This window comes from Adiantum capillus-veneris, chromosome 22 (assembly GCF_014529385.1).
Source record: "Adiantum capillus-veneris isolate H3 chromosome 22, ASM1452938v2, whole genome shotgun sequence".
Taxonomy (NCBI): Eukaryota; Viridiplantae; Streptophyta; class Polypodiopsida; order Polypodiales; family Pteridaceae; genus Adiantum; species Adiantum capillus-veneris.
Genome location: NC_140952.1, coordinates 47,497,952 through 47,616,806, shown reverse-complemented (window position 1 = coordinate 47,616,806; position 118,855 = coordinate 47,497,952). Strand labels below are relative to the sequence as shown.

The 118,855-nt window shown below is 43.3% G+C and overlaps 1 long non-coding RNA gene and 2 pseudogenes across 2 annotated transcripts; all 3 read left to right on the top strand.

Moving 5' to 3' along the window:
- Positions 1 to 10,959: 10,959 nt before the first annotated feature.
- LOC147429285 (uncharacterized) lies at positions 10,960 to 92,371 on the top strand. Its single transcript, XR_015185828.1, has 3 exons — positions 10,960 to 11,090; positions 11,652 to 11,750; positions 91,060 to 92,371. It is a non-coding gene; the product is annotated as an uncharacterized LOC147429285 (long non-coding RNA).
- Positions 11,600 to 13,556, top strand: LOC147429287 (EID1-like F-box protein 2; annotated as a pseudogene). Its single transcript, XR_015185827.1, has 2 exons — positions 11,600 to 11,735; positions 11,948 to 13,556. The product of XR_015185827.1 is annotated as an EID1-like F-box protein 2 (transcript).
- Positions 23,587 to 25,123, top strand: LOC147429286 (glycerol-3-phosphate acyltransferase RAM2-like; annotated as a pseudogene).
- Positions 92,372 to 118,855: the final 26,484 nt, after the last annotated feature.

Genomic DNA, 118,855 nt, shown 5'->3' with positions numbered 1-118,855 from the left:
TGTGTACAGCTAGCAAACCATCGCGGCCATTTCTGAGGGATTTAGGTTCTACAGAGGCAATTTTTGAGCTTTAGGCGAAGCCTCACCAAGAAAATCTTCTCAAGTAAATTTGGTTTTATTTAAAGAACACCCAGTAGTAGGTTCCCAATACTAGGGTGATATCAACTTCGAATCGGCGCTAGTTACGCAACGATCAAGGAGTCTCTAAAATGATACAAGGTAATCGAGGGATATCAACTTCAGATTGGGTCGGTAAAACCAAGGGTCGACTATATCAACGGTGCTGAACGCATCGACGTGGTAGCATGGATTGGCAAGCAAAAAATTTGGGTTGAGCGTTCACAGATTTGAACCCCCACCCAGCTCAACGCCTTATCCCTCTTGGAAAACATGTGCGGCGATTCAACGTCTTGGATCCTTCTTGTCCGTCATGGGCGCCCCTAGCCCTTGATCCCTTCACTTATACCCCATGTCACTTCTAGACAAGGGTGAACTAGGAGTAAACTACTTTTGTCAAGCCAAAGGTAAGACCGGGCAGCAAGCCAAGGGCTAGGATGAACATGCAGTACAGGGGGTCCCTATAATCGCTCTCGGTCGTCATCAAGATGCCAAGGGTAGGGGCATGACCCTGCATGGGTAGGACCCCTTATGAGAAGGCCTTTATAGCGGAGCAAGGCTGAGCAGAATTGTGGGGGAACGGCCACTTATGCAAGGGCAGCATAGCAAGTCAGAAGGCCTTTTTAGCGGAGGCTGAGCAGAATTGTGGGGGAACGGCCACTTATGCAAGGGCAGCATAGCAAGTCAACCCACACCAAATTGAGTGCAGAGGCCATCAGCGGGGTCGCGGGGCTGTGTGGGCCATCTCTCGACAATGAGGCGTGACGAATCGGGCTGCACCCTCCGAGATTTGTCTCTCTCTTCCTCTCCTGTATCGCTTGCGTCTCGCCATAGCCACGGTTGTGGTTTCTCTTTCACAAGTTACCTAGTAGAGTTATCGCCAATTACCCAATGCTATTCTGCGGACACCTAAATCCCATTTTGGGATTCTCACTCTTGTATCTTTTGGAACTCTATACACAATGCATCTTATAAATATTAGGAGCACGCAGTGCTAACCCTTGTATCATCATATTGACCATATTAATCATTCCAGAATACTATTGTCTAAACTTTAATGCTTTGAATTACTATTTGAATCCAATTGTTCATTCCAATTATCTATCATCTGAATATGTTATTCCTCTATTATCTAAAGTCTGTTTTGTATCTGAAGTTTGTCATTTGAAGTCCCTACTAGTGTGGCCGGCGGCCGAAGCCGCCTCTCTCTCTCTCTCTCTCTCTCTCTCTCTCTCTCTCTCTCTCTCTCTCTCTCTCTCTCTCTCTCTCTCTCTCTCTCACACACACACACACACACACACACACACACACACACACACACACAGGTGCACTTCATGACCAACTCTCCCTGAGATCCCCAACCTCAAAGCAGCCCCATTTCTTGAGGCTGAAGGAGAACCCATACACAATGGTAGGTGCACTCAGAAGCTGCCCTTTGGCTGGCTGCTTTTTCTTCTCAGTTGCTTCTACGTCCTTTTTCGGAACGCCTCTCAGCAACTCTGAGGGTGATTGTGCATTTCCTAATGGCCAATCATGATTCGCCTTTGCCAAGCTTACCAGACCTAACATTGCCCGCCCATCTGCACTTACCCTTCTTAAATGAAAGCATCCCTTAAAATCTCTTTCATAGAACCCCCAAGGGACCCCGAAAATGCATGAATCGGAAGGGCTCCTTCACAACATTATCATAGAAGAGTTTTCTGCTTTATCGAAGAGGTACTGCTAGGGCCTGCTGCATGCTCTTGGCTTGACAAACAGAGAACGAACTGAAGGGCACTTCGCCATCAAACTCTTTAGTTTTATACTTAGTGGTGCAGGAGCGGAAGCTCTCTCCATTGAAAAGCTCCAACATACTCACGGGGGGAGAGCGCAATAAGCACGACAGGAGTGACGGGCTATAGATAAAATATTGCCAATGTATGCAAGCCATTCCGGCCCAGTTCAGTGGACTCAACATATCAACAGCTTGCATCATTAAGGGGCCTCTAGCATTGCTTGGTGTGAAATGGAGCATCTTCGCCTTTGTTTCTAACCTTCCGTAGTGGTTGTGAGGCTTGGGACTGCCGGCTGGCTGATTGGGGGGGGGGGGGGGGGGGGGGGGGGAGAGAGAGAGAGATGGTATAGCTCATTCAGTACCTGAGCAAGTACTGTAGCATCCATATGCAGGATGAGAGCATCAATACAGGCATTATGGTGCTGGCAAGGCGTTGTGCGAAGAGCAAGTAGTGCCACGAACAGAGATGGTGACAGAACTTGCAAGAAAGGGAGGCATTGTTGAGTGCGAGAGCAGGAGGGGCAGGTCTTTTGAGGGCGCAAGTGATGTAGCCCAAGTGTGGGAGCTACAGGTAATGATCGCTATAACAGGTCGGATGCAGCAGAGAGGCCCCTGCCCAGTGCCAGCTACATGACGCAAAGGGCAAAGGGTAGTAATAGGTAGAGGGAGCAGGCACACCTCATGCAAGTGGCCAAGGCCGATCGACGCAATGCTCTATATCTCGTGCCAAATCCGTTGAAGTATCTCGCAACCCACTCACCCACCGGCACCCCGAGACATTTTGATGAGCAGCAAGATGTTAAAAATTATGCTCTAGAGCAGTGTTCGGGAAAAATCATTTTCCCAAACATACAAAATTCCTTTCCTTGAATTTTTCGAGAGGAAATTTGAGAAAATTAGGTCCATTTTTTGGGTTTTTACACTATTCTCTATTTTGGGGCCGAATTTCTCCTTTTCCCCTTGCCCTCAACCGGCATTTTTAAAATTGAAAATGGCACGATATTAAGAAAAGACACATTTTTTAGGAACTCTGCTCTTGCCTCTCTCTCTCTCTCTCTCTCTCTCTCTCTCTCTCTCTCTCTCTCTCTCTCTCTCTCTCTCTCTCTCTCTCTCTCTCTCTCTCTCTCTCTCTCTCTCTCAGACGTCTGAATAACAAAAAAATAAAATTTAAATATTCGACTCCTGGGCGCCAGAATTCCGTTGCCTGCTCTCGCTTTCTTGCAACTGCGCACTGGGCAGACATGAATCCTCTCCTTTCCTCCCCTCAAATCCTTATTCTGCGACCAAGGCGAGCGCGGAGATGCAGCTTGTCATGGCATACGGAAAGTCCCACGGTCTTCCCGTCATCACTACGCGCAGCAACAATGTCTACGGCCCTAATCAGTATCCTGAGAAGCTCATCTCCAAGTTCAGTACCCTTGCCATGAATGGGAAGCTTCCTCCCATAAGTACTGGGGATGGCTCCAATGCCAGAAGCTACTTGTATGTGGATGATGTCGCCATTAATGCATTTGACTTGATCTTGCATGCGCCAGCTGACCTGAGGCGACCCCTTCCATCTAAATCGATCTAAATCCCAATGGTTGATATTCGGAGAACTTATAAGTCTTGACCATTGAAATCTCTCGAGGAGGTCGGCATCCCTTGCTAGGGCATAGGAGATTAGCAGTAGGACATCGATGAAGAGGAAAGTGGCGCAGGGAAGGCGGTTGAGGGAGGATAGAGCGGTTACGCTTGAGGGTTGCAGAGAGTATTGAAGAAAGCGAATCTAGATGGGAGAGAGAGAGAGAGAGAGAGAGAGAGAGAGAGAGAGAGAGAGAGAGAGAGAGAGAGAGAGAGAGAGAGAGAGAGAGAGAGAGAGAGAGAGAGGTGCTTTTGCAGTCACGCGACAGGTTGATAGGATCAGTGGTTCAGGGAGCAAGTGTGGGTGCAGCGGGGTTGGGAAAGTTAAAGGGGAGGGGCAAGGTGTATGCATGGCAGAGAGCCCCCCAACGATGGGTGATCATGAGCAGCACAGAGAAGGTGGATTGGGTGACCGGGGCCGGAGGTTGACGGTACAACTCAATGAGCAGCGCTGCATCACCTGAAGCTTGGGTATATTGTTTGAGGGCGCATGCAAAGCAGTGAGCAAGTGTATAGAATATAGTAGGTTCCCGCATATCAAGGCCGAGCTTGAGCTTCACAGCCTCACAGGCTGCCCTTCAAGACCCGCAAATCAAGGCCGGAGCTGGAGCTTTGCAGGCTGCCCGTCAAAGATGCTTAGAGCTCACTGCCGTGAGGGCTCCGGACTGAGGAGACGTTCACATCGCCTTGAGGTGCCTCCCTCACCCTCATCATAGAGAGCAATGAGGAGTAGGAGCACGCATGGGTGGAGGTGCATGGAGGCCTAAGAGCAGGTGGTGGTTCACGTTCACCTTCAGGTGGTGGTTCATCTTCAAGCTAAAGAATAACGGGTCGAAGCTACTCTTGAGTTGCGGGGAGCCACATCCCTTCTGTGCACTTTGTTGTGCGGCCGCGCAGAGGTGCTGTTAGCCACGTGGATGCCTTCTTCCCCGCAAATCAAGACTTAATTTGAACCTCCACTCTTGCCTCCTTGCAACTCCAGGTGTGCACTGGCACGCTTGCTGGCTTTGCCACGATGGCCAAAGGGTGTGGGTTGTTAGCTATGCCAAAGGGAGGGAAAGAGCTCTGGCTGCACGCATTTGCAGCCACGTGGAGGCCACCCCTGCCTTTTTAATATAGATATAAGATATGTCATCTGGTCATCTGAGTCTGAATCCATCATCTAAACATCTAGAGTCTGAAGTCTGATCGGTGACTCTTGAGTCTTACTCAGTCCTCACTGATGTCTTACTCTAGAATAGCTATCAAAGCGATCCAACTCATTTCATTTTTAAGATGCCTAGCATCTAGAGTTCCAAAAGATACAAGAGTGAGAATCCCAAAATGGGATTAGTGGGTCTTATTTATAAGTGTCCACACTCAAGTCTAACTGGTCGCACACGCGTATCACTAGAAGCTAGTTCCCACCTTCTACATCCTCCTCCCGTTGCTTGAATTGTCATATACAAAATTTCAAATTTTGATCAGGCTTCATCACTTCGGCTTCGGCTTCCATTTATATGGAGCCTTCTTCACTTCAGCCTCTGAACAATTTGAGTTGGTGGTTATGTAGGTCGGACCACCAGTTAGGGAGTGATGGAGGTTGTGTTTTCCTTCTAGATGATTCGATATATGGATTCTTGGTCCAATTTCTCTCTTCCTTCTGTTAACATCTAGCTTATGACAAATAGAAGCACTTTGGATGATTCATTTGTGTACCTGATGAATTGGCTCACCTGGGATTTCCATTGGGTCATCATGCCTATGAAATTGATAAGGTCGTCTTTGAGCTTTGAGACTGTGTCCTTTTTAGTGTCAGTGAGTATTGACTTCCATGCTACCCATAAGGCGTTGCTCTGTTCATACCTTTCTCTAATCTGATCTACAACTTGAATATATCTCATTTTGTCTATTGGTTCATTTTAAATCGGATACAAAATTGGATAAAACCTTGGTAGCTCATCCTCCTTCATGGGTAGTACATGTAGCAAAACATGAGAATTTGACACAACCTCAATATAATTCATGTTCTTCTGTTGCATCATTTTTCAAAGGACTCTAGCCAAGTGGAACAAACTTTTTAGGTCTTGTTCCTCCTCTTGAATGGTCATTCTGGTGACCCTGCCTCTACTGCTAGATGGATTGCTTTTGAGCAGGGCAACTATTGTGTGCTCCAAGACTTGTCTGACAATCTGTAATTTTAGGAGTGTGCCTTCGATAAGCATAAGAGCACTTTAGCCACTGCTCCTATACTGCATATTGTTGATCTAGAAAAACCTTTTGTTTTGGAGATTGGTGTCAGCAATAAGGCTATTGGTGCAATACTACGTCAATACGGTAGACTACTTGCCTTTGAGAGTAAGAAACTAAATGGTGCTCAACAAAATAACTCTATGTATGAGCCTAAATTGTATGTTATTATTCATTCCCTGCGTAAATAGAGGCATTATTTATACGGTGCAAAGTTTGAAATTGTATTTGACCACGAGAGCATTAAGTGGATTAACAATCAAACTAATTTTAAGGATGGCAAGGCTAGATGGGTAGAGATCCTTCAAGAATGTGATTTCCCTTTACGGTACTGTAAAGGTCGGTACAATGTGGTAGTTGATGCTTTAAGCCGCATGCTAGAGATTATTGATCTTTCTTTCACAAAAAGTACGAATGAATTCTTGGCCTCTGTTTGAGGGAAATGCGGGCATGCTACATTATACAATATGTTATGGAGTCATGTAAAAATGAAGGATCCTTCTTACTCTAATGGGAGTGGATCTAGTAAACTTTGCCCACAATCCTACTTTCTCACAAGCACAACTGAAGCGATGGAAGAATTTCTCTATGGAAGTTGTCCCATAAGGGGAGAGTATGTGTATCCAGAGACTTAGACACTAGGTGCCAAGCTCTTTTTTAGTGTCACGATAGTCCAAGTATCGGTCATTGTGACATTCAGAAGACATATGCACTAGTATGAAGGCAATTTTAGTAGCCAGGTTTATAGAAGGACGTATATGAGTATTTGATACATTATCAAACATGTCAAGTGACAAAACCTTGAGCGTCTCAAGGTAGGTGGGCCTTTATAGCCATTAGAGATCCCAAACCAAAAAAGAAAACATTTTTGTGGATTTCATTGTCGTTCTACCTATGATAGTTCGTGGCCAAGACTCTATTTGGGTAGCACTAGACCGCTTGACCAAGTTACAAAGGCAATGGGCAAGGCTTCAAAATTAGCAAGGTTGTTTGTGGAAAATGTATATAAGTTATATGGCCTCCCATCTCATATCATTAGTGATAGAGATTGGAAATTTGATGGCCATTTCTAGAGAGTAGTACTCCGTAAGCTAGGGACTACTTTTAACTCGAGTACAAATGATCATCCTCAGATGGATAAACAAATTGAGTGAGTTAATCGGGTCTTAAAAGATGTGCTATGAGCGTATGTTAGTGAAAAGCAGATAGATTGGGAAGACTATCTGTCGATTTTGGAATTTACTTACAATAGTGCAAAGCATGTTACCACTTGTTTTAGCCCATTTATGCTAATGTATGGTTATCAACCTCAGTCTCCTTTGAACGTCGAATTAGCCAATGAACCTATACATTTGGCTAAAGATTTCTTGAAGGAATATTTTGATATGCTAAAGATTGCTAAAAGCAATGTTAAACAAGCTCACCATTGCTATAAGAAGTTTGCAAATGAGAAATGCCTCCAAGTCTCCTTCACAGAGGGAGAATGGATCTTTCTCAAGGTTCCAAAGCATTTAGATAGTTTAAAAGCTTGGCCCACACCTAAACTTTCGCCTAAGTAGTGTGGTCTATTTTAGATTCTTAAGAACATTGGTGAACGTGCTTATAAACTCGACCTACTAGCACATTCCAAAGTTCACCCTCTTGTCTTTCATATCAATCGTCTACAGAAACAGTTAGAGCAAGCAAATAATGTCATTTATTTAGACATTTTAGGTCACATAATTGAAACACCCTCTCAACCTCCTGAGCCAAAAAAGATTCTAAATCACCATAAGTTACCAGTACGTAATCATGTTTGTCAGCAAGTCCTCGTCAAGTGGAAAGACTCAGGAGGGTGCCTCTTGGGAAAACGTTAGTGTGCTTAAGGAGTTTCCTACTTTTTTTTTTCAACGTTTTCGGAGACGAAAATTCTTTTCCAAGGGGAGAATAATGTCATGACAAGGGTAGGACAAGGGGGACACGGCCCTAGGTTGAGCAGTTCAGGGGTTCCCTAAAAGTAGGTTAGAGATCTATAAAAGGGATACCATTGGATGAAGGATGTAGGCTCAGTCAAGGGTAGGACAAGGGGGACACGGCCCCAGGTTGAGCAGTTCAGGGGTTCCCTAAAAGTAGGTTAGAGATCTATAAAAGGGATACCGTTGGATGAAGGATGTAGGCTCAGTCCCGTGCCCTCTAACCTTGTTTCATGCCGTTTGAGAATGCAAAATAGGTCATCCAAATTGAAAAGAAGGTAGAGATCTGAAGATTGATAGAATTAACCAATAACAACTTTTGTTAGGATTTGAGGAGGGCAACTTGAATCTTATTATATATCAAATTTGGTGGCATTTTATGCGTGCCTGCTTTAAGGACCAGAAGGATTCTTTGACTTTCAAGTGAGCATTGAGAATGATTTTGTTACATAGCTCTTGGTGGAAGCTTACACGAAATCTTATGTGAGAAGATAGCGAACCAAGAAAACTCAAGTCACTTAGGATTATAAACCTCCTTTTGACACCGATGATATGAACCATTTTTTATATGGGAACCATGATATGAGCCATCCTTGGTGTAATGGGAATGGCCTATAAACTTTGAGAATAGCGGAATTAAGAGAATTAGAGTGAGCATTTTTGTGAGATTACTTTGAGAACATGGAGGGTGAACTTAAATGATGGAAGCAACATAAACATTGTATTTAATTAACTTGGCATGAACAATACTTTTGCAAGAGAGAGAGAGAGTATTAGAGAACATGACAATAGTCGAGGACCGTATTTACGTGGAGCCGGTCCCCCCTCCAAAAGGCGTTTGTATTATAGATTCTCCCATCAAGAGAGACTTGTTACAATACAATCTTTGTGTTCCTTGTGACCTTGGTGATGCTATGAAGATGGAAAGCTTCAAGCATCACGAGCATAACATAAACTTTTCAAAAAGCATTAAATATCCCAAGCTTCAGTTCCAAGGCCTCAAACACCTTCGAAGGTGGAGAGAGTTAGCGGGGAATGAGGGTAGGGAAGAGGAAGAAGAAACATTCCATACGAGAAAGAAAAAGTTCCTCACTTATCATCACTCTTCTTGCTTAGCATAGCATAATAGTATAGTAATGAAGATGAAGAAGATGACAAGCTTAAGCATTGAAGCATGGCTCTTGGTTGGATTTGCATTCCATAGCCAAGAGTGTTGGTGTAGGCTCTCCACTTCTCAACAAACTTGGAGAAGGAGATGGAGCTCTTGCACTTTGCATTCCACACAATGAGAGAATGTGTGTGTGGGAGAGTATACCCCCCTTTCATGCTTGGTCCATGTGTTTTCGTTTTCCTCTTTGAGAGAAAGAACTTAATTATTTATTTTATGTATCTAAATTCTCATTGGACCCCTTTAAAACCTATCCAATAGCATTTAAGCACATAATGAGAGCCACATGTGGAAGATCATTTGAACATGTGTCTTTTATGCTTATTAAGTCATTTGGTTGAATTGAATACCTCAAGGACTTAGTCAATCAAGCAAGCATGTGTCTTTTATGCTTCTTAATTTATTTGTTTTGAATTGAATACTTCACGTCTTAGTCAATCAAGCATGGACGTTCATGCCTTTTGAGAATTTATCATTTCAAAAACCTTAGTCATTTAAGCATAAAAATCACCTCAAAGCTTTGGGCAAGGTTCTCACAACCACTTTAAGCATCTTAGCACTTCATGCTTGGGTAGGATTCCCACCTCGAGGTTAGCCCTAGCTTGCGTAAGGTCAAAGGACTTTTTAACACTAACTTTTGGAGGTCTTTAATAAAGCTAACCCTAAGGTCTTTTAGGCTTCATTAGATGCATGTTGCTTTTTGATAGACTACCTCCGTTTGGACCCCTTTTGAGATGTAACCATCTCTCTTCTTGGTCCCTTGCTGAGGTAAATCTAGAAGCACTTATTGCACATTGCTCTTTGGTAGACCGTCTCCTGTTGGACCCCTATTGAGATGCAACCATTTCTCCTTTTGGTCTCCTGTTGAGATAGGTTTAGAAGCACATATATATATCCTAACTCTTTTCCTCTTTTATCTTCCCATATTAAGTGATCAATTTAATATGAGAAAATCATTTGATAAAGTTAGATATTATATTTTATGACACTTGGGACATGGCAACCTATGAGCCATTGTGAGACCTATAAGCTATTTTTACAATTATCATATTCTAAACCCCAAGAAAAGATCGATGAGAAAAGACTTAAGGCTATTAACTTACCCTTAGTATTAAAAAAAAGAGATGAGATGATATGAATGACATTACTTGAGATTAGATGGCTATTTGGTGCATGCACTTTCATGACTTTTGGACCAGACATATTGCTACTTAGAAAATCCATTTATTAAAAGATACCCCACGAATATTCTCTCTTCTTCCCCCGAGAGAGAGAGAGAGAGAGAGAGAGAGAGAGAGAGAGAATGTAATAATGTAATATTAACGTCTTCAAAAGGCCAAAATGACCTATGAGACCAAAAGGTTACATGTGAGAGAGAGAGAGAGAGCCACATGTCATTCTCCCTCTTTTTCCCTCACTGCCATCTGCCAGCCAGCTGCGACCACCATTCGACTCTTCTTTAGATTTTTTAGGAGCATCTAGTTTGCATTCCACTCAATTGTTCTTTTTCCGAAATCGTCCAGACATACTAAAGCCCCTAAGTCAAGCCCATTTGGACAAAAGTTTAATTCCTTCTAATACTATGAAAAAAATATGCTGCTAAGGCCCCACACCTTGTTTCACAACGCAAACCTTTGTGAAACGGGGGAGGGCGTACATGTGGACGGCCATGATTAAATGCTAGTGTAGGAAGGGCTACCCTCGTTACTAATTGACACCTCCCTAGGGAGGTGGGATCAATGACCTACATTAGGCGTCGCGAGGCGGATGCAATCCAGGCCGTCCAATCGCCGTTTGAACTAGATGTGAACTAAGAGTGAACTCCGGAGTTTTGTGCACCACACCGAATTTGGTGTGAACTCGATGTGAACTTGGAAGGGTGTTCACACCACTCCAAATTTTGTGTGAACTCAATGTGAACTCGGTGTGAACTTGGCTCCGATGCCGTGATCTCCAAACTTACCACACATACCCTTAAATGGATGTGCGATAGCTTAGCAGTTAAAATCAACTCCCAAGAGGAGAGGGTCGCTGGTTCAAACCCCGGAATCCAAAAAGTGGAAATCTTTTCCATTCCCTAGGCAAACCAACGGTCACAATCAATCGAGCGCTGGCGACACCGAAGGATCGTGTGGGGCTCAGAGACGTCTCTGTAACTAGGCTACCCCAAAAGGGTGACCTTATGGTTTTCTTTACTCGGCCACACCACCTGCCTCTTTCCCTGCAGGTAACCCTCGCTTCTCCTCTCGCCACCTTTTCGCTCTTGAACTGCTATCTTCGCTTAGGTTTTCTGTTTTTGTTTTCTCGTAAATGCCTGCGATCGTCAATTCAAGAGTGTTTTTGTTTAGCATTCCTGCTGTTTTTTATTTAGGGTTTCTTAGGTGCACTCCATGATGCAGAATCGCTTGTGAATTCATGTTGCTATAACAAATCATCTTTTTTGGGTTTTTTAAAGCTGCTTTTGTTTAGGAGTATAGTTGTGGTTTTTCTATGTTGCGAACATTTGCGAAGTATGTTTTGTAGGTTTAACTATTTTTAGGGTCAAATGTACTGATGGTATAAATGACTCAGAACTTGCTTGTTAAGGTCTATGCACCAAGCTATAGCTATTGAATCTATGCTTTTGTACGGAGCCTGCATGTGTCATTGATTTGTTTATTTAGTCTCCATCTGCCATAGTATAAAGTGCCAATTCACAAGTCTGAGCAAATCTGTGGATGCAGACTTGGTGTTTGTGTGGAGTTCTTTCCAGGCAGAGCACTTAAAGTATATTTTCTTGTTGTTGCAGGTATCCATTTTCTATTGTAAACCGATGTGTGTTAATCTATGCCATCGTCAGCGTTTCCGCTGTAGCAGCCATGGCGGAACAAAGGTTAAGATAGTTCAGGTGTTTTGGCTCTTAACAGAATTTCTTCTGTCAGAATTGACCCTTATTTTATAGCTCTTGAGGATCGGCACCAGAATTTAACATCTTTGGTTATTGCATTTGGCATTGCTGCCAATGGGAGTGTGGATGTAGACTTGGTGTTTCTGTGGAGTTCTTTCCAGGCAGAGCACTTAAAGGATATTTACTTGTTGTTGCAGGTATCCATATTTTAGTGTAAACCGATACGTGTGAATCTATGCCATCGTCGGAGTTTCTGTGAATTGTAGCAGGCATGGCAGAGCAAAGGTTAAGATAGTTGAGGTGTTTTGGCTCTAACAGAATTTCTTCTGTCAGAATCGACCCTTATTTTATACCTTTTGAGGATTGGCACCAGAATTTAACATCTTTGGTTATTGCATTTGGCATTGCTGCCAATGGGAGGTTTGAGCACTTTGCTACTCTAGCTAGCATTGTGTACATGACATTGTACACCAAAAGTTGGTGCTTCGTTGATAAAACTGCAGGCAGTTTTTTTCTCAAGATCTGACCTTATCACAATAGTGCAAAACTTTTGCATTAAAAGGGTGGAAGTTTATCCTCTAGAATTGTTAGCCAGCAGAATTCAAGCTTTGTGTTGTATCAAAATGGTGGAGAATGTAATGCACGATTTTTTAGTGGGCAACGCCCCTAATGCTATTTATCACTGCAATGGCGGTAATAAGAAGACCTACACAGAGGCGCCTGTGATATATAATCGCATTGGCTGCAGCAATGGTAAAGCGTCTGCAGGTTTGAAGAGGGTTCACTTGGAAGGCTGTTACACAGATCTGTCCGATGATTGTGTGCTATCATTAGTTGCTAAACACGCCAACTGTAACTCTATTTCCATCTGTTTCATGTGCGTCGAGGATGGTGTCTGACCTTCTTGTTGGCGCCAAAAACAGGCAGATTGATGGTGGATGGCGGGCGCTTGATAAACTTTTCCTTTATTGTGCTGGCTGCTATGAATCGGCTTTTCCTCCAACTACCAAATGCAGGCAGTTGCTGGTCATTTTGTGCGTAAGACCAGATTTTCGAGCACATCAGGTCGTTTTTCTCTGATACCAGAGCGTCGAAGAGATATTCTGTATGTGTCTGATCCATGTGAACATGCTAATAGTCCTAAGGACGTCGGTTTGTTCCGAGGAGTATTCAGAAGCTTTGACAAATCTGAAACCAAGAAGCTTCTCACTCTAAAGAGAGTGCCGATAAGCAAGGGGTATGGAACATGAAGCATGCGCAGATGATTCCCAAGAGTGCAATCACAAGGCTGGTTGCTCACATTGAAAACATAGACTATTCTGTTTGCCTGAATGGCCATGTGAATGGCAGATGTGGGTTGCTACACCTCTCCGAATCAGATGAATCTGACGAGGATAAGTCATCATTTCACAATATCATAAAAACAAGATAGAGAGAAGAAGAGGCAAGGCAATAGCAATGAAGCAAACAAACAAAAAACAAAAGCGATACTATGTAGTTAGTGTGGTACATGGAAAGAACAAGGTAAAAATCAATAGCTCACAAAAGGGCAGAATCGACAAGTAAACCAATAAGAAAAACTGTACTGCTGGGGTATTAGGTACAGAATCAGCCTTGTGTTGTGTATATGGCATGTGGTGTCTTCTTGGCATTCACACAGCATGCTCTTCGACTATCTTGAGAGACCTTCCCTTATGTACTTAAGTTAGAAGTACCACCTTCAGGAACTGACCGCGCATGACACGTCTATTGTATGATATTATGACTCTGCATTCTGCTCTATATGAAACAATCTCTTTTGCCCTCTGTGAAGAGCATTGTCTACCGTTTTACTGCATGGATGGTGTACTGGCTGAGAACAAGATTGTTTGTATGACTATGCGTCGCACCCATTTTATGTTTGGCTTTGAGCTTGGCTAGTGTGGTCAGTGATTACCGGAAGAACATCAATTTCTCAAGAAGGGTGGATGTATTTGGCCCAAGGTTTTGGGTTCAACCCGGGTGCCGGTGTAACCAAAATGACGTATCATCATATACCTAATACATATGTAGTAACTTGCCCACGCTCTTGTAGATGGTTACATATACACATCATGTTGTAGGTTTGGGGTGGATCGTTAAGACTAGCATTCATGGTGTTAACATGCCAATTACAAAGTTAATTATACAATAGAGATAGAGTAGAACGTAGGTGCAAAACTAAATTGATTGATTTAACCTGAAAGTGTTCATATAAGGCTTATTATATATAGATGGCTTAGGTATCTCATCTTGCATCACTGATGACATCATACGAAGGCTCCAAATCAGCCCATGCAAGTTGAAAACTCGTGGTTGACTGTTTAGGCCACTTTAGGAGTCCATTAATTAACTCTTAAGTGAGTCCACACCCTCTAGTAACGACCCCCATAGGTACCCACACCTATGAGTACCTTTTCTACATCCTACGACATGGTTCTCACATATCCTTCCCAGTAGGATAGAGGAGATACACACAAGCATAGGACAAAGCCCACAATTCGCTATGACAATAGAAAATAGCTATGTCAATCAATGCTGACCATCATCCCCATTCCAGAGGACCATCTCCAATCCATGGGACCATCTCCAATCCAAGAGACAACTACTTGAGCCAACAGAAGTTACATGATTGAAGACCAATTGTATAGATGATTGATCAAATATCCTTGCAAATATTTGGTAGAATGTAGATAAATGGATTTGGGTCTTTAAGTAGATCAAGCCAAAAGCTAGTCCAAGAGTCCAACATAGCTCTAGTCCAAGAGCGCAAAAACTTTAATTGCCAAAACTTCATCGTTTGTCCTCCTCCACTCCTACTTCTTCATCTTCCGACTTTGCTACCCGCATCATCTCGGTGCTTTTGTTGCCATGGTCGATGCCGCAGCTTGCTCAAGAGCATTATTGAATGAAAATGAAAAGCTATGTAACTCTAATGCAAAATAGAAAATTGATGTTAATTCTCCTCCCCTTGAAGGTAGATCTCTCTTTTGCTCTCCCATTGTGCATTGGAGCGGTCTTAGCGCTTGGTTTTTATGCCAAGGTAAGTGTCTAAACTCCGTACGCTAGAGCAAACCTTGGCTACTGCTGCAGCGCAAGAAAGGCCCCTTGCAAGGGCTTGGGGCTTTGCTCTTATGCTTGTGTGAAGGCACCCCTAGTGGGGTTGAGGCTTTGAGCAACGGGACGTGGAACAGGGCCTATCACCGTCGGATACCGCGTGTAGGTAATAGGGCAGCGCTGGCTGCCCCTAGGTAATGCAAGGGCAGGATGTCGGGCACTAGGTAGCGGCTCACAAAAGGGTTGACGCGTGTGAACGAAGCCTGGCGGACCCGCCAACGCTACAAGCCACAATTTACTGAAGTCCTCAAATTACATACGTTCCTCGATTGCTAAAATTGGATAATCAACCCCACGACCTGGTAGAGGCAAGGAGTACCTTTCCAATTTGAGCTAGCCAACAAAGCCCACAAGCCCACAAGCCTTGCTTGATTTATGCTTCGAATAAATGCAATATAACCTATTCCAGGCAAAGCTTCACACACACACACACACACACACCTATTTTTAGAAATAAAATTAAGTGGGATTGGTGTGTTGGATTAAAGGGCTCAAGGGCTCGTCGAAGAGAGCTCAGAGAGAACTACCTCCGCACACGGATAATGCAAGCAAGAGGTTTAAGGGGATGAAGCAATTGAAGAGCTTTAAGTGTAAGAAATCAATAAAGAATACAAATTAATGCAAGTGCAAACATACACTAAAATCCTTCATGCCGAATCTGTCAAGAAGGGTAGGCGCTCTATGGAATGGTCATGATTATGCTCAAACTTGACTGATTAGACCACAATTAGAGTACTAATTAGAGATGTGCAATTAGGGAGATTAATTAAAGAATGCTTATCTCACCAAGGCTCTGATACCACTTGTAGAGTTAGGGTTGATCGTTAAGACTAGCATTCATGGTGTTAACATGCCAATGACAAAGTTAATTACACAATATAGATAGAGTAGAATGTAGGTGCAAATCTAAATTGATTGATTTGTTGGGATATAAAGCCCAATATGGTCACCCAGGTAAGTGGGCAGGCCGCCAGGTATGTACACATATTCTTTTGTAAAAACCTAATAAGAACTCACTATGCTCTACACATTACAGTAGAGCGAGTTCACCATATTGTCGTGCTCTTCTTCTCGTACTCTCTCTCGCGTCGCACTTCCGCTCGTACTCCTTCAACTGGTATCAGAGCTTAGATCGAGGCTCGGGGCAGCATTTGCAGGTAGCCAGAGTCACCTGCTCAGATTGGAGTGAGATTCGACAGGCGAAGACACGGCCCAAATTTCTGTGGGCTGGCCCGAAGGGCTCGGTGTTCTCAGAATTTCATTCTGAGATCATCTCGGCCACCGTTCGGCTACGACAAAGTTCTGTGCAGGCCATTTTCGACTACGTGGTCTTGGTGGGTGCAGATCTGACTCTGCAAATTTGGGGTTTTCGGCCTACGACTGCAGGTGCTGAGGATATCGGCACTCCCAGAGTGTTGATTTGTGGCTGTCTACACATCGAAGGACGGCTCACAGTTCTTGGAGGCGTCACATACGACACGGACGCATCTACACACAGACTGTAGGCGACATCAACTAGTTCATCAAGTAGCTTGTGTTTGCTGTTTGATATTCCAGATTTCATCCTGACATTGCAGGTACTTCCACATGGAATGTATTGTCAGAGATGATGTATGTCTGTTGAGGGTTTGCTGGCTGCGAGTCACGCAACAAACAACCGCCGCAACGATTACAACATACAGTGGGAAATTTGTGGATGTATGACTTTGTGGGAAGTTTATGTACTGTCAGATTTACTGCAGCCTTAGTTGAGGGTCGAGTGAGGTTTTATTGAGCTGCGGGATTCTCGAATGTTGAGATCCTTTCGGTGATACAGGTCTTGGAGCGATCCCTCGAGCACCCTTAGATAGGCAGCTAGGATGTATTGACTGTGAGTTAGACAGTTGGGATTGCATCTTTGCTTTACTGCCGTTGAGGCATTGTCGCAGTCTATGCTTACAGGACAGTGACAGGACAGTACAGGTGCAGGACAGGTTTTCCCACAGCTTATAGTGTTAGAGAGACAGTGGTTTTTTGAGCTGTTTTTTGGTCTGTTTTTTGAGTACACCAGAGCCATTTTACAAAAGAGACTCTACCGAAATTTATGCAGAATCTGAAGCTTCTTGGTTCATTTGACAGGTTGATATTGGTTCAGAGGTCAGTTTACAGGGGAAACTCTGCTGAATTTTTCCCAGGAAAGTAAACTACTGTGAAGCGTAGCTATGGCTGGATCACAAGACACTGCTCTTTACAATATCAAGAAACTGGATGGAACCAATTTCTCATTGTGGAAGAAGCAGATTTGGCACGTGTTGGTACAAAAGAAGCAAATAAAACCTATAAAGCTCAAGGGGATAAAACCAGAAGATATGGACGAAGATGAATGGAGCGAAATGGATGAATTGGCACTTTCTACCATTATATTGACTCTGGCAGAAAGCGTTTACTTCAATGTAGCAGACGAGATGTCTGCTTATCAAGCATGGTTAAAGCTGAGTGATCTTTATGAGAAGCAGAGTGCAGCTTCACATGTATACTGGCTTAAGAAGCTTGTTGACTTGAAGATGAAAGAAGGGACACCTATGTCCAATCATCTGAATGAATTCAACACCATCTACAGTCAGTTGTCAGCTCAAGGTGTCAAGTTTGATGAATCTGTTAGAGCTATGTTCCTGTTGATCACATTGCCGGAAAGTTGGGACACTTTTCGCATAGCTTTGAGTAATTCTGCACCTCCAGATGGTTTGAACATAGCAGGTGTAGAAGGAAGTTTGCTTACTGAAGAAACCAATAGAAAGACAATGGACAAAGGCAAAGGAACAGCCTTAGTTGTCAGGGGAGGACCAAAGAAAAGTATAAAGGTGGAAAGAGGAATCAGTCTCGTAGTAAGTCCCGTAGTGCTAAAGGCAAGAGTGACATAGAATGCTACCATTGTGGCAAGAAGGGTCACATGAAAAGAGACTGCAGAGAATGGAAAGCAGAAAAAGGCAAAGACAAAGCTGAAGACCATGGTGAGAAGAACAAGTCCTCAGTGAAGATTCAAGAAATAAATGTGACAAACACTGTTGCAGAGGATGACAGTCAAGTGTCAGGAGACATCTACTTCTTGAAGAATACAATGGACTCAGCTCTTCTTACAGCATCTGATGGAAATGCACTGAGTGACTGGATTATAGACTCAGGGGCATCACTTCATGTGTCTCCAAACAAGGAGTTGTTTACCTCTTATGTGACCACTAAAGATCATGCTCTGCTAGGCAATGGGCAGACATGTGAGATCTTAGGTGTTGGAGATGTTCAATTGAAGTTTCAGAATGGCTCTTCTTTCACGCTGAAGAATGTGAGACATGTTCCTGCAATTACAAAGAGCTTGATCACCACAGATTTACTTGATGATGCTGGCTACGTCACCACTTTTGGACAGAACATGTGGAAGATATCCAAGGGTTCTATGACAGTAGCACATGGAGTAAAGTCTGGAGGACTTTACATGATTTATGTATCAAATGTCTCTAAAAATGTAATCAATGTAACCGAGCAGCCGAATGTTTCTTTGTGGCATAGCCGGTTAGGACATATCTCCAAGAAGGGAATGGAAATCTTGTCTCGTTCTGGTTATTTGCCTGGCTTGTCATTTAATGATTTTGAATTCTGTGAACATTGTCTGTATGGTAAGCAAACACAGCAGCCACATAAGCATAGAAGCAGTAGAAGAGATACACAGTTGGCACTTGTTCATAGTGATTTGTGTGGACCTATGCCTAACCTATCTCTAGGGGGAGCTTCTTACTTTATGACATTTATAGATGATTACTCGAGGAAAGTATGGGTTTACTTTCTCAAGCACAAGGATGAAGCGTTTAGTGTTTTCAAAACGTTTGTGACGCTTGTGGAGAATCAGAGTGGCAAGAAGCTTAAATGCTTACGCACTGACAATGGTGGAGAGTATGTTTCAAAGGCCTCTCAGGACTTTTGTGGGTCAAAAGGTATAAAACGTGAACTTACTGCTCCTTACAATCCTCCTCAAAATGGTGTTGCTGAGAGGATGAATAGGACCATACAAGAGAAGGTCAGAAGTATGTTGTCTAATACACAGCTGTCAAATGGGTTTTGGACTGAAGCTGTATCAACAGCTGTTCATCTTATAAATAGATCTCCTAGCAAGGTTTTGCAGAAGGATTCAGTGCCAGAGATTGTATGGTCAGGCAGGGTGCCCTCATACAAGCATCTCAGAGTCTTTGGTTGTGAGGCATATACTCACGTTGCAAAGGAATTTAGGAACAAACTTGAGCCAAAGAGTAGAAAGTGCATCTTTCTAGGCTATGGTAATTCTGGTGAAATGGGGTACAGACTTTGGGATCCCGAATCCAGAAAGGTTATCCGCAGCAATGATGTTCACTTTAATGAAGCCAAATATCATTCTAAACCAGAGAGGGTTGAGGAGATTAGAAGAGTTGTCTTCCAAGAAGATGGACCTGCACGTGCAAGACAAAATTTCAGGGCTCAAGAGGAGCAAGGACAGGATAGAGTGGAACCATAGGTTGTGGCTGAGCCTGAGCCACCTATTGTGCGTAGATCTGGACGTATCACGCGACCTCCTGATAGGTTTGTTCCATCTATGAACTATGTCATGTTGACTGATTGCAATGAGCCTTCATGTTACAAGGAAGCAGTGCAAATGAAGGACTCCGGGAATTGGCAATTGGCCATGCAGTCAGAGATGACAGCTCTGCATGAAAACCAGACATGGAAGCTAGTTAAATTACCATAGGGCAAAAAGGCAAATGGGTTTACAGGTATAAGATCACCACTCATGATAGTCAGCCAAAGTACAAAGCAAGGCTTGTTGCCAAGGGCTTTAAGCAATAACAAGGCATTGACTTTGATGAAGTCTTCTCTACGGTGGTCAAGATGACTACATTGAGATTCTTTCTTGCATTGGTTGCCATATTAGATTTGGTGTTGCACCAAATGGATGTCAAGACAGTGTCTTGCATGGTGATTTAGATGTGGAAATTTACATGCAGTAGCCAGAAGGGTTTGTTGAGAAAGGCAAGGAAGATTGGGTATGCCAGTTGTTAAAGAGTCTTTATGGCTTAAAACAATCACCGAGGGCATGGTACCATGAATTCCACAAGTTTATGCTTTCTCAAGGCTACAAACGTAGTGAGTTCGATCACTGTCTATATACAAAGAAGGCTAAGGATGGTAGTTGGCTGATCCTTATTTTGTATGTGGATGACATGTTGATTGCTGGCAAGCACTTGGAAGAAATTTCAGGTTTGAAGTCAAAGATGGCAAAATCGTTTGACATGAAAGACATGGGTGAGGCAAGTTATATACTTGGTATACGCATTGAGAGAGACAAATCAAAGAAGTTGATTTGGTTATCTCAAACAGAGTATATTGACAAGGTTTTGCAACGTTTCAATATGAAGAAGGGAAAGGCATTGAGTGTTCCATTGCCACCATATGTGAAACTTAGCAAACAAGATTGTCCTGTGTTTGAGGAAGAACAGGCTGAAATGGATAAGATTCCATATACGTCTGCAGTGGGTAGTTTGATGTATGCAATGATTGCTACTCGCCCAGACATTGCATTTGCAGTGGGAGTAGTAAGTCGATACATGTTAAACCCAGGCAAGAAACATTGGGAGACAGTGAAAGGAATATTGAGATACTTGAAAGCTACAAAGAGTATGCGCATATGCTATAAGAGTCAGGAGCTAAGTGTAAAGGGTTTTACAGACTCAGATTATGCAGGTGACTTAGACAACCGAAGGTCTACGTCAGGGTATGTCTTTACATTGGCTAGTGGAGCAGTATCATGGCGTTCTAGATTACAAGATTGTGTTACTCAGTCTACTACAGAGGCTGAATATGTTGCAGCATCAAAGTCATGCAAAGAATCAATTTGGCTTAATCGACTAGTAACAGATTTGGGAATCACAGAAGAGATGCCTGTGTTATATTGTGATAGTCAAAGTGCTATACAATTGGCTCGCAATCCAGTTTATCACTCAAAGACAAAGCATGTGGATGTGAAGTATCATTTCATCAGGGAAATGCTCGAGGATAAGCAACTTTAGCTTGTCAAAGTTCACACCACAGAAAATCCTGCTGATCTACTTACAAAAGGACTTTCCTTAGAGAGCTTTGCGCATTTTCGCAAGCAGTTAGGTGTAGGGTAGTACATCACTTCTCTACATCTCTTGTATATTAGCTTGTATAGTAGCTTCTCTCACACTTAAAGTACCACATTGGACTCTAAGTGGGAGGTTGTTGGGGTATAAAGCCCAATGTGGTCACCCAGGTAAGTGGGCGGGCCGCTAGGTATGTACACATATTCTTTTGTAAAAACCTAGTAAGAACTCACTATGCTCTACACATTAGAGTAGAGCGAGTTCACCATATCGTTGTGCTCTTCTTCTCGCACTCTCTCTCGCGTCGCACTTCCGCTCGTACTCCTTCATGATTTAACCTGAAAGTGTGTACAAAGGGCTCATTGTATAGAGCTGGCTTAGACATCTCATCTGGCAGCACTGATGACATCATAGAAAGGCTCCAAATCAGCCCATGCAAGTTGCAAACTCGTGGGTGACCTATCAGGCCACTTTAGGAGTCCATTAACTAACTTTAGGTGAGTCCACACCCTCTCATGGGTACCCACACCCTTGAGTATCTTTTCCACATACTCCATATGGTTCTGTGCCACATATGCACCAACATAGGACAAAGCCCACAATTCCCAACAACCCTCTTCTTGGGGTTTGGACTATGACAATAGAAAATAGCTACGCCAATCCAAGCTGGCCATCATCCCCAATCCGGAGGACCATCTCCAATCCAGGAATCCACCTCTAATCCAAAAGACAACCAATGATAAACACTCCAATCCAGGAGCACAACTTGAGTCCAGGTGTCCAACACAGCTCTAGTCCTAGAGATTGCAAAAAACTTTCATTGCCACAGCTTTTTTGGCTATCCTACCCGCACCATCTCTGTGTTGTTGTTGCCATGGTTGATGCCGTAGCTTGCTCAAGAGCTTTGTTGAATGAAAATGAAAAACTAAGTAACACTATGCAAAATAGAAAATTGATGTTGATTCTCCTTCCCTTGAAGGTGGATCTCTCTTTTGCTCTCCCATTGTGCCTTGTAGCGGTCTTAGCGCTTGGTTTTTATGCCAAGGCCAGTGTCTAAACTCCGTACAGATGCACATGATGATATCCTTGATGATGGATGTATAGATATACATTGCTTTGTAATGTACCAATTTGGAAAAGGTACTCTACTAATTGCTCTAAAACACTAAGAGAACCTTGAGAAAACAAGGTGAAAGTTCACATTGTCATTCTAAAACATTTGAAATAATTGGGAAATCAAGTCATGTACCTATATATGGCTCCCATTGACAAACTAAAACCTAGAGAAGATTTCAACCGTTCACATGAAAAGAACAATGCAATGAGAGTAAGAAATAAGAAAAGTCTGAATGTATGCCTCACTCTTTGCTCCTGTAAGGCTTTTTGTGTATGGTTCACACTTGACTCATATGTGTATACTTGGTAAATGTATGCAAGTAACAAATGAATATTAAAAGCCAATGTTAACAAAAAACTGGCCTTGAGTGTTCTCAAAAGTTGCAGAATCTTGGTTAGATTCCAAGCTTGCCTTGAAGAAAACCAACAAATTTAAAGGAAAGTTGGTGTCATTTTCTCCTTGTTCAAAAAAATTGCTTTTGGTGAGCCCCATTAAATGCTCCCATTGACAAACTAAAACCTAGAGAAGATTTCAACCGTTCACATGAAAAGAACGATGCAATGAGAGTAAGAAATAAGAAAAGTCTGAATGTATGCCTCACTCTTTGCTCCTGTAAGGCTTTTTGTGTATGGTTCACACTTGACTCATATGTGTATACTTGGTAAATGTATGCTAGTAACAAATGAATATTAAAAGCCAATGTTAACAAAAAACTGGCCTTGAGTGTTCTCAAAAATTGCAGAATCTTGGTTAGATTCCAAGCTTGCCTTGAAGAAAACCAACAAATTTAAAGGAAATCCTTGTTTAAAAAAATTGCTTTTGGTGAGCCCCACCAAATGCTGTTTGTTTCGCAAATTTGATGGGAAAAATTGGCCAAAAGGAGTCCTTTCTTGATACAGGCACAAATAGAAGGTACATTTTCGCTCAACAAAGTTGTCCGTTTTGCACATCACTCGCAGCTGTCCTGCTGTCCCACAGCTTTGTAAATCAACAACTCGATGCTGAGAGCACTAGAAGCGGGAGAAATGTAACGCATTCCAAACAATGGTTGCCCATCGTGTCATATCATATAAATTATGACATGACAACTGATGAGCTCATCAACCGTCGCCAACCTAGCTTTTTTGGCCTGCCCCAAAGGGGGGAGGCCTTAGAGATGGTTTCCCTTTTTGCTAATGAAAAATGGGAAGTTATTTTGAAATAGATTAAATTGAAAAATTTAGTGTGAAAATTGACATCTTTTGAGATGATGAGGTCTTTTAAGGACCAGAGTACGTAGAAGTCATGATTCTCTCCCTCTCTCTCTCTCTCTCTCTCTCTCTCTTTTCTCTCTCTCTCTTTTCTATGATAACTCAAGTCTCGATTCTCGAGGCACACAGAGTGCTCTTCTCTCTCTCTCTCTCTCTCTCTCTCCCCCCCCCCCCCCCCCCCCCTCGAGGTCCTGCACGCAGTGCTGCAAATCCCATTTCTAATTACAAAAGAGCAGTGTGCCATTTTTGAGCTCTCTTCCTCACATGCGTATCAACGGTCATCACTGAGTGGTACTCTCTCTCTCTCTCTCTCTCGGTGGACTCTAGTGAGTCTGGTCTTTTTTTTTTGTCTTGATGGAGTTTCTACGTTCTCTAGTCTTAATGGTGGTGTCGCCATTGGCATGGATGCTCTGTCATTTCTTGTCAAAGGAGGAAATAAGCATAAGCTGGGTGCTAACTTTTGTGTCTTTTCATGCCACCGGGCTGCTGTTGCTGTCGCTAGGAGTCCTGGTGGGCGACTGCAAGTGCCATGCGGTGAAGATGGAGTTTGGCGATCAGCAAATACCTGATTGGGCATTGGTGATCCGCGAGAGTGCGACCACCCCTTCCTCCATATATATTGCAAGGTATGACTTACTTTTTGTTCTGCCAGTCGCCGTCCCACAGACCCAAAGCAATGCATTATTCTGAACATGCCTTGTGCTTATGCTTGCATGAGGAGGTGATGCCGCCCGAGAGCAATGTGGAGGCAGTGCCAATGCACAAGCTCTTCAAGCCTATGGAATTTCACGGCAACGGGTAATTGCTGCAAGGCGTGACGCCAGTAGTGGGCGCTCTCATGCAGCCATGTACAATCTGCTGGGCATGATATTGGTTGTAAGGGAGAACGTGCCAGAAGCGTCATTAAAGACAAGCGGCCAGGGGGTGCTGTTCCTTTGTTGCCACAACACATGCATAGACCGGCCTGTGTTTCTCTTTGTGCACCGGGCAAGCAAGTGTCAATTGTGATGTACAAGGCTCACAGTTCCAGGCTGACGCGCAACAGGGAGAAATATGTAGGCAATATAAAGCTGCTACTGGAGGTGGGGCATTTAGTGAGAGAGCCGAAGCTGGTGCTGCTATGATTGCTTGTAGAGAGGACAGACTAAACAGTGCCGGTGGCGGTGCTGCCCAAGATGAGCATGTTCCATGGAATCACAGTGCAGGGCTAGAAGGCCTTCGACCGTTTCTTTTTCTCATGAACCCATGCCCACACTATGAGATCTCCTTCTTGCGCATGCATCTGCCGCATGATGCATGTCGGTGGAAAGTCTACCTACGAGGTGGCCAACTACATTCAAAAGATGCTAGCTACCAAGCTGGGCTTCCAATGCCGTTGCATCTGCACCTTCACCCTCCGCGACAAGCGTATTCTCATTATCATTCAAGCTGGCCATGGCTTCCTCACGCAATGAATTATGAATGACTCTCTCGCAGGCCTCGTGATTTTATGACTTGTTTAACATTACGTTGACATTCCGTTCCTGAATAGCAATCATGTTTTGAATTATATCCACTTGCTCACGCTTTCATGCTTGTCAACATGTTATCCTTTGGCATGCGCAGAGGGGTTGAAACGTCTCTCTCCCCCTCTCCTGAAAGCAATCATGAGCCTCTCAAACTCGGAAAATTTTTGAGCATCACAAATGATTAGCCATGCCTGCTTGATTATGCATTCATTCCTTGTGTTTTTGTTTGCATATTCTTGCATTAGCATACATGCAACACATGCACAAATAAGTTGTAGTATCTTTCTTGTCCACAAGCACTGAATGATCGACGGCGTGGGTTCCAACCATCAAACATTTCGCCATCTTTCAGGGGCAGCTAGGAGGGTAAAAGCCATACTCTTAGATTTGGACTCATGGACATCTTTACAATCTCTGTCGCTTTACATAGCTTCCCTGTCACTAGGCTGTGACAACCACTAACCTTAGTTGTTGGTTTCTTTCCCTTGATTTTTATTTGATTTTTGGGACCCTTTTTTTCCAATCACAAATGATCGGACATTGTGTGGCCAATGTGAAACGGTCAACGACTGAGGGTTTCACCCGCAGTCGTGAAGGGCAAGTCGCCATGAGATGGTCGGGCTAGTCGTGTAAGGTGCAGCGGAATGAATGTTGTATTTTCTCAAGATTAGTGATCTTTATTGCTCAAGGTTCCTTTTAGTTCTTAGGGAAGGAGAGAGCCTTCCGTCTTATGAAGAGTGCTATGATCACGAACAAAGTGAGTGGATATTGTGCGTGCAAGTGAATGAAGGAGAGAGAAGAGATACGACTCCGAGAGGTTGTAAAACCCTCCTGTGAAGGCCCCACTCTCGTCGGCGAGAGCGGTCTACTTTGATTGCACAAAGGTGTACAATGCGTATGCAATGGACTGATGCAATGGGACTATGCCGATGACGACGACGACTTAGGCTGAAATCTGTGATCTTCTAGTGGCTGAATTTCGTGGACTGTTTCGGGGCTGAAGTCAACTGTTGTACTGCTGTCCTTATGGCTGAGAATGATGGCTTTGTCGGGGTTCCTGCTGAAGGCGAAAAACGCTGAAGATCTGCACTTTTGGCTGCGTTTTTAGGTCAATATCCTATGCTGAAAAACGCTGGACAGCAGGTCTATCAAATGCTGGAAAAACGCTGAAGTGTGCAGCAGTGATAGCGTTAGTAAATTGCTGCTCTTGGCTGAAAACTGTGAGTCAAAACGCTGATGTTGCTGATGTCAAAACGCTGATGTTGCTGAGGTCAAAAACGCTAATGATGGGGGCTATTGGTCGCGGGAAATACGCCAAGGAAGAGTGCTTGATGGCGAGGCTCTACTGTGGAAGGAAAACGCCAAGAGATGGGAGAGGATGGCCTAGGGTTGAAAACGCTAGGGGTGTTGAGAGGGGGGGTATTGCTGAGAAGTTGCTTGTTGAGCGGGAAGCTCCTGTTGCCTCTTCTGCTAGAAAGTGCTAACTTGGGTTTGCTTATATATTAACTTAGCAAAATTGCCCTACCTACTTTTGTTGGAAAGTCACTTAAAAATAATAAGTGAAAATAACCAAAAATAGGAAAATAGGCTAAATGCACTGGAAAATTCCCTTGACTGAATCTGATGGATCCTCAAGGGAATACTGATGATCATGCTGTGTGCAACCTGAGGATATGCATCTATGCTAAGTGACTGGGCATGCACGGTCTACGAATAGACTCACAAAAGTGCCAGATCACTGCTAATCTAAACTTGACTGGACCAACTGAACCCTGCTGTGGTGTAGCTTGTCCACGGACACATAGAGTTGGGATGTGTCACGTGACAAGTCGGCATTGAAATTCGGGCAATAAAACACGACACCTATAAGTTGATGGGTACTAGGAAATTAACTCAAAAGAGGCAAAGTGGACACATGCCGGTACCAAGTCGACTTTCTAGACTTTCATGAAGAGGGGGCGGGGTGCCCAAATTAAGAGAGGAGGCTGATTTTGCACATAAGTGAATTCCAGTGGGTGCAGGTGATCACAACATTAAACCTTGCCTTCTCCCTTATCTTATGTAGCATGATGATTCCGCTCTGGTGCATATCTCTCCCCCTTTGAATACCGAATCGTGATGTCATGCTCCATGGCTTTTCATTCGTATGTACAATTGTGTGGGTTCATGCGCATTTGCCGAGGCAAGAGCCTCTTGTATAGGTATTGGATTAGCTAAATACTAATCCTTCACGGTACAGGTGAATTCAACGAGATTTCTTGCAAGAAATCTCGTCCCATTCAAAGGGCAAGTAGCCCTACAGGTGCGGGAGCTCGAGGACTTGCTACGGATGCGATCGGCACACAAAACGGAGGTAGAAACAATAAATTATAGCTTGTTGTGTATTTTTTTAGGTTTAGGGTTTTGACCCTAATTGCTAGGGGATCACTGTACAAGTGTTCCGGTTCATTTTCGGGGCAGAAAACAAAGAATTCAGCGCGTCGCATATTATTGTCAGGCGTGGAAAAATGCTCAAATGAATCGGGAAAATCACTTTTTGCACGGGGATTTGTCTGTGAAGCCTCCTACTGTAGTTATGTTACCGAAATCGGGCTAGACTAGGTCATTGTCAACCCGGTAAAAGCGGGACAGCTCGTACGAATTTGCAGGTGCTCTCTCAAGTTTAATAAGAATAAAGAAGGGCGCTAGTCTTTGGGGCCTATAGGGTGTCGCTGTCTACTTGGAGGCACTCTAGCTACAAAGCCGTGCTTTTTTTGAAGTGTTAATTCTAGTCACAGGTTTATTTGTGAAGTTTCATTGTGTCAAAAAGTTCAAGTAAAGTTTATCAAGTAAAGATTCGGGTGAAAGCTAAAGTGTCTATCGCCTACGGGCCGGTTTCATGGTTCCATCGTCGGGATAGGATCACTGTTTTCTTAAAGAGTGAGCCTTGGTTGGTTTGCAGTGAAGACACAGAGCACAGAAACTGAAATTACACTATGGCTGACAAGGCGAATGACACCAGGAAAGAGGCTTCCTCTTCACAGGATAGACAGTTTACACGTGGAGAAAGTTCACGGCCACCCCTGTCTGTACCTTTTATTGATTTCATAGCTCCACCAGGTCAAGGGTTTATGACTGGCAATTAGAAGAGGATGCATTCAAGACAAACTTGGTTGTTGCTGTGAATGTGTTTTCTCAGTCGGTATAGAATCCTAGGTTTATGGAATTTCTACAAGCACCACCAGTGTCACAGCAAACAAGGCAACTTTCTCATTGTAAGGTGCAGCGGAATGAATGTTGAACTTTGCTCAAGATGAGTGCTCCAAACTGTGCTCAAGGTTCCTTTTACTTATGGAAGGGAGAGCCTTCCGTTCTTAATGAGAGAGTGCAATGGACACAAACAAGCGAATGGACACTGAGAATGGAAGTTCATGAGATTGAGAGACAGAGAAGAGAATACGACACCAGAGACGTTGTAAAACCCTCCTCCGAAGGCCCCACTCTCGTTGGCGAGAGTGGTCTACTATTGATTGCACAAACTGGTACAAAGTGGATGAATGAGAACTGATGCAAGTCTAGGGCTATGTCGATGTCGACGACGTGGATGACGAGACCGACTCGATGGCTGAAAACGGATGTGTTTGCTCTGCTGTCCAAAAACGCCAATGGGCTGAAATCCGCTGCTGCAAAAACGCAAGTGCTGGAGCATGTAAAACGCTGGTTTGCTGCAGAATTTCAGTGCCTTCGGCTGCCCTAAAAAACACTGATTTGCGGGCCTTTGAAGTCCTCCAAAAGCGCTGGTTTGGCTGGTCTTTAAACGCTGAATTGCTGATGCTATGGCGCTGCTGAAAACGCTAGGGAAAGGGGGCGATGAGGCTAATGCTGAAAAACGCTAGGGTGCTGGACTTATGGCGATGATGGCTTGCTGAAAAACACCATGTGCTGGTCTTGCTGAAAAACGCAAGGTGCTGGCCTTGCTTGGAGGAAAATCGCCACCAAGGGGGAAACGGTCTTGCTTGAGAGAGAGAGGGGGAACTTGCTGCCTTTGGCCTGTGTTTTCCTTGCTCTTCTGCCAAATAGTACTAGCCTAGGTTTGCTTATATATTATCTTACCCAATTTGCTCTACTCAGTTCCCAACAAAAGTCACTTAAAATAATAAGTGAAAAATGTCAAAAATAGGAAAAATAGGTTTAATGCACTGGAAAATGCTCCTGATGGATTCTGTTGGATTCCGATGGTAATGCTGATGATCATGTTGTGTGTAACCAGAGGATATGCATCTACTCTAAGTGCTTGGGCATGCACGGTATGCGAACAGACTCACAAAAGTGCCAGAACACTTCCTAAACTAGACTGACTGGATTGACTGAACGCTTGTCATGTTGTAGCTTGTCCACGAACACATAGAGTTGGATGTGTCACGTGACATCCCCTCCTTTTAAAAATGAGGTACTGGTACCAAGCTGCATGGCTTCCTTGTAGTCTGCCAACAACTCTGTATAATCCTTGAAAAACTCTTCGTTGACCCACACCGCTTCGGGGTTCCTCGATCCTTGAACTTCAAGAAGTATTGTCTCACTTGCTTCTTCAAACCAAGTCAAAACCGATGCAACAACACTTGCTCTGTCTCCATGACTTTAGCTTCATCGATGATCTCTGGTTCTTCTTCTCCAAAAATGTCCTTTGGAGGTGTTCCCTGAAACACTTTCAACCAAGAAACATGAAAAACGTTGTGCATTGACCATGAGTTAAGCAACTGCAATTTCATTGAAACCTCATTTATTTTTTTAATGATTGGAAATGGACCATACATACGAAAAGACAACTTTGGACACTTCTTTCCAACTTGCGTAAGACGTTGCTTCATGATTCTTAAATACACCCAATCTCCTTCCTTGATCGAAACCACCTAACGATGCTTATTAGCCTACCGTGAATAAGATTCCTGAGCCTTGCTTAGCCGAAGCTTCACACTCTCAGAAATCTCATCCAATGACTGAGTTTCAGCATTGGCATCAGTCATTTGATTGACCGAGCGAGTCAAAAGTGATTGGAATGGACGGCCAAAAGCTGTCTCATACGGAGTTCGACCAATGGCAGAAGAAAAAGAGTCGTTCAAAATAGCCTGAACCAATGGGAGATAGAGCTCCCACTAAGACTGCTGATCATGCACATATGATTTTAAAACATCAAAAGCCAATTGATTGTAAATCTCTGTCTGACCATCTGACTGTGGATGAAAAGCTAAAAAATTTAACTTAGTGCCAAAATTTTCAAAGAGTGCGTGCCAAAAATTGGACGTGAGCTTAACATCCCTATCTGAAACAATTCATTTTGGCAAACCACAGAGGGGGTACCAATGCTTAATGAACAACCGTGCTACATCTTGTGCAGTGACTGTGGCTTTACAAGGAATCAATATGCAAAACTTGTTGAAACGATCGACAATTATCAAACATCGAGTGTTCCTTGAATGCAAACTTGGTGGAAGGTTAGTCACAAAATCCATGGAAATATCTTGAAAAGGTCCATCGAGAATAGGCAACGGAAACAAGAGGCCTTGCTGCTTACCCCGAGGAGCTTTTACCTTTTGACATATAGTGCACTGTGTGACATAACGAAACACATCCTTTCGCATTTTAGGCCAATAAAAGAATCTTTCTATTTTTTCTAAAGTGGTGTTCATTCCCCTGTGCCCACCCGTGAGAGAATCATGTGCATCATGCAATATGGTTGGCCTGAGAGAGGGAAACACACATAAATGTTGATGAAAATACAACAAACTATCACGAATGAGATAGTTGCTTGGCCCTTGGGAAGCAAGAGCCTGCAATCAATGCTTACCAAACTCGGAATCCGCATATTGATTCTTCATGCTGTCGAAAGACACACCCTGAATAGAAAATGTGGATCTTGACTCAAGAGCCAAAATCTGTCCTTTGCGACTCAACGTATCTGCAAACAGGGTTAGCTTTTCTAGGCACATACTCAATCAAACCTCCAAATTGCTCAAAAAATTGTGACCACCGTACCTGGCGGTCACTCCAATGTGCACTAGGCATAGATTGGAGCCACTTAAGGGCTTGATGATCTGTGCGAACTGTAAACTCTCTACCATAAAGAAAATTCTTCCAATGCTTAAGAGAGTGAATGACAGACAAAAGTTCTTTATCATAAACTGAATAATTCTGTTCAGCACTATTGAGCTTCCGGCTAAGGAAAGCTACAGGACGACCATGCTGCTGAAGCACAGCGCCTATGGCGACATTGCTCGCTTCCGTCCATACCTCAAAGGGATCATCCCAAGAGGCAAGGATAAGACATGGTGCTTCTGTCTCACTGCAACCCTGAGAGCTGCGAAAGCCTCAATGGCTACTTCGAGCAAGTCTATGCGCTGACGGCGAGTCTTGACCCCTTTCAAAACATCAGTCATAGGTGCAGCAATGGGTGCAAAATTCTCTATGTGCGAACTATATGCTTGACATAAACCAAGAAAAGAACGCACATCATATGCAGTTTTGGGCAAATCCCAATTACGAACCTGTTCCATCTTCACGGAATCTAGCTTGACGCCTTCCGCAGAAATGATATAACCCAGATAAGTGACTTCAGTAAGAAAAAATTCAGACTTCTTAGCTGCAATGTACAAATGACACTTATTCAAACGGGTTAGTACCCTTTCGACATCCCTTTCATGTGTTTATCTTTTTGGATGATATTCTCATTTTTTCTGCATCGTGGGAACCTGTCAATCCAAAAGGCATAACAATATACTCCCATTGCCCTCGCTCGGTGCGAAAAGCGGTCTTGAAGATGTCGCCTTTGAATACCCGTACCTGATGGTATCCACTCTTGAGATCAACCTTGCTGGAAACCTTTGCCCCATTGAGCCTATCAAGGATATACTCAATGCGAGGCATCGGAAACTTGTTCTTGACGGTCATCTTGTTCAATGCCTTGTAATCAACACACAAACGAGACGAACTATCGTTCTTGCGAACAAACAAAATAGGGGCAGCACAAGGACTTACACTATGACGTATGAATCCTCTAGCCACCAACTCCGTGAGTTGTTGCTCTAACTCTTCCTCGTGTGTCTTGTTCAAACGATAGGGAGCCTTACCGACAGGCTATGCCCCCTCCATAAGCTCGATGCGATGGTCCTCCGGCCGCTCGGATGGAAGACGGGGTGGAAGATCATCCTGCAAAAAGAGATGTTTAAACTTGGTAAACAAATCTGAATACTTTGCCGGAGCCTGAATGCGCTAGGAAACTGGAGCAACACAAATGAATGCCTCTTGTGCTCCTCGTCGTAATTCACGCTTTACCTGTACATGAGAAATGAGAGGAAAAGAATGCAAACCCTCCTCAGCACGAATGATGAGGGGGGAGTTAGTTTTGGCGTTTAATGTGAGAGTGTTAGCCTCCCAATCAATGAGAGGGTTGTGCTCATGAAACCATCTAATGCCCAAAAGCATATCATATCCTGAAAGAGGAGACACAAGAAATTTCCTACGGAAAGCAGCTTGTTGAACTGTAAACATCACATCAAGGCACTCTTTCGTGATGAGAGAGTCCATACCAGTGGCGAAGCCAGAAACCTCGAGAGGAGATTTCTGACTAACCTCTAGGCGGGCTCTTTCAACAAGAGAGGCACTAATCAGATCATGCATACTGCCTGGATCAAACAATATGATAAAACGCTGACCCTTTAAAGTTTACATGACCATAACACTTCATGAGAGACTCATCAATATGTGTGCTAGAGACATGAGAAGATTCAGTTTGGTTCATTAAAGTGCTTGTGGTTGTTGTGGGTGCCTTTGGTTCTTTAGGTGGGGCTGTCTTACGACAAGCCTTCTTAATGTGACCCTTGACGTGACATTAATAACATCTACCTTCCTTAGCATAAATCACTTGTTCTTCAGCCGTGATGTATCCTCCTATAATTCCTTGTGCAGCTTTTTCATCCGGGGTTAGCTTAGGTTTTGCAGGTGCTTTAGCCTTACCCTTAGATTCATTGTTAGAGTTCTTTTCCGAAGAATTAGAGGAAGATGGCTGAAGAGTTACCATTCTTACCATTCTTACTGTTCTTACCATTCTGCGTGTTCTAAGAAGTCTTGAGGGGTTCCTTGAGAAGTTTTGTTCTCCTTAGGCTTTCCTTTGTTGTGTTTCATCTTCTGTGCGAGAGCAATCGCTACTGCCTTGTTGAGATCGATTGGATCAAGCACCTCCACATCAAACTTGATATACTCATCCAATCCATAAAGGAATGCCTCCTTGCGCTCCGCATCCGATTTGCGTAATTGAGTGCCGAGCTGCAAAACACGATTAGAGAAGACATAACTGGCATACCATTTTGCTTGAGTGCGCGCCAATCGTCCTTTAATCGTGTGAGGTACTGAGGAGGCATAAACCGCGCCTTGAGCTTGTCTTGGAAATAAGCCCAATTGAAGGAAAGGGACGTGAATTCGTCGGCTTCCTCTAGGTGCGCGGCTAACTATGCCTGTTGCCATGTGTGGTATCAATTGATGGCATCACCGGCAAGGTACATAGCTGCCCTCAAAACCTTGCTATTTCCTGTCTTCTTAGTTGTCGCAAAATTAGCATTAAATTGATGCAACCAACAATGAATAACCATAGCATCCATCTTACCATCATACTTACTGAAAGTCAACTTCTTTGTGACTGGGTTGTTGGAGTCCGAATCGTGGCTTGCGCCACTTGAGGAACTACCAACATCTTTGGTTGGTTCGGACTTCGAGGCAAGAACCTGTCGAACCAATTCTTGAGTGCGTAGGTCTCTTTGAACCTCACGATTGGCCTCCAAGGCTGCTCATCTTGCTTCGGCTTCCTCCTTTCTTTGTGCTTTTCTTTCTTTTCGTGCATCGTGCTCGCGTTCCAAAGCAATGCGAGTCGCTTCTTGTTGTTCTGCTTTTCTTTCTAGTTGTGCCATCGCAATGCGATTCGTTTCTTGTTGTTGTGCCATCATCTCCAACATCAATTTGACCATCGCCTCCATAGGATTTGGTACAACTCGTGGCGTAGATGGGGAAGGGGGAGGGTCGGAAAAACCTCCTAGTGGGGAAAATTCTTCATCGCCTCTCTCATGCTCATCACCTCCAAGCGAAGTATCCATTCCGCTTCGAGTGATGACCATACACTGTGATCTTGGGTTCTTAAGTTCACGAGGAACTTAGGTTCTTGTGGGTCTTGGGTTCTTGAGGGTCTTGGGTTCTTAAGGTTCGTGAGGGTCTTGAGGTTCTTCCGTTGCTTGCAATCTGTGCTAGAGAAGGATCTTCTCTTCACCCGAGTTCTGCTCTTTTCCGCGGGCGCACCCCTTGGCGGTATTGCGCTCACACCAAGGTTGCTTTTTCCCACCTCACGTCGATTGGCCGGCCGCTAAGTGCACGGTCCGCTCTCAATGAGTGAAAAGAGGCACAAGGGGAGGCTGGACAAGCCCTTCTTTCTTGGGTTTCCTGTCACTCTTCAAAAACACGATTAGGAATCGACATGCCCAAGAGAACTTGGGTTACGTGCGACCGCAACAAGCAAAAAAATTATAAATTCTCGTGATTCTTGTGGTTCTTTCCTTGAATGATACAAAACACTGCCAAAGCTCTGATACCAATGTAAGGTGAAGCAGAATGAATGTTGAACTTTGCTCAAGATGAGTGCTCCGAACTGTGCTCAAGGTTCCTTTTACTTATGGAAGGGAGAGCCTTCCGTTCTTAATGAGAGAGTGCAATGGACACAAACAAGTAAAAGGACACTGAGAATGGAGGTGCATGAGACTGAGAGATAGAGAAGAGAATACGACACCAGAGACGTAAAACCCTCCTCCGAAGGCCCCACTCTCGTTGGCGACAGTGGTCTACTATTGATTGCACAAACTGGTACAAAGTGGATGAATGAGAACTGATGCAAGTCTAGGGCTATGTCGATGTCGACGACGTAGATGACGAGACCGACTCGATGGCTGAAAACGGATGTGTTTGCTCTGCTGTCCAAAAACGCCAATGGGCTGAAATCTGCTGCTGGAAAAACGCAAGTGTTGGAGCATGTAAAACGCTGGTTTGCTGCAGAATTTCAGTGCCTTCGGCTGCCCTAAAAAACGCTGATTTGTGGGCCTCTGAAGTCCTCCAAAAGCGCTAGTTTGGCTGGTCTTTAAACGCTGAATTTCTGAGGCTTTATTGCTGAATTGCTGATGCTATGGCGTTGCTGAAAACGCTAGGGAAAGGGGGCGATGAGGCTAATGCTGAAAAACGCTAGGGTGCTGGACTTATGGCGACGATGGCTTGCTGAAAAACGCCATGTGCTGGTCTTGCTGAACAACGCCAGGTGCTGGCCTTGCTTGGAGGAAAATCGCCACCAAGGGGGAAACGGTCTTGCTTGAGAGAGAGAGAGGGGGATGATAAATGGATTTCTAAGGTACATAAATTTATTTCTACTTTAGAATGTTTGTTGTACAATGCTACGATGTTTTTAAGTGGAAATCAAGGTCATTTCCAAGTTTCAGACATTGTGTTTTGAGAGCATTGCTTGTAGCGTATTTGAGCTTCTAGCGTCTTCTCTCTCTCTCTCTCTCCCTCCAGCGTTTACCGCGCGCGTGGGCTCTCTCTCTCTGCTGCTCACTCTCACATGGTATCGGTCGCCAAGTTTGGGGAACACTAGCAATCCACCTTCTCAGGCCTAGCGCTAGCTTTACTGCATCAATCTGTCGCGGAGATTTGCCTAGCGTTTTTCAGCCCCTTGCATTTTTGGACAAGGCCAGCGTTTTGCTGTTTCAATCCTTGATTAGCATCTCCCCTTGCAGGCGCTCCCGTCCTTGCAACAAATCGCACCAAAAATCACCACCAGATCTGTCTAGCGTTTTCTAGCCAAATCTGCGTTTTTTGGACAGGCTGCACTTTTGAGTAGTTGCTGCGTTTTTCAGAAAACTCTGAGCTTTTACTTCTTGCGGGAGCGACCTACACCCTCAATACTTCTCCATCGCATGGAACCTGCAGAATCCAGACTTTGGTTAGGTATCTGCAATAAATTGACATTTTGGTTAGGTATTTGCAAGAAATTGGCATTTCTGGACACCATCTACTTGCTGTTTTTCCTCTGTTTTCAGCCTTTTACAAGGCCCTCAACACCGGGACTCCTTGAAGGACGCGGTCTAGACATTCCGGTACCAATCCGGGAACTTGGAGCACGCTGAATTTTCTGTTTTGCAGCGATTTTCAGCCCCTCAAATTGGTGGACAGCAGCAAACCCCTTTGTGTTAATTGCCTCTTACCACGGGATCCTCTACGGCGACTTGAGATCTTATCCATTGACGCTTGGGACCATTCTTTGAGCACGCGACATGTTGACTCTGAAGCAGAAGGTACAACAATCCTAGAGGACACCTCCTACGTCAACTACCACTACGACGACTTCCACTTCTGCGGCTACGTCGGCATTTGCCAAGGCAACATCCAACAACTATGCCCTCACCCAGTTTGTTGAGGAGAAGAAATTGGATGTACACAATTATGATGTATGGAGAACACGAGTACGCACAATCATTGCCTACCATACACAAGGCTGCCTTTCTAAAGCAGGCATCCAACAGAGCTTCGGCAGCACTCGCACTTATTCACATTGATCTATGTGGCCCGATGAGCACTTCTTCATTTTTTGGCTCACAGTATATGCTTGTGCTTGTTGATCATTGTAGCAGGTACACTTGGGCTTCGTTTGTAAAGCTCAAGTCGGAGGCTTTCAGATCCATTCAGGATTGGAGGACGATGGTCGAAAAGCAAGACTTGCATGTCATATGTTTTCGAGGGGGTGAGTTCACTTCAAAGGACTTTGCATAGTGGTGCAAGTCAGAGGGCATCCAATGCCATCTGACTACTCCTTCCACTCCTTCCTAGAACGGAGTTGTTGAGCGGAAGAATTGGACTATCATGGAGATGGCTCGTGCGATGCTGGCACATGCTTCTTTACTCGGGATTTACTGGGCGGAGGCATGCAACACGACGGTTTACATCCAGAACCGTCCTCCTACTCATGCTTTGTAGGACATGACTCCCTATCAGGCCTACTACGGGTGCAAGCCCTCGGTCTCACACTTTCGAGTTTTTGGGTGTCCGGCCTTTGTCCAAGTGTTAAAGGAGAAGCGACAGAAGTTAGACTTCAAGTGGAAGAAGCTCACCTTCTTGGGCTATTCACCGGAGTCTGATAGATACCGGCTTTATGATCCTGACGCCAAGACCACCATAGTTAGCTGTGATGTGACTTTCAAGGAGTCTTTGAACACATTTGTAGAGAGGGCAACATCCAAGCCTATACCTTCCCTACCTCCTCCTCCACCTCCCACACCTGACCCCACCCCTACCCCAGTCCCTGTACCTTCTACACAGCAGCAAGTTACTTAACCCAATCATGCCTTGTCGGATTTGGATCTTGAGATGGATGATGGTTCTCCTGCAGTGGCGGCGGTCCCACCTCACAAGAAGTTAGTACTTTGTTGTCTCTACACTACGATTTCTTCCTCTGGAGTCACGGAGTTACCAGCACCGCCAAATTCTGGACAATCTCGACGTTCTGTACGCCTCAAGGTGTAACAAACTGCTGACGTTCAAAGCCTTGAAGAAGAGAGCCAACTTGCAGATGTCGGCCGAGGGACCTAAACCCTAAGAAGAACAAGTAACAGAAGAAGAAGTCCTACCAACTTATGGGGACCCCGTCCGATGGGGCCCCAAGTGACATAGAGGATTAAAATAAAGCAAAACCCGCACACACGCAAAAACTGATGATGTGGCAGATTTCCGAAAATTGCGATGGCATGATGACGTGGCAGGTTGTACGGATTTCCGCGTTTTGCGCTGGCTGAGGACATGGCAGCTGTATAGATTTCTGTGATTTACGCTGACAGCTTTTGGCATTGCTTTTTGGACAGAAGCTTTTGAATTTTGAAGGCTTTTCACTGTAAATTGTTTTTTAGGCCAAGGGCCTTTAAATATGAGGTTAGGGCTCATTCTCTGGCATGCTTCCTGGAGAAGGTGCAGAGCTTGGAGTAGCGGCTTGTACCGTGTTGATGCAATACAAAGAAATATCGAAAGGGGCGCCAAGGTTTGGGGCCAATACTCTCTGGGGTGGAATTCCGCCACTCCGTGTCGTGTGTCGTCTATCTCTTTCAGTTCAGTTGTTATTGAAGTGCTAAAAGTTTGTTCAGTTTGCTCTTTTCTATTGGCACGTGGTGCCCGTCTTGTGACAATGGTATCAGAGCATTAGGCGTGTGCTTTTCTGAAAGCATACCACAAAAGAGCAAACAGAGTTATTGGAATTTTATTTGAGGTATCTTCGCCCTCCAACCCGGACTTACTAGCCACTCCCACCCTTACTTCATCGCGCATCGGGCGCGCTCCCGTTTTCACGTTTCATGTCTTACAAGGCATAAGCCATTAAGAACCCAAGACTTGGAACTCATGGATTCAGCAGAATATTTGCAGTTTTTGCTCAATGAACTCCACGACATTTTTTCGCGGCATCCTCAGCAGAATCTTTCGATGCTGGTAACAATTTTTGAACTACATGTTACCCCTCTGATGCCCCAGGTGGTACCTCCTCCTCCGGCACCAGAAAGTACGAGAGCTTTCAATCGGCAACCTTCTCAGCCGTTTGTTCCGATCAGGGGAGTCTTCAGGAATATGGTGCAGCCACCCTGATCCAGTGCAACCGCCTTTGCCATCGCCATTGCCCTCACCTCTACCACCACCGCCACTAGGCTACAATGGTTGGAGCCCATATGGATACCCTTATTATCCATACATGGGATATGCACCTAGCCAACCCAAAGATTTCAAAGATGGTGGCACGACAATCAAATTTTTCACTTTTTCCGGGGTGAAAGATCACAAGAAAGCATTGCAGTTCCTACAGCAATTCGACAACATCTATGCTTTAGGGAACTATACAGAAGAATCCAAGATTTCTCGTGCAGCGGGATTTCTTAAAGATAATGCTATGCAATGGTGGAGTTCAATCGCGATACAGCCGCATGCTCAAAGGACCTGGCAAGCTTTCAAGACATTTTTTGCATGTAGTTAAATGACTTCTATGTTTGAAGTCCAGATTTTGGCAGAGTGGGGCAACTTGAAAATGCTTGCCACCACTGAAACCATGGACGAATATAACCAAAGGTTTTTCGACGTGTACCTTCCAGTGTCCTTCTTTAGATCTGTTCCCTTGGAGGCCCAATGAGAGCGATACATCATTCGACTACCATCACCATTGCAGGAATATTGTCTATCCAAGCAAGTCTCTACCATGCAAGAACTTATGGACCACGCCGCGGTCGGCTACAAACTAATGAAGGGAAAGCTAGAGTTTACCACAGAAGAATCTCCGGCCACTAACCACAACTCTCGGCAACAACGAACAAATTTTCGAGTGTCGTGAAAATCAACCGCAAAGGCCTTGTTTGACGCCTCAACAACGAGACACCTTACTACAGGAAGGCCGATGCTGTGGATGCTTTCAAACAGGGCATAATCATTCTAATCGTCCCAAGCGCATTGATAGACCAGAGGAGCCGATGCCCGTACGAACGGCCGACAGAACCTCAATGCCACCTTCTGCTAAGAGAGCTAGACCCGCTATTGGACTAGTTCTTGATATTTATGGCATACGCCTTGAGAGTACAAATGAATTGTGTCGAGCATATGGCAAAGTCAATGGCTTCAAAGCCCTTATTTTCTTTGACCCCATAGCTACAGAGAACTTCATCCATCCAGAATTTTTAAAGCAGATGCACTTTGATTATGATGCAGGGGGTGGAGAAATTGAAGCTGAGCTAGCCATAGGGCAAACTCAGAAAGTAGTACCGCTCATTGGTGCTCTTCCAGTGACTATTCAAGATTATCATGGAAAAGCTGATTTCCACATCATGAAGTTGGGCAATTGTGACGTTCTATTAGGCATGCCTTGGCATGACAAGAATGATGCGACTCTCCAGATCTGGATCCGAACCATCACCGTGATGCAGAAGGGCAAGCCAGTCGTCCTCAAAGTTTGGTTGTTCGAACAAAACCCTGAATGAACTCTCTAGTCGTTTTATAGTTAGATACTTTTGAACTTTGTTTGAGAAAGTATTGTTTGAAATGGATAATATCTGTTTTGAACCTGTCTTGGTGCCGATTTGAAATGTTTGACTCTGGTTTGAAAACTGGTTTCAATGATTGGTGATTCTACTCTCGAGTGGAGTAGTGAGAAATGATGTTTGAGAATGCTTGTTCATACTCATGGCCCGGACCCTTGTGGTTATCTGCGGGGGGAGTATTGAATGATTGAAAAGTGCTGTTTTTTTACTCATGGCCCGGACCCTTGTGGTTATTTTCCGGGGGGAGTATTGTTGTTGTGACTCTCGACCCGGACCTGGATGGTTATGCGGAAGGAGTATTAAGAGGTCTGAGCAGTGGTTACTCTTAGCACCTCCAAACGACGCAGGCTGCGGTTTGGGGGGCGTTTGGTTGTAAAAGGCCTCTATATCTCCCGGCCTGGACCTTTTTAGGTTATGCGGGAGGAGTGATGAGGGAGTCGTTGAATATCTCTCGGCGTAGACCTTGTTAGGTTATGCGGGAGGAGTGTTCATCGGCGGCTTCATGTTTCTATGTCTTGTAACATGCATATGTAAGCATTTGTGTTGCATTGTGATGTGCCAATTACTGAATATTCCTAATTGGATGAGATTGTCTGGGTATGTAATTTTAGTGCATCAAGACACCCGTGGAAGATCAGTACGGTCTGGGTGTGATGGCTACTTTTACTACGTCGGAATATCAAGAGTATCGATAGGGAAGAAAGGCGAAGCTAACTCCTTCATCAAAATAGCCGAAAGGAGAAGCTAACTTCTTGATCAATAGAGCAGAAAGGAGAAGCTAACTCCTTAATAAAAAGAGCACACTGATTGTCCCTCGGAAATTTTTGAGCTAACTTGAGTTGTTTTGCAGATATGCTGTAATTGCAGACGATTACTCTCTTTCAAGAAGGGGAGATGTAACAAACTGCTGACGTGTCAAAGCCCTGAAGAAGGGAGCCAACTTGCAGATGTCAGCTGAGGGACCTAAACCCTAAGAAGAACAAGTAACAGAGAAGTCATCCTACCAACTTATGGGGACCCTGTCCGATGGAGCCCCGAGTGACATAAAGGATTAAAATAAAGGAGGACCCGCACACGCACAAAAACTGATGACATGGCAGATTTTTGAAAATTGCGTTGGCATGATGACGTGGCAAGCTATACGGATTTCCGCGTTTTGCGTTGGCTGATGACGTGGCAACTGTACGGATTTCCGTGATTTACATTGGCAGCTTTTGGCATTGCTTTTTGGATCAGAAGCTTTTGAGTTTTGAAGGCTTTTCACTGTAAACTGCTTTTTAGGCCAAGGGCCTTTAAATATGAGGTTAGGGCTCAAATCTCTGGCATGCTTCCTGGAGAAGGTGCAGAGTATGGAGTACCGGCTTGTACTGTGTTAATGCAATATAAAGAAATACCGAAAGGGGCGCCAAGGTTTAAGGCCAATACTCTCTGGGGTGGAATTCCGCCACTCCGTGTTGCGTGTCGTCTCCCTTTCTTTCAGTTTAATTGTTATTGAGGTGCTAAAAGTACGTTCAGTCTGCTCTTTTCTATTGGCACGTGGTGCCCGTCCTGTGACACAAGGAGAGGCAAATTTATGACGGCACAAAGTTTGTGAACTTTGCGTTCATGTCCCGGATTCATGTAACAAACTGTTGACGTGTCAAAGCTCTGAAGAATGGAGTCAACTTGCAAATGTCGGCCGAGGGGCCTAAACCCTAAGAAGAACAAGCAACAGAAGAAGAAGTCCTACCATCTTATGGACGGGGCCCGAAGTGACATAAAGACATTAAAAATAAAGCAGAACACACTCAAAAGACTTTGCATATCAAAATATGATGATGTGTTATATGTACGGACGTTCCGCAATTCGCGGTGGATTTTTAGGAAAATCCCGAAATTTTAGGAAAGTGTTTTTTTGGGATCAGCTTTTCATATTTGATGCTTTTAGGCTTTGGGACTTTAAATATGAGCCTTGGGGCCCTCTCTGACACTCTTCGGCGGGCAGATTGCAGAGGAGGTGCTCCTCGGCTGTTGTACTTTAAGAATCAGCAGTAATATAAAGAAATACTGAAAGGGGTGCCAAGGTTTGGGGCCAATACTCTTTGGGGTGGAATTCCGCCACTCCGTGTCGCGTGTCGTCTCTCTCTTTCAGTTTAGTTGTTATTGAAGTGCTAAAAGTTTGTTCAGTCTGTTCTTTTCTATTGGCACGTGGTGCCCGTCTTGTGACAGTGGTATCAGAGCATCAGGCGTGTGCTTTACTGAAAGCATACCGGTCCTACAAAAGAGTAGACAAAGCTATTGGAATTTTATTTGAGGTATCTTCTCCCTCCAACCCGGACCTAGTAGCCACTCCCACCCTTACTTCATCGCGCATCGGACGCGCTCCCGTCTTCACCGCTCATGTCTTACAGGGCATAAGCCAATTAAGATCACTTGCAAGAGAAGGATCTAGATTTGTTTCAAGTCACTGTTTTTTCTCAGAATCAGTGCCATGCAGATCTTGATGTCTACAACTACCAAGCAGCATACTCCAAGTACTTGGCAAGCTTTCAAGAAAATTTTTTGCCCAAAGTTATATGGTTTCTAACATCTTTCTTCGGAGTGCAACTTCTGGCAGAGTGTGGTATCCTGAAATGCTTGCCATGGGAACCCTAGCAGATTATAACTTGAAATTTCTCGACATCTCTCAGTAGATGTCTCTTCACGAGCAGATGATCTTGGAGGTCGAGTGCGATTGCTATCTTGGGACTACCATCGCCGTCAAAGAAACACTGTTTGTCCAAGAGCTGATGGACCATGCTGTGCTCGGCTACGACCTCATGTAAGGAACCTAACCCTAATTTTTGGTGCAGGTTTCAGGATGGAAAGTCAGCCGACTTTTCGAGCTCGATTGATGTCGAGATTGTTTTTTTTTAAGTTTGAAATCTGTTAGAGAACTTGTTTTGGTGATCCTGATTGGAATTTGTTTGAAATGGATGGTATCTGTTTTGAACCTGTCTTGGTGCGGATTTGAATTGTTTGACTCTGGTTTTAATACTGGTTCCAATGATTGGTGATTTAACTTTCGGGTGGGGTAGTGAGAAATTATGTTTGAGAATGCTTGTTCATACTCATGGCCCGGACCCTTGTGGTTATTTGCGGGGGGAGTATTGAATGATTGAAAAGTGCTGTTTTTTTTACTCATGGCCCGGACCCTTGTGGTTATTTACAGGGGGAGTATTGTTGTTGTGACTCCCGGCCTGGATTTGGATGGTTATGCGGGAGGAGTATTAAGAAGTCTGAGCAGTGGTTACTCTCAGCACCTCCCAACGACGCAGGCTGCAGTCTGTGGGGCGTTTGGTTGTAAAAGGCCTCTATATCTTCCGGCCCATACCTTTTTAGGTTATGCGGGAGGAGTGATGAGGGAGTCGTTGAATATCTCCCGACGCGGACCTTGTTAGGTTATGTGGGAGGAGTGTTCATCGGCGACTTTATGTTTCTATGTCTTGTAACATGCATATGTGAGCATTTGTTTTGCATTGTGATGTACCAACCACTGAATATTCCTAATTGGATGAGATTGCCTCGGTATGTAATTTTAGTGCATCAAGACACCCGTGGAAGATCAGTACGGTCTGGGTGTGATGGCTAATTTTACTATGCCGTAATATCAAGAGTTCTGATCTGGACGAAAGGAGAAGTTAACTCCTCGATCAAAAGAGCAGAAAGGAGAAGCTAACTCCTTGATCAAAACAGCCGAATCAAAAGAGCAGAAAGGAGAAGCTAACTCCTTAATAAAAAGAGCAAACTGGTTGTCCCTCGGAATGTCCTTCGGATTTTTTTTTAGCTCACTTGAGTTGTTTTGAAGATATGCTGTAATCACGGACGATTACTCTCTTTCAAGAAGGGGAGATGTAACCAAGTGCTGACGTGTCAAAGCCTTGAAGAATGGAGTCAACTTGCAGATGTCGGCCGAGGGGCCTAAACCCTAAGAAGACCAAGCAACAAAAGAAGTCCTACCAACTTATGGGGCCCCCGTACGATGGGGCCCGCTTTTACTTACGGAAGGGAGAGCCTTTCGTCCTTTAATGAGAGGGTGCAAGTGATCACAAACAAAGTGGATAAACGCTGTGAATAAAGGTGCTGAGACTGAGACATAGAGAGAGAAGAATACGACACCAGAATGTTGTCAAAACCCTCCTCCGAAGGCCCCACTCTCTATGGCGAGAGTGGTCTACTATTGACTGCACAAATCTCCACAATGCTATGGACTTGCCGACGATGAGGAGGACGACGAGACGGGCTGAAATCTGAAAATGCTAAGGGCTGAAATCTGCAAATCTTTATCTGTTGAATTCTGACTCTTATGTCGGTGACGATGTCGATGACGACGGTACGATGACGACGCGCTGAAAACGTAGATGCTGAAATCTGCGTTTTCCGGGCTGAATCTGCAAACTTCGCGGGATCTGACCGTGCGGCAAGGATCTGCTGCGGGAAGGTGGGATCTGCGAGGCTCGGGACTTCTTCTGCGGGTTCTAATTGCTGAAAACTGAAAACGCTGGTCTATGGGCTGATTCTGTCGCGAAGATCTGCAAAAACGTTGAGGGTGTTAGGTTGATGCAAAAACGCTAGGCTGATCTGGTCTCTACTGTGGAAAATCTGCTAACGTTGGGGCTTTTGCTGTGTCTTACTGTGGATCTGCTGTGCCTTGCTGTGGATCTGCTGATCTGCAATGCAAAAACGCCAAGGCTGAATTTGGATCTCCTTGCAGAAAAAGCTAGGTCAACTGCTTGGGGGAGGGGGGGTCTTGCTGAGAAGGTGCCTGTTGAACCGAAGCTCCTGCTGCTTCTTCTGCCAGAAAGTGCTAGCGCTAGGTTTGCTTATATATTTGGTTTGCTAGTTTGCCCTACCTAGTTCCCAACAAAAGCCATTAAAAAATAATAAGTGAAAAATGTTAAAATTAGGGAAAATAGGTCTATGCACTGTAAAAATGCTCCTGATGGGTTCTAACTGTAATCTGATGATCATGCTGTGTGCAACCGGAGGATATGCATCTAATCTAAGTGTCTGGACATGCACGGTCTGCGAACAGACTCACGAAAGTGCCAGATCACTTCCTATTCTAGACTGACTTGACAGACTGACTTGACTGAACTGAACCCTGGTCATGCTGTAGCTTGTCCACGGACACATAGGACTGGATGTGTCACATGACACGTGGACTTTGACAAGACCTTTGCTCCCACCGCTCGCATGACTACCATACGCTTAGTGTTTGCATTCGCAGCTAACTCTGGTTGGCCTATCTTCCAGATGGATGTCAAAAGTGCGTTTCTGAACGGAGATCTGGTTAAAGAAGTTTATGTGGAGCAACCTCCTGGCTTTCGAGTACCAAACAAAGAGGATTGGGTTTATAGGTTGTGGAAATTTTTTTTTGGACTGAAGCAGGCTGGACGACAGTCGTACCTCACACTAGACCGGTTTCTTGTGAAGCTGGGGTTACGACGCACCTCATCAGATTCCAACTGTTATGCTGACTCTGATGGCTCTCTGGTTGCAATAGTGATTGTCTATGTGGATAATCTCATTTTCACAGGCTCATGTAGCGAACCTTGGCTTCTCACCTTTGACTCATCTGTGTTGTCTCAGCATCCAGTGTTGAGAGGGGGTGTTAGAGTTACACTGTTGCTTCGACATTTTGTACGGCTAGTGATTGTTCTAGGCTGGCCACCCATTGCACATCACGTAGGTTGTATGGGCAGGCACTGTGCGGCTGGTCATTTTTTAGTCTTGCTTGGTGCACAGTCATTTTATGGGCTTTATATTTTTGACCAGCTACACATTTTTGCCCTACCTCAACCCAACATCGTAGAAAAGGAGTGCTTGGGGTTTCATATTGAGACATTGTGTATTGAGAGCATTGCTTGTAGCGTATCTGAGCTTCTAGCGTTTTCTCTCTCTCCTCTCTCTCCCTCTACCGTTTTCGGCGCGCGTGGGCTCTCTCCCTCTGCGTTGCTCATTCTCACATTTACTCCTATCAGGATGAAGATAAAATTTGATGAGATGGCAGAATTGTTTATGTACAATGTGTTAAAGTACCATGTTATGCTACAATCTATTGTCGGTGATTGTGATCCTCGTACGACGAGCCTATTTTGGAGAGGCTTATTTGAAAACATGGGCACCACGCTCAAAGTTTTCCTCCTCATATCATCCACAAACTGATGGACATTCAGAAGAGGCTAATTCTGCTGTCTTAGATCTGTTGAAATGCTATGTATCAGATTATAAGGGCAAGTGCGAACAGTATCTACCCATGCTTGAGGATGCGTACGACAATACGGTGCATTTGTCAACATGCAAGGCACCTTTTGAGATTGTTGAGGGAGGCAAAAAGGTTCCTCCCATTTTGCACACAAAGAACAAAATTTTCGAAGCAGATCGATATGTTGACAATATGGATGAAATGTACAAGAAAATCAAGCTTGCCTTGGAAGAGACTTGGGAAAAGCTGAAAAGGGTTGCTGATCGTCATTGACGTGAGTTGTTGTTTTCACTTGGTGCTTGGGTACTCTTATGGTTTGAAAAGGCAAGGTTAAAGAAGATGAAGAGCAAGGAAAGGTTATTTCCCAAACTTAGCATGCATTACTATGGGCCTTTTCAAGTGCTTGACAAGATCAACGATGTTGCTTGTAGGTTGATATTGCCCTACACTTGGAAGATTTATAATGTGTTTCACGTGAGTCTTCTAGGACCCTTCGTGGTAGATGTGCCAAATGAGGACCAACCAAAAGTTGAGGAACCTGATGAGATCTTGGTACTTGAGTAGATTTTGGCACATAAGGAAAGAAAAGTCAAGGGAAAAGTTGCGCGATGGTATTTTGTGAAGTTTAAGAACTATCCACCTATGGATGCAAAGTGGATGGAAGAGTGTGAACTGCTAGAGTCACCGAATGTACTGCAGCTTTACCTTGAGGCCTTTTGGCTACAACCTACGTATGCCCCAACTCAACGTGTTTGAAAGAGGGGTAATAATGGAGCTAGTGTGACAAATTGGTGACGTGGTTGGCCCTTGGACACACACACCTTGTTGGCTCAGTCCCGAAAAACGCGTCGGAAATCGCGTTGACAGGGCTGACACGTGGCAATTGTACGGACGCCGCAATTTCCGTTGACTGCTAACGTGGTAGGTTCTTCACAAAATGCGCTGGGCTGTTGACGTGGCAGAATGTACGGAATTCTGTAATTTGCGCTGGCTGCTTTTAGCTGGCAGTTTTTAAGTGAATGCTTTTGGGACAGTTTTTTATAGCTAGCAATAAAGCTAGTGAAGACTCTTTCAACTATTTGCTTCAAGCACTCGGCATATCAACAAATGCTACACATGGAGATCTGCTTTGAGATTGCAGTACAAGATTTCATAAACTATTTTTTCCAATTTAGTGTCATAGATTTGTCATCTTTTGTCTATTGTCAACACCATCATACACTTTTTAGTCAAAGCCTCTGTTACTTTATCTTTGTCAATCATGCCATGATAAAAACTTTTACGGGTTAGACACTGCCACACATGAGTGGTAAGACCTCCCAAACTATCAGTTTTTTGTTCAAGTCCTTTTTTGTTCTGCTTCTCATGAGGTTATTGGGTACTCCTTAAACCCAAGGTTTGGCAGTGAACCAAAAACTCCATTTGTTGGTAGCCTAACAGAGGCACCAGGTTATGGATACACCAAAATCCTTGGTTGTGAGAGAACCTAAAACTCACGGTTGCCGAGTATATCAAAAACTCGAGATATCATGAGAGTGGTCTGTCTAGTTCGGGCTTGAGGGGGGGATTGTTGGGTTCAAGCCCCGTGGACTAATCCCGTGGGAATTACCTCTTTTGGAGCATGCAGATCAACTGCACTCTTTTTTAGAAATTTGCATGGCTATGAGGCTTTATATGTAAAAGGATATTGAGAATAAAATACGACATATAGCATGTTTTCTTTGCAGTGTCGAATCTCTCTCTCTCTCATTCAATCTCTCTGCATCTCTTCTCTCTCGCCATGGCCTGCCCAAGGTGCCACCCACTGTCACCAGCGTGTGACTACTATCTATCCTTTTTGTTGATTTCTTTCTTATTATCTATTTACTTTCACTTTTTGGAAACACCCCTCGGGAAATCTAACTGCCCTGCATTGCATAGCTAGTGTGGAACTGTCCAGAGGGAGTCCAGGCCTGAGGGCAAGAGAGCACTAAGGTTGGACAAGGACTATGGTTAGCCAAGTGGGGTCATTGACTAGCCAAAGTGGAATCCTTTGCTACAGAGGCTACATTTCAGTTTTGGATGTGGCCACAGTGTACAAAGAGGGTCGGATGACCTAGAAAGATATAATGGCAGCATCTCCTAAAATTTAGGGAACTGCTATTTTGGGACCTGAAAATGTGTTGGCGTCATTACCTCCGGAATGACAAAGGGAACATTTTCTTACTCTGCCGTGAAGTCAACTGGGCAACCGGTTGGGATATTTTTAGGCGGCAACCCCGAAACGGGAAAATGCTTGTAAATGTGCCAAGTGGCACATTCTGGTGCAGTTTCCAATGCAAGAAGGAGTTGGCGCTGAATTTGAAGGGAAGAAGGGCTCATTTGCTGATTTTGTCACAGGTTAAGAGCTATGGAGTGCTTGCTTTCCCTCTTATGCACAGTGCGGTGCCAGGAGTGATGCCCTGCACGCTACGCACTGCCCTCTCTCTCCCCTTTGGCAGTATGTTATGCCCCTCTAGTGGGCTCTTCATTTGACCAATGTACAGTTGTGTGGGTTCATGCGCGATTGCCGAGGCAAGAGCCTCTTGCACAGGTACTGGATTAGCTAGCGGCTAATCCCCCCGCAGGTACAGGTGAATTCGGAGAGGTTTCACGCCAGAAATCTCGTCCGATTCAAAGGGCAAGTAGCCCTACAGGTGCGGGAGCTCGAGGACTTGCTAGGGATGCGACCGGCACGCGAAACGGAGCCCGAAACAGTGAATTACAGCCTGCTGTGTATTTTTGCAGGTTTAGGGTTTTGGCCCTAAACGGACCCTAATACCCCCAGGAGGTTCGGGGACGCAAGGGGACCGCTGTACAGGTGATCTGGCGCATTTTCAGGGCTGAAAACAGAGAATTCAGCGTGCTGCAGATTCTCGCCAGGTTTTGCAAAGTGCCCGTATGCGTCGGGAAAGTCAGTCAATGCGTGGGAATACTGACCGTGAAGGGTTCTAGTACAGTTATGCTGCCGAAATCGGGCTAGAACAGTGGAAATTCAGCCGAGTTTGTGCGGGGCAGCTTGTAGGAACCACAGCGTTTATTCCCTCTTTTGAACAATAAAGAAATACCGAAAGGGGCGCCTAAGTTAGGGGCCAATCTGGTGTCTGTCTACTCATACAGGTGCAATCTAGCAGCCTGTATCCCTCTCCCCTTTGTTGTGTCTTGAAAGTACAGGTAAAATAGACGACTAATAATGGGTGAAAGCTAAATCAAGGTTTAAAGTAAAGTCTACCGCCCTTTTTGGATCATACAGGCCGGTTTCATGGTTCCATCGACGGGATTAAATCACTTTTTCCCATAGAAGTGAGCCTTGGTCAGTTTTGGGCTTGAAGACACAGGGGATCATAGACGAGACACAGGGAATTGTAATTATGGCTGACAGACCAGATGATGTGACTGAAGAGGTTTCCTCTTCACAGGGTCAACAGACACATGAAGTGGGTGAGTCCTCAAGACCACCACAGACTGATGATGATATATTCAGGACCCAGTTGGCTACTGCTGTGGCTATGTTCACACAAGTAATGCAGAACCCAAGGTTTTTAGCCTTTCTGCAACCTCCTGTTCCGTCTCAGCAAGTTGGGTCACTGGATCATATTCAAAAGCCTGTTAAGGCTCGAGCACAGGTGATTCATACCGCACAGTCAATGGAAACACCTATACACTTGACGGAGAACATGCAGTCTCCACAACCTGTGCCTAAGGTGCAAGAACAGGTGGCTGAGATGCCAGTTTTTCAAGCTGTACCAATTCAGCCCGCCACCTTTCAGCAGCCTATAGCTGGTTCTAATGGGCAGGGAAGCAACTTACAGGCTATGCAACAGGTCTTCCCACCACCTTCAGTACACCCTGGCTATTTTGGAGGTGGATCCGTATTCCAAAGCATGGCTGGTCATGCACCTGGAAATCAGTTTTATACGCCAGGAACAGTGTTTGCGGGTGCTCAAACGATGATGCCTAACCCCATGTACAGTGTCATGGGTATGCAACCAGGGTTTCAAAGCACTCAGGGACAATTTGGGATGCCACAAGCAAATTTTGGTATGGCTGGAATTACAAATCAGCAGCCAAATATGGCATTTCCAGGTCAAGTTAATAGCGGCCAAGGAACACAGATGAACCTTAATAGTGTTCCCATGTTTCAGTCACTTCCATATGACAATCTAACGCCGCTGGAGAGGCCAACTCCGTACAAAGAAGGTGGCAAAGGTGTGACATTCACGACCTTTACAGGGTTTGATGACAGGAAGAAGGCTCTTTCATTCCTCCAGCAATTTGACAAGGCCTATGCAGGGGGAAACTTTACAGAGGCTTCAAAGGTCCGCAAGGCAGCCACTTTCTTGACAGGGAATGCGGGACAATGGTGGACAACTTTATTGCTTCAAGGGCAAGCTCCGTCCACATGGATTTACTTCAAGCAGATTTTTGCAGCAGCTTGGTTATCTGATGATTTCGAAGCAGATGTCATGACAGAATGGCACCAGCTTAATGCTGCCACTTGCAGAAATCTGGATGATTACAATCGGAAGTTTTGGAAAGCTCTACTTCCAGTAACTTCCTATAGGTTTGTGCCATTGACAGAACAGATTGAAAAATACTGTTGTGGCCTACCTAAAGGATTGAGAAAGTACTGTACGAAGACAAAAGTCACTACTTTGACGCAGCTCATCGAGGTAGCAAACACTGGCAATGGTTTGCTCAAGGGAGAAGATTGTGAATTTAACACTGGCGTCAAGGCAGGATCAGGCAAGAAAAATTCAGCCAAGAAGCACGTTCCCAATGAGGCTCCTAAAGGGACTCAGGAGTCGGCCAACGCAGGGAAAGACAAAGCTACGGCTGAATCAGAAAAAGGACCAGCAAAGAAATGGAAAAGACGTTTTCCTCGCAAGTCAGAAGAGCAAAAGAAGGTCCTGAGGACAGAGAACAAATGCTTTATATGTGAGCAGCCTGGCCACATTGCTTACAACTGTCCTACAAAGAAAAGGCCAGCTGATTCTGAAGACAAGGAGGACAGGAAGGGAAAGAAGCCCATGGCTGGTCTAGTGCCAGATATGGTGGGCGACAAGCCAAATTCAGATGCAAGTGAGCTTTGCAGAGCATGGGGAAAGGTTAGGGATCAAACAGTGCTTATCTTCTTTGATCCAGGTGCCAAAGCCAACTTTATTTCCCCAGAATTGGCTTCAAAGTTGGGAATCAGACCTGAAGAGATGGGGTATACAGCAGAGGCAGGTTTGGCATGTCCTGGCCATACAGAGGCTGTGACACCCATCATTGGAAAGTTGCGTCTACATATCCAGTCCTATGTAGATGCTGAAGAATTTTACATCATGCCACTGGACGGATGTGATGTGTTGTTAGGTATTCCTTGGTTGTTTCGTGTACAGGGAATCCTGGATGCCTACAACAAAAAGATCACTGTACAGAGCAGGGGAAAGACTCATATTCTGGATGTAAAGCTTAAAGGGGAGTCTATTCCTACTGTATCAGCTTCTGCTATTACTTCTGTAATGAAAAAGCATCTTTCTGCGTACTTGATTTTTGCACGTGAAGTGTCAGATTGTGATGAATCAAATTTATCTGTGCTAGATAAAGAAAGGTCAATGTTTTTACAACAGTATAGTGACTGTTTTTCCGATTCATTACCGTCTCAATTACCGCCAGAGAGACCCGAGGACCATGCGATAGATTTGGTGCCAGGCAGTAGCCCACCAAATAAGCCTCCGTACAGGGTTAGTGCGGCTCAGCAGAAAGAGATAATGGGCCAAGTACAGGAGTTGTTAGAAAAAGGGCTGATTCAGCCCAGTTCATCTCCATTCTGTTCTCCAGTGTTGTTGGTGCAGAAAAAGGATGGCTCATGGCGTATGTGCATCGACTACCGTGCACTGAACAAGAATACCATCAAGAATAGGTTTCCTATACCTAGAATTGATGATATTATCGACAAATTAGAAGGAGCAGCTATGTTTAGCAGGATAGATCTAAAGAGTGGGTACCATCAGATCCGCATTAGATCAGAGGATGTGTACAAGACTGCTTTTAGAACAACGTTTGGCCTTTACGAATTTTTAGTGATGCCCTTTGGTCTCACAAATGTTCCTGCTACGTTCAATAGGATGATGGACAGAATTTTCCGTCCACACCAGCAGTTTGTTGGTACGTTCTTTGATGACATGATAGTCTATTCAAAGAATGAAGAGGAGCATAGGCATCACTTGGCCATTGTGTTGAAAGAGCTACGCAGTCATAGGTTGCTCATCAATGCAAAGAAAAGTGAGTTTTTTCTGGAAGAGATTCACTTTCTGGGACACATTGTCTCAAAGGACGGTGTCAGAATGGATCCTGCAAAAGTCGAAGCGATCAAGTCATGGCCAAATTTGAAGACGGTGCATGATGTCCGAAGCTTTTTGGGACTATGCTCCTATTACAGAAGGTTTATCCGAAATTTCGCTGAGATTGCTTCACCTTTACATGCTCTTCAAAAGAAGGCAGTCACCTTTAGATGGACACAAAAAGAGATTTCAGCTTTTAATCTCTTAAAGGAAAAGATGACTTCAGATCCAGTCATTGTGTTGCCAGATCTTAGGAAGTCATTTGTGGTCCAATGTGATGCCTGCGGTAGTAGCATTGGTGCAGTGCTAATGCAAGATGGCAGGGTAGTAGCCTATGAGAGCAGAATTTTGCAAGGGCCAGAGATGACCATGCAGGTCTATGAGAAAGAGTTACTGGCTGTGATTCATGCGCTCTTAAGTTGGAAACACTACCTGCTAGGTGCAAATTTTGTTGTCCAAACGGATCATCAGACCTTGCGATACTTCTTGACACAGACAAAGTTATCTGAAAAGCATATGCGATGGGCAAATATCTTGTCCATGTTCCATTTTCAGATTGTGCATGTGGAAGGCAAGAAGAACGTTGTGGCTGATGCCTTGTCTAGGAAGCCACAAATTTCAGCTGTGTCAATTCCTTATCATCATGAACTTGATGATATGAGAGAACAGTATGCAAATGATGAAGATTTTGCAAGGGTCTTCGAGCAACTAATGGATGGACAACGTCATGAACACTATCTTCTTAAAGACGGGTTCATGATGATGCATGGCAGATTGTGTGTCACAAAGCCATTGCGACGCAAAGTTATGGAAGAGAGTCATGTCCCACCGTATGCAGGGCATCGTGGTATCGATGCTACAGTTAAAGCGGTTGAGACATTCTTCTATTGGCCTACATTGAGAAGGGATGTGGATGCCTTTGTGCGAGAATGCCTAATATGCCAAAAAGTCAAGTTTGACAGGCAAAAGGCACCAGGGTTATTGCAACCACTACCTATTCCAGATAAACCATGGGAAAGTATTGCTATGGATTTTATCTTTGATCTTCCAAGAACGCAGACAGGAAATGATGGTATTTGGACCATTATTTGCAGATTCAGCAAACAGGCTCATTTTATTCCTGTCAGGAAGAAGATAAAGCCAGATCAGATGGCACGCTTGTTTATGAGCAATATTTTCAAGTATCATGGCATGCCACAGTCGATTATTAGCGACCGTGATCCACGCATGACTAGTTTGTTCTGGAGAGGCTTGTTTGAGAATATGGGTACCACGCTCAAATTCTCTTCGTCATTTCATCCTCAAACAGATGGGCAGTCAGAAGAGGCAAATTCTACTGTCCTAGATCTGCTGAAGTGCTATGTGTCAGAGCATAAAGGAAAGTGGGAGCAGTATTTGCCATTGGTGGAGTATGCATACAATAATACAGTGCATTCATCAACTGGCAAGGCACCTTTTGAGATAGTTGAAGGTGGCAAGAAAGTTCCTCCCATACTGCATACAAAGGACAAGATATTTGAAGCAGATAAGTATGTTCAGGACATGGATGAAATGTACAAGAAGGTCAAAGTGGCCTTAGAAAGGACTCAGGCAAAGCAAAAGAAAGCAGCTGATCGTCACCGTCGTGAAGTGGTATATTCACTTGGTGATTGGGTGCTTCTACGGTTTGAAAAGGCAAGGTTAAAGAAGATGAAGGGCAAGGAAAGACTGTTTCCAAAGCTCAGCATGCGTTACTATGGGCCTTTTCAAGTGTGCGACATAATCAGTGATGTTGCATATAGGCTGAAATTGCCTGACAGTTGGAAGATTCACAATGCGTTTCATGTGAGTCTTCTCAGACCCTATGTGGGTGATGTGCCAGAAGATATGCCAGCTGAAGATCAGCCGGAAGTCGAGGAACTTGACGAGATCTTGGTCCCTGAACAGATTTTGGCACACAAAGAAAGGAAAGTGAAAGGCAAGGTTGCTAGGCGTTACTTGGTAAAGTTCAGAAACTATCCACCAATGGATGCTAAGTGGATGGAAGAAGGTGAACTTGCAGAGTCACCAACTGTGTTATCACTTTACCTGGAAGCCTTCGATTTGCAACCTACCTTGACCCCTTGAGTTTCAAAGCTACATGGATTGTCAGTGTGACAATGGCTTCTGAAACAAATGATGTACATGGTATTTAAAGTGAGCTCAAATGAAATACCTGTTACATGAATGTTAGAGCTGTACAGATTGTCAGTTTGGCAATTGCTCTTATGGAATGTCCAAAAGTTTGGTTAGTGCTATAGAAGTGAGTATTTCTTGTCAGTTTGTCAAGGATACAATGATTGCTTCTATTCAGGAGTACATGTGTAACTGCATTCTTAAACTGTCGGTTTGGGTATGCTCGAAAGTGTTACGGGATCCAACGTGTACTATAAGACAGTGGCAAAATGTGCAGCTACCATTTTGTCATTGGAAAGTTAGTGACTCAAAGCAATGGCAGAGTGCGAAGCTACCACTATGTCATTGGGACAGGGTTCACACGCAGGCAATACATGAGTCGACGAGGTGTTGAATACACCAGCGTTGACAATGAGTATGTATGTGTCGTATATGTGTCGACAGATGTTGAATACATCAGTGTTGACAGTGAGCATGTACGACATAGATGCAAACGAGGACGTTTGAGATTTCAAGAGGGGGGTATGTCACCAGCGTGTGACTACTATCTATCCTTTTTGTTGATTTCTTTCTTATTATCTATTTACTTTCACTTTTTGGAAACACCCCTCGGGAAATCTAACTGCCCTGCATTGCATAGCTAGTGTGGAACTGTCCAGAGGGAGTCCAGGCCTGAGGGCAAGAGAGCACTAAGGTTGGACAAGGACTATGGTTAGCCAAGTGGGGTCATTGACTAGCCAAAGTGGAATCCTTTGCTACAGAGGCTACATTTCAGTTTTGGATGTGGCCACAGTGTACAAAGAGGGTCGGATGACCTAGAAAGATATAATGGCAGCATCTCCTAAAATTTAGGGAACTGCTATTTTGGGACCTGAAAATGTGTTGGCGTCATTACCTCCGGAATGACAAAGGGAACATTTTCTTACTCTGCCGTGAAGTCAACTGGGCAACCGGTTGGGATATTTTTAGGCGGCAACCCTGAAACGGGAAAATGCTTGTAAATGTGCCAAGTGGCACATTCTGGTGCAGTTTCCAATGCAAGAAGGAGTTGGCGCTGAATTTGAAGGGAAGAAGGGCTCATTTGCTGATTTTGTCACAGGTTAAGAGCTATGGAGTGCTTGCTTTCCCTCTTATGCACAGTGCGGTGCCAGGAGTGATGCCCTGCACGCTACGCACTGCCCTCTCTCTCCCCTTTGGCAGTATGTTATGCCCCTCTAGTGGGCTCTTCATTTGACCAATGTACAGTTGTGTGGGTTCATGCGCGATTGCCGAGGCAAGAGCCTCTTGCACAGGTACTGGATTAGCTAGCGGCTAATCCCCCCGCAGGTACAGGTGAATTCGGAGAGGTTTCACGCCAGAAATCTCGTCCGATTCAAAGGGCAAGTAGCCCTACAGGTGCGGGAGCTCGAGGACTTGCTAGGGATGCGACCGGCACGCGAAACGGAGCCCGAAACAGTGAATTACAGCCTGCTGTGTATTTTTGCAGGTTTAGGGTTTTGGCCCTAAACGGACCCTAATACCCCCAGGAGGTTCGGGGACGCAAGGGGACCGCTGTACAGGTGATCTGGCGCATTTTCAGGGCTGAAAACAGAGAATTCAGCGTGCTGCAGATTCTCGCCAGGTTTTGCAAAGTGCCCGTATGCGTCGGGAAAGTCAGTCAATGCGTGGGAATACTGACCGTGAAGGGTTCTAGTACAGTTATGCTGCCGAAATCGGGCTAGAACAGTGGAAATTCAGCCGAGTTTGTGCGGGGCAGCTTGTAGGAACCACAGCGTTTATTCCCTCTTTTGAACAATAAAGAAATACCGAAAGGGGCGCCTAAGTTAGGGGCCAATCTGGTGTCTGTCTACTCATACAGGTGCAATCTAGCAGCCTGTATCCCTCTCCCCTTTGTTGTGTCTTGAAAGTACAGGTAAAATAGACGACTAATAATGGGTGAAAGCTAAATCAAGGTTTAAAGTAAAGTCTACCGCCCTTTTTGGATCATACAGGCCGGTTACACCCACCATAGCTCCACACCTAGCACTACGCCGGGCTGTGTCGTCTTTTGTGAATTGTTTTAAAGTTATTCTCTCCTGTGTCGCGGTAGAATCTAGACTTGGGGTGTCCAATTTTGTTACAGTAGTATCAAAGCGTGGCTGATTTCTCTTCTATTGGGAAATCTGGTCCTTTTGTCGCGACACTTATGGACTTCTTCTGCATCTGCTAATGCGGGAGGAGATCACGAAGAAGATTTTCATGATTTAACAGAGGAAGAGTACGGGCCACCTCGGCCTACTCAGTACAAACTTCAAGAGATGGAACGTCGACAGCAGGTTGACGAGTGCACAAAGCAGATGATTAAATTTGCGGAGGATCCTCAGTTTGCAAAATTTTTGTCTCAACAATCCATCGCAGAAGTGCACACCCAGTGGGAGAAAGCCATAGAACCACCCATTAAACCGGCAATCAAGAAACCTCCTTCTGCGAGGATGTTTACAGAATAAGAATTACAGGAGGTGGTTCAGACACAGATCAGTCGGCTTTTGGATGCAAACAATCAATCCAAAAAGCAAGTGAAAAAGCGCAAGAAGGGGACTGAGTACCCTGGTTATTTGGGCCGTCAATCTTCTTTTGCATTTGCAAGAAAGCAGAAGAAGTGTGTACGATTTGAAGGACTACCCAGTTCTTCTTCTTCTTCTTCTTCCGACAGTTCTTCTAGCTCTTCTGACTCGAGCGAGGACAGAAAAGGGAAAAAGCAAAGCAAAAAGCAAAGCTTTGGAAAGGGCAAGAAAAAGGCAAAGAAACCGAGATTTCGCCAAGAATTACAGGAGGTGGTTCAAACACAGAACATTCGGCTTTTGGACGCGAACAATCAATCCAAAAAGCAAGTGAAAAAGCGCAAGAAGGGGACTGACTACCCTGGTTATTTGGGCCGTCAATCTTCTTTTGCATCTGCAAGAAAGCAGAAGAAGCGTGTACGATTTGAAGGACTACCCAATTCTTCTTCTTCTTCTTCTTCTTCTTCCAATAGTTCTTGTAGGTCTTCTGACTTGAGCAAGGAGGACAAAAAAGGAAAAAAGCGAAGCAAAAAGCAAAGCTTTGGAAAGGGCAAGAAAAAGGCAAAGAAACTCAGATTTCGCCCAGTTTCTAATAGTTCTACAAAGGAGTCATCCTCTGACAGTTCGGACTCCGATGACCATATGTTTTATGCAAAGAAGAAGCATTTTTACAGAGCCAACCTATATGACTTCCTAGAAGACAAAAGCAAGAAAGTATAAGAATTCAAAGAAGGTGGACAATCGATTAAATTTGAATCCTTTTCTGGGTTCCGAGATGCTCCGAGGGCTTTGGCCTTCATTGAGCAGTTTGACATAGCCTTCACTGGAGGGCACTACTCAGAGCACTCCAAGATTAGGAGGGCTACATCTTTCTTCAAGGAAATGCTCGAACATGGTGGTCCACTCGTCTTCTGAGAAAGGAAGCTCCAGTTAAGTGATTGAAATACAAAAGGCTCTTTATTTTTTCTTGGCTAACTCGGAAATACGACCGAGATATACGAACCGCTTTGAATCATCTTCGGATGACCAAGGGAGATTCTTTGGACGCTTATTGCGAGAGATTTTGGAACTCTTTTCTACCAACCTCTTCGTTTAAGAAGGTTTCTCTTAAGGAACAGATTGAGCGGTTTTGCTGCGGACTCCCTATAGAGATTCGAGACTACCGCCTGGAACAAAAGTCAAATTCTATTCAAGAATTGATGGGTCATGTGAAATGGGGTTTCGCGATACATTCGGGAAATTTGACTTAACCCATTGATGAGATCTTGACTCAGAGAACCCAAGAGACCTCTAACAATGAAAGTAGAAGGAGAAAGAGTTCCCAAGAAAAGAAAGATAAGGATACACGACCCCGGCCCACCCTTCGAGAGAGGGCCAATTACATCAAAGATGGGAAGTGTTTTGGTTGCGGGGAACATGAGCACGTCTCCGCAAAGTGCCCCAACAAGGCACAACAAGAACAAAGTGAAGACATGCCAGAGACTTCGAGAGTAGAAGAGGAACGTGGCACAGAAGGCAAGATGAAAGCAGGAATGGTACCAGATTGCATGGGTACTTGCCCAAGCCTGATTGATGAAAGTACATAACTTTGCCGAGCTTGGGACAAAGTGAAAGATCAAAAAGCCCTGATTTTCTTCGATGGAGGAGCCAAGGCCAACTTCATTTCACCCAAATTGGCGACGCGGCTCTAGATTACACCCGATAGGATGGGACCACCAACAGAGGCAGTTTGAGCGGCACCCGGACGGGACATAGCCATTACACCTGTTAGTGGCAAACTTTGGTTGCATTGTAAGGGGTATTTGGGGCACGAGGACTTTTACATAATGCCCTTGGAAGGTTGTGACGTCCTCCTAGGAGTCCCTTGTACCATAAGAACAACGCCGTGATCGATTATCGGGCAAAGAAAGCAACTTTGACGAATGAAAAGGGCCGAAAAATTGTACTTGATGTAAAACTGAAGGGCGAGTCTGTCCCTATTGTATCGGCTTCCGCCATTTTCCAAATTAATGAAATCCAGTCTCTTTGTTTACTCGATCTACTTGAAAGAGTTAAATGATGCAAACAACACGAACATGTCTGAACTTGATAAAGAACGCCAAGATTTTCTCCACTCATGTCGATTGCTTCTCTGAGGGCCTGCCAGGCGAGTTGCCTCCATCTCGTCTTGAGGATCACACCATTGATCTGATACCTGGAAGCACACCACCGAACCGGCCACCTTATCGTGTTAGCCGAGCCCAGGATGAAGAGATTATGAACCAAGTGAAAGACCTTTTGGACAAGGGTCTTATCCAGCCGAGTACTTCACCCTACTGCTCTTCGGTGTTGTTGGTTTTAAAGAAAGATGGATCTTGGAGAATGTGCATTGATTATAGAGCTCTCAATAAAATCACCATCAAGAACAGATTTCCGATTCCAAGCATCGATGATATTCTTGACAAACTACAGGGATCCTCTTGTTTTAGCAAGATTGATTTGAAAAGCTGATATCATTAGATCCGAATCGTGCCGGGAGATGTCTACAAGACAGCCTTTCGGACGACCTTTGGTTTATATGAATTTTTGGTGATGCCTTTTGGCCTAACCAATGCTCCAGTGACTTTCAAGTTTCAACCGAACGATGGATAGAATTTACAGAGAGTATAGATCATTTGTTGGCACTTTCTTTGATGACATTATAGTCTTCTCCAAGAATGAACCTCAGAACATAGACACAATCTGCTACAGGTCTTTCAGGCATTGCGAGATCACAAGTTAGTTATCAATGCCAAAAAGAGTGAATTGTTCTTGTCGGAGATACATTTTTTGGGACACATCGTCTCAAAAGCAAGAGTACAGATGGACTCGGCCAAGATTGAGACTATACATGATTGGCCCGATTTGAAGAATGTGAATGAAGTTAGAAGCTTCTTGGGCTGAAAGTTTGCAGAGGTAGCTTTTTCAGACATTGAAAGAGAAATTGACTGCAAGAAGGCCATGTGATTGCTTATGAAAGCCGATTGTTTTCAAGGCGAGAATTGACAGCACAAATCTATGAGAAAGAGTTTTTGGCAGTGATCCACGCTCTTACTCAGTGGCGACACCACTCGGAGCCGATTTTACGGTCTTCACTGGTCATCAGAGTTTACGCTACTTGTCACAGAAGCAGCTTTCGGAAAAGCAGATGCGGTGGGAACTTGGTGGTAGATTCTTTGTCTCGGAAGCCGCTAGTCTTGGCTATTTCCGCAATTTATCATATAAGCTTCGAGGACATGGTTGATCAATACACCACAGATGCTGATTTTTCAGATGTCTTCACTCCAATACATCATGGGGAGGTAGTAGCGGGATATTCCATACGGGATGGTTACTTGATGAAGAAAACAATGTTTTGCGTTACACAGCCGCCGTTGAGGGTGAAGGTTGTGACTGAATGCCATTGTCCACCTTTTATGGGCTACCGCGGCATCGACACCACCTTGAAAGGTGTGGAGCGTTACTTCTTTTGGCCGAGACTCGAGAAAGATGTGGACGACTTTGTACGCAGTTGCTTGGTATGCCAAAAGGTTAAGTTTGACAGGCATAAAGCACAAGGATTGTTACAGCCTTTACCCATTACCACCCGCCCCTGGGAAAGTATTGCTATGGATTTCATTTTTGATTTCCCAAAGACACAAAGTGGGCATGATGGCATTTGGACTGTCATCGATAGATTTAGCAAGCAAGCTCACTTCATTTTAGTGAAGAAAACAATCAAGCCGAATCATTTAGCGAGACTGTTCATTGCACAGATATTCAGATTACATGGCATGCCTGAGACAATAGTCTTTGACAGAGATCCCCGATTCACGAGTTTGTTTTGGAAGGCTATTTGGGAGAACATTGGCACACGGTTGCAGTTCTCGTCATCTTTCCACCCGCAGACAGATTGCAAATTCAGTCATACTGGATTTATTGAAGTCTTACATTTTTGATGAGAAGACTCAATGGGAATTTTGTTTGCCCTTGGTGGAATTTGCCTACAATAACACGATCCACTCTTCGACGGGGAAGGCGCCATTTGAGATCGTTGAAGGTGCTCCAAAGGTTCCATAGCGCGAAAGATAAGATTTTTGAAGCCGACCAGTATACGAGGGACTTCGACATTGCTTTTGCCAAGGTGCGACAGTAGATCGACACCGTCACGATTTGACATTAAAGGAAGACGATTGGGTGCTCTTACGTTTTGAGAAGGCACGCTTAAGAAAGAAGAAGGGAAAGGAGTCGCTTTTTCCAAAGCTTAGCATGAGGTACTATGGTCCTTTCCAAGTAAAAGAAAAGATAAATGATGTCTCCTTTAGACTGAAGCTGCCCGATACTTGGAAGATTCACAATGCTTTTCGTGTGAGTCTATTGAAGCCTTTTAAAGGCGATGTGCCCGATGATGGGGAGCCAGATGAGCAACCCGAAGTGGAGGAAAGCGAGGAGATACTCGTTCCTGAACAGATATTGGCACACAAGGACAGAAAGATAAAAGGTAAAGTGATTAGGCGGTTCTTGGTTAAGTTAAAGAACTATCTTGCATTGGATGCGAAGTGGATGGAGGAAGAGGAGCTAGCAGATACTCCTCAGATTTTGGAACTTTACCTTGAAGCATTCGGTTTAGCATAGTCTACTCCTATAGAACTCCGATTTCAGCATGGGGTGAATCTAGTGCAGCGGGTTTGCACAAGAGGGGAGTCACTCCGCTCCTTTGTCAACGGATTACCCCGATCTTGAATAGAGTCACTGATGTCCCCCTTTGGCTTTCAGGGATATTCATGGGCTGACAATATTCTACAGTATACTTTATAATAAGAATTTTCGAAAATACTGGGAGAATCTACTACTGGGAGTTCTTTTAAAAAATTCATTTACTAGCAAGATGCCCCAATAATCCCAAGGTTAAGCAACGACGTCGTGCGGTAGTGACGAAGGAGGCTGAGCCTCTGGTCTCGCGAGTGCTCTGTTGAGGCAGCCTCTAGTAAGCCCCCCGCCCTTACGAGAGAGGATTCTCTCCTCTGCCGCATCTCTATGACAGCGCACACACACAGAGAGAAGAAAGAAAGAAAGAAAGATTTTTAACGTCTATGTCAGGCCGAAATCGGCCTATGAGACAAATCAAATGTACATGGTGTGTATGTCATCCGTCTATCGGAAAGACAAATGAAACAAAACTGATACAAAACTGAATTGAATGTAGGTAATGGAGTATCTGAGAAGGGATGGAGCTCTATCTCTAGGGGTATATGCATGTCTATATGCTCAAGGTAGTACAATCATGAGAATGCATCAAGCTATCTAGCTCTCTATCAAGCTATCTAGAGAGAGAGAGAGAGAGAGAGAGAGAGAGAGAGAGAGAGAGAGAGAGAGAGAGAGAGAGAGAGAGAGAGAGAGAGAGAGAGAGAGAGAGAGAGGAGCAGCCTCTACGTCGAGACCCTGCAAACATTGTGTGTGTGTGAGAGAGAGAGAGAGATGAAAAGGGAAAGTAAGCACATGGCCTCCAGGTGACCGTCCCCCGGCCCCTCCTTTTCTTTTGGTTTGTAAACCCTTCCTCTTTCCTTTCCAAACTAATACCATCATTTTATCAATTTCTCGAGCTATTTTATCAATTTCTCCAGCTGGTACCCCATACTAAGAATTCCCAAAAATGAAAATGATTGATTTGTACTTGACTTGTTTAAGTGCAGGAACTGAAAGACAAAATGATTGCAGCATTTCGGTCTCATAAATCTCTATAGACATGATTGCAATAAGGATCAGTCAATCGGGCATCCGTGAGGTCCGGAATGGATCTAGATGCGATTACTAAATACTTTGCCGATTAATCATGGTATGAGATTTGTAACGAGTTTGTATATGATTTGTCATGTGATGTCATATGATGTCAAGTGATGTCCTGTGATGTTCGGTGATGTGACTGTCGTTATGTACAAGTGCTAGATGTGTTGTGTCTAGTGCATCGGTACTAAAAGTCAGTGTCTTCTAAGATAGTTTATGGCCTTTGTTTGTTTTGCAGGTGTAATCGAGGGCGATTACAATTCTTTCAAGAGGGGGGTATGTCACAAACTGGTGACGTGGCTAGCCCCTGGACACACACACCGTGCAGGCTCAATCTTGGAAAACGTGCCGGAAGGCAGCATCTCAAGACGCAGGAGCTCCTAGGTGTCATGCCTTGGCAGTTGCTTTTCAAAACGTTGCTGCAGAGGTTGGCTTGGTAACTAGAAGGGGATTTCAAAGATAGCTAGGCTTCGTTCGACGCTTAACAACGAGCATCTCAAAATGCCTACTACAGAGGGGGATGAGGTACAAGTGAAGGTAACTAAGCTTTTATCCATTAGCTCCCAAACGAGTATTACGCTCTTGAATATTGCAGGCCTCCCAAGGTTTCTAATAGTGTTAAATATGATTGAGGTCTTGAGAGGTGATCATATTAAGAACTCTCCGTGTATGTTGCAAACGCAAGAGCAGAAGCTATGCAATCTACCTTGCAAAGTTGACAAGGTAGATCTTACCGCAGAAATGGTAAACAATTATCAACGTGATTATCCCCTTGGTGTCAAGATACCCATTCCTAAGGGAGATGAAAACCGCCCTAATCGAAAGTTTTGCTACAACAAGTTGGTCAACCAACACATGCAGAGTCCACAAACTATTTTCATCTACTCAGTGTCATAGAAGTTTTTTGTCTATTGTCAAAACAATTATATACTTTTTTTTAGTCAAAACCTCTTATACCTTATCTGTTTTTGTCAGCTATTGTCATGCCAAAAATTGCACGGGATATAGACATTGCTACACATGAGTGGTAAGACCTCCCAAAATGTTTGTTCTCAACCCATTTTTGTTGCACTTCTCGTGAGGTTACTGGGTACACCTTAAACCCAAGGTTTGGAGTGAACCAAAAACTCCATTTATTGGTAGCTAATTTTTGACCTACACCCTATTTGTTCAAGGGGGGGGTTTACTATCATAGCATCAGGTTATGGATACACCAGAAATTCTTGGTTGTGAGAGAACCTAAAGTCACGGTTGTCGAGTACACCAAAAACTCGAAGTATCACGAGAGTTTGTCTAGTTCTGGCTTGAAGGGGGGGGTTGTTGGGTTCAAGCCCTGTGGACTAATCCCGTGGGAATTACCCCTTGGAGCATGCAGATGAAGCTTCAATTACTTTTAGAAGTGTGCATGGCACTTTTGCTATTTATTGTAAGTTTTTACAAAGGAAATCAACAAAGCATAGAGTTATTTTTTGCACTACTGTGTCGAATCTCTCTCTCTCTCTCTCTCTCTCTCTCTCTCTCTCTCTCTCTCTCTCTCTCTCTCTCTATCGTTCTCTGCTCCTCCAAGCCATGGCAGTTCTACGCCATCATCCAGCCTAGCTTCGCTCTTAACAAACAAGACATGCTCTAAACTACTCTTGGTTCACTCTCAAAGTGAGAGTTAGTACTCTCAAAGTTTGCAAGCTTCAAGCATTGCATGCCGAGATTGCTTGCTTTGAAGGCCATGAGGAACCTTTGATGAGTTAGCAAACTTTTATAAGGTAAACTAGGTCTCTTGAGGGGATTTGGATGCTTTGGAAGGTGATAAGAGGGCTCACCTCCCTTTAATAGAGGAAATTGTAGGAGAGAGAAGAATGCCATCTTTGTGATGCATATGGTGGCAGGTGTAGTGCTTATTACCTGTAAGTGCACATGAGTTGCTACACATGATAGCAAAATGCAATGGTGTTTACCTAGATGCATGCAAGAGGTCATCTTAGAGTTGCAGATGGTAGTAAATATTCTACATGTATGCATACATGATGTCATCCGTGTGATGCATAGGGTAGCACAAATCTCCAAGGACGAGATGGTCAATTTTACCGCTATGATGAGTCATGCTAGCAGATACAGTGGAATTGGGTGTCCTCGTTTACTCTATATATGTCTACATCTTTACGTGGTTGCCAATCCTCATGCTCCAAATTTGTGATAGTAAGTGGACTGAATGAATGATTATGTTCAACCAGCTATGCATATTTGTGGTCTCATATACGTACCTTTTTGAGTATCCGATTGAAAACCACACTTAAGGGGAGATTGCCTTACTATCTTCCACTTATGAAAAAGTAGAGTGCTTTTAATCGCAAAAAGAAACTAATTATGTGGCCTAGTTCTAGGTCATGTGTGGTGTAGAAGAAGGTGGGAACTGACTTCTAGGGATGCCTTGCATAGGGGTTTACTTGGACAAGTTACCTAGTAGAGTTATCGCCAATTACCCAATGCTATTTGATTGTGTGACCAATCAGACTCCATTGCGGACACCTTTGGATAGGACCCACTAATCGCATTTTGGGATTCTCACTCTTGTATCTTTTGGAACTCTTTACACAAGGCAGCTTATAGATATTAGGAGCACACAGTGCTAACCCTTGTATCATCATATTGACCAAATTAATCATTCCAAAACACTATTGTCTGAGCTTTAATACTTTGAATTACTATTTGAATCCAATTGTCTATCATGTGAATTTGTTATTTTCAGCTCCTCCTCTATTTTCTAAAGTCTGTTTTGTATCTTAATGAAGTCCCTATCTGTCATCTGAGTCTAAATCCATCATCTAAACATCTGGAGTCTGAAGTTTGGTTAGTGACTGTGAGTCTTACTCTAGAATAGCTATCAAAGTGATCCAGCTTTAAGATACCTAGCATCTAGAGTTCCAAAACATACAAGAGTGAGAATCCCAAAATGGGATTAGTGGGTCTTATTTATAAGTGTCCGCACTCGAGTCTGATTGGTCGCACATGCGTACCCCTAGAAGCTAGTTCCCACCTTCTACATCCTCCTCTCGTTTCTTGGATTTTGCTATAGACAAAATTTTAATTTTTGATAAGGCTTCATTGCTTCCGCTTCGGCTTCCACTTATTTCTTCTTCACTTCAGTTTTCTGAACAATTTGAGTTGGTGGTTGTGCAGGTCGGACCACCAATTAGGGGTGATGGAGGTTGTGTTTTCCTTCTAGATGATTTATGTCACAAAGTGATGACGTGGCTACCGACAGCAGAAACCCTAAAACCTGCAAACCCTAATTTCTGCCAAAAACCCTAATCTATAGAAACCCTAATTTCTGGAAACCCTAATCCTAACTGCTGGCTGAAACCCTAAGTTTGGCAGTAGAAATGCCACGTGGTAGCAATACGGATTTCCTGGTTTTGCGGTGGATTTTTCGGACGCTGATTTGCAGCTTTTGAGCGACGCAGTGTTGTTGCTTTTCTCCACGCAAGTTGTGTGTGAGAGAGAGAGAAAGATTCTTGCTTTATTTTAAAAAGTGCTCAAGAGAGCGCTTGAGAGAGAGAGATTTTGCTTATTATTTGGAAGCTTTTGGGGCTCTGCTTTTGGGCATCCCTTGTAAACTTTAAATAAGCGGTGACGGCTCACTTTGCAGAGCATCTGGACGCAGAGTCTGAGAGTGAAACCTTAACCGCTCTCTTGTACTTTGACATTGATTAATACATAAAGAAATACCGAAAGGGGAGCCAGTCTTTGGGGCCAATATCTCTAGGCACGGAACTCCGGCGGGCCAGTGCAAATCTATTGTGATTTGTGAATTGTTTTGAAGTGGTTATTTGGTGCTGTCGTGATTGATTCTTGACTTGGGAGTGTCCAAGTCTATTACAGTGGTATCAGGGCACGGCCGATTTCTCTGCTACGAGAAATCCGATCCCCAATTTTTTTTTCCGCGGCACCTATGGCTTCACGCAAGGATCAGTCGACTCCCTCTGCATATGGAGATGCGGGCAGGGATCACAACGAAGATTTAGGCAGAGAGTATGGCCCGCCTCGGCCTACTCAGGCACAGCAACGAGAGATGAAGCGTCATCAATTGATCGGCGATGCAACAAAGATGATGCTCAGTTTTGCGAAGGATCCGAAATTGGCAAAATATATGAGCAAGACTTCTTTTCAAGAAGTGCATGCGCAGTGGCAGAAAACCACACCACCCCCCCGAATCCCGCTCTCAAGAAACCTTTTGATCACAAGCAATATTCAGAGAAGGAATTAGACGAGGTGGTTGATGCACGGATTGCTCAGCATTTTGATGCGCAAAAGAAAGCCAAGAAGCATGGCAAAAACCAGAAGAAAGGCACTGACTTCCTGGGTTATTTGGGTCGTCAGTCGACATTTTACAAAGCAAAGAAACAGAAGAAGCGTGTTCACTTTGAAGGAGTACCCAGTTCTTCTTCTTTTGATAGTTCTTCTAGCTCTTCAGATTCGAGCGAAGAAGACAGAAAAGGCAAAAAGCGAAGTAAGAAACAACGCTTCGGAAAGGGCAAGAAAAAGGCAAAGAAGTCTAAATATCGCCCTATGACTGACAGTTCTACTGAGGACTTGTCTACAGACAGTTCAGACTCCGATGACGGAAACTTTTATGCGAACAAGAAGAATTTTAATAAAGCCAACCAATATGACTTTCTGGAAGATAAAAGCAAGAAAGTCCGAGAGTTTAAAGAAGGTGGACAGTGGATCAAATTTGACAATTTTTTAGGATACTCAGATGCTTCGAAGGCTTTGTCTTTTATACAGCAATTTGACATCGCTTTCGCGGGAGGACGCTACTCAAAGCACTCCAAGATTCGGAGAGCTGCCTCTTACTTTAAGGGGAATGCTCGAACTTGGTGGTCCACGCTTCTATTAAACAAGACCGCGCCAGTTAAATGACTGAAATTTAAGAAGATTTTTATTTCTTCTTGGTTGACGCAAGAGTATGAACGCGATGTACGAGCTGCTTGGAACCATCTTCGGATGACCAAGAGAGATACAATAAATACTTACTGTGAGAGATTCTGGAGCTCATTTCTACCCGCCTCTTCAATTAACAAGATCTCGTTCAGAGAATAGATTGAGCGGTTCACCTTGGGTCTACCTACAGAGACCCGAGATCACTGCTTGGTACAGAAGTCAACTTCTATTCAGGAGTTGATGAGTCATGCGAAGCGGGGCTTTGCCATTCACCTTGGCAGTCTGACCTACCCCACCGATGAGGCCATGACACAACGAGCCGAACAGACTTCTGGGAATAAAAGTAGAAAGAGAAAGAGCATCCCAGAGAGGAGGGATGCATGACCCAAGCTTACTCTTTAGGAGCGAGCTGGTTCATCAAGGAGGGGAAGTGCTTTGTATGTGGGAAACATGGACATATCTCCGCGAAGTGCCCTAAAAAGGCACAGAAAGAACAGAATGATAAGGACGACCACAGGCCTGAGAGTTCGAGAGCAGCTGAGGAACGTGGCAAAAAAGGGAAGATGAAAACAGGACTTGTTCCAGATTGTGTGGGACCGATCCCAACACCATGGACGAGAGTACAGAACTTTGCCGAGCTTGGGGCAAAGTGAAAGATCAAGAGGCCCTGATGCTCTTTCATTTCACCAGAGTTGGTGGCGCGGCTCGAGATCACTCCCGATCGATGGGACCACTTGCGGAGGCAGTTCTAGCGGCACCCAGCAGGGACGTAGCCATTACACTTGTCATTGGCAAACTTCGGTTGCATTGTCAGGGGTATTTGGGCATGAGGACTTTTTCATAATGCCTTTGGAGGGTTGTGATGTTCTCTTAGGGATTCCCTACTACCACAAGAACAACGCCGTGGTCAATTATCGGGCGAGGAAAGTGACATTGACTACAGAGAAGGGCAGAACCAATGTATTTGATATTAATCTTAAGGGCGAGTCTGTCCCTATTGTATCGGATACGGCCATTTCTAAATTAATGAAATCCAGTCCGTTTGTTTACTCGATCCTTATGAAAGAATTGAGCGATAATGATAGGACAAATATGTCTAAACTTGATAAAGAACGCCAAGATTTTCTCCACTCTCACGCTGATTGCTTCTCAGAGGGCCTACCAGGCAAGTTACCACCTGCTCGTACTGAAGATCATACCATTGATCTGGTACCTGGAAGCACACTATCGAACCGGCCACCTTACCGTGTGAGCCGAGCACAGAATGAAGAGATTATGAACCAAGTGAAGGACCTCTTGGAAAAGGGTCTTGTCCAGCCTAGTACTTCACCGTATTGCTTTCCAGTGTTGTTGGTTTTGAAGAAAGACGAATCTTGGAGAATATGCATCGATTATAGAGCTCTCAACAAAATCACCATCAAGAATAGATTTCGGATTCTTAGGATCGATTATATACTCGACAGGTTACAGGGATCCTCTTTCTTTAGCACGATTGATCTGAAGAGTGGATATCATCAGATCACGATCGCGCCGAGAGACGTCTACAAGACAGCTTTTCGGACAACTTTTGCGTTATTTGAGTTTTTGGTGATGCCTTTTGGCTTAACCAATGCTCCTGCGACATTTAACCGGATGATGGACAAAATTTTTCGAGAGTACAGGCTATTTGTTGGCACTTTCTTTGATGACATCATTGTTTTCTCCAAGAATGAGGCAGAACACAGAGATCATTTGCTTCAGGTCTTTGAGGCATTACAACATCACAAGTTAGTGATTAATGCAAAGAAAAGTGAATTTTTCCTACCAGAGATACACTTTTTGGGACACATTGTCTCAGCAGCAGGAGTACAAATGAATCCAGCCAAGATAGAGACTATCCGTGATTGGCCCGATTTGAAGAATGTCCATGAAGTTGGAAGCTTCTTGGGACTGTGTTCGTACTATAGGCGGTTCATTCGAAAGTTTGCAGAGATTGCTTCCCCTTTGCATATCTTGACACAGAAAGGAGTCCCTTTCTCGTGGGGATCCACAGAGTTGACTGCCTTTCAGTCATTGAAAGAGAAATTGACTACAGGACCAGTTTTGACTTTGCCGGACTTGCAGAAGTCATTTGAAGTATATTGTGATGCTTGTGGTCGTAGTCTAGGTGCGGTCTTAATGCAAGAAGGCCATGTCACTGATTACGAGAGCCGATTGTTCTCAAGGCCGAAGATGACAACACAGATTTATGAGAAAGAGCTTTTGGCGCTTATCCATGCTCTTACTCAATGGCGGCATTACCTACTCGGAGCGGATTTTACTGTCTTTACAGACCATCAGAGTTTGCGCTACTTCTTGTCACAGAAGCAGCTCTCGGAAAAGCAGATGCGGTGGGCAAACATCTTGTCACAGTTTCACTTCCAGATTGTCCATGTGCAAGGACAAAAGAATGTGGTGGCAGATGCTTTGTCTCGGAAGCCGTTGGTTCTGTCTATTTCCGCGATACATCATAGGAGCTTCGAGGATATGGTCGACGAGTATGCCACAGATACAGATTTTGTAGATATTTTCACACGGATACGGGATGGGGAGACAATAGCGGGATACTCCATTCGGGAAGACTACTTGATGAGAAAAACCATGTTGTGCGTTACACAGCCGTTGAGGGAAAAGGTTATGACTGAATGTCACTGTCCACCTTGTACGGGTCACCGCGGCATTGCTACCACCATGAAAGGGGTAGAGAGATACTTCTGTTGACCGAGACTCAGGAAGGATGTGAAAGAGTTTGTGCGCAATTGCTTAGTATGCCAGAAGGTCAAGTTTGAGAGGCATAAGGCACAGGGATTGTTACAGCCTTTACCCTTACCCACCCGTCCCTGGGAAAGTATTGCAATGGATTTCATTTTTGATCTCCCGAGAACATAGAGTGGACACGATGGCATTTGGACCGTAATTGACAGATTTAGCAAACAGGCTCATTTCATTCCAGTGAAGAATACAGTCAAGCCGGATCACTTAGCGAGACTGTTTGTGGCCCAGATCTTCAGATTGCATGGCATGCCTGAGACGATTCTCTTCGACAGCGACCCCAAATTTACGAGTTTGTTTTGGAAGGCAATTTGGGAGAACATTGGCACGCGGTTGCACTTCTCGTCATCGTTCCACCCGTAGACTGATGGGCAATCCAAGATTGCAAATTCAATGGTTCTAGATTTATTGAAGTCTTATATCTTGGATCAGAATACTGAATGGGAAAAGTACCTACCTTTGGTGGAATTTGCCTACAATAACATGATACACTCTTCTACGGGGAAGGCGCCATTTGAGATTCTTGAAGGTGTTGCGAAGGTTCCACATTTCCTAAGCACGAAAGATAAGATTTTTGAAGTGGGTGAATATATGGGAGACTTAGATATGGCTTTTGCCAAGGTTCGCGAGACTTTGCAGAAATCTCAAGAACGACAGAAAAAGGCAGCGGATCGCCATCGTCACGATTTGAAATTAAAGGAGGATGATTGGGTGCTCTTACGTTTTAAGAAGGCACGCCTGAGAAAGAAAAAGGGAAAGGAGAGGCTTTTTCCAAAGCTTAGTATGCGATACTATGGACCTTTCCAGATTACTGAAAAGATAAATGATGTCTTCTTCCGATTGAAACTGCCAGATACTTGGAGGATTCACAATGCATTTCATGTGAGTCTTTTGAAACCTTTTAAGGGTGATGTGCCTGATGATGGGGAGCCTAATGAGCAACCCGAAGTGGAAGAAAACGAGGAGATCCTTGTTCCTGAACAGATTTTGGCACATAAGGATACAAAGAATAAAGGTAAAGTCCGAAGGCGGTTCTTGGTTAAGTTCAAGAACTATCGTGCATTGGATGCGAAGTGGATGGAGGAGGAGGACCTAACAGATACTCCTCAGATTGTGAAACTTTACCTCGATGCTTTTGGTTTAGCATAGTCTACTCCAAATGGAACCCAAAATTCAGCTTGGCCGGAGATCTGGTGCAGTGGGATGCCCAAGAGGGGAGTCACTCGGCTTCTTTGTCAACAGATCCCTTGATTTAGATAGTAGAGTCACTGATGTCTCTTTAAGCTTCAGGGATATTGAAAGCTGACAGTATTCTGTTGTTTGACTTTATGAAATGGAATTTCGGATATACTTCTTTTAAGTGGAGAAACTGATAGACGAGATGATTGCAGCATTTTGGTCTGATTGATCTCGAATAGACATGGTTGCAATAGGGGTTAGTCAATCGGACATCGATGAGGTCCCGTTTGGATCTAGGTGCGATTGCTAGCTACATTGCCGATAAATCATGGTCTAAGATCCGAATGAATGTTGAATGTCATGTGATGTCTAGTGATGTCCTGTGATGTGACTCTCGATTGGTACATGTGCTAGATGTGTGTTCCTAGTACGTAGGTACTAACAGTCAGTGTCTGATAAGACGATCTATGGCCTCTGTCTGTTTTGCAGGCGTAATTGAGGGCGATTACAATGCGCTCAAGAGGGGGGTATGTCACAAAGTGATGACGTGGCTACCGACAACAGAAACCCTAAAACCTGCAAACACTAATTTCTGCCAGAAACCCTAATCTGCAGAAACCCTAATTTCTGGAAACCCTAACCCTAACTGCTGGCTGAAACCCTAAAGGTGGTTGAAACCCTAAATCTGGCGGCAGAAATGCCACGTGGCAGCAGTACTGATTTCCAGGTTTTGTGGCGGATGTTTAGGACACTGATTTGCAGCTTTTGAGTGACGTAGAGTTGTTGGTTTTCTCCACACAAGTTATGTGTGTGTGAGAGAGAGAGAAAGATTCTTGCTTTATTTTAAAAAGTGCTCAAGAGAGAGCGTGAGAGAGAGATTCTGCTTTTGATTTGGAAGCTTGTGGGGCTCTGCTTTTGGGCATCCCTTGTAAACTTAAATTAGTGGTGAGGGCTCACTCTAAAGAGCATTTGGAGGCAAGGTCTGAGAGTGAAACTGTTGCTAAATTGGCTTTATCTTACAGAAAAATAATTCGAAATGAATTATTGGATTTATAAGTGAGAGGGTTTTCTCGCTTGGAACACCAAGGAAAAATATTTCTAAATGAATTATTGGAATTTTAAGTGAGAGGGCTTTTCTCACTGGAGACATCCGAGTACAGAGTATTCCTAGTGCGTCATTTAAAGTAATGACGGGAACACTGAGAACGGGAATATCTGTAAGGCCACTAGGAACGGGTACTTGTGATGCGTCACATCGGATGGGTGACAGGGAGCATCGGAAAGAAGTATCCGACCATCCGGGAACGGACATCTCTGATGCGTCATAGGATGGGTGACATAGAGCATCGTGAAGGAGATTGTACCGTAAGTTCGGTAGGAAAGGACTAGGTGATGGGTATTCCTGATGCGTCACAAGATAGGTGACGGGTGCACCGGAAAGGGAATATCCATAGTCGAGAGGAAATTCCGAACTGTGTTGGAATTGTGCACAAGGAAAAGCAAGCACTTGAATGAAGATCGGTTCAGAGGAAACATTGAGGAAAAACAGATGCTTTTTGAAAAAGCGGGATTGCCTTTCGAGAAAACAGATGCTTTCTCGCGAGGAAGTCTATGTTTGCATTGCAACTGTGCATGTGATTGCATCCATGGACGCCTGGGAAGTGCTGTGAAAGCATTGTTTTCAGCCTTTAAGGTTTTATTGAGTTTTTGGACAGATTCAGACCATTTTTAAAGGTGACCGACCGCCCACTTACTAAGTGGGCAGCCATCTAATAATTAAGGCAATAGATCAGCCAGCGTCTTCTCTCTCTCTTTTTCTGGCAGAGCATCGAAAAAAAGAATATGAAAATTTTGAAAAAAAAAAAAAAAAAACGGCCAGGATCTCTACGCGAGCAGCTATTCGTGCCCGTGGCTAGGAGCTATAAAAGCATCACATGCCCCTTACTCAGAGGGGAGGACTAATCTTTGCAAGGAGGAGATGCTGCTGCAGATTTCAGCCGTAAAGAAGACGTTGCCGTTGATGCCCGTGGCTACCCCAAGTGTACCGGATGTCGCCAAGACCTAGTGCGCGAGTAAGTGCGTACGAATCGTGTTTCCATCGCGACAAGTTGCTGTTTTTCTCTGTTTTCAGCCCATAAACGTCGTAGACGGGGCTGATTTACGAGAAGGAACCCGAGAACACACCTCTTTTGTGTGTAGAATTGGAAGAGAGGATTTTCTATGGAGAGGTCTCTTCCGGGGAATCGCTTTTCGAGAATGGAGTTGCGTTTCGAGCGTCGAGACTCTGAAGGTAACGATTTTCATGTTATGAACTCTGAGTATTTGTTTGCAGGTGTACTTCGTCTTAGTGAGGGAGTAGCAGCAGAGGAAGGTATGAGCCTCTGCAGGAGAAAAGCGCTCTGAGGAACTAGAGCCAGATTAGCCCAGGGGTTTCGTACCCGAGTTTGGGAAGTAGATCCACGGATCGGAGAGAGGTAGTCTCTCAAGTTGCGATCCGGAAGTTGGGATTCCCAAGTAAGGACTTCGTGTCCGGGAAAGCAGAGTTGTTCTGCGGGAAGAGGACTCTGGAAATAGAGTTCTAAAAGAGAGTTGCAGGGATGTCATGCCCTGAGTTTGGAAGGTGAGATCCAGAGGTGAGAACCTTGATTCTCGAGGAATTGGAATAAGGAACGGAAGTTCCTTGGAATAGGGTTTTGCCCTAGGAATCGGAAGCTAAAGCTTCCGGGAACCATCAAGTCTTATTCTAGAACGAACGTGGAATACGTTCGGTTCAAGTGCTTGTATAGACTTCTCCTCAGTAATAAAGATACTATTACGGGGGGGACCAGCCTATCTTCTGGTCCCCAATACTGTGTCGATCTTCTCACTTTATCTCTCTCTCTCTCTATCTATTTCTCTCTATATCCTCTGGCTTCAATATTAAGTGATAAATTTTATTTATCCTAGTATATTTTATATTGCTATGCGCTCCCGTTTGTGACAGAAACCCTAACCGCTCTCATGTACTTTGACATTGATTAATACATAAAGAAATACCGAAAGGGGCACCAATCTTTGGGGCCAATATCTCTAGGCACGGAACTCCGCCGGGCCAGTGCAAATCTATTATGATCTGTGAATTGTTTTGAGGTGGTTATTTGGTGCTGTCTTGATTGATTCTTCACTTGGAGCGTCCAAATCTGTTACAATTCGATATATAGATTCTTGCTCTTGTTTCTTTCTTCGTTCTGTTAACATCTAGCTTATGGCAAATAGAAGCACTTTGGATAATTCATTTTGTGTACCTGATCAATTGGCTGGGATTTTCATTAAGTCATCATGCCTATGAAATTGATAAGCTCTTCTATGAGCTTTGAGACTGTGTCCTTTTAGTGTGAGTGAGTACTGACTTCCATGCTACCCATAAGGCGTTGCTTTGTTCATACCTTTCTCTAATCTGATCTACAATTTGAATATATCTCATTTTAATTATTGGTTCGTTTTAGATCGGACACAGAACTAGATAAAACCTTGGTAGCTCATCCTCCTTCATGGGTAGGAACATGAGAATCTGACACAACCTCAATATATAATTCAAAACAGTCTGATTCTTTTGTTGCATCATTTTTCAAAGGACTCTAGCCAGGTGGAACAAACTTTCTAGGTCTTGTTCCTGCTCTTGAATGGTCATTCTGGTGACCCTGCCTCTGCTGCTAGATGCATTGCTTTTGAGCAGGGCAACTATTGTGTGGTCCAAGACTTGTCTGACAATCTGTAATTTTAGCAGTGTGCCTTCGATAAGCATAAGAGAACTTTAGCCATTGTTCCTATATTGCGAATTTTTTATCTAGCAAAACCTTTTGTTTTGGAGATTAATGTCAGCAATAAGGCTATTGATGCAATACTACTTCAAGACGGTAGACTACTTGCCTTTGAGAGTAAGAAACTAAATGGGTAGAGATCCTTCAAGAATGTGATTTCTCTCATTGTCCTCATCATTCTTTGCATCTGGCTCAACGTGTGCGGTGTCATCCTCCTTTTCATCATCTGCTTCCTTATCTTCCTCCTGACTAGGATGAATGTGCTCTAGTAGTGCTTGATTAGCTAAAGCACTAGTGTAAATTTTAGATTTTCCTCGAGGGACAGTGGTAGATATACTTGTCTAGGACATACTTTTTCATGATAGTGTGGACCTCTAATAAGCTTTATATCACTACCTGCTTCTGGTCTATCATGGACCTCTTCTCTTTCAGTTCTTTGTTGAGATTCCATTTTTCAGCATTTAGGTTTGCATTAATCATCTTCACTTGTTCATTTTGATCTTGCAACTCTTTAGTAGTCTTGGTATTGTCATCGAGGGTTTCCTATTCTTACTGTCGTTAGAGACAATCTATATCAAAGCTTTGATTGTTGGTTGAACTTCCATCATTTTGCCTACAACATTAACAATAGCATTCTGGCCTGGATCATGGCTATCACAAACTGGTGACGTGGCTGGCCCTGCAGTGGGGCAGCAGAGCATACACACACCCTCCCCGGCTGGCTCCACCCGGAATTCACGCTGTAAGTGGTGATGTGGTAGTGTACGGCAGACCCGGATTTTGCGGCGACTTTTCCGCTGACAGGCTGACGTGGCTGAGCGTACGGAATTCCGTGATTTACGGGCAGCTGTACGGAGATTTGCTTTACGCAAGGGAAAAAGCCTACGCAAGGGAAATTGGCAGCTTTTGGAATAGTTGCATTTTGAAGCTTTTGGGGCTCTGCTTTTAGTATCCCTTGTAACCTAAATAATGAACCTAAGGGGGCTCCCTGTGCAGAGCATTTGGACGCAGAGTCTGAGAGCGAGCTCCCGTGGGAGTTGTACTTTGCTCAAAGATTAATATAAAAAGAAATACCGAAACGGGCGCTAGTCTTTGGGGCCAATACCTCTTGGCACGGAAGTCCGCCGAGCCTTGTCGCATCAATTGTGAATTGGCGAACTGTTTTGAAGTGAATCTCTGCTGTGTCGCGGTAGAATCTTGACTTGGAGTGTCCAAGTTTGTTACAGTGGTATCAGAGCACAGAAAGATTCTTCTTCTACGAAGGATCCGATCCTTTTAATAGCGCACACAGCTTTTGGGAAAGAATATACGTGCCCTGACCCCGGACTTATTAGCCACTCCCACCCTTCATACATCGTGCACGCTCCCGTCTTCATCGCTCTGTCTTACAGGGCATAAAGCCATTAAAAATCCGAAATTACACATGGGTCCTGGTGAAGAATCTGACAGAGATGACACGTCTGAGTGGGAAGGCAAAGAAAAGTTGAAGATCCGGCGCGAGAATTGAATAAAAGAATGAAGATTTGAGCAAAAGTTTTTCGGACAAGTTTGCCAGAAAAGGAGTACAAACGTCAACTGTAGATTGGCATATGTGTGAACAGAAGATTGATTAAGTACTCTAAGGACCCGAGATTGATGATACACCTGAAGAATTACCCGATTGATAAGATTTACTCGAGATGGCGTGTGGCCATTGCTTCTCCTCTCAGGTAGGGAGTTAAGCCGAAAAGACAGACGAGTGTAGAAAAGCAGAACCTGTACTCACAGAAAGACATGAACAAGCGAAGCAAAAAGCAAAGTTTCGAAAACGGCAAGAAAAAGGCAAAGAAGCCTAGATTTCACCCAGTTTCTGACAGTTCTACCGAGGACTCATCCTCAGATACTTCGGACTCCGACGATCACATGTTTTATGCAAAGAAGAAACATTTTTATAAAGCCAACCAATATGACTTCCTGGAAGAGAAAGTCAAAGAATTTAACGAAGGTGGACAATCGATTTGAATCCTTTTCTAGGTTTCGTGATGCTCGAACATGGTGGTCGACTCTTCTACTGAGAAAGAAAGCTCCAGTTAAATGGTTGAAATTCAAACGGCTTTTTATTTCTTCTTGGCTGACTCGGGAGTACGAACGAGATATACGAAACGCTTGGAATCATCTTCGGATGACCAAGGGAGATTCTTTGGACGCTGATTGCGAGAGATTTTGGAGCTCTTTTCTACTAGCTTCTTCCTTTACGAAGGTCTTGTTTAAGGAACAGATTGAGCGGTTTTGCTGCGGACTTCCTACAGAGATCTGAGACTATTGCTTGGAATAAAAGTCGAATTCTATTCAAGAATTGATGGGTCATGAGAAATGGGGTTTTGCCATACACTCGGGCAATCTGACTTACCCCACTAATGAGATGTTGACTCAGAGAACTCAACAGACTTCTAATAATGAAAGTAGAAAGGGAACGAGCTCCCAGAACAAAGAAAAGAAAGATACATGTCCTCGACAAACTCTTAGAGAAAGGTTTATCTATCTCAAAGAGGGAAAGTGTTGTGGATGCGGGAACATGGGCACATCTCCGCAAAGTGCCCCAAAAAGGCACAGCAAGAACAGTCTGAAGACAGGCCAGAGAGTTCTAGAGCAGCAGAGGAATGTGGCAGAAAAGGTAGATGAAAATAGAACTGGTACCACATTGCGTGGGACCCGAACCAAATCAGATGGACGAAAGTAGAAACTTTGCAGCACCTAGGGCAAAGTGAAAGAACAGGAAGCCCTCATTTCCTTTGATGGAGGAGCCAAGGCCAACTTCTTTTCACTTGAATTGGCGGCTCGATTTGGAATTACGCCCGACAGGCTGAGGCCACAGGCGGAGATAGTTCTAGTGGCACCCGGACGGGATGATACCATTACATCGATCATTGGCAAACTTCGTTTGCAATGTCAAGGGTGTTTAGGGCACGAGGACTTCTATGTAATGCCCTTGGGAGGTTGTGACGTCCTCCTCGAAATCCCTTGGTACCAACAGAACAATGCCGTGGTTGACTATCGGGCTGAGAAAGCGACTTTGACAAATGAAGGGCACAAAGATTGTACTTGATGAAATTCAGCTTCTTTCCTTGATTTTCTGGAGAGAACTGAATGATGATTGAAGGTCGAATATGTTTTGACCTTGATAAAGAATGCCATGATTTTCTCCACACTCATGCCGATTGCTTTTCAGAGGGCCTGCCAGGCGAGTTGCCACCAGCTCGTCCTGAGGATCATACCGTGGATCTGATACCTAGAAGCAAACCACCGAACCGGCCACCTTACCGTGTGAGCCAAGCCCAGAATGAAGAGATTATGAACCAAGTGAAAGACCTCTTGGAAAAGCATCTTATCCAGCCAAGTACTTCACCTTACTGCTCTCCAGTGTTGTTGGTTTTGAAGAAAGACGGATCTTGGAGAATGTGCATCGATTATGGAGCTCTCAATAAAATCACCATCAAGAACAAATTTCCTATTCCTAGAATCGATGATATTCTTGACCGACTACAGGGATCCTCGTGTTTCAGCAGGATCCATTTGAAGAGTAGATATCATTAGATCCGAATCGCGTCGGGAGATGTCCACAAGACCGCTTTACGGACGACCTTCGGTTTATCTGAATTTTTGGTGACGCCTTTTGGTCTTACCAATGCTCCAGCGACTTTTAACCGAATGATGGACAGGATTTGACGACATTATTGTCTTTTGCAAGGATGAGGCAGAACATAGAGAACATCTGCTATAGGTCTTTTAAGCATTACGACTCACGAGATCACAAGTTGGTGATTAATGCGAAGAAAAGTGAATTTTTCCTACTATAGATACACTTTTTGGGACACATCGTCTCAGTAGTAGGAGTGCAGATGGACCCGGCCAAGATTGAGACTATACGTGATTGGCCGATTTGAAGAATGTCCATGAAGTTGGAAGCTTCTTGAGCTTATGTTCTTACTATCGGCGGTTCATTAGAAAGTTGTGCAGAGGTTGCTTCCCCTTTGCATATGTTGACACAGAAAGGAGTCCCTTTCTCGTGGGGATCCACAGTGGTGACTGCCTTTCAGACATTGAAAGAGAAATTGACTATAGGACCAGTTTTGACTTTGCCGGATTTGCAGGTCATTTGAAGTATATTGTGATGCTTGTGGTCATAGTCTGGGTGCGGTCTTAATGCAAGAGGGCCATGTTAATGCCTATGAGAGCCGTTGTTTTCAAGGCCGGAATTGACAACACAGATATATGAGAGAGAGCTTTTGGTGGTTATCCATGCTCTTACTCAGTGGCGACATTACCTACTCGGAGCCGATTTTACGGTCTTCACAGATCATCAGAGTTTACACAACTTCTTGTCACAGAAGGAGCTATCGGAAAAGCAGATGCGGTGGGCAAACATCTTGTCACAGTTTCACTTCCAGATTGTCCATGTGCAGGGACATAAGAATTTGGTGGCAGATGCTTTGTCTGGAAAGCCGTTGGTTCTGGCTATTTTCGCGATACACTATAGAAGCTTCGAGGATATGGTCGATCAATATGCCACAGATCCAAATTTTGCAGATGTATTCGGTCGAATACAGAACGGGGAAGTAGTAGCGAGATATTCCATTCGGGATGGCTACTTGACGAAGAAAATCATATTGTGCGTTACACGGCCATTGATGGAAAAGATTTTAACCGAATGCCACTGTCCACCATTTACAAGTCACCGTGGCATTGCTACCACCTTGAAAGGTGTGGAGAGAGACTTCTTTTGGCCGAGACTCAAGAAGGATGTGGACGATTTTGTACGCAGTTGCTTGGAATGCCAGAAGGTCAAGTTTGATAGGCATAAATCACAGGGATTGTTACAGCCTTTACCCATACCCACCCGCCCCTAGGAAAGTATTGCAATGGATTTTATTTTTGATCTCCCGAAAACACAGAGTGGGCATAATGGTATCTCGATTGTTATTGACAGATTTAGCAAGCAAGCTCATTTCATTCCAGTGAAGAAAATAGGCATGCATGAGACAATTGTCTCCGATAGAGACCCCAGATCCACGAGTTTGTTTTGGAAGGCTATTTGGGAGAACATTGGCACACTGTTGCAATTCTCCTCATCTTTCCACCCGCAGATAGATAGGCAATCTGAGATTGCAAATTCAGTCGTACTAGCTTTGGATCAGAAGACTACATGGGAAAAGTATTTTGCCCTTGGTGGAATTTGCCTACAATAACATGATTCACTCTTTGATGGGGAAGGCGCCATTTGAGATTATTGAATTTGCTACGAAGGTTCCACCCTTTCTTAGCACGAAATATAAGATTTTTGAAGCCGACCAGTTCACGAGGGACTTGGACTTGGTCCGGGAGGCTTTAGAGAAATCTCAAGAAAGACATAAGAAGGCAGCAGATCGACATCGTCACATTTGAAATTAAAGGAGAACGATTGGGTGGGTGCTCTTACTATTAGAGAAGGCATGCCTGAGAAAGAAAAAGGGAAAGGAGCAACTTTTTTCCAAATCTTAGCATGAGATACTATGGACCTTTCCAGATTTCCGAAAAGATAAATGATGTCTCCTTTAGATTGAAGTTGCCGCTTCCGTCTGATTTGCAGGCGTACTCGAGGGCGATTACAATGCTTGCAAGAGGGGGGTATGTCACAAACTGGTGACGTGGCTGGCCCTACAGTGGGGCAGCAGAGCATACACACACACACACACACACCCTCCCCGGTTGGCAGCACCCGAAATTCACGCTTCAAGTGCTGATGTGGCAGTGTACGGTAGACCCGGATTTTGCGGCGCCATTTCCGCTGACGTGGCTGAGCGTACGGGATTTCGTGATTTACAGGCAGCTGTACGGAGATTTGCTTTACGCAAGGGAAAAAGCCTACGCAAGGGAAATTGGCAGCTTTTGGAATAGTTGCTTTATTTTAAGATGTTTTTAGAATTGGAAGCTTTTGGGGCTCTGCTTTTAGCATCCCTTGTAATTTTTATAATGAACCCAAGGGGGCTCCCTCTGCAGAGCATCTGGACGCAGAGTCTGAGAGCGAGCACCCGCGGAAGTTGTACTTTGCTCAAAGATTAATATTAATATAAAAAGAAATACCGAAAGGGGCGCCAGTCTTTGGGGCCAATACCTCTTGGCACAGAACTCCGCCGGGCCGTGTCGCATCAATTGTGGATTTGTGAACTGTTTTGAAGTGAATCTCTGCTGTGTCGCAGTAGAATCTTGACTTGGAGTGTCCAAGTTTGTTACAATGGCTATCCAGCCATCTATGATGGTGTCCATGTCTTGACTCGTAGTCTCATATCTGATTATTGGTACATTGTGTGGGATAATCATGCTTCGTGTAGTGTCAATGATCAGATTCCCAACCATTGGTTGCTTTTGTAGAGCTTGGAGCTCATTGAGGACTTTTTTCACTACAGTTCTGATGACAATGGTCGATTGCTTAAGACTGGTATGTCCAAATGTCTCCGGCGTTTCATTTGTCTGGGCTGGACTTCTTTGCAAATCAATAGCCATTTATGGGATAGTACTATGGCCATGGCTACTAATGTTCCTTTAGCTTGTGTAGTTGTCACCCATACATTTTCTACCCAGATGCTCTTATTGCTTTCTTGGTCTTGGCAGTTAGTTGGTCCTAGTATTTCTTTGAAAACCTCTATTTCTTACTAGCTTATTGAGATTTTCAGCCCATGCTTCTTCATGGCCGGTGTAGACTGATCAGGTTTCCCTTTCGGTCCTGTGAGTGAAGTGAATTCGATCACTTCAGATTATCATGATTTACAATGTCTTCTAGAGATGTACCCCATAGATCCTGGCTTTTCTTCTGTTTGAAAATGATGGACTTAGTAACTTGTAGCAGGTGAAAAGTCACTATGGCCTACATAGAAAGTGACACCAGTACTTTAACACAGGTCTAAAAAATACTTGTCTGCACAATACTTGTAGCGATCTAAAAATAGCGAAAACTTGTCACCACTTGTGGCCACAATATGTGTACATATATCCAAACGCTTGTTCAACACTACTATACAGTATTTGTGAACACTGCAGTACAAACTTAGATGTCTACATCTATGGGTGGTGGTGCATGGCCAATCTTAGTTGGTAGAGTGATTTGTCTAGTGAATTCCGTTAACGAATGTGACCTCAACCTGCTAACTAGTTACATGAAGGATTCTCTTCGTGGCCAACTTCTCAAGTCGGTGATGCCCTTCGATTTTCGGGCCGCATACACATCACACTAATGAATTCAACGACTTTACCACCTAGGCCGACAAGCCCGGGTAATCTTTTGAAATTTCATCGTGATGGGATACATCATTGCAATTATTGATCTTCAACGAGGAATTCCTAGTAAGCACGAGTCATGAGCTTGCGTCGCCTACATCCCTACCCTTTCTTCCGTCGTTCCTACCGATTGAATGCTCTCGTGAAGTTTTCAGATCGCGACAACGAACCGTCAGTGACATTGTGAGAAGCTCATTAAGCCTTATCATTTAGAGGAAGGAGAAGTCATAACAAGGTTTTCGTAGGTGAATCTATGGAAGGATCATTGACACCCATCGTGTCAAACAATGTGAACTGTACTTAAAATGTAGGGAAAGGGGCCGCGCCCAAAGACGCGATCACCCCTGCCTCGCCCTAGCTCCAAAGCTGAGAGACCATGGGCGAGGCGCCCGGTTTGACGGTCGCACGGCGGGGCGCAGAGGACTGACCTCCCCCTCGCCAAGAGATCGTGGGTGAGGCGCTGGGCCGGGGTTGTCCGACGGTCACGCAGGGGGGCGCCGGGGAGGGGTGCCTCCCTCTCGGTGCCCGCCACATCAAAGCCTCTCCTCCGTGTCGAAAGGTACGGGGCCGCTTGATAAACCTTATGCCACCCTTCCCAGGGTAGCATGGGGCACACACTGGACAATCTATAATGGATTGAGATGGCCCTCTTCGGGGCATCACATACTCTAAAGCAAACAACTCTCAACAATACAATATCTTGACTCTTGCATCGATGAACGCACGGAGGGCGGTGCGGTGGATGTGGCCATCCGAGTACACTACCATGGGGGCAACGACTGCAGGGCTAGGGAAGTGTCGTGGTTGGTTGAAATGCATTGATGGCACGGTGTGACGACTTCACCGCAAGGGTGGTTACGCTCCCAAAGAGGTACGTACGCCCTCCACGGAGAGTGGCTTGTGCGAACGGGGTACGCTGGTGCCCTTGCATTGAGAAAGGGTAAGGCGGCCAACGCTGGGTGAGGGGATGATTGCCCCTTTCTCCCGTCGAGGCTGTATTCAAACGCACAGATCTCAAATCAAGCAAGGCTACCCGTTGAGTTTAAGCATATCACTAAGCGGAGGAAAAGAAACTAACCAGGATTTCCCGAGTTCGCTCGGTGAGCGAACTCGAAAGAGCCCAACTTGACAATTGTGCGGCCTCGCCATGGGAATTGTAGTATAGAGAAGCATCCTCTGCGATGGACCAGGCCCTAGTCGTCAAAGAGGGTGAGAGCCCCGTTGAGCTCGGATCCTGTCGCTCCACGAGGTGCCATCGACGAGTCGGATTGATTAAAGAATGCAGCCCTAAGTGGATGGTAGATTTTATCCAGGGCTAAACACGGGCAAGAGACTGATAGCGAACAAGAACCGCCAAGGGAAAGATGTGAAGGACTTTGAAAAGAGAGTTAAAAAGTGCTGGATATTTGCTAGGCTGCTGATGCACCCCGGTCGGATGCGGAACGGCGTGAGCCGGTCTGCAGCTTGACACAGAACGCTGGTCAGTGTGGGCTTGGGCGACGGGATAAGAGCGGGCTTTTGTTGGCCCGTCGATGCCATCTCTAAGAAGCTGGAACCTGCAACTACCTCAATCAACGAAACATTGTTGTAAGTGAAGCCCATCGAAACATCTTTAGCAAATGTTTTTGAACTTCTATAGTCTGCAAGGTTCAATACTTGAGCATCCTGAGAAGTTTAGCAAGCTCCTGGAGCAATACTTCACAACAAAGCAGCTGTCAAGTCCTCTTCCCTCCTCTCTAGGCAAAGTAGGCCAACAACAGGATTTCCTACTGAATACAAAGTATCTAGTTTCTGAGAGTTGCACTAATCTCTGCGTCTTTCCAAGCTTGATTTGGGCAACAACTAGCTCCAGCAAGCCATCCCAAACAAGCCACAGGTTAGAGCATCAGGGTTGGTTTAAATAATACATTTACAGCTTCAGCATGGCTATGCTGTCTTTGGATAGATGTGAACCTTCTACCCTCACATAATCCTCTCGATGGCCGAAACATCAAATGAGGTCAGAACCTTGCAGCTTGTAAAGAGGATCGGTTTCTCTTTCAACAGGGTACTTCCTGATAGCTTCAATGTTTGCACCTGAAGGTTTAACTTGTGCAATAGACAGAGAGGTTTTTGCACATGGCAGTGATAGGGGTGACAAACATCCAGCTACACAACTTAATTATATTCTGCAATGAAGTAAGGTCATCACAAACAAGAGTCGAGGAGCAGAGATAGAGACTGATGGTGGTTCTATGGTTGTGAAAATCTCGAAGTTCATTGCATCAGTAAACTAGTCAACTGATAGTTCCAGCAATATATATGGTTTGAGTGCCGTAATCTGCAAAATTATACTTACATCGCTAGGAGCATATCTGGCATCTTAACAATGAAAAACACTACATAGCCAAAAAGGCATAAGCTTTCCAGTCAACAAGCTGGAAGCTCTCATGCATGTCGCTGCCATCGCTCATTTCTTTTTTGAAAAAAGCAGGGCTGTATATCTGAGTACAAAATCCCCCTGAGATGCTAGATGTAGGCTGTAGCCGTTCTCCTATATCTACTTACCTCGCAGTGTATATCCCATCAAAGAGTACAAACCCAACCTTGAGCCGTGCACCCAATAGTCCCTATATTTCAAGCTGCAAAGATTCATTCCAGCTACAAGAAGAAGATCACTAGTAGCCAAAAATCCCTGTTCCAATACAATTCCCTCGCAGACCTTAAGTAAAATACAACAAATAGAGCAAGGATATTATTTATAAAGGTCGCATTGTGAATCAACTACTTTACCTTTTGTTTAAGTGTTGGTTACAGTATGAGAGATTCCAATAGCCTAGAAAGCAGATGGATGACAATTGCCTAGACACACAGTGGGAAAAGTTTTAAAGTAATGTTCGCCCCACAACGAATACATGAACACAAGGCTATAAATTCCGCCGTGTTTTTTTGAGGACCCTGCAAGGAAGAAACTAGGTGAGAAAGAAAGGGTATAAAATTACATGATATCAAACAAACAATGCACATGAAATCAAAGGTACAAGTGAAGTACGCACTATATCGAGGAGGAGCATTCACAACCATCTCTTTTGATCTGATGCAAACAAAGTATAGAAAACAATTTGGCTGTCTTCCTACATGCCACCATCTTGAATAACACAAGCAAGCACCTCAACAAAGGTATCACCTCACCTTCACAGAAAATGGAAATTCTAAAAACCACGCAAGTCGGTATTTCACTTGACAAAAGTTAGTGTTTTGGTGCTTGCATCAGCATTTGTGTGAGAGCGAAAGCAAACACAGAGAGTAAGTTGTGTACAATTATATGCAAGAAGCAACAAAACACATAACTGAATCACTGGAGCATATTGCGGCAGCTACAAATGCATATGATCAGAAAGGCCGGAAGTTTGACTTGTACTCAAAACTCGTCATTTGTTTCTCGTTACATGAATATTTACATGCCTTTGGAATCAAAATTTACATTTTGGCTTTAAAACTCTGAAAATCGCATACGATCCCACAGTTCCTGTTTAAAAGCAGGACCAATGATCAAAATACACACACACATGCTTGTGTGTATCTATGCATGCATGTGTGGGAGCGCTTGGGTGGTCCCAGTTTTTGCAAAGTAAGCAAGCCCATCAAACTAGCCATGTGGATCAACCATGAAAGCAACAAAGAACACCAATACAATGATGCACACCAGGACCAAATAAAAGTTACTCTATCTACCCTAGCCTCGCACCCACAAAAAAAGACTTGACACGTATCAGACTAGGCCTAAAGCAAGCCTCCTGTATGCAGCATAGACAAGATGCCTTGAGAACAGGGGCAACACTACGCACAACACTAGGCAAAGGTGGTGGAGCATAACCAGTCCATTAAACTCAACAAAAGTTAGGGAATCTGTCTAAAAGCAGAAGTACATGAATTACATCAAGAATATTCAGGGGCTTGTTAGAAATGAGGACATGCAAACAGTAATCACAAAACGCCAACGATGGAATAACGGCCAGCGGGTGGGCCTAGGCATAGACTGCGTCCTTGCCACCTCCACCCACGTGGCCGTTTCTGAGGATGAAACTTGGAGCTCCCATACTTGTGCGTCTTATCGTCTTCCAAAAGGCTTTGGGGCCTTCCCCTGTACTTATGAAGGTGAGGCGAATGCAGCCCGCATGGCAGTTGCACGGCGCTCCACAAGTCCAAGTCCACGTTATAAGCCGACACCTTGGATGTATGGGGACCACGCTGCAGGAGGAAGAAATCACCCAAGGGCACCTTCCACCCAGAAGGCTTTGTGATGGTCCTGCTGCCGGCACCTTTCATCTCCCAGCTTTAGAGTCGAAAACTTCAAAGTAAGGGGGATCCTGATCAGCACGGATCTCTAGAGGCACATTGCAGAGCATTATGTAGTAGCGGCAGGGGTCATCATTGTCAACCGCCATGCATCAAAATAAAAAAGCTCCTCTTGCCCCCAAGGGGACAATGATGGCAGCAGCTTCACAGAGCCTGTGAGGCAGTTGAAGACGAGCACAGAAAAGCCCCCAGAATCACTATGTATAAGGGCAGACAACAGGCCGCGCTGGCTATGAGCTCATGGGAAGAGTCGTAGAAGGCAGTGGCGAGGTGGGGGCAGTGCACACCACCCAGATAAGACAACCACCGGTCGCTGAGCAGGGGCAGCGGCAAGGGACGGTGGGCGTGAGTGCTACATACAGTGAAAGCGGGAGGATGGTTCGAGCGGACCACAAACCAGTATTCCTCCTCGTCATGCTGTGGAAACTCAATGGGTGCTGCGGAGCCACCCCACGCCAGCGTCGCATACCAGGCCTTGCAAACAGAGCAAAGCTGGCGAAGCTGCTGCAGAGGCAGCCGTACCAGTATATTTTGCAGAATAAGGTGAAAGGGCAGATTGGGGCTCTGCTGGTCGGAATTCGAAACCCCCTGCACGGCCTTGCTTCGTTCCTGGTGTCGCCTGTAAAGCCAGCACCAATCTCCACGTGAAGAGCGATTGGGGGAGCAGTGTGCACGCTACAGGAAATGGGACGGACATAACGTCAGTCCTTCCTAGACCAGAAGAAGGCTTCACCATGCGAGATTGCAATAATATTATGCTTCTTCCTCGTCCACCTCCTCCTAGGCTGCTCGTCTGCCCTGATCACCTTCCTTTAATTCAACAACAAAACTCTGGCTTCTTATTAATCCACTTGGCAGAGTTTTTCAAACGGCACGATTGATTGTTTGTCGTTTAATATAGCTCGTACGCGTTTCACAGTGGTACGCCCCTCTCCAGATGCACAATCACCTACGGAGGCATCTCATTTCTGTACAACGGACCACACATGCAATCTTCCTCTATCATACATGACGAGTCAATGCCCTCAACGACCTCCATCTCCCAGGCTCCAGCCCCTCTGCCTGTGCAGCAACAACAAGATTGATTGTTTGTCGTTTAACATAGCTCGTACGCGTTTCGACAGTGGTACGCCTCTCTTCAGATGCACAATCACCTACGGAGGCATCTTATTTCTGTACAACGGACCAAGCATGCAATCTTCCTCTTATCTTACAGGACGAGCCAATTCTCTCAACCACCTCCATCTCCCAGGCTCCAGCCCCTCTGCCTGTGCAGCAGCAACAAGGACATGACCCACCATGATCCATCATCTTGAAGGCATGTGCTCTACGCAAATGCTGATATATGCTGATATGCTGATATGGACAAGATGTCGTGCTTGGCACTATCTTGGTCGATATGTATGCCAAATGTGGTGCACTTGAGAAATTCAGCAGGTGCAAAGCAAGTGTATCTATACTTTCGTCTTGAAGGCTATGCTTACATCTTGAAGGCATGTCGGGCTAGAAAGCTCTAGTCTGTTTTCGGCAGAGGTGAAGCGAGGGCCTCTCTCCAGATGCAATCACCTATGCATGCATCTTGAAGGCATGTGGATCTACGCAAGATACTGATATGGACACAAAAATCCACAATTATATTATTGGTCAGAGGGTGTTGAGAAAAGATGATGTGCTTGGCATTGTCTTTGTCGATATGTATGCAAAGTGAGCGCCTCTCTCTAGATGCAATCACCCACGCATGTATCTTGAAGGCATGTGGCTCTATGCAAGATGCTGATATGGGCACAATTATATTGTTAGTCAGAGACTGTTGAAAATAGATGTTGTGCTTGGCATTGCCTTGGTCGATATGTATGGCAAATGTGGAGCGCTTGAGAAAGCACAAAAAGTGCTTGAGGAGCTTCCTGTCCGGAATGTCGCCTTTCTCTAAAAGCAATCACCTTAGCTTGCACATCGAAAGCAGGTGGCCGTATGCACGACCTTCGCATGGGTTCACGATGCGATTGTTAGTTAGGAACTGTTGAACAAATATGACAATGCTTTGGTTGAAATGTATATGCCCTTACAAAAGCACTTCAGTGCTTAATGAACGATCTCCCAGTAGTGTGTATGCAAATGTGGTATTCTCATGAAAGTACAAGAATTTTTGGATGCACTTCCTATCCAAAATGTCAACACTTGGAATGCGAATGCAATGATTACAGAACATGCCCAACATAGCTATAGCAAGGAAGCTCTGGGCTGTTTTGACTAAATGCAACCGTGCTTGCACCTTGTGTTAACATGGGTGAGAGAATTCTCGATGAGATTGCTAGTCAGGGGCTGTTGCCTAATGATGTCATGTTTGGCAGTGCCTTGATTGACATGTATGCCAAATGTTATGCCCTCACAAAAGCACGAAATTTTCAGATGGGCATCCTTGCCAACATGTTGCGCTTGGCAATGCTTTGGTTGATATGTATGCCAAATGTAGTGCCATTATGAAAGGCATGGGCTGTTGCCTAATGATGTCATATTTGTCGATTCTTTGATTGGCATGTATGCCAAAAGTTATGCCCTCACAAAATCACGAAAAGTTCAGATGGGCATCCTCTCCATGATGTCGTCTCTTGGAGCACGTCCACTGCAGGATATGCCCAAGTTTGCCCATGGCAAGGAAGCTCTGAGCTGTTTTTACCAGCTCCGAAGGGAATGCCTTTCTCCAACTACAATCACCTATGCTTAAACTTTGAAGGTGTGTGGGCTTATACGAGGCCTTCAAATGGGTGAGAGAATTCACAATGAGGTTGCTAGTAAGAGGGTGTTGGTGAAACATGTTCCGCTTGGCAATGCTTTGGTCAATATGTATGCCAAATGTGGAGCCCTTATGAAAGCACAAAAAGTTTTGGATGAGCTTTCTATGCGAAATGTCACGCTCTAGAACGTGTTGATTGCAGGATATGAGCGGCATGGCTGTTTCAACCAGATGTGAAATGAGGGTTTCTTTGCCAGACAAAATCTCTTGGAGTGCTTTTATGGCAGGATATGCCCAGCAAGGGCTAGCAAGGGCTGGTAGGGGGCTGGTCGACGAAGCAAAATGACGTGGTCTCTAGGATGTCATCTCTTGGAGCTTGTTGATTTTTGGATATGCCCAATATGGCTGTGGCAAGGAAGCTCTGGGCTGTTTTGGCCAAATACGACGGTGCTTGCACCTTGTGTTGACATGGGTCAGAGAATTCTTGATGAGATTGCTAGTCAGGGGCTGTTGCCTAATGATGTCATGAGTGCCTTAGTTGATATGTATGCCAACTGTGGTGCCCTCACGGAAGCACGAAAAGTTCAAATGGGCATCCTCTCCATGATATCGTCCCTTGGAGGACGTTCATTGCACGATATGACCAAGCTGGCCATGGCAAGGAAGCTCTGGGCTGTTCTTTTACCAGATGCGAAGGGAAGGCCTTTCTCCAACTACAATCATCTATGCTTGCACCTTGAAGGTGTGTGCCCTTATACGAGGCCTTCAAATGGGTGAGGGAATTCACAATGAGGTTGCTAGTCAAAGGCCGTTGGCGACACATGTTGCGCTTTGCAATGCTTTGGTTAATATGTATGCCAAATGTGGTGCTCTTCTAAAAGCATAAAAAGTTCTGGATGAGCTTTCTATTCAGAATTTCATGTTCTAGAATGTGCTGATTGCAGGATACGAGCGGCATGGCTGTGGAAGGGAGCTCTGAGCTGTTTTAACCAGATGTGAAATGAGGGTTTCTTTGCCATACAAAATCCCTTGGAGTGCTCTTATAGCAGGATATGCCCAGCAAGGGCTGGTCGAGGAAGCTCGGAACTATTTTTGTTTAATGCAAAATGACGTGGTCTCTAGGGTGTCATCTCTTGGAGCTTGTTGATTTTTGGATATGCCCAATATGGCTGTGGCAAGGAAGCTCTGGGCTGTTTTGGCCAAATACGACGGTGCTTGCACCTTGTGTTGACATGGGTGAGAGAATTCTTGATGAGATTGCTAGTTAGGGGCTGTTGCCTAATGATGTCATGTTTGGTAGTGCCTTAGTTGATATGTATGCCAACTGTGGTGCCCTCACGGAAGCACGAAAAGTTCAGATGGGCAGCCTCTCCATGATGCCGTCTCTTGGAGCACGTTCATTGTAGGATATGCCCAAGCTGGCCATGGCAAAGAAGCTCTGGGCTGTTTTTACCAGATGCAAAGGGAAAGGCCTTACTCCAACTACAATCACCTATGCTTGCACCTTGAAGGTGTATGGCCTTATACGAGGCCTTCAAATGGGTGAGAGAATTCACAATAAGGTCGACATATATGCCAAATGTGGTGCCCTTATGAAAGGCAGGGGCTGTTGCCTAATGATGTCATGTTTGGAAGTGCTTAGATTGGCATGTATGCCAAATGTTATGCCCTCACAAAAGCACGAAAAGTTCAGATGGGCATCCTCTCAATGATGTCGTATCTTGGAGCACGTTCATTGCAGGAAATGCCCAAGCGGGTCATGGCAAGGAAGCTCTGAACTGTTTTTACCAGCTGCGAAGGGAAGGCCTTTCTCCAACTCCGATCACCTATGCTTGCACCTTGAAGGTGTGCGGCCTTATACGAGGCCTTCAAATGGGTGAGATAATCCACAATGAGGGTGCTAGTTAGAGGTTGTTGGCGAAACATGTTGCGCTTGTGAAAGCACAAATAGTTCTGGATGAGCTTTCTATGCAGAATGTCATGTTCTATAACGCGCTGATTGCAGGATTTGAGATGCATGGTTGTGGAAGGGAGCTCCAAGCTGTTTTAACGAGATGTGAAGTGAGGGTTTCTTTGTCATGCGAAATCTCTTGGAGTGCTCTTATAGCAGGATATGCCCAGCAAGGCCTGGTCGACAAAGCTCGAAACTGTTTTTGTCTAATGCAAAATGATGTGGGAAAGTTCTTGGTGGCCTTTTTGCCCAAAATATGCCCAACATGGCTGTAGCAAGGAAGCTCTTTGACTATTTAAACCAAATGCAGGGCCCCTTCTCCAAATGCAAGCACCTATGCTTGGAACTTAAAAACCACCTCTCACAGACACACACAATCCTTTTTATCATTTACTGTGGTTGATGCATATCATGTAAGCATCACCAAGTTTGTGTCAACAAAGCGAGCGCAAATCAATGGACAAATTCAGGGACTATCCCGTGAGACCAAGATACGCTTTTTTGTAGATGATACAACCTGTAACCTTTGCTTTCAGCACTAGAACCAATAAAGATACATTTGACAGCCTTATCATCCAGTTTTTTGCGTTGTGTTTGTGGCACCAAAGCACGTACCAAACAACCAAAAACACGCATGTGCTCAATAGAAAGCCATGTCATGCTTTATAAGGAGTCATAGACTGCAAAGCTTTCGTAGGACACCTATTAATTAAGTACACAAGTGGCACACATGATGGTCTCAAGCCAAAACGAATACGGCAAAGCTTGACTTTTTGATCATACATTGTGCCATTTTCGTAAGTGACCTGTTTTGCCTCTCAATAACACCATTTCACCATTTTACTGAGGCGTGTAAGACATTGTACATTGGTGTTTTATCCCACGACTAGCCAGAAATGCATTAAATTCATGAGACATATACTCTCCTCCTCGATCTGAACGGAGGGTGCCCACAGTACATTTCGAGACAATTAACTGTACATCTTTCATCCACAAATTTCACAACAGGACCAAGTTTAGCAAGTGCAAATACAAACAAAAGGTTCTTCTTGATCCCAGGTACATAAAGTGCATCAACAAGTATGAAAGAATTGCCATTTGCAGCAGTAAACACAATCTTTCCAACTCCCTTGACCGGACAGAGGCATTGTTGGCACAAGTGATTGAATTCCCATGAGGGACATTCTCGAGAGAGGTAAACAAGTCATGATGAGAGGTAATGTTCTTTGTAGCACCACTGTCAAAGTATCAAACATGAGCATCTGCAGCAACTGACAAACATGCATCATGGACAGAAGGATCATAAGTGCACTCTACACTAAAAGCCCATTCTGTATCAACATCAGCATCACTGTCTCCTTTCACAGAAGACTCAACAATAGCTGCATTTGTAGTTAGTCTCTTTCTTCTTAGCCTCTTTGGCCTTCAACTTAGGACACTGCTTGATCAAGTGATCATTAACTTTACAATAATGGCAACGCGTCTCCTTTTCTTCCTTTCCACCATAATTCTGAGACAAATTGTTGTCAGCAAAAGCATTAGGAACATGTAATTTTCCACTCGTAGAAGAACCATGAGAAGTGGCTACATTGCTGTTACCACCTTTTCTTTGAGCAACAATAAAGGCTTGTTCAATACTAGCAAAAGTCTGGTAAGAATATGGTAAAGCATCAAGAATAGTCTGCACAAGGGAATTGTCAGAAATGACTTTGCCTGCAGAAATAAGTTGCTCATTGATATTCTTGACACTAGCAAGGAAAGTGTCCTTATCATCTTCCTCATGCATTATCTTTGACTCCAATTGTTTACACAGCAATGCAATTTTAGCCTCATTGCAACTTGCATAAAGACCAGCTAGAATATCCCAAGCTTGTTTTGCAGATTTTGCTAAACGAATGTGAGGAGTAATAGTGCGCTTCACAGACAATGCGATCAATGCATGAGCCTACACATTTTTTACATCCCAACGAGCTTGCTCAGTCGTAGGTAAAATAGCTCTGGCAGTAGTAATCTTGCCACCAAAACCTGCAGCATCTTCAGCATCGCCTACGTCCTCAGAACCAAGACGTACATCAATGCCTTGCAGAATGTTCCAAACTCTCTTTGACACTAGAACATGTTGCATCATATAAGTCCACATAGGGTAATTATCCCCATCCAATCTATCCTCAGTAGCAAACGTCTTGAACACATCTATGTTGTTGCCAACCATGGTAAATTTTTCTCCTGATGTGAAAACTACCAAAAAAGAGGAGAAATGAAGGGGGAACAACACGTGCTATATAGCACAAACCATAGAAGAATGTAAGGGACTTGTTATGCCAAAAACGGCACTGACAGAAATTCTGCACAAAATGACAAAATAACTTGTGTAGTACTGCCTATAGTGGAAACGGAGGCCAAAATGAACCCGAATAAAAAATTTGAGCAGAGCAATCTTTACGAGCTTTCCCAAAATATTTGTAGACCTGCGAACGCTTGTCAAAGCTCACAGAAATAATGGAAAGATCAGATAGTCCTAGAGTGATGGGCGTATATATAATGCACGGGGAAAAAACCTCCTATTGAGGGAAAAAATACCCCGACGGTCCTAAGTGTGTTCGCACACAGCACTACCACATGTATATGGTAACAGTATCATCAGCAAACAAAGCGTATCTTGGTTTCACGGGGTGTTGTGTTTGTGGAAGATTCCGTTCAGTCTTTATTGTCATGTACTAGAGACAGTAATGTAAGCTCACAGGACATTTATGATAGTTTATGCCTCTTTTCAGTGATGGAAGTTCGAATGTAAGTTCCAATGAGGCAAATGTATAACCTATGAGGGTTTTTGAAAATGTTACAAATCAGCCAATTTCTGATGCAGATACACATGATATACTTGATAAGGAAAGGGCTGAGAATGAGCAGGCTAGAGGTATGCCGAAATGGCTGGTGCATACTTTGCGTGACAATAAATTGGATGCACCTTTGTTTAGTTTCACTCGTTGCTATGGTCCTTTGGGTGGGTGAGTGCAAATTTCCAAGGGAGTGTCTTTTGATTGGGGTTAGTATACTAAGAGTGGTTTTGGTATACTTTTTGGTGCTAAGATTGAAGTTTTTTAACGCTCTTGGGCTATAAAGCTATAGAGATGTCCCACTTTTTATTTTGCCTAACGGTGTTTTGGTGCCCCCACGGAGGAGTTGCTTCAAGTGACATTTGACGTACCTTTATAAATTGCGAATATTATCGAAGATTTATTTACATGTACGCGATTGTTGCAAAACCTCTCTATGCTCTCATAAAAAAATTCGAGTGGAATGATAAATGTGAGAAAGCATTTTAGCAATTGAAGCAGAAACTTGTTTTCGCTCTAATTTTGAAGGCTCTTGATTGGAACAAGATCTTCCACATTCATGTAGATGTGTCGGCCTACGTTATTGGATGCATCTTAGCTCAACCTGTAGAGAACAATATGGATTTCCCAATCTGTTACTCCGTTAGATAGCTCAATAGTGCGGAGCAAAATTACCCGACCACAGAACGAGAAGGCTTGGGAATGATCTATTTAGTCAAAAAGTTTAGACATTACCTTCTCACAAACAAATTTGTATTCTTTAAAGGTCACCAGACTCTATTGTATTTAATGAACAAACCATGCATTACTGGCTGTATCGTTCGATGGTTCATAATATTGCTAGATTTTGATTTCACTGTAGTGGTCAAGAAAGGGACTACTCACATCAGAGGGCAGACAATTTACTGCAAATGATACGCGGGGAAGCGCCTCTGGGGGTTGATGATAACTTGTCTGATTTGTATCTTTTCAACATCTGGATGGTACCGAGATGGAGCAAACATGTGCTACCATTGCTCACCATTGGTTCTCTACAGATGGAACAACAACCATCAATTATTGAGCAATCTCGCTCATTGGTGCTAATAGCCGGACAACTGTATAAGCACAAAAATGACAGAATACTTAGGCTATGCATAGATCCATCCAAGAGAGAATGGTATTTGAGGAAAGCTCATGTACAAACGATGGGGTTTCACAATGCAAAAACACCGACATACCAGAGACTGATAAGACTTGTGATTTATTGGCCTTATATGCAGAAAAGCATATAAGGAGTTTTGCCAACAAACTTGAGCAGAGTCAAACTACACTCAATCCAGTGAGAAGCAAAGAACTATGTTATCATTGACAATAACCTATATTGAAGAGAGATAGATGAAAATTTGAGAATATATGTCGCAGAGCACAAGTACTTACCGATACTTGAGCAAGCATATGCAGGACCAGCAGGAGGTCACTTTTCGGGCCGACAAAACTGCAAAAGTGATACTCGTTGCAGGAATCTGGTGGCCTACTCTGTTCATGGAGGCAGAGCACTAAGCCAAACAATGTGCTGCTTGGCAATGAGCAAAAGTACCGATGCGACGTGATGAGATGTCGTGGTGACCAATGATGGGAGCAAGGGTTTTTGCCAAATGGGGAATAGACTTCGTTGGTCCTATCTCACCACCAGCATATCGAATGCATGTCCAATACATCAAAGTGGCCACAAATTATTTAACCAAATGGGTAGAAGCAAAGGCAACATGAAAGAATGATGCCAAAACAACAATGCAGTTCTTGTATGAGAACATCTTCACAAGATATGAGCTTCGGATTGAGACAGTGAGCGATCGCGGGACTCATTTCTTGAATGAGATGATTGATTATCTATTGCAAGAGTTCATGGTGCTTCCTCTATGATTCTCGCCCTCAATTTGGGCTTCAGCTACAACATCGGCATCGCTCACAGGCTACAGGTTTCAGTACTTGTTATAGTCTAGTTCCTGTGGGAGCAGTTTTGTATGTGTATAAACATATGTTGGCACTTTTGACAGTGTTTGAGATCTTTTGAGAGTAGTTTGACTCCCCGCAGGGATATTTCTTTGCATGCACATGCTTTTGGCGTCTGTTTGAGCGTTGTGAACGGACTTGTACGTCTTGGTGGAAACTGTCATTGTACGCTTTTGTGAAGCCATCTTTTGGCTAGTACGGCAGTCTTGACCATTTTTGAGACTTGGTCCGGATGATAGCCATTTTTGAGACTTGGCTATACGTTTGCTACATTGTTGAGGGTCGATAGCGTGAGGTTTTCATTGAACTGGGGTATTCTCAAATGTGGAGACACCTTCGGTGATACAGGTAGTTGGAGCATCCCTTATGAGGCCTTGCCATAGGACATGTATAGAGTGGTATAGGTGCTTTTAACTCCAAGTTGGCGGTCTATGGTCAGTTTGATAGTTTATGCGTCTCTATTAGTCTCTATACAGTGTGCTTTTGAGAAGCATTTCCCTCTTTTATGCTTTGTGAGTGACATACTTGGTCATTTTGTCTCGTATTTTGGTTGACATAGTCCCAAATACAAAGGAGACTGTCGAAATTTTCCCAAAATCTTTTGGTAGTTTTGTCACCATGTCTACTAGCAAAGACCGTGACATTTATAACATAAAGAAGTTTGATGGCACTAATTTTCAGCTTTGGAAGATATAAATGCATGATGTGCTTGTCCAAAAGAAGCAATAGTTGCATATTGCCTATGTGGCTAGAACTGAAGATATGCACATGACTCACTTTCAGTGGGAGGAGCTTGATGAGTTATGCAGGTCTACGATTAGAATGCAGCTTGGTGAGTCGGTGTACTTTTCAGTGTTAGAATGCGAAACTGCTCATGCTTTATGGCAGAAATTATGCGACACTTACGAAAAGGATACGACTAGCAATAAGGTTTTCGTGATGCAAAAAATTTTCAACCTTCGTATGAAGGAGTCAGCTAGCATTGCCAGCCATATCAATGATTTTGATTCTATTTTTGCCTAGATTCGTGCACAACGAATCACCATTGATGATGAGATGAAAGCAATCTTTTTGCTTTGTTCGTTGCCACCGTCTTGGGATATCTTTTGCACAGCTGTTAGTAACCCTGTTCCTAATGGTACACTAAAATATGATGATGTTACTAGTGCACTTTTGTCAGAGGAGATGCGTCGGAAGACCATGACTAGCTCGCATTATGACGAAGCTCATTATGGGCAAAGGGATGATAAAAAACATAAGGGCCGTTCTTCGCAACGTGAGTCCAAAAAGGAGGGCAATAGAGATGCATCAAAAGGTAGATCAAAGTCTCATGGTCGCCGCAATGTTCAATGCCATTATTGTGATAAGTTTGGTCACATAAAAAAGGATTGTTATGCTTGGAAGCGTGATAAAGAGAAGGGCAAAGGTAAAGGCAAAGATCATGATGATAAAGAGGAGAAACCCAAGAGTTCGGTTAAGATTGAAGAACTGAACATAGTTCAGGATGACAATGATGCACAAGACATTAATATGTTGACTGAAAATAATGATGTCTTTTATGATGCACAGGAAACTCTATCTTTGCAGAGTTTTATGCCAATTGAACTCCTTGTTAGTGGTGAAGTATCCCATACATGGATTCTTGATTCGGGTGCTTCGTTGCATGTCACACCTCATAGGCATTGGTTTACTACATACGAGGAAACCATTGGATCTGTTACACTTGGTGATAGTTACTCTTGTGACATTGTTGGCGTAGGTGATATTGCCATGGTTATGGCAAATGGGGTGAAGTTTATCATCCATAATGTGCGGCATGTTCCAGCCTTGATACACAATCTGATTTCGATTGGACGTCTTGATGACTTTGGTTACAAAGTCACTTTTCATCAGCAGTCTTGGCGTGTTGCGAAGGGTCATCTTATTATAGCCCATGGTTCTAAAGTTGGTTCACTTAATCATCTTTATGTATTTGATAAAAATAGTGTTCTTTCTATAATCGAGCATCCAATCGTTGCTTTGTGACATAGCCGGTTACGACATATGTCAAAGAAGGGAATGGAGACACTCTCTTGTTTAGGTTACTTACAGTCTTTGTCATTTTTTTATTTTCCCTTTTGTGAGCACTGTCAATATGGAAAGCAAACATGGACACATTGCACACATTCTTTTGACAAAGAAAGAAAATCCTTAGAGGTTGTGCACAGTGATTTATATGGGCCTATGCCTTCTAAATCCCATGGTGGTGCATCCTATTATGTTACATTCATTGACGATGCAACACGACATGTTTGGGTCTACGCCATGAAGTCTAAAGATGAGACCTTTTCTTGCTTCAAGAAGTTCTTATCTAGTATTGAAACTTAGTCTGAACATAAGTTGAAAGCTTTGCGCTCAGACAGTGGTGGAGAATATGTCTCCAAAGAGTTTACAGACTTTTGTTCAAGTAGGGGAATTAAGCGTGAGTTTACAGCTCCTTATACCCCTGCAGAAAATGGTATTGCAGAATAGATGAATAGGACCATCCAAGAGAGGATTATGTCTATGCTATCTTAGGCTAATTTACCGCAAGCGTTTTGGGCTGAAGCATTATACACAGCCATGTACTTGATCAATAGATCACCACATGCTTCATTAGAGTTTCGTGTACCTTTGGAGTTATGGTCAGGATATAAATTATCTTATGAAAAACTCCACACATTTGGCTGTGAAGCTTATGCACATGTACCCAAGGAGTTGCGTACTAAGCTAGATCCTAAGTCCACGAAATGCATCTTCATTGGCTATGGTGTAGATGGTCAATTTGGCTATCGTTTATGGGATCGGGAAAGTTGATAAGTGATCCGTAGCAGTGATGTTGTCTTTAATGAGACTTAAATGCATAGGCAGTCAGTGAAAGAGGTTGAATTCCAGAAAGTGACGTTTTTCGATGTATCACCTCCTGTCCACACAGATCCCGAGCCACTTACTACACATGCTAGTACGAGTTCTGATCAGCCGTGGAAATCTCAAAGAGTCTCACATCCGCCAGAACGTTTTGTTCCAGGCGTGGATTTTGTTTTGCTGACAGATAGTGGTGAGCCTTCTTGTTACAAAGAGGCTATGCTAGCCAATGATAAGGTTCAATGGGAACATGCTATGAAGAGGGAGCTGTCTAGTATTGCAAAGAACAAAACATGGGAACTTGTTCCATTGCCAAAAGGTAGGAAAGTATTGCCTTGTAAATGGGTTTACAAGAAGAAGATTGACAATTACAAAGCTCCTTTTGTGGCCAAAGGTTTCAAGAAAGAATATGGTGTCGATTTTGAGGAAATCTTTTCTCCAGTGGTCAAGATGACCACACTGAGAATGTTGCTTGCTTTGGTTGCCATTGAAGATATGGAGCTTGATCAAATGGATGTCATTACAGCTTTCTTACATGGTGATCTAGAGGAAGATATTTATATGCAGCAACTTGAAGGGTTTGTGTTAAAGGACAAGGAAATTTGGTCTGTAAGCTTCTGAAAAGTCTCTGTGGCTTGAAGCAATCATCCAGACAATGGTATCAAAAGTTTGATGCAATTATGCGTTCCCTATGCTATAAGTGCAATAATGAGGATACATGTATTTACGTGAAAAGACAACCCAATGGACAACTTATTATGCTTATCCTTTATGTAGATGACATGCTTATTGCTGGTCATTCCAAGAAGGACATTGCTAACTTGAAAACCAAGCTGAAAAGTCAATTTGACATGAAAGATTTGGGTGAATCCAATCACATTTTGGGTATGTGCATTACTCGTGACCATAAGAAGAGGTTGTTGTACCTTTCTCAAAAAGAGTATGTGCACAAGGTTCTTTATTGTCTCAACATGCAGAAGGGGAAGTCTTTGAGTACTCCATTGCCTGCATATTTGAAACTTAGCAAGAACGACTGTCCCAAATCTGATGAGGAAAAAGGTGCGATGACTAAGGTTCCTTATGCTTTAGCTTGTGGTAGTCTCATGTATGCCATGGTGGCTACAAGACCTGACATTGCACATGCAGTGGGAGTTGTCAGCAGATATATGTCTAGCCCTGGTAAAAAGCATTGGGATGCTATCAAGTCAATTCTCAGATACTTGAGTGGCACTGCAGATAGATAGTTATGCTATGGTCGTGGAGAGTCATCCATTCAGGGATTTATAGACAATGAGTACTCCATATCCTGCGGATTTGAAACTTAGCAAGAACGATTGTCCCAAATCTGCTAAGGAAAAAGGTGCGATGGCTAAGGTTCCTTATGCTTCAGCTTGTGGTAGTCTCTTATATTCCATGGTGGCTACAAGACCTGACATTGCACATGCAGTGGGAGTTGTCAGCAGATTTATGTCTAACCCCGGTAAAAAGCATTGGGATGCTGTCAAGTCGATTCTCAGATACTTGAGTGGCACTGCAGATAGACATTTATGCTATGGTCGTGGAGAGTCATCCATTAAGGGATTTGTAGACAGTGATTATGCAGGATGTGTTGACAGTCATAAATCAACAACAAGTTGGATTTACACATTTGCTGGTTCTGCTATTTGTTGGAGATCCGTTCTTCAAGATTGTACATCCATTTCTACCACAGAGGCAGAGTATGTTGCATTGAGTGAGGCATGCAAAGAAGCTTTTTTGCTTGCTCACCTAGTGAAAGATCTTGGATTGGAGCAGTGTACACCAGCTCTTCATTGTGATAGTCAGAGTGCTATTGCCAGTGTTTCATTCCAGAATGAAACACATTGATATGTGTTATCACTTCAGTCGTGAATGCCTGGCAAACAAGAGCCTTGATTTAGTGAAGATTCCTATGTTAGAGAACACAGCGAATGCACTCACTAAAAGTCTCTCCAACCATTAGTTTCAGCACTGTCGTGAGTTGATGGGCATTGGGTGAAGCATGGTTCACTTCCATTCTTATGGTCTCCCGCATTGTCCATCAAGTGGAAGAATGTTAGGTTTAATGGCCATGTGGCCGACCGCCCATCACTAACTGCTACTAACCCTAAGTGTACAACTATACACTTGTGTGAGCCACTAACACAAAGTAGAGTGTATATTGTGTCTAAGTGCATAAGATAGAGAAGAAAGAAAGGGGGCACATAGTGTGTGTGTCGTCTCTCTCCCTCCAACCTGTGTGTGTGGCTATGGTGGTGTGTGTGTGTGTGTGTGTGTGTGTGTGTATTCATCTTCCTCTTCCGCTGTGCTCCTCCCGGCTCCTCTCCTTCAAATTGCATTGCATTTATTGTTAGCATTCATCAATTTGTAATTGCTTAATTTATTTATTTTTTTGCTTCAAGAAAGACAAAGGCAACATCAACAGCAGTCCAAAGCCCAAAAGATCAGTCTGTCTGGCAAAAGAAGACTAAAAAGAAGATGAGGACAAAGACATCAAAATCCTTCTAATCTCTTGCAACTATGACTGTGACAACATTCTCTAGCTTTTATTTTGTTGTACATAGCTTGGATTATCTTAGTCTTAATGTTTATACATTTTTTTGAGGGAGGGTGTGCAATGTCTCTTGGATTAGAGATGGTTTGTCTCTTGGATCGAGGATGGTCTCCTGGAACGGAGTTTTTCTTTTAATCTTGGATTGGAGTGTATCATAGTTGTCAGATTTCATAGTCTAAACCCTAAGGGGAGGGTTGTTAGGTTTATGGATCTTATCCTATGCGTGTGTGTAACACCTCTTGTCTACTACATGCCTAGGTGGCATGGAATCATGTGGTAGTATATCAAAAAGACACCTAAAGGGTGTAGGTACCCATGATCGCCATTTTTAGAGCGTGTAAACTCACTTAGACTTAGTTAAGGGGTCCCTAAAGTGGCCTAAAAGAGTGCACACAAGCTCACCACTGGATTTGGGCTGATTTGAAGCTTCCGATGATTTCGTGTATGATGCCATATGAGATGCTTACACTAGATCTATATAATGAGCCTCTCTGTTCTCACTTTGAATCAATTTAATTATCAAGTTTGTGTCTACACTCTAGTCCATTCTCTAGTGTGAAATTAAGTGTTGATTATCATGTCAATGCCATGAATGGTTCTCTAATTTTTCTTCCCTAATCTCTATAGCAACAAGGTCATCAAAGAAGGTGCTTGTGTCCTTAGGTTGCAGGCAATCCAGCATGGCCCTTCACTTCAACAACAATGTCCTTTGGTTCTAAAAGTCTGCTTTCATCCAACTCATGTTTTTCATTTTGCTAATGTGTGAGTTATTGAAATGTATTGTTTCATTGTTTGGTGTGTGTTAAAAATATAGGAACATCCTTGGTCCAGATCAGTCCATGGTCATGTTGACTGTCTCTATGTTGAAATTTTCTCAAAAAGTAGTCCATCACTTTGCCAAGTATGCTTTTCTGTTGAAATCTCTTTGAATCTATGCACATAGTATTAGGCTATTGAGATAGGGTTTGTGAGCACAATGATTTCAGTCTTTGCTTCACTCATAAGAAAGTGATGAAGAATGTAAGGCGACCTAGCTGGAAAGTCATAAAACCATTTCTCTTGAGCTTAGCCTTGTAATCTACAAATGTGCACAATGTCTCAAAGTCATGGTAGCCAATTTTGATGGCAATTGCTTGATATAGGTGCTAGATTGAACATCTTTACCTTGAAGTTATCTCCCTTGGAGCTTTCCCTTTTGTAGATACACCCATATTGAGCCTAGCAACTTGCCAATGATCATTTTTCTCAATGTCGAGAGCGAAGCATGTGTCCTCGTTCTTGAGCTACCTGTAAGGTTTCCACCTTTCTAGCTGTAGGAAAATGAACTCAAAGCTTTAGAAAGCATTGGGCGTACAAATAGGTAAAACACTATCTCAAAAGCATTTAAACTTGGTATTTTTTTAAAATTTAAACAAACCTATAGCTAGGAACTCTCATAACTAAATTCGGGTAAAACCTGACACCGCTATCCTCTCTAAAAGATTCACTCTCACTTTAAATTGCAAAAATAATTGAATGGTTTTTAGTAATCATTCAAGGTTAAGACTTTCATTATAACCCCTAGATATTTTCCCATATATTTACAAAAAAAAAAGCAGATTTGATTTTTAAAGCAAGCAGGTGCTGGGGAGGGCTATCACTGACCTGCCAGAGACTGATTTAGTAGTAGGGGGCGCCATCTTGAGCATGAGGGCTGTTTGAGCTACACGTTATTGCCATTTTCAGCTTGTGAGAGCTTGTGAGTGCCAGAAAAAGCTATAAATAGGACCCTATGCTTCACAAACTATCTCAAACTCGGAGTCCTTGCCAAAAATCTCCCATACCAGAGAGATACTTCACAAAAATCACTAAGAGAACAAAATCTAAGTAATTATATTAATCTCAATTAATTAGCAATTTATATCTATTTTTTAATTAATTTATTAATTAAAAAAGATTAGACCAATCTCTACTATTAATCATTCTGTTATACATTATTTAGCTGTTGATTACTTAATCTTAATTAAGATTAATAATCTACTTAATTATTAATCCTAACTAGGATTGAAATTGATTAATTTTGATCTGAATTAATAAAAATTATATTAATCAAGTTTAGTTAACTCTAAGATAATTATCACAACTTAATTATACTATTAGAAAGCTAAGAAATTTATTTTATAATTTTTTGATTAATTTTTATAGTTAATTAGATAAAAATTAGCTATTTTTAACTATAAAACTAATGGGAAACTTAATAAACCAGCTTAACAAATCACAAGATAACTATTAGAGTGAGAAAACTTAATAGAAAATTAGTTTAGCTATTTAATTAAGCTAAAATTGATTGATTTTAGCTATAAATTAAAGAGAAAGATTAGTTAACTAACTCGAATAATTACAAGTAATTTATCAAAGTTAAGAAACATAAATTAACTATCCGTGATAATTATTTCATTAATAGAAAATCAATTTAGCTATTTAATTAATCTAAAATTGGTTGATTTTAGCTGTAAACTAAAGAGCAAAATTAGTTAACTAGCCTAAATAATTACAAGGTAACTATCACAGTTAGAGAACATTATAGAGTAGTCGTAATAATTATCTCATTAATATATAATTAGTTAAGCTTAAATTGAGTAATTTTAGCTGTAAATTAAAGGGAAAAATTAGTTAACTAGCTTAGATACTTACAAGGTAATTTTTGGAGTTAGAAAACATCATTAAATAGTCGTGAGATAACAAAAAATTAGTTTAGATATTTAATTAAGCTAAAATGGATTGATTTTAGCTATGAATTAAAGAGGAAAATTAGTTAACTAGCTTAGATAGTTACAAGGTAATTATCAGCATTAGGAAACATTATTTTGTAGTTGTGATAATTAGCTCATAAAAATAAAATTAATATAACAATTTACTTAAGCAAAAATTGTCTTATTTGAGTTATACATCAAAGGAGAAAAATTAGTTAATGAGATTAGATACTTATGAGGTAACTATTAGAGTTAGTAAATATTATTAGTAAGCCAAAAAAATTATCTCATGACCAGACAATTAGTTTAACTATTTATTTAAGCAAAAATTATCTGATTTTAGTTGTAAATCAAAGAAGAAAATTAATTGATTAGCTTAGATACTTATAAATTAAATATGAAAGATAAAAAATTATTATTAGAAAGGTGAGATAATTATATCTTAATTAGTTAATTAGTTTAAGTAATATAATAGATCAAAAATTATATTTTAAGTTAAAATTTAATTAGAATAAATAGAAATTACAATTAAAAGTTTTTAGAAAAATGATTGAAAGTAGTAAACACTGATAGAAAGCTAAGGAAATTCAATCTTTAGGAGATAATGAATCTAATAAATATTAAGCCAAAAATAAGTAAAACTCAAGATTAATAAAGAAGGGAAAATTAGAAAAAAGATGCAAAAATTTATAACAAAATTAGGGGAGGTTAGAAAATCCTTAAGGAAGCTAAGATAAATTATCTTACCTATATAAGCAAATAAAAAATTTCTAGATCAAGAAATTACCATTTATGATTACAAATTTAACTTTAGTTGGGATAAAAAGAGGAATTAGATTCAATACGAAGGTAAAGTCAAGTTTTTGATGATTTACTTAATAAATAGACGTCCTTTTTATAAGGATATAAGTCATGGCACCAAAGAGGACCTGAGCAAACCCTAGTCTGATGAGGAAGGCAATATTTCTAAGAGGGCTAGAGCGTCGCACGACCACGAGGCCACACCTAGTAGTAGTCCTACACATAATAGCATTCAGGTCCCAACACTGCAGCAAATGCCCGCCCATCCCATGTGGGTCTTCATTATAATTTAAGTTTGAATAATTCAAGTTCTTCTTTAAGTAAGAACATTGCATACGTAAAAGAGCGGATAAGGAATTAGAAAAGGTGAAATTGAATGAAAACGAAAGGTATCTTCCAAGAAACTAACGTACAGTTGTTTGTAAATTAGAAAAGAATTGTTTGGGTTAAGGTTGGTTGATTTAGAAAAGAATGATTGATCATCCTTAAGACAGCTTGTCTCAAGACACCTCCGACTCCTTGGTATATTTTGATGAATAAGGATGGCTATAAGACCACGCATAAGTCGGTTACCCCCATGAATGATGAATTTCTACTCCTTGTCACGTATTGATGTTTCTACATATCTTAGGATACCATTTTTTATCATAGGGGAGCCGCCCGATTGTATAGACAAATGGTTTGGTGTATGGGCACCCCAAACTTTGGGTGATGGGTTTCCACCCGGATTATGAATAAGGAATGGATGTTCTTTTTCACCCTTAGGTGGTCTTGAGACAAGAAGAGTACTGGTCATGGTTATTATAGTCAATGTTTTTTATTAACGCTACCCTGTCTTAAGTTTAAAGATGTCTGTTTGCTAAAAGAATGATTTTCAATGCTGTCTTTAATACTTGATTGAAGGAATCACTGTGACGAAAAGTTAAAAGAAATCATTATTTCAAATGTTAAAACAATGTGATAGTAATTAGAAAACAAAAGAATCATGCGTGAGTACGGGGTACTAAGTGGGATTGACTAAGGTTGTTAATCAAGGACGGGTGGACTTGATTAGTCTGGTAACTATCCATCCCGGCACGCTAAAAACATTTGGAAAACTTCTCCTCTTGGAAGAGGAGTCCACCACCAGTTGTGCCCTCACATTTGTTAGGGGGGGAAAAGCGTTGGTTGAAGATACCTTGGCCCAATTTGTGGAAGTTATAGAGCCGAAAAAGTTTTAGACTTTTAAGATGTTGTCATGTTTTTGCTGTGAGACCGGACTAGGTCTTCTTCTAGGGCTATAGATCCAAGCCATTGTCAATGGTAAAGGTCTATTCCCTAAACCCTTCTTACTTAGAGACTTTGACTCTTAATTGGTCTAGAGACCTATCAAGGACCCCATCCCAATTTTGGTATTGGTGGGTTGGGGACCTCTCACTTCCATTGTGCAACGTTTTGAAACTTTTACTTAGCCAAGGAATGATACTTTTTTGTTGTGCTTAAATTTTGAAAAGATAATTCCTTGCAAGGCTTGTAAAAAATGAGCGGGCTAAATCCTTCACAAGGTGCAATGCTCTAGCATGTGCATTATGATCGACAATCTACTCTATCAAGTAAAGACTATGAACAAGAGTATTAATTGTATCAAGAGGTTTATTGTGGTCATTGCGCTCAAGAGACACCACAACATTGGGCCCAAGCATATATATTGATTTCCAATTGTTATTCACCCTCGCACCATGTTCACTATATAATGGTGCTCCCAAAAGTTTCTCCAATGCTTGAAGCACATATGTTGGATACACAACACCACTAAGATATGCATGATCATATTCATGCTTGCATTTGATTTCAACAAGGATTGCAAGTGCTTTTGTGCAAGCCATATTGGCTTTAAAAATTTAGGTCTCAAACTTGCACAAAGGGTATTTGCAACGACACAAGGCATCTCTCCACACCATTTAACAATGGTCCTATAAAAAAAAGACACTTTTTTGGCTTTAAGAGACTCTTATATAAAAATCTCCAACACTACATAAGTTCACTAAATAGAAAATGCTTTCAACTATTACACCCAGCACTCAATATGAGTTGATAAAAATTAGTACAATGCTAAATGAAGGTTTAGAGGTGGCTTTACATGGCCACCTTCAACAACTAATTTCTGAAGACGAGCAATTTTTTGCTATTCTCTTTTGAAAGTAAATCAAATCATTGTTGAGTAGGCTCAAAACTCTTTGGAAAATCACTCAATAGGTATGTGACAAATGTACTAAGATTTTTTGACCTATATTCAAAGACTGTTGACATTTTTTACTCCTCCAAGTTAAGTAGTGAAGTGTAGTTTTACGTATAATTTGCTATTTTTAGAAAAGTAATTTTTTTTTGGAGCTTTTCATGTAAATTGTGTATTTGAAGACTTGTTTCATATCTTAAATCGATACGTAAGAAGTTTCATGAGCCATTTTTGTGGCTTCAGTTAGTTTTGTGACTCATTATAAATCTAGTATTAAAATCGCAACGCACGGGGTGCTTGGATTGAAAACCGTTTGGATTTTCATGCAAAATGGCAGTCTCTTGTTTTTTGAGTGAATGCTCACAAGATGCACAAACTTGAATATTTGGAAAAAAAATTGCTAGCCCAAGGGGTGCACCTTGTAGGTATGTAGGTGTATCACATGCACTTGCAAGAAGAGTATATTATAGTCCATATAAGTTATAGATTTCTGCTTACAGAGGGGGCATTTAATTTTCAAAAAAAGTTACAAGTTTATAAAGAAAGAGAGATATTTTTATTATAATCAACAAAATGTGTGGAGGATATTTTTCGTTAGGCTCTGACTGCATGTGATAAAGAGGATTGTGTAAGGTACACCCCCGAAGATTGCTAGATGAGAAGTGTCTGAAGTTTGTCAAAAGAGTAGCCTTGATAGCTGACACACAACTTAAACTCTTGTAAAACACTAATGAACCACATGAGGCACAAGAAAAAATAGGATGTTGAGATGTCAAGCTCAACATGTACGACTCCTGGATGACTATCATCGACAGTCATCATCACTGGCGCTTCTTGGTGGATATGCATATCTTCGCCAGTGATACTACATCTGGATTGCATCGAGCTGGTCTACCTACCGGAGTGATGGCATACTTGCCTACTCACCTCACTCACTAGCGGTTCATACTAGACCATTGTACGAGTTTTCCTTATATGTTGTATTTTCCCTTGTGTTTTTGTAGACCTCTTATCTTGAGTTTGTGAAGAAGAAGAAGTACAATCTTTTGCCTCCATCTTTGTGTGTGTGTGTGTGTGTGTGTGCGCGTGCGTGCTTGCAAGAGCTCAAGCTCTCTCCTTCTCTATGTGTTGACATGGTATTAGAGCCTCGTTGTGTGTGAGGAGCTTGGAGCAGCAAGCAGAAGTAGCCTAGAAAGCAGCTTCGATATTCTCGGGCTTGGAAGTTCATAATGACCAATTTCCTTATGGGCAGAGGTTATTGGGACTACATTGATGGAGAGCATGAGGTAGCACCACTACTGTAGAGGAAGGTGCAATTGTTGCGCCAATTAAGACATTTAAAGATTAGAACCAGGGAGCTCGGAAGGTCATGTACTAGCTTTCTGTCAGTGTACATGACACTATGATTGGTCATATACAGGATGCTCAATGTCCTAAGGAGGCTTGGGACACTTTGCTATCATTGGATGTGACCAACACAAAGGCAAGGAAGCTGCAGTTGAAGACTGAGCTGAATATTTAGCAAAAGAAAAGCCTATCCATCAATGACTATTTGCTAAAGATAAAGAACATATGTGAGTCACTTGCATCGATTGGTGTTAGAGTTAATGATGATGATAAAGTAGAAGTCTGTCTGCGAGGTTTGGGTCCTAAGTACAAACAATTCAAAACTGGCTTCCATCTTCAAGAGAAACTTTCCCTCGTTTACAGATTTGGTGCCTTATTGATTGTGGAAGAGAAGAAACTTGAGGAAGACTCCTCTACGTAGGGTGAAAACAATTTTGAATTGGTCCTTTTCAATAATAGAGGAAGAGGAAGAGGACATGGTACAGGTCATGGACATGGTGCAGGTCATGGACAAGGCCGAGGAAGAGGCAACCACCAAGCACAACATTAGAACAACAATCATGGTCAGAACACATGTGGTGGTTGAGGAAACTTTTGAGGCAAGGGGAGTCCAAGAGTTCGTGTAAATGCGCAACGCAATAATGCAGGTCAACACGGAAATGTAGTATGTTGGATTTGTGGAAGACATGGTCACACATTGCAACAAAACAATTATGCAACCACTAGTAGGAGTGCAGATGAGCCTGGGAGGCTATTTGTGATGCAGCACATGCTGAATACTATGTCTGCAAATGTGGCAAAATCAAGTGATAGTGTCTAGTATGTGGATTCTGGTGCATCAAATCACATGACCATCCATGGTGAATGGTTTTAAGGAAATACAGATTTTACAAAGTCCTAGGTATGTAGAAACTGGCAATGATATTGTACATCCTATTATGCATACAAAAAATGTGCCATTGTGTATGACAGATTGTAAAGTGAAGTACTTGGCTGATGTACTACATGTACCCAACATTACAAAGAACCTAGTTTCTATTGGGCAAATGGTTGAGTAGGGTTTACAGTTTAGGTTGAACTCCGATGGTCTCTTTGTCGAAGAGCATAAGAAGGATGGAAGGCTGGTTGCAGAAGAAAAGAAAGTGGGCAGAATGTTTTCTTTGCATGTAAATGTGCCGGAAGTGAATTCTGCCATGTTTGCACCAGGTGCAGGTGTTGTTCCATATATAGAGATTTAGCACAAACATATTGCTCATGTAAATTTGCAGAGGCTCAAAATGATGCAAACTAAAGAGAAGGTTACAGATATTACCGATGTTTCGAGTTGCTGAAATGCAGAAAGTGTATGAAGCTTGTCGATTTGGAAAGCAGGAAAAAGCATTCTTTCCTCATCATAAACATGTATGCATGAATGGATTGGATTTAGTGCATACAGATGTATAGGGTCCAGCAAAGACCGCATCTATGGGTGGATGTAGATACTATATGAGTTTCATTAACGACCATACGAGGAAGGTATGGGTCTACTTCATGAAGCAGAAAAGTGAGGTGTTTATGCAATTTTAGAATTCCAAAGTTATGGTTGAAAAATAGACTAGGAAACATGTAAAGTGCCTGAGGTCAGATGGAGGGGGAGAATACTTGTCCAATGAATTCAATGGTTTTCTGAAAAAGCATGGAATTCAGAGGCAGTTTTCATGCAGGTATACTCCGCAGCAAAATGGTGTTGCTGAGCGGAAGAACATGCATATTTCAGAAGTGGCTAGAGCATTGATGAATGAGAAGAACATGCCTCATTGTTTTGGGCTGAGGTTGTTGCTACATGTGTCTACATTATGAACAGGGCCCCTACTGCTATACAGTACATACATGACACTTGAAGAAAAGTTCAGTGGTGAAAAACCAGATGTATCAAACTTTAAAGTGTTCGGATGTTTTGCTTATGTGCATGTGCCGGGTGAGTTGCTAATAAGTAAGCTTGATCCAAAAGCTGAAAAATGTATGTTTATTGGCTATTCCCTTGAGCAGAAAGGGTACAAGTGTTAAAATCCTATCACGATAAAGTGAGGGTGAGCAAGGATGTTGTTTTTTATGAAATGGCAAGTTGGTATGCTGATGTAAAAGATGATATGGGGACTGATGTAAGAGAGAATGTGGCTGCAGAAAATACAAGTGTGCAGTCACAAGTTCTGAGTTGTGAGTATGCCAAAAAAAAAGTGCATGTAAATCTCACATGCATCTTCCCATATATTCCCAATAAACTTGAATGTAAACAACAACAATCATACAAACTATAGTTTTCTTTAAAACATTGATCATCAAAAACAATGAAAAGATTATGATCTCAAATCATCAAAATGTCAAATTTGTACCACAAAAACTGATGTTGTGTCTCAAATTCACATGTGTCCATGTTTTCTGTGTTGAGAACCAATTTATAAATTTAATGCAAATACATATTGTAGATCTCTTTTTTAGAGCTAATTCCAGTGTTGTTAGTGGAAACACATACTGCCAATCTCTTTTGGGTTTTCTTTTTTGAAGTAATTAAAATTGTGCTTGGAAAACACTACTTGCAATTATGTGAGGATATCCTTTGCAAGTTTAATTCCTAGTCTAAGTTGCTAGAGTTTTACAAACCTTTAATTGATGTGTAAAAAAACTCCTCAAATGTATCAAAAAAAGGAAAGGAAAAAGTTGATGATGCCCTTAAGTTGCCAAATTTGCCTGATGGTTATGATGATGGCGATAGCAGTGGTTCTGAGCGAAGTTTGGCTAAGGAGTTTGTCATACCCTTTGTGAAGACTCCAGGTGCAAGAAGAACGCAAGCACAGAATAGGGCACCTAGAAGTGATCTTGGACCACGCAGGTCAGAAAGACCAAGAAATCATGTAAAGAAATTAACTTATGACAGTTATGTGGCTCGTCATTGTGCATTTATAGGAAAGATTACAGAGGAAGAAGAACCCACATGTTTTGAGGATGCTGTCAAGTATGAAAAATGGCGGCAAGCTATGGATGAAGAGATGGATGCACTTGATGCAAATGAAACATGGGAATTGGTTCCAATTTGTAAGTATAAGAAGGCAATTGGATGTAAGAGGTTTACAAAATAAAGCATAATGATGGTGGTAGTGTGAGCAGGTACAAGGCTAGACTTGTGGCCAAAGGTTATGCATAGACTTATGGGATTGATTATGAGGATACTTAAACCCCGTAGCTAAGATGGCTACCATTCGTGTGTTTAGTGCAATGGCTACCGCATTAAAATGGGTGTTGAAACAAATGAATGTAAAGAATGCATTTTTGAATGGAGACTTGGAAGAAACTGTGTATATGGAGCAGCCACAAGGTTATGCAAATATGAGGCTACATGACCTTGTATGCAGGTTAAAGAAAGCATTGTATGGGCTGAAGCAAGCACCTAGATCTTGGTATGAGAGGATTGTGGCATTCCTCATTTCATTGGGCTTTGAGATGTCTGATGCTGACCATTCATTGTATGTGGAGAAGAATGAGGCAGAAATTGTGGTAATATGTATCTATGTGGATGATTTGATTCTTGGAGGTGATAATGTGGCTGAAGTAGAGGGCAAGCAGGCTCTATGTATACAAAAGTTTGACATGAAACACTTGGGAGACTTGCAGTATTTCTTGGGCATTGAAATTATTCACACGGAAGAAGGTGTATGGCTGTCACAAAGGCAGTATGCTTTGGATATGTTTAAAAAGTATGGTATGGCTGATTTTAAGCCAATTGCAATGCCCTTAGATCAGAATTTGATGTTGGAAAATGATGCAAGTCATGATTGTGAGTAGCTTGATCTACTTGACTATCGCACGTTGAGACTTGAGCTACACAGTTGGATTGGTGAGTCAGTTTATGCAGTCTCCCAGGAAACCACACTTGGATACAGTGAGGCGTACTTTGCACTATGTGAGTACTACTTTGGATTACGCACTCTTTTATAGGGCTGATGTGGAGTTGTAGCTCTATGGCTACACAGATGCAGACTAGCTTGGTAGTACATACAATCACAGGTCTACCAACGGATTCATGTTCTCAATTGGGAGTGCTGCATATGTTGTGCCCTGAATATACTGAACATCTTCACAAAGAGCTTGGGCAGCATGTCGGTGGGCGTCGACTCGCAAGCTGCACATCAAGTGTGCCTGTAGTGGAAGCTAAGCACCCATTGAGTGGTGGTCCGCATCGAACGACACTACCCATCTACCTAGAGTGGTGACACGAGTAGATGGGCGCCTTCTCTTTGTCCACATCAGTTGGCAAGCATAGGCTTCTTGGAAAGGCAGACGCATGGCCATCGATAGAAAGACAACTGAAGAGCCGTGATCGTAATTCTCAATAGCGCCTCCTTCAACGAAAGGCCTGGCCGTGGGAGAGAGGTGGCACGGTCTCCGAAGCGCCATATCTCATCATCAGTAGCAACAATATGCTCTCCTTGCAATCCGTTGTTACCACGAGGCCGGGTACACCTCTCTTCTTGCTCAACAAATTTCTTCAGTAAGTAGATCTCTTGATGATGTTCTTAGTGTTGATGTTGTAAGGCTTGCTGCTCTACCCTACGTAGAAAAACACATCGTCACTCACACGTACATGATACTTTTCCCTACTCTCATTAGTACGCAAAGGCTTGCATGGAAAATGGTGCGCAATGCTACGAGCTGTCAGAGCGTGGAAACCAAGCTACATGAAAAAGTGGCGGATTGTGGGTCTCGGTCCTGCACGTGGAGGGGTGTTGCGCACAAAGGGTGGCATTGAGGGGTGCTACCCACACCACACAAAGGGTGTGTACTGATACCGGTTGTCATAGCGAGCCACCCAAGCTACGTGGCAATGTCAGTGGGAAGCGCAAGGGCGAGGCTGCTGTAGAGTAGGTGATGGTGGGTATACACAAAAGACAAGGAAGTCAAGGAATGAAGGCAGCAAACCTGCTATAAATGGAGACAACACAACAGAGCATTGGCGGCTATGGCAACATTGAGCTCAAAGAGAGAGCGAGAGAGAGAGAGAGAGAGAGAGAGAGAGAGAGAGAGAGAGAGAGAGAGAGAGAGAGAGAGAGAGAGAGAGAGAGAGAGAGAGAGAGAGAGAGAGAGAGAGAGAGAGAGAGAGAGAATCCTTCCAATGTGTGTGTTTGTGTCTAGCCTTCAAACTTTCTACAAATGGAGACAACACAATAGTGCATTGGCAGCTATGGCAACATTGAGCCAACACCTTTGACCAACATCCAACCCCATCGACATCCAGTGCACCTCAAAGGTGAAATATTGTTGCAAGGGCTAGCATGGTGACATATGGCTTGGATGAGAGGAGGATGTAGCTTTCCGCCGTGATTAGACACCATACCTCTGTCCCCTATACCACTGCATATCTACGACACCTACACGACCTATGCCATTGTACTACTGCTTTGCCAACCACCTTGCATGTTTCCTCTCTCACATGCTTTGATGTGGGCCGGGATCTTGGAAGGCAGGGAGGGGGGTGGGTCCGGGCAAGTGAGGGAAAGAGGGGCCATGCCGCTGCCGGAGGCGGCGCCACTTTACTAGTTGAAGTAAAAAAAAAGGGGGGGGGGGGGGGGGGGGGGGGGGGGGGGGGGGGACTCTGAAGACAAGCAGACTATACCTTTTTTTAATGAAAGCCAATTGAAGGGTCCTTCAGCTTTGTTTTTTCTATACTATCTATAGATTACTTTTGGTTGATTACTTTTATTTCCCCTAGCAACGATAGGCCCCGTGATTTCATCACTTGTTTCTCACTATGTTTTGACTTGCATGTAGTTACAAAGTCTATCTTGCAAATTCTTGATTGCTCAACCACAATAATAGTTTCTTCTCTATCCACCTCATTCTTTCATTGCCTCACTTCTAATGACAAAAAAAATAAAAAAAATCAGGATCCATCAATAATGAAAACTTGCATTTTATACCAAAGGTACGCAAGCATTTTACACCAAAGGTACGCTTGTTGTGACAAAGTGAATTTTTGAACAAGCATCACTATCTTAAAACACCTCACAATTCACCATAAGCCATAAACCAATGTCTACTTGAAGCTCACCCCTCTACAAAATTGTATGTTTGTAATTGCCACTTCCTCTCCATCTCGAATGCTCTCACATTCCTTTCACACTATATGGAGGTGACTTAAGTTGCAAAAATCCATGTATTTATGTAACTGTCAAAAGAAAACGTATATCCTCCTTCAAAGAACTACGCCAAAGCCAACCAATCACGACTAGTTTGGTATGTAAGGGTGTTTAAAAGGGTATGTTCACATGCAAAGAAAATGTGCACATTTGTGGCCACAGGAGGTCAAGCCTTGAGGCCACACACAGGGAGAGTTAAGAGGCATTGATTTGACCTCTTGATGGGGTAGATTGGACATCTACACGTTTCCCACCATTGGAAAGCATAAAAAGTGATAAAATCTCAAGACCTGCCCCCTAGGTGAGTAAATATGCAAAGTGAAGCAAAGAAAGAGATCCACTTCTATATTTTCTCTCTCTCTCTCTCTCTCTCTTTATATATATATATATATATATATATATATATATATATATATATATATATATATATATATATATATATTATATATATATATATATATATATATATAATATATATATATATATATATATATACACACACACACACACACACACACACACACACATTTCCTTAAAATAAATTAATCTTTTTTTTTTGGGAGGGGGGAGGCGCTTAACCCTACAAAGTGAGACTAAAATTTTTGTTAAACTATGGAGCTGAATGGTAGACTCAATTTTCAACAAGGGGCTAGACGGAATGTCAAACCCATGGAAAACAAAGACATAAATGATGGAAAGGGGAAAACCAATGCCCAAATTCTTCCCAAGGCACTTCTTACAACAACAACAACAACAACAACAATAGGTCCAAGGAGAAGGGAGTTTACAAAGGTAAAAACAAACTCTCTCATGAAGAGCTTGAACCTTTTTGCAAGGATCATAAATGTTTTAAGTGTGGGGAGCAAGGACATGGCTATCGTTCTTGCCCCAAGAAAAATGATCGCAATGAGACTTCTAGGGCTTCCACCATCGAAGCTCCAAAAGAGGATGCTCATTGCAAAGGATCATCTCTCTCCTATGCTTGGGGAAAGGTAAGGGAGCATGATGCCTTCATCTTGTTTGACCCTGGCTCTACTGACAACTTCATATCAACGGAGTTGGCCACCAAGTTGGGCATTCAAGCTTTTGAGATGGGAGATATTGTAACGGCTGACACAGCTTTCAAGGGACAACAAGCCTCCGTTACTCCCTTGATTGGGAAGTTGAGGCTTCATGTCCAAAGCTATATTGACAAAGAAGACTTTTTCATCTCTCCTCTTCAACATGAGGATGCTATCCTAGGGACGCCATGGTTTGATCGCATGGCTATCAACATGAAGTTCCTTGAAAGGAGAATCTACTTCACCTACAGGGGAAAGATCATGTATATAGATTATAATGAGTCTGGTCATACTATACCACTTGTAAATTCACGAGCTTTTGATAAGTCAATGAAAAGCTCGATTTTTGCGTACATGATTTTTGTCAAAGAATCCACCAATGATGCTAATGATTTATCAAATGAAAATGGTAGGAATCAAGAAGAGTTAGACTTGTCTACTTTTCTAAATGGATTCCAAGATGTTTTCATTGATGATATCCCTATGGAATTACCTCCAAAACGAGGGGATGATGACCATCGAATTGAGCTCCTACCAAGAAGCTCACTGCCTAACAAGACTCCTTATCGAGTTTCCCGAGCTCAACAATAGGAGATCATGAGGCAAGTACAAAATTGGTAGACAAAGGGATGGTGAGGCCTAGCTCCTCTCTCTTTCGTTCTCCAGTCCTTTTAGTGCAAAAGAAAGATGGTACATATCATATATGTGTGGATTATCGAGCACTAAACCATATCACTTAAAAAAAACAAATTTCTCGTGCCTCGGGTAGAAGATCTATTTGATAAGCTACATGGCTCTACCTACTTCAATAGGATTGACCTTAAAAGTGGCTATCATCAAATAAGGATAGTGGATGAAGATATCCTAAAGACCGCATTTCGTACAACGTTTGGTCTTTATGAATATCTAGTCATGCCTTTTGTCTTGACCAATGCACCAGCCACATTCAATCGTTTGATGGAGAAAATATTTAGACCCTACTGCAAGTTCACTGGATTGTTCTTTGATGATATCATCATCTACTCCAAGTCCTTAAAGGAACACAAGCAACATCTCCAAGTGATTTTTCAAGCATTGAGGGAGAACAAGCTTTTTCTCAACCAAAAGAAAAGCGAATTTTTCCTTCAAGAGATTCAATACTTAGGTCATATTATTTCTCAAGATGGTATCCGTATGGATCCATCTAAGTTAGAGGTAATAAAAGCATGGCCTAATCCAAGGAATCTACATGAGCTAAGAACCTTTATTGATATGTGTGCATACTATAGACGCTTCATAGCAAAATTTTCTCAAATAGCAGGACCATTACATGACTTAACAAAGAAGAATGTTAAGTATTCATGGACTGCTAAGGAGAAAATGCTTTTGACAAGCTCAAAGAGAAGCTTACCTCTCAACCAGTCCTCATGCTTCCGGATCTCTCAAAGCCATTTGAGGACCAATGTGATGCTTGTGGTGATTGCCTTGGAGCAGTCTTGCTTCAAGAAGGGCATGCCATAGCATATGAGAGCTGAAGGCTCAATACGGATGAACGGGTCTTGGGAATTTATGAGAAAGAGCTTTTGGCTGTTCTACATGTCCTAGACACATGGAAGCACTATTTATTGGGGACTCCAATCATTTTACGAACAGACCACCAAAGTCTCAAGTACTTCATGACGCAAACCAAGCTTTCCGACAAACAAATGAGGTGGGAAAATTTTCTTTCGCAATCTTATTTTCATATTGCTCACATTGCTGGTAAGCACAATCAAGTGGCCGATGCACTTTCACGACAACCAAAAGTCAATGCGGTGTCTATAGCAACTCACAATGATCTATCTTCTATGATAGATGAGTATGATATTGACCATGACTTTAAAGATGTAATGTCAGCCCTTGCTTTGGGGAAGAAAGAGGAACCATTCACCTTGCAGGATGGTTATCTTCTCCATGGCAATAGGCTATGTGTTACCCACTCCTTCATGAGAGAAAGTCATGTATGAATCCCATGCTCCTCCCTATGTGGGCAGCCAGCAAGACCATGCTCCCTCCCTTGCTAGCCATAGCCATAGCTTCTGCCCTACTATGTGCACTTCCTCCACATACACGCTTTGCTGTCATCTGCCACTGCGCCTCCTCTATTTCTCAATCTCCCTTCTGTAGCAACCTGCACTTCCTCTTCTCCTCATGGAAC